The 103958-nt window shown below is 35.8% G+C and overlaps 5 protein-coding genes across 6 annotated transcripts; all 5 read left to right on the top strand.

The window, feature by feature from the left end:
- Positions 1–5211: 5211 nt before the first annotated feature.
- Positions 5212–29904, top strand: LOC306862010 (cytospin-A-like; the record flags this gene model as incomplete). The annotated part of the gene is made up of 16 exons (XM_079404585.1): positions 5212–5249; positions 5529–5709; positions 5857–6001; positions 6158–7809; positions 8602–8809; positions 9199–9272; positions 9377–9552; positions 9687–9850; positions 10150–10274; positions 13356–13431; positions 13717–13806; positions 14753–14918; positions 18795–18897; positions 25580–25696; positions 26348–26407; positions 27744–29904. The coding sequence occupies 16 exons, from the start codon at positions 5212–5214 to the stop codon at positions 27831–27833; spliced, it is 3465 nt and encodes a 1154-aa protein (XP_079260711.1). The 3' UTR covers positions 27834–29904.
- A 2502-nt stretch (positions 29905–32406) lies between these two features.
- Positions 32407–40361, top strand: LOC306862913 (adenosine receptor A2b-like). Its single transcript, XM_079406006.1, has 3 exons — positions 32407–32651; positions 34882–35608; positions 38966–40361. The coding sequence occupies exons 2-3, from the start codon at positions 35286–35288 to the stop codon at positions 39948–39950; spliced, it is 1308 nt and encodes a 435-aa protein (XP_079262132.1). The 5' UTR covers positions 32407–32651; positions 34882–35285; the 3' UTR covers positions 39951–40361.
- Positions 40362–45395: 5034 nt separating this feature from the next.
- On the top strand, positions 45396–48559 carry snrpd3l (small nuclear ribonucleoprotein D3 polypeptide, like). The gene is made up of 4 exons (XM_079405287.1): positions 45396–45508; positions 45973–46106; positions 46227–46419; positions 48233–48559. Exons 2-4 carry the CDS (start codon positions 45981–45983, stop codon positions 48298–48300), a joined length of 387 nt encoding a protein of 128 aa, XP_079261413.1. The 5' UTR covers positions 45396–45508; positions 45973–45980; the 3' UTR covers positions 48301–48559.
- Positions 48560–51329: 2770 nt separating this feature from the next.
- On the top strand, positions 51330–73219 carry camkk2 (calcium/calmodulin-dependent protein kinase kinase 2). Of its 2 annotated transcripts, XM_079405181.1 has the most exons (17): positions 51330–51468; positions 57163–57793; positions 59715–59762; positions 61495–61548; positions 62741–62792; positions 62956–63089; positions 64026–64062; positions 64210–64231; positions 64329–64417; positions 65214–65413; positions 65506–65559; positions 65698–65771; positions 65847–65934; positions 67183–67314; positions 67496–67596; positions 69989–70039; positions 70753–71680. In XM_079405181.1, the coding sequence occupies exons 2-17, from the start codon at positions 57206–57208 to the stop codon at positions 70823–70825; spliced, it is 1797 nt and encodes a 598-aa protein (XP_079261307.1). In that variant the 5' UTR covers positions 51330–51468; positions 57163–57205; the 3' UTR covers positions 70826–71680. The 2 variants fall into 2 exon arrangements, with proteins under 2 accessions (XP_079261307.1, XP_079261308.1); XM_079405182.1 differs by lacking the exon at positions 69989–70039 and having other exon boundaries at positions 51349–51468; positions 70753–73219.
- Positions 73220–74638: 1419 nt separating this feature from the next.
- On the top strand, positions 74639–93654 carry LOC306862360 (dual specificity testis-specific protein kinase 2). The gene is made up of 10 exons (XM_079405124.1): positions 74639–74899; positions 75519–75588; positions 82687–82880; positions 84009–84130; positions 86344–86392; positions 86651–86800; positions 90028–90201; positions 90525–90608; positions 91904–91990; positions 92187–93654. The coding sequence occupies exons 2-10, from the start codon at positions 75555–75557 to the stop codon at positions 92286–92288; spliced, it is 996 nt and encodes a 331-aa protein (XP_079261250.1). The 5' UTR covers positions 74639–74899; positions 75519–75554; the 3' UTR covers positions 92289–93654.
- Positions 93655–103958: the final 10304 nt, after the last annotated feature.

Raw genomic sequence — 103958 nt, 5'->3', positions numbered from 1 at the left:
AACAGGTTCATCTGTCACTTTTGTTGCTTTCAGATTCAGAAGTCGACACTTTGCACAGCTTAGCAGTGATTGGTTAGTCATGCATTTTAAGTGCTGAGATTTAGCGTGTCAAGTTTAACTTTCAAAATGTGTGGCCTTTTGCTAATCCTCTTTTCTTAAAGTCAATATTTGCTTTCATAATAAATGTTCCTGGACTTATTGTGAATGATTCATTAGTGTGTGTTATACAAGAGAAAAAAATATTTTCTTTATTAGTGATGCATCAATTTTTTTACAGAAATGTAAAATCAAATCGCTGACACACTTCTTTGGAAATTGTTTCAGCTAATAACCTATTTCAGCCAAAACTTTTTTTTTTTTTTCCTACTGTTTTGGCCGAACGGTTTTGGTTGCTAAAGCCTCCTTTCACAATCCAGTCAATTCCCAGTGGATAAAATCAGGTAACGCCCTTCATTTTTTTTTCTTCTCACTGAGTATCCTGTATCGGAAATGGGGGTTGTGAAACCTGTTTCACTTTGACTTGATTTCGCAATGTCATTTATGATGTCAAAGAAACCTTTCTAATGGCTCGTTTTAAAAATGCTGTAATGTTTTGCTTGCTGCAAGCTGATCTTTCTGTCTTTCTGACGACTGCGTGTGTGTGCCCTGTGGGACGTCCTGTGGACACTGACCCAGTTGTATCTCTCTTGATCAGACTGCACTCTGCTTGAGCACATTAGCAGCTCTCAGAGGAATGATTTCATTGAATGGAAGCTCTTATTAGTAGCGTCATGTTCTTATGTCTCAGACCCTTGGCAGAGATCTCACTCAATGGAAACAACCTTTAAAAGTAGTGTTTTCTCACTATGAGTAGTTTTGGGATTTTTTTATAGGCTTATTTACAGGTTTAGGCCTCCCGCTGTAATAATTGCAGACTGAGTGTAATCAACTATCCAAACAAACACATTCCTCCTAGCAGCCTTCAAACTGATGTTCAATTAACAAGCGGCTGCTGTTTCAGGTCTGTGAGGAATTTCCATTAGATTAGATGTGTGGCTGAAGTATCCCAAAGAATAATCCAAACACTGAATTCATAGGTTTGTGTTGAGATACGGTGAAGGAATCGAATCCCTTGAACTCCACAGGGCCGTCTCACCTGCTTTGCATATCAAACGGTTTGTTCAGGCTGAGCGTCAGAAGGTCAGGACTGTGGTCATCGTTTAGAGATTCCTGGATTGTTCAATCCTTCTTGGATTCCCTCTCGAGAGAATTTCTTCTTGTTTTTGTTTTTCAAAAGGTTTGTATTATTCCCATGAGGTCTACTTTCTTTTAAGGTTGGAGACAAAAGTCTGAATTTTACTGTGACTTCCTTTCGGACCGGGAGGTAACAGATCAACGTCTTTACCACATGGATCTCCCTCGACAAAACGACATCTGTTTTTCTTGAGTGCACCACTCTGGGTTTTTAAGGATTGTTAGCTTCTATGCTTCTTTTCACACATTTTCTTTCATGTTTTGCAAAGAGAAGGGTCCATTTATTTTTCTTACCCACAGCATTGGATACATATTCTCGTCCTGCATACACAAGGGCCAAATGACTTTCCACCATCTTGCACACATTCAAAGTATCATCACACGCTGTCGCTTCCACAGGCAAATCGACCACACAGGAAGAAGTGTAAACATGGCCATTACGTCTAAAGAGTGATAACGAAAGCGATAACTAGATTAAAGTCCACACTAATGGGTGATAAAACAGGGCCGGTTTATGTTTCAGTTATGTGCTAAAAAAAATCAAGTCAAATGGATTCTGAAAGTTATTATCTTTTATCATCTGGACAAAAAGTGATTCCAATGGCATTGTTCCTCTGTGTCGTAAACGTTATAGTTGTGGTATAGGATTAGAGTGATAATGAAAACATTTTAATTATTGTTATCATTATAGTTGTAAGGATTACAGAACCTCAGACACTTTGAACTTCTGAGATGGACAACACACACACAGTGCATTAACATACAGACATCTGTCTCCACATCCCACTGAGAGAAAATGCGGGAAAACGCCTCTCTGAAATATGCATCAGTTCCTTTTCATCCACTCTTCCCCTCACCCACCCTTCCTTTCACTCAACTCACTCAGAATGGTCAATAGAAGAATGTAATATTCTACATTAATGCAAGTGTTATTTACAGTCATGTTTGGTATCATTTGAATTGTCTCAGGGCGACTGGTACAATGGTCTCATTCTTGTAAGAAGTCAACTAAAAGGGAATACAGATCCTAAGAGTTCAGAGATATTTTGCATACTATAGAGGGTGGGTCAGTTCCCAGTGGTTTTCATGCAAATTACCTTCTGTCCCAAAAAGGTGCTAACTCGGCTTGATCAAAGCAAATTCAAATTGTGAGTTCCTGCCTACATTTCAGGGGTGTTGGTCTTGGTTTGAGGTACTTAAGGAAATGTGGCAAAAGGGTCGGGGCGATTTCTGTAACCAGAAGCCCGTAGTGTGGGTTTCAATGCTCACACTATGTATTTCTTTAAAGTCAGGTATGCATTCTTTACTCATAGATTTATCTTTGAGAATTCTATGTTTTGTATTGATATGATTTGATCTCTTTGAATTGCTGTGGAATTGACATAATACATACAGTATTTACCTGACTGAGAATAAATTGTTACATTTGACCTTATTCTGTTTTACTCTGTAATTATTGACTCTAGTAGATTACGTTGCATCCTTGTTAAAGACATGAGCAACCGAATGAACGAGTAAATATAAAGTCAAGAGTTAACTAGAATAATCAAATATCAGAAGAATACAAATTAGAAATGGACAAGCAATCAATTTGTATTTCAAGCTAAATACGAGGTCATAATAACATGGAGTCAGATTAAATAATAAAATGGAGTCAGATTAGAGTTTAACTTAAATTGAAGAACTTTGCACATTTGGAAAGACCGAACACGCAGGAAACCTTCATCCACCACCGGAAACCTTCTTTGGACCGGACGTGTGGACCTTACATAGTTAATGTTCTTGGTGTGAACGGGCCTTGTTTTGGATTGTTCACATTTTTGGAATTTTGAAAAATGTGGAAATTGTTTTAATGTGTTCTATCTGCCTATATCTGATTTTGTTTGGACATCTGTGTTGAAGACCGCCGTCTGAACAGGTGCTCGAGAGGCTTCTTTTTGTACCTGGAATGACCCTTGACCTCAAGAGATATTGACATTCAAGTTCTTGGCATAGTCTGAGTTGACTTGAGAGACAAAACCACCCCATTCTCAAAAGCTTTGAAAGCATCTTTTTTTTCTATAACCTCTTTGGAGTCCCAGAGTGCGTGTGACACATGTCAGGAGGATGTTGTAACCTCAAATATTCAGTATTGTTTTCATTTTGAAGACTCGATTCAGAGTTTGCACTCTCAGCTCAGAATCCACTGGTGATCATCGAGTTTGTCCTGTTACCCTATATGAATTTGCTTGTGTGGTCCCTCATGTTTGAGGCTCTGTGTTTTTTAATCATTTTTAGAAGTGTGTTGATGGATATGTCTATGTGTTGAAGTGTTGTGGTGCTGCGGTTCAGCGTGCTCAGATTTGTGCAAACGCCCAGTAGCTGTTTGCATATTTAGCACTGAAATCAAGTTTGGATGGAATGTTTTGGGTTTGACAGAAAGTTGCCTGCAGTGACCTCTAAAGTGGGAAGTTAACTGGGGCAGTTAACTCTGCTCAGCTGAAGAATTTTACTGCATTGTGTCTTTCATTTCCCTCAGGGTTTGTCCAATTACATTTAGGATTTTACAGTTTCTGAGATGCGCGTGAAGAAAATTACCATAATGCTCAGCTTCATCGCTAATGCTTGTTTAAGTGATAGTGCACCCAAAAAATTTAATTCTGTCATCATGTACTCACCCTCATGTCATTCCAAATCCATACGACTTTCGTTTTTTGGTGGAACACAAAAGAAGATATTTTGAAGAATGCTGTAACCAAACCATTTTTCTACCATTTGATTTCTATTGTATGGCCAAAAAAACATTACAGTTTTCAAAATGCCATTTTTAATGTTCCACAGAAGAATAACAATTAATTGGATTTGGAACTGTGAGGTTGAGTAAATGTTTATTTTTAGGTGGATAACCCCTTTAAGAAACACTTATAATGGAATTTCTGGAATTTATTTCTGTTGTTTTTTTTTCTTTACACACTAATATTGAAGCTATAATAGAATAATTTTCAAGACGTATTATTCTAATTTATTTGTGTTTATTTTCAGCACATAATTCATTCAATTTAAGGATTACATTTAACAATACCATCAGGTTTGGCTTCATATTCTTCTGTTAAATATCAGGACTGTGAGTTGTGGTCTGCAGTTGGGTGTGGTGCTTTTTGTTTTGACTCCTGTTCAAGCATATCAACTTTAAAGGCTTGTGGGAAAAATAGGGGTGTTTAAGCTGGTGTCTATCTGGGCATGCCTCATCTGTTTGCCATCAAAGTATCCAAATCACCATAGTTTCAGTTTGCAAAGAGAGACCACATAAGGGCAAGAAAAGGGTCAGAGTTCACTAGCTGCATGAGTATTGCGGTGAAGTCTCTGGTTTTTGGTAGTTACATCAACATATGAGTACACTTGCACAGATCTCGCTTCTAGCCTTCTTTTGTTCTTACATTATGATTGTCATAGCTACATAACTCTTACAGATGGACTATAGCGTATTTACATATTAAGACATAGAAAATCTATTGATAAATTAATTCAAGAATCTTTATATAAAGTCATAATATACATTCTACATGCATACAACATTTTTTACCCCATTTGACCTTACAATTGGAGTGGAACATGTTCATACACACACAAACAATTTCATTTTTCAAACAGCTTCTTTTTTTTTCCCCTCTGAGCGACGTATAGCTGTTGTGTTTTTCTAGCCTGAGGCCTAGCGCTGCTGCTCGGGGCTTTCAAAGCCTTTTAAGGCTAGACGCAGTTGGTCAGCTCTTCCAGTGGGATTGGCCTCCACCCATGATGATGTGATAAGAAAGGCAGTTCCATCCTCTTCTGACCCTCCTCCAATCACACAGTCTTGTGTGCATTCAAACACTGGCCAATGACTGTTTTCCACTAAAGTGTCTGAGTTTACAGTGTGTGTGAAACTGCATAAATAGAGTCCTCGGGGACCGTAATGTTACATTCCAACTGTCTCCAAGCAAAAACATAGAGTTGTACACAATGTGTTCCCCGAGGAAAATAACCTGTGCTGGAGTAAGGTAATGAGATATTTCGATTAAAGCTCTGCATGATTGAATGCTTCAGGACAAAACGAAAGGTTTGAAAAAAAAAAAATGTGGTAGTGATGTCTTTATGTATTTTTTTCTACGGCTGGGTTTACTTAGAACTGCATGCCATTCTGTTCAGAAACTGTTCTGTAATTTCCGAAGGAGTGGGCTATCTGAAATTGTCATTCAATATTAACTTCATTTTTTGCTGGTCTGTTTGAATGCGTGTAATATGTGCAAATGACTCATTGGCCGTTTTCCTTCACTTAGACTACGCTGTAAATGTATCAAGAACCGGGAGTCAAGCATGAAAAAGGCGACCAAGCCCACGGCCGCCACCTCCAGAACCTCAGCGGGCACTAAAGCCCCAGGCAGACCTGAGGGAAGCAGCAATATGGGCACAGGTGGCAAGATGACGAACAAAACCCAGAGTTCAGCTCCACTGTCTAAGGTAACTGTTTAATATGGAGGAAGCTGAAACATTTGTATTTAATCATTATGAATATGTTGAACCAAGTGCCAGCTAAGAATTTAGCTTTGTGTTGCATTGTGATTTGTCTGTAGCAGATCATTAACTTTTGTTTTGCATGCTAACCAGGCTAAGAGCAATGATGATCTCCCAGCGGTGAGTGCAGGAAGTGGACCAGTATCCGTTAGCAACAGTAACACTACTGCTAGAAACAAGAGAGGAAGCTCCTCTCAGAACACCAGCAGTACTGAGACCAGGTCCAAGACCAATTCAGGTAGTGCTAATCATTGCCTTGGTTATTTTTGGATGTTTAAGGGGAAGTGTTTTGTTGTTGCAAAAAATACTTTGAAGCCCACAGCTACTGAAATATCCATAACAGTTATTTGCTTATGGAAATATTTCTGCTTATACCCATTTCTTTCTTCTGTAGGTCTTTCAGGAAGGCGTGCCTTGTCATCCGCAGCCAAGGATCCAGGCACAACCCGAGAGAACTTGCGAGAACGTTCCAGAACTAGTGTTGCCAAAAAGCTTGCCGGACCCACTGATGCCATGCCTCAAAAGCAATCGCGATGCCGAACCGTAGCTGAAACTGATTCTCGGATGAGCAAATCTCGCTTAGACAGCCAGATAAGCCATAAAGCAGTGCTGGAGGGCCAAGTGAAGGACCTGCTGGGCTTAGCCAAGAGCAAAGACCTGGAGATCCTCCATCTCCGCTCTGAACTTAAAGGTATGAGAGCCCAGCTTGGTCTGGAAGAACTTGAGGTCCTTGATGCAGAACAAGCATCTCAAGAGACCAAGCAGCCTCAGGAGAAAGCGGTTTCTCCTGTGATCACTGCCACAGATGTGGAGTCAACTCTGCTCCTCCTTCAAGACCAGAACCAGGGCATCCTTGATGAGCTAAATATGCTGAAGAGTGAAAACCGGATGCTGAAGGATCGTCTCAATGCTCTTGGCTTCTCTCTGGAGCATCGTCTAGACAGCCCTGACAAAGGTCTGCGCTGCTTGTCCTTTAGTCCTGAGCTTGTATCTGGTGGAGGCAGTGGAGGTCATAGCGAAAACAGCAGGGGTGGTATGCGTGCATCTTCTGCAGAAGGCTCTGCCCAAGGCTCTACCGAGGATCTGCTTTCAGAAACGAGACGTGTAGGCTCTTCTGATGCACTGGACAGTGAGTGCAGTGAGGCCTACCAGCCGATCACCTCCAGCGATGATGCTCTGGATGCGCCCTCAGGTTGTGGATCCTCTTCTGAATCAGAAGGAGGGCCACCGAGCCGGGAACATTCCCGCAGGGGTAGCAGCGGGAACACCAGTGAGGTTTCTGTGGCCTGCCTGACTGAGCGCATCCATCAAATGGAGGAGAACCAGCACAGCACATCAGAAGAACTCCAGGCCACTCTGCAGGAACTTGCTGACCTGCAGCAGATCACGCAAGAGCTGACCACAGAGAATGAGCGCCTGGGCGAGGAGCGTGCCATTCTGGTCGACTCCCTCTGTCAACAAGGGGAGCGTCTGGAACTGTACGGAAGACAGCTGGACTACTTCCGAGGCCTTCTTGACGAGCATCGTGTGGCCTACGCCAAGGATGATGAAGATGCCAAAAGCGGCCGATACATGGAGCTGGAAAGGCGCTACGCCGATCTGAATGAGGGCTCGCGTTTTGAGCGGGAGCAGCTGCTGGGCGTTCAGCAACAGCTAAGCAGCGCACTCAAGATGGCAGAACAGGAGAACGCAGAAGCCCAAGGCCTGATGGCGGCATTGAAGGAGCGTGTCCATATGGCAGAGAGAGCTGTGGAAATGGAGCGGAGGGAACGGGCCATTGCTAAAGCAGAGTTGGAAGCGCTAAGGGTGGTGTCTGAAGGGGAGCAAGTGGAGCTGAATCGCTGCAGAATCCAGCTTGAGCAAGAGAGGCAGAGAGTGGCCCAGCTACTCTCCATCCACAATGCAGGGGAAAAGACAGACATACGACACCTGCTGGACAGCGAGAGATTAAACAAAGAGCGAGCAGAGGCCAAAGCAGCTCAGTTGCAAGAGGAACTGGGGCACACACACAGTGAAGCTGCCCAGCTCCAAGGGGCAATTAGCAAGGTGAAACTTACAAACATACTCCGGTACCTCATACCTTTGATTATCTTAAGTTATCTTAAAGGGATAATTCATCCAAAAATGCAAATTCAGTCATTAGTTACTCACTCTCATGTTGTTCCAAACCCATAAGACCTCCGTTCATCTTCGGAGCACAAATTAAGATATTTTCCATGAAATTCGAGAGCTTTCTGACCCTCCCATAGACAGTAATGCAACTACCACTTTCAAGGCCCAGAAAGGCAGCAAGGACATCGTTAAAACAGTCCATGTGAAAAAATTTTGTGTCAGTCTTCACCGTGCCTTAGCATAGTATTAGCATTAGCATATTAGCTATGTAGCTGGATTTCAACTTCTTGCAAGTTAAAGTGTTCCCAACATTTGTTTTGAGCATTGATATTGAACATCTATTTCCCAAGTAACATGATTGGAATACCTAACAACAACAACATAGCAATGCCTTAGCAACCACCCAGATCATCATAACGTGATTATATCAAGTTTTGAGCAGGCATTAGCATGGGTAATAGGTAGTTTTCAACTTCTTAAAAGTCAAACAAGAGTTCCCAACTTATTTAAAATTTTGAACAACAATTCCTAGTAGCAACATGCTAACAACCACTCAGAATTTCTAGCAGGCATATAATAATTGCCTGGCATTGTGTTGTGAAGTTTTGAACAGGTTGTAGAATTAGCATATGCTTAAAGCACAGATAGTGAACCTCCAGGTTAAGTAGTAGCTGTACATTTTCCAACATGTATCCCGGCTAATGTGTATCTTTGTGTTTGCTAAAGCTTGACGGTGAATTCCGAGCGTTTCGTGGCGATGTCCAGGCACAGTTAGCAGAGCAGAAGCGGCTCCTGGAGCAGCAGTGCTCTGAGCTGGAGGAGAAGGACACAGAGATCGCTGACATGAAGGAGACCATCTTTGAGCTGGAAGATGAAGTCGAGCAGCATCGTGCTGTCAAGCTTCATGACAACCTCATCATTTCTGACCTGGAGAGTAAGTCATGTGACAAAATGGTCACTAAAATCTATTTATATTTAAATGACACACAGTGTGGCATGTACTTCTCTATATCTATGTATGTAACAAACAAATGTTTTCTTTTCATTATCTTGTGATTATTCATGCTTCTGTCCACATAGAGGCGTCATTGAGCTATCAGAGTAGACAATAGACAGACATTTTCTTTAGCTTTCATTTTTAATGTCAAGTACTTGATCATTTTACATACAAAATAATTTATAGTATTTGATCAGAATGAAAGGGTTAAATGTATAAAAATAAAATTAGGTATTTGATTAAAATTCATTTTCAGCAACACATTAATGATATTTTAACTTTCTTTATAAATCTCTATTTATTTCTGTCATTTTTTTTCACTTTAGATTCCATCAAAAAGCTTCATGATCAGAAATATGACATGGAAAAGGAGATTAAGGTTCTTCACCGAAAATTGCGGGTAAATGTTCTCTTTTTATTTGTTTCTGTTTCATTTATCATTATACCATTTATTTATTGATTGATTCATTCTTTCATTTTCCAACTGACACCTGTCACTCACAGGAGGAATCAGCCGAGTGGCGTCAGTTCCAAGCTGATCTGCAAACAGCTGTCATCATCGCCAATGACATTAAGACAGAAGCTCAAGAGGAGATCGGAGACCTGCGGCGCCGCCTGCAGGAAGCTCAGGAGAAAAATGAGAAAATGAACAAAGAGCTGGATGAACTAAAGAGCAGGAAGTAAGAGATGTAATGTAAATTTACAATGTGTTGTGACAACAGGGATGTTGACACAGGTTGTGTGATTGTTTTTGTATATGCAAATATTTGCATATGCTGGAGATATAAGCGTCAGTGTGTGTCTTGCGTTACAGACAGGAAGAGGAGCGTGGCCGTGTGTATAATTATATGAACGCTGTAGAAAGAGACTTGGCTGCGCTGAGGCAGGGGATGGGCTTGAGCCGACGTTCCTCCACTTCCTCTGAACCTTCGCCCACTGTCAAAACACTCATCAAGAGCTTCGACAACGCCTCACAAGGTTCATAAATTCATGCAGATTTATGAAGATACATGCTCACATTTAGGGGGTTGTGTCCTGGTGTTTATAAATCTAGATTGGTTGCCAAAAGGTTGTAGGTTGTTTGAACTTCACAAGGACTATTGAGCCATTTTGCTGTAAGTGTGCCCAAGGGGTTTGCTCTGCAGCGAAGTGTAATGCAAGTTGCTTTTAATAGAAAGCATGATTTAAATGACAAATTGCCAATCTGAGATGTTGGAATGCAAATATAAAACTTTTTCTATTTCCTCACCTAAACAGTCCATTTTTTCTATATACAGGTCCTGTTCCAGCCAGTCCTGCCGCTGCTGTTCCTGTTGTTGCTGCTGCTGCCGCTATTTCCAGAATGCCCCTCAGTCCCAGTCCCATCAAAACCCCTCCAGCCGCTGCTGTCTCTCCTATACAGGTATAAACAATTAGAATTAATTGTAACACTTTACAATAAGTTGTCATGTTAACATTAGTTAATGTATTAACTAACATGAACAAACAATGAACAATACATTTATTACAGTATTTATTCATCTTCGTTAATGTTAGTTAAAAAATACAGTTGTTCATTGTTAGTTCATGTTAGTTCACAGTAGAGCCCTTTGCGGGACTGTTTTCTTCTCAACTTTATGCATTGACTCCATTTCTATTACACACCGTTCCATGCGAGTCTCCCGCAAAATTTTCTGACCGCCCGCTCCCGCGAGATTTGTGTTGACTCCCATGGGTCCCGCGAGAGCCCAAACCCAATGCAGCCCTCTAGTTCACAGTGCATTAATGTTTACAAACACAACTTTAGATTTTAATAATGCGTTAGTAAATGTTAAAATTTAATATTAACTAAGATTAATAAATGCTGTTTTGTATTGTTCAATCTTAGTTCGTTTTGATTTAAAGTAGTTAACTAATGAACCTTATTGTAAAGTGTTAACGAATTAATGAATAGGGGAATGTAGTCATATAACCAACTAATCTAATATGCCAAGAGTAACTTCATGTCAGGTTTTGAGTAATAATATATGATGATAGTGCTGTGTAAATCACAATATAGTTGTGGCCTATTCTACCCCCAAATATTTCATATATATTAATTATGCAGTAATTATATATATATATATATATATATATATATATATATATATATATATATATATATATATATATATATATATATATATATATATATATATATATATATATATATATATATATATATATATATATATATATATATATATATATATATATATATAATTTTTTTTTTTTTTTTTTTCAGTATTTTTATATTATTTTATAAAATAAGAGTATTCATAACAAATAAGTTTGACATCATTGTGAAAACAAAATACTTAAAATAGTGACACTACTGTTCAATGTGTGGGTCAGTAAGATTTTGTAATGTTTTTGAAAGAAGTCTCTTATACTCACCAAAGCTGCATATAATAAAACAGTAATATTGTGAAATTTATTACAATTTAAAATAACCGTTTTCTATCTTTAATATATCTTAAAATTAGTTAATTTATTATTTGATTCATTATTTTCAGCAGCCCTTACTCCAGTCTTCAGTGTCACATGATCATTCAGAAATCATTCTAAAATGCTGATTTGCTGCCAAATTACAATTTCTTCTTATTTGCAATGTGAAAAACAAAATGTTGTGCTCCTTTTAATATTTTTGTGGAAACTGTGATACTTTTTTCTGGATTGTTTGATGAATAGAAAGTGAAAAAAATAACAGCATTTCTTCGAAATATTTGTTTTTATTATTATTATTTCTAATCTCTTTAATGATGCATTTCATCAATTTAATACATCCTTGCTGAATAAAAGTATTAATTTCTTTAAAAAAAAAAAATCATACTGACCCCAAAACCTTTGGTAGTATATTTGTCATAAATATGACTGGATACATTTAAAGCTGTTGTAAAAAAATGTATCTTAAAACTGAATTTGCTTGATGGGTCTTTCTGATCACTCTAGCAGATGTTTGTATTCTTCTCTATTGGGATGTTCTGACCTAAAACCCCTGTCTGTCAGATGAGATCTCCAGACCTGCTGTGCGTGGAGCTGGAGTGGGGCTTTCCTTCTTGTTCTCTCCCTCTGTCCTTCACGGATGTCCTTTGCCGTGCTGCTGTTTTTGAATAGGTCATGCAAGTCTCCTCAAAATGTGCCAAAACAGGATGTTTTTGTAAGGAAAGAAAAAAATTAGGCAGTTTGACGTACTTATGCAAGGCACAGAGATCTTGTAGTATATTTGTGGTGGATTTGAGTTTATTGTTGGTTGTTCAGAACATGATGTGCTATGGTCATAAATTCATGCTGCTTGTTGAAGAGGTGGTTCACATTTGAGCATTCAGTTTTATCCCTTTGATTGGTACTGAAGGATGGGATCTAAATCAGAGGACCAGAATATCATAGACTCTTGTTGTGGGCTTTTGACTTGGGCCAGAAAAATACCACTTTGCAATTGCTAGATGTATTGCTGTAACTTGCAGACAGCCAATATGTTTTTGCTTAAGCATGATTGTATTTTTGAAATTGTTATTTGGCATAAGAAAGAGCCGTGAATTTTTCTAGAAATAGTAATTACCGACAATTTTTCTAAGCCAGGACAGTAGCGCTTATCCGTTTAGGCTATGAAAAACAACAGAGTGCTTTAAACACATCAACAATTCACACCTAACTGTGTTGACCACCTGAGCTCTAATATAACTTCATTGAATTTATTATATACGTTGTGCTGTGAACTAGGGCTGGATATATATTATATTGTATATTTAGGATATATTCTAAATGATTTTGCTGGTGATCTAAAATAGAGCATACAACACAATACAGGTTTTAATGCTGACACACTATCATAAGACTAGCCTCGCAAACTTTACTTGTCTCATGAATTCTGAATGGAGTCTGTTTTAAAATTAAAATGTAACAAAAACCATAATATATACACACAAAGTAAATATATATATATATATATATAAATAATACATAACATGCACACAGACACAGTATATTTCATGAAATTATTTGAAATTATTCAAATTGAAATAAAATAAAATAAATCTGTATTAAAATATTACAAGGCTAAAACTACTAAAATAACAAAATGCAAACCCCAAAACAGAGATTAAAATAAAAACTGAAGATATAAAAATCTCAAAATAAAAGCTATTTAAACGCTATAATAAAAGCTGTTAATACTATAATAGTATGTACATAAAACTAAAACAATAGTGGTGCATAATAATGAAAATTATTAAATATAATTAATTTTTAATTTAGTTACACTTTTTTTAAAAACCTCCCTAAATCTTTTTTTTTTAATGGTTATTTTAAATCTGCTTGGAAAAACTGGTTTGGTTATCATTAAGGTCATTTCAGAGCAATTAATTTAAAAAAAATCTAAATATATACTATATTTATTATCAATTTTAGCTGTATTGCCCAGCCCTGTTTTGACCTTCTGTATGTTTTTTTCTGTATTTTACAGAGGCACACCAGCTCAACCAAACCACTGTCATCAATGCTGGACAAGAGACCGAGCTACACGGACCTGAGCATACCAGGTGGGCTGACGTTAGTCACACTTGAAATCTAACTCCTTGATCTTTTGGTCTTCCCTCACACTGGTTTGATCTAGTTATCCAGAGGCGAACTCAGAGTTAAAGGTCATGTGTAATCGCGCTGTACCGCTTCCCTCAGGCTTAACATTTGCAGTTAATGACCACTGAGATTGTGTGCCAGGCCTTGAGAAGGAAGCAGGATATTTATTTTAGAAGTGCACAAGCTTAGTCATGCCACATAAAGCCTGTTATTCTTTGTCATGATTGTGTTTTTATGTAATTTAATAGTAGACCACCTCCTCCGGACCTCACCTGTAATGCGCCCCATCTGCAGCCTCCAGAGGGTGACAAACAAAGACTCGACTAAGTCTATATCAGGTACGTTTAAACCGGTTTATAGTACTTGTTCTGCTCCAACTACAGTCAAATACTCAACTATACAGTTATTCAAAATATCCATTGTGTGTTGTGACATCAAAGGAATAGTTCACCCAAAAATGAAAATCTGCTGAAAATGTAAATCACCCTCAGGCCAGGTAAAATGTAGATGAGTTTGTTTCTTCATCAGAACAAATTTGGAGAAATTTTGCATCACGTCACTTGCTCACCAATGGATCCTCTGCAGTGAATGGGTGCCGTCAGAATGAGAGTCCAAACAGCTGATAAAGACATCACAACTAATCCACACTTCACACTCCATCACTTCATGTCTTGTGAAGCGTAAAGCTGCAAGTTTGTAAGAAACAAATCCATCAAGGTGCTTTAATGCTAAACCATCAGTTCTGGGCAAATTACCAGTCCATAATTCATTATAATGCTTCCTGTAGTCAAAAAGTCCATCTCCTATTGTCCGCTCACATCACAATCCACCAATACATTTATTCAGAATTGTTTTGGACTCTTTTCAAAAGGAAACTGCTTGATCTGTACATATTTCTCTCCAGACGAGACTACTTTTACACTGTAGAAAGCATTATTATGTATAGAAGACTCGTATTTTGGTGAGAAGTAACGGTTTAAAGTTAAATCATAGCTTTTTATTTTAAAGGATGTTAAGGATGTTGAGAGTCGTGTGAATTACTTGTGGATTGTTGCAATGTTTTTATCAGCTGTTTGGACTCTCATTCTGACGGCACCCATTCACTGAAGAGGATACAATGGTGAGCAAGTGACGTAATGCTAAATTTCTCCAAATCTGTTCTTATGAAGAAACAAACTGGATGGCCTGAGGATAAATCCATTTTCAGCAAATGTTCATTTTGGGTGAACTCTTCCTTTAACAGCACACAGATTTTGTAATGTCCATGCATCCTCTACTTGTCAGTTTCTCGCAGAAACAGTGAAGAGTTAAAGAGAGACTTGTCGGTAACAGACGCATCAACGTCATCTTCAATCATCGCGCTAAGCTCGTCTTCTCCCCAGCTTTCTTTGCCATCCAACTCCTCCTCCCCGACCGCCTCCGTAACTCCCACCACACGAGGACGTTTACGGTAAGTGGCGGGCCTGTCTTGTTTTTTTGTTTGCCTCCGTCTCTTTTATGTTCATCTCTGCTCTGGCTCTTCTTTTGTTGACTTTCTAGAAGACTCTTTCTCGCTGTCAGGTTTGCCAGATGTCTCTGTTTCACACTCTATCTCTGTCTCTGTCTGTTCGCTGCGGTGTTGACAGGTCAGTGTTTCGATAATGGATGTCACTCATTTGCCTGTCCTGAAACCTGACCGTGGGTCCACCATGGCTTTTGAATAGGCCATTGGAGGAAGTTGAATCATTCTGCGCTTTTCTTTATTATCAGAGCATTTCCTTCTGGTCGTAGCATTGACTTCCTTGCTGGAAGAATCAGAAACAACTTCTGATGGTAGCTGGATTTACTCAAGTGCTGGCTGGTTGAAACTAGACATTTATGCACAGGGAATTTTTTTTTCTTTTAATTGTTAAGTGTATAATATAATGTAGAACATAAAATAATCTTAAAATTATGGACAACAATAAATAATTATATTATTAAAATATATTTATCATTATTATTTTTATTTATTATTTTTTTTAATTTATTGTTATTTTTCTTATTATAAAGTGTCTATTTTTTACCAGCATTACAGGTTGTATAGATCATTTCAAGGACGTAAACGATAACAAAGGCGTTGGAACGCTACTGCGCATGTCTGGTCCTGAAGCATTTCCGGTAGCACCATTTTTAAATCTCAGATCTATCAAAACCTACAACGCATCCTTTTTAAGTCTAGCGAAAACACAAGTTAGGTATTAAAAAAAAAAAAATATAGAATTACCCTTTAAATATGACTGAGATGCAAACTTACAAAGAACATTAAAAGTGTGTTCCGGACAGCTCTGATTGATGCTGCATCCGTGTACACGAGAGAGGGCAGTAAACGCGTATCGCAGTCTGGATGCTTACAATTAACTCCTTAGCAGAAAAGTTGGGATCATTTGTTTGTACAATGGATGACATCAGTCTTCTGTTCGGTTAAACTGACGTAAGACAAACAGTGTTACTTATCATGGTTTGTGCTAAGATATCCGGGGAGGTTTTTGGTGTACATTTCACTTGCATTGCTGGGTCAGTCTGTATGTCTATGCATTCGTTTTTATTTGTACAGCACTTTTCACAATACATATCGTTTCACTGTGGCTTTACACAACATGCATGTTTATTACAACGCTAAATGAATGCTGGTAAGCTAATCACTTCATGCCATGATTACTGGTTTCATTCGTTTTATAATGCGTGCTTAGTTTGGTCAAGTTTGTTGCTGTGGAACAAGAAAGCATTTGAATGCGCTATCTGAGCCATCATGTGGTCACAAATAAACAAGATGAATGCAATTCAGTGCTGGCTACCATGTTTTGCATAAACCTTTATTCGTTGTTTTTTATTTTTTTTATAATGATAAAAGTATAGCCTACATGCAGATTAATAAAGGCGTACACACACACTACATACAGTATATATGTGGGTATGTATGTTTTTATGCACATTTACTGTAAACGCACATACAGGTAAAAAGTGTGGCCACTATTAATGTTTTTGAAATAAGTCTCCAATGTTCACCAAGCCTGCATTTAATTGATCAAAAATATAGACAAAAACAGTAATATTTTGAAATATTATAATTTAAAATATATGCTTTAAATAATTTATTTCTGTGATCAAATCTGAATTTAACATAATTACTCCAGTCTTCAGTGTCACGTGATCCTTCAGAAATCATTCTAATATGCTGATTTATTATCAGTGATGGAAAAAGTCGTCCTGCTTAATATTTCTTTATAAACTGAGATCATTTTAGTATTATTTGAATAAAAGAACAGCATTTATTTATAATAGAAATGTTTTGTAACAACATGCACTACTGTTCAAAAGTTTGGGCTCAGAATTTAATTAAATTTTTTAAGAATATGAATACATTTATTCAGCAATTTTTAAAATTGATTTTAAAAAAGTGATAGTAAAGGCATACTGTTAGGAAAGATTTCTATAATTTTGAAAATCCCTGTCAGGGTTTAATCAATCAATCCTGTATAAAGTATCACAGGTTCTAGAAAAAATATTAAGCAGCACAACTGTTTCCAACAGTCACAATAACCAAATATCAAATCAGCACATTAGAATGATCTCTGAAGGATCATGTGACACTTAAGACTGAGTAAGACTGGCTGATCAAAATCCAGCTTTGCATCACAGAAATAAATATAAAGAATATTAAAACAAAAAAACATTATTTTAAATTGTAATATTTGACAATATTACTGATTTTGTCTGTATTTTTGATCAAATAAATGGAGGCTTGATGAGCATAAGAGACTTCATTCAGAAACATAAAAAATAGTAATGCGTCCAGACATTTGACCAGTACTGCATATAAACAAAAGACTGTTTCCAGCAGATTTATATCAAAAGCAGCAGGCTGACCATGAGCAGCTTTGAGTACTACATTGCATTTCATCAAGTTCTCAAACACATCTGGGTGTTCATATAGTCTCATGTGATTTGGCACTGTCCTGTCTCCCTGTAGCACTCACTGTCTTAGGTGTCTTACATTACAGATGATGGCTTTCCTAAAGACAAAAGTACAAAAACAATTATTTTATTTAATGCACAATATTTACAAATACTATTGTTTAATACATCAGTACATATTGGAATTAACATTAGACAAGCATAAGATAGCTAGACAACTAAGGAGAACTCATATTTAATTCTAGCCCACATAACGCTTGCAATAAAACGGAAATAAAAGCTTGGCCTTTTTCACTAAAAAAGAATCAAAACACTAAGCGCATATGTAAACAATGACAAAAACGCAATGCTGCATCATACTTGAACAGTTAACGTAAATAAATACAAAGAATCAAATGGAACAAGAACAAGAACTTTTCCTTACCTGAATGGAAATGTGCGCTGTATATCCTTGAGCTGTTAGTGTCTATTCTGCTTCTCTCTTCACTGCTGCAATCCAGGCGCGTTTCTCGGACATCTAGCCATTTGATTTCAGATCATTTATAAATTAATGTTAGTTCCAGCCCAGAGGGATCACCCAACCACCGAGCAACAAGGATCTAATTTGAATTTCGACATTTTAAACGGCATTAATCCTGCCGCCATTGTTTTGAATGCGCTCAAATGCTAACCGGAAACGTCCGAGGAACAAAGACGTCACTTCCTTATACCGCCGAAAATCCGTTGAAATGGTCTATATCAATAGGACACTGTCAATTTGCTAATTACTACAATTTTTTAAATAATTCTACTCTTCAGTGCAGTGAGTTGACTTTCTATGGAAGAGGATTAGTGCCAAGCAATAATAAAAAATAAAACCATCTCAAGATTAAAGTCACTAAATTTTGAGAAAAAAAGTTATTAAAATGCGTAGCATAAACACACTCGTGTCAGGTTAATTTCATCTCGTTGGCGAGTGTCAAACAGCGTCTGCAGTTCTCAACATTTTATTTCGACTTTTCTCGAAATTTAACGGGTTTATGCTCAACATTTTATTTAGTAATAATAAAAACTATTTATTTCGTATAACATTTTAAATTTAACAAATTTTTTCTCAAAACTTAACAACTTTAATCTCAAAATGGTATTTATTGCAATTTATTGCTTGTCCCTAATCTTCTTCCGTACTTTTCTGTGTAGGTAAGATTATCTATTTTTACAATACAGAATCAATGATCAATTTACAAATTGTTACAGTGTCAGAAAGGTCTTAAAGTTGGTGCATCTATCATGTCAATGCATCTTGGTAGAATTTCCGCAAAAAAAAAAAAAAATGAAGTATGGTTTTTGCTTTTAAAGTTGAATCCAATACGAAGGAACTGTGTTGTTAAAGTGATTGATGTCTCTCCAGAGAGGAACGGAAGGACCCTCTGTCTGCGTTAGCCAGGGAATATGGAGGATCCAAGAGGAATGCTCTGCTCAAGTGGTGCCAGAAGAAGACTGAGGGTTATCAGGTACATGTTGTTGTTTTTGTATCTACATTTATTTCAATCACTTGTGATTAATAGTCATGTGCAATATATATTGATTACCATGATGGTATCAGCGAATTATAGTTTTTTTAAGTGGTCCTATTAGGCAAATATTAGACATATATTATTATAAAATAAACATCTGCATTTATAATATTGTTCATAATATGAATTATTTGTCAAAATATGAAATTATGTACCCCTATTAATAATATATTGGCCTGTGAGAAAATAAAACAGATTACTTCAAACTTCACATTTTTTTAATCTTTAAATAAAAAAATTCAAACTCACATGGACACACAAGTAACTACTTTCTATTCTTCAAAGAATCCTAAAAAGATGTATCACAGTTTCAACAATAATATTAAGCAACACATCTGTTTGCAACATTGATAATAAGTCATTTTTCTTGACCACCAAATCTGCATAGTAGAATGATTTCTGAAAGATCACGGGACACTGAAGACTGGAGTAATACAAATTCAGCTTTACCATCACAGGAATAAATTACGTTTTAAAATATATTACAATTGAATGTAGTAATTTTAAATTGTAACATTTCACAATATTACTGTTTTTGTAGTATTTTCAAATAAATGCAGCCTTATTGAGATGAGACATTTAAAAATATATAAATAAATAAAAAAAAAATAAATATATATATATATTATTCATTAATTTTATTATATACACTATATATGCTGGTTGTGTGTGTGTGTGTGTGTGTGTGTGTATATATATATATATATATATATATATATATATATATATATATATATATATATATATATATATATATATATATATATATATATATATATATATATATATATATATATATATATATATATATATATAGGTAGATAGATAGGTAGATAGATAAGTAGATAGAGAGACAGAGAGAGTTTATTTTATTATTATTCGTTCTGACCTTCTTTCCCATGTTCCAATTTTCAAAACCTGTTCATTACCAGGTTTAAATTAGATTTTAAATGCCAGATTTTCTCTGTGGTCTCCACCTCATCTTGTTAAACAATAGAAACATTATTTCATTTATTTCAGTGTAGCTTAAAGTCCTCAAATTCACAGTTATCAGCGTTCAGGTATTCTTGTTTGAGTGTGTTTGCTTTTAAAATGGAAGGTGACCATGCATAATGTACAGATTCGCCTTCTATCGCAATTACTTTTCTCCCGTCAAGCATATAAAATGTTTACCATTCAGAGAGGGTTTTGGACCATGATGTTACCATGGTTTTCCTCAAGCCAGGAAGTGTGCTACATTTCTCCTGCTTAGTGCCCCATGTCACAAACAGAAAATATCTGAGCCAATCAGAGCAAAGAACCCTTGTGGGCACAGATTGGTGATTTTGAACACCTTGTGATTTAAAGTTGTCTTTTTCTTTTTAATTTCGCAGATTCTGAAATATGAAGTTTGGAGGTTTTGTCTGTCTTATCACCTCTGGGCCAACTATGATTTTTCCCACTTTCAGTTTTGGTGGTTCTTTTGTCATTTTGACACCACATTCCCATAACCCCACCATCTCTGTCACCTCTTTTCTCTCTGTATCTTTGTCTGTCTCACAGTAAGTGTGCGTGTGATTGATGGTAATGTCCACTAGTGGATAAAAGCCATTTTTCACTGCAACTCTAATGTGTTCATTACAAGCGGCCTGGCTTTACTTGGAGTGCACTTTTTGCAGCGAGCGGGCCTCAGTTTCTCCGTTTTCAATGTGATTAGCCTAATGCTCTCTCCCCTGGGCCTTCCTGTTTTTTGCACACAAGACCTCTTTTCATTAGCCTCTCACTTTGAACACAGGCACACAAACGAGAGAGGACACAGGGAGCACGTCTCAATGTCTTTGTAACTCTCTCTTCACACGGTTCTGTTGTGCTGATGTTTGTTTGGCTGAAGACTATACGTGGCTGGAGTTTGTGCACTGAATTGTAAGGGAGGGTTGTGAAATGATAGTGAATGCTATTTAAAGAATTTACAGTTGAAGTATAAGCAAAACTGACCTTTTAAACTTCCTCAGTACTTGTTCCTGGTCTTACTGTATTTATTAAGTCAGTTCCTCTCAAGTACACACAGGTGATTAGGAAGTAAGCAGAGGTGTAGTTGTGTCTGAATAATTTATTTTATTTCATGGCCATTGTCTTAAATTCTTTTTAATTGAATTTGTTAATTTGTTTGGAATCAATAAGATTCTCATGCTCACCAAGGCTGCATTTATTTGATAAAAATACAATAAAATGGCAACATTGTAAAATAATATTTATTATAATAAAAAACTGTATTTTAAAATGTCATTTATTGCTGTGATGGCAAAGCTTATTTTTCAAATGCCACTACTCCAGTCTTTAGTGTCACATGATCCTTTAGAAATCATTCTAATATGCTGATTCAGTTCTCAAAAAATATTTCTTATTATCATGTTGAAAAAAAGTTGCTGCTTATTATTTTTGTGGAATCTGTGATGTGTGTGTGTGTATATATATATTTTTTTTCAGAATGCTTAATGAATAGAAAGTTCAAAAGGTCAGTGTGTGTGTGTGTGTATAAATGTATAAGTTTTTTTTTTGTTTTTTTTTGGACATAAGATTCAGGGAGGACACTTTAAATTAAAATTAATCAAAAGTGATCGTGAAGACATTTACTGTAAATTTCAATTAATTTATTTAAAGTGTCTAAATTGAATCAAATGAATTTCTTTATTTAAACAGTCTTACTGACCCGACACTTTTTAGTGGTTGTGAACAATTTTAAAATTGAATAAATCAACCTTAATTTCTAATGAACGAACGTAAATTATTCATAAACAACAGTTTTAAACAAATATTAACCTGATTAATAAATGTGGTAAAAGTACAGTTCATAGTGATAATTGTCATGATACCTAATACAACTAATCTTAACAAACCTTTTTTATTTTTATGGTAAATTACCACATATTTGTGCCATGTTTTTGTTTCGTTTTTTCCCAAAACATTTGCCACTTAGGTTGATATTTTGTTACATAATTACAATGGCATTATTGTGTGGCTAAATTACACTCTTTTTGGGGACACTTACTACAAGAAGCACTGCCACAGTCAGTGGTCCGTGTGCTAGCACAGATCTCTTGATGGAAAAACAGGGCATCATTATCATTGTGAGACCACTTTGGTGCTCCACAGACCTGGGTCTGTTGCTGCCTCTCCATCCCCTGCTGCTGTGGCCCACTCTGATGAGCTCATCACTTCCTTTCACTCCACTCTCTGTGGGTTGCCACAAAGCTCTGCCAATTTACACGGTCCCTTTGCACGTTTACACTGGCCTGCCACATCTGATAAAGGCTGTTACTCTTTCTTTCAAATCTTTTTGTTAGAGGACGTCGGTGATAGCGTAATCTGAAAGAGTGCTTTTGTTTCTTTTGGAAACTCTCGAATATAGATCAGAAGAATGGGTGAACAAATATCACTTCCAGTAAATTGCCACCATACAGCCTACGTATTTCGTTACCTGGAATTATACCTGGATACCTGGATAACAAACAAAGCCAATCTTGGGTTCAAAAAACGGAAAAGGGGGGAAGGGAAGTGTGGCCAAGTATGATGACCCATACTCAGAATTTGTGCTCTGCATTTAACCCATCACACACACCCGGAGCAGTTGGGGGTTCGGTGCCTTGCTCAAGGGTCTCACCTCAGTCGTGGTATTGAGGGTGGAGAGAGTGTTGGTTATTCACTCCCCCACCTACAATCCCTGCCGGACCTGAGACTCAAACCTACAACCTTAGGGTTACAAGTCCAACTCTCTATCCATTAGGCCACGACTGCCCCAAACAGATATTAATCAGATATAAAAACAGATATAATACAAAAAAGCACTAGATAATGATGTTTGCCTATTGCACCTCTGTTGTAATCTAATTGCACCTATACTAGTGTTCAAAAATTTTGAATCCGTAAAAAACTTATGTTTATCAAGGTAGCATTTGTTTGTTGAAAAACAGGGTGAAAACTGTAATATTGTGAAATATTATTACAATTTAAAATAACGGTTCTGTATTTGATTTATTTCTGCAATGGAAAGCTGAATTTTCAGCATCATTACTCCAGTCTTAAAGGTTTAGTTCACCCAAAAATGAAGATTCTGTCATTAATTACTCGCCCTCATGTCGTTCCAAACATGTAAGACCTTCGTTCATCTTAAGATATTTTTGATAAAATCCAAGAGCTTTCTGAGTCTGACCCTGCATAGACAGCAATGCAACTACCACGTTCATGGCCTGGAAAGGTAGAAAGGATATCAATAAAATAGTCCATGTGACATCAGTGGTTCAACCTTATTTTTATGAAGCTCCGAGAATACTTTTGGTGTGCACAAATAACATGTCAGTTTTCGATGCTTGTTCATGAGAGTACCACGACGCACTCTCATGTACTCTTTTGAACGCACATCAAAGACTGACACAAAAGTGAAGAAATTGTTGAATAAAGTCATTATTTTTGTTTTCTTTGCACACAAAAAGTATTCTTGTAGCTTCATAAAATTATGGTTGAACCATTGATGTCACATGGACTATTTTGATGATGTACTTACTAGCTTTCTGGGCCTTAAACGTGTCAGTTGCTTTGCTGTCTATGCAGAGACAGAGAGCTCTCGCATTTTATCAAAAATATCTTTGATTTGTGTTCTAAAGATCAATGAAGGTCTTACGGGTTTGCAACTTTGCAACGACATGAGGGCGAGTAATTAATGACAGAATTTTCATTTTTGGGTGAACTGTCGTCTTAAATGTCACCTGATCCCTCCAAAATCATTCTAACATGCTGATGTTGTGCTCAAGAAACATTTCTCATGTCAAAAACAGCTTAATATTTTTTTGTGGAAACCATGATACTTTTTTCCAGGATTCTTTTGAAGAACAGCATTTAATTGAAATATATATTTTTTGTAACAATATAAAGCCTTTACTATTGCTTTTAATTCTTCCTTGATGAATAAAAGTATTAATTTGTCTAATAAAATCATACTGACCCCACACTGTTGAATGGTAGTCTATATGTGCAAATGCAACACGTGACAACTGTAGATCTGAGAAGGATTGCGTTCGTTGGCATTAATGAACGCAAACCCTCTTTTCTGGTCACAACAAAACCATAAATGGCCCGCATTGAGTCAGATGGCTACTTCCGTGTATGGATTGAAGCATGTGTGAAGTATGCTGATACAGATAAGCAAGGCTGTTGAACAAACACTTCAGCATGAGGCAAGACTGTCCGTAAGCGAATATGAAAACGTAGTTGATCACTGCTCTCAGAACAGCATAAAAGTTCAATTCAGTCACATTTTGTGGAAGTGCGTGAGAAAATGGTTGGTTGCACAACAGTGTACCCAGAATACATCTCATCCATCAAGTTCTAGGTAATGGAGAGCTTATTGTAAACGTATGTTATTTTTTCAAACAATTGTTACTTACGAATAATTTCTGACCCACATTTTAATGTAAACAAGTCTACACAGAATCTGACATTTGTTTTCACATTTTTAGTGCTGATTATGAGCAGAATTTTGCTAAATATTGTATCACGTGTTCATGCTCAGTAAAATGACCTTATCTGTGGCTGAAAGCACTAAATAGGCGTACAGTGAACATAATGTAACGTACAGTGGTGTGAAAAAGTGTTGGCCCTCTTACTGAGGTTTTTTTTTTTTTTTTGCGTGTCACACTTTAATGTTTCAGATCATCAAACAAATTTAAATATTAATCAAAGATAACACAAGTAAACACAACATGCAGTTTTTGAATGAAGTTGAATGAAGCTTGCCCCCTAAACCTAATAACTGTTTGGGCCACCCTTAGCAGCAACAACTGCAATCAAGCGTTTGCGATAACTTGCAATGAGTCTGTTACAGCGCTGTGGAGGAATTTTGGCCCACTCATCTTGGTAGAATTGTTGTAATTCAGCCACATTGGAGGGTTTTCAAGCATGAACCGCCTTTTTAAGGTCATGCCACAGCATCTCAATAGGATTCAGGTCAGGACATTGACTAGGCCTCTCCAAAGTCTTCATTTTGTTTTTCTTCAGTCATTCAGAGGTGGATTTTCTGGTGTGTTTTGGATCATTGTCCTGCTGCAGAACCCAAGTTGGCTTCAGCTTGAGGTCACGAACAGATGGCTGGACATTGTCCTTCAATGGCAAACACTTTTTCACACAGGGCCATGTGGGTTTGGATTTTGTTTTCCCTTCATTTAAAAAAAAAAAAAAACCCCTTCATTTAAAAACTGCATGTTATGTTTACTTTTGTTATCTTTGATTTAATATTTAAATTTGTTTGATCTGAAACTTTAAAGCGTGACAAACATGCAAAAAATAAAAATAAAAAAATCTGGAAGGGGTCCAACACTTTTTCACACCACTGTATGTAGCAAGATAAGGTAAGATAGGCATGCAAAAATGAAAAGCAATGTTTCCAACGTTTGTGTAAACACTGAAAAAAGACATTATTTCTGTCAAGATTTACAATTGTGGCTCTTAACTACAACCATAATGTCACTGGGACACGGAAAGATTCAGTGCTTCATCAGTCCCTCTGAATCACCCACCCAATTCCCTCAGTTCATCTACTGAAATTGTAATTATTGATCTTTTTTTTTCCCCCTCCGCACGCACACAGAACATTGACATCACCAACTTCAGCAGCAGCTGGAATGATGGGCTCGCTTTCTGTGCCATACTTCACACCTATCTGCCGGCACACATCCCCTACCACGAACTCAACAACCAGGACAAGGTCTGTACACTCAACACGCATAAGGCACAAACAGGGGGAATTCAGGTAAATTGGACAATTTTTTTTAATTTGATTGTGATAATTTGGCCCAGTTTACCTGAATTCACACATCAGTTAGTATATATGTGACCCTAGACCACAAAACCAGTCATAAGGGTCAATTTTTCTAAATTGAGATTTATAAATCATCTGAAAGCTGAATAAATAAGCTTTTCGTTGATGTATGGTTTGTTATGATAGGACGATATTTGGCAGAGATGCAACTATTTGAAAATCTGGAATATGAGGGTGCAAAAAAATCTAAATATTGAGAAAATCTCCTTTTAAAGTTAAAGTAAGTTCTTAGCAATGCATATTACTAACCAAAAATGAAGTTTGGATATATTTACATTGGGAAATTTACTAAATATCTTCATGGAACATGATCTATACTTAATATCCTAATGATTTTTGGCATAAAAAAATCCATAATTTTGACCCATACAATGTATTTTTGGTTATTGCTACAAATATACCCCAGAGACTTAAGACTGGTTTTGTTATCCGGAGTCACATATCAGTTGGTACAATAAAACATTTTAGAGAAGGCTTGCATATAATTCCCAATAATTCAATTAATTTACTGACATCAGTTCTTCTTGTGTTTTGCAGAGGCGAAATTTCACTTTGGCCTTCCAGGCAGCAGAAAGTGTGGGAATTAAATCGACACTGGTGGGTTTAATATAAACATCACTGCTAATTAATATATACATTGTATTACAGTGCCTCAGAACCTAATTAAAAATTAATACTTTCATTCAAGCAAGGATGCATTAAATTAATCAAAGGTGACAAAGGCATTTATAATGTCACAAAAGATGTCGATGTTAAATGCAGTTCGGTTGAGCTGTTTGTTCATCGAAGAATCCTGGAAAAAATGCATCACAGTTTCGATAAAAATATGAAGCAACACAACTGTTGATGATAATAATAAACCAGCATATTAGAATGATTTCTGAAGGCTCATGTGACACAAATCCAGCTTTTGCCATAACAGGAATAAATTTAATTTAAAAATATATTTAAATAGAAAACAGATCATTTCAATTATTATATTTCACAATTATTACTGTTTTTACTGTATTTTAATCAAATAAATGCAGCCTTGCTGAGCTTTTTTTAAATGCATTTTAATAACTTTCCTGTCAGAGGAGGCCTGTTTTATTCATGCCTTTTTATCTTTCCTAATGAAATTCTGTTAAAAATATATGACCTCAATATGATGTACAATCTCTTTATTGAGATCTGTTGAATAAATCTTCTTTTATTTTTAATTTCCCTCAACATTAGTAGATAATTTCCCAATTTTGCTCTCCACCCTGTTAGTTAATACTACTTGAAGTCATCGCTAATTGCATTAATGTTTTACAGCTGCATTTTCCTGGCATAACATCTCAAATTGAGAAACATTCAACTATGAATCATCAATGCTCCTCCTAATTTATGATCTGGTTTTCTTGTCATAGCCTGTTTGATTACAGCTAATTTCACCTTTTAGGTATGTTGTTAAAATGCATGTTTTTATTCCTATGATTTTTTTTTTTTAAGAAAGTCATTCCACTCTGTCATGCTGCATTCCATTACCATTCATTCTATAAATATTAGCTGATAAAATCATTTCGTTTCGCCTTGTTGCAATGTTAAAAAATCATGTCATGTGGTAAAAAGGGCAGCACATACAAAGAATGAACCAATTCGGATTGTATAACTTGAATAGATGATGTAGTAATATGACATTATTTAGCAGTTTTGGTGGAGAAAATATGTTCCTTGTTTTGAAAAGAGGCAGAAGTATTTAATTCAGCACCTGTTATTAATTTAATGCCTTCATAAAGCTGTGTTTGCAGTAAAACCGTGACTTCTAGTTTTGCTGTAACAGTTGTGTCGTTTGCTCTTTGCTCAACAAGCTTTCTTGTGTAACTGCACACAGCATGTTGACACGAACAGCATTTTTTCTGACCAATTCCTCTTGCCTTCCCACATCTGACTCATTCTCCCTGTCTGACAGGACATTGGTGAAATGGTGCACACAGAAAGACCCGACTGGCAGAGTGTCATGACCTACATGACGGCCATCTATAAGTATTTTGAGACCTGAGAATCTTCTTGAACGGCTGCAGTCGATTTACCTTCCTTGCTGCGGCCAAGATGCTACAAGTCTCCCAGATGCCTTAGCTGCGAATGGGGGACTTACCGATACAACTTTACTGTTTCCTCCAGTGTTTTCCCAGAATCCTGTATAGCTGCTGAAACAGGCCAGAACCTACTTAGCTTCTCTGAACAACGGTGCTTTTGAAGAGAAGTGGGAAGTCAGTGGGATCATGAGCCAGCAACTTCCTTTTAAGAACACTGCAACACTAATTAAAGTGTATTGTGCCAACCGAGCAACAAAAATATGTATTTCTGAATACCTTTGCCTTTGAAAGTTGCCTTGTTTTATAGTTTTGTCATAATGCCCTCTGTATGCCAGTATTGGTCTTAGTTTATCAGTATTTATTCCAAAGAGTGATGCCACAACAGGCTTCGCCCACAAAAATGGCGTTTTTGTGTTTTCTTTAGCCTAAATAAGCTTAAATCTGTCGTTTGATTTATTTAAAAAAAATTCAACTAAAAAAGACAGGGCTCCTTAAAGGAATAGTTCACCTTAAAATAAAAGTTTGCTGGCAGTTTACTCAACCTCAGGCCATCCAAGATATAGATGAGTTTTTTTTATACATCAGATTTTGAGAAATTTAGCATTAAATCACTTGCTCACCAATGGATATTCTGCAGTGAATGGGTGCCGTCAGAATGGGTTTGTTTCTTGAAAAAAGTATTTGTTTCTTACAAATATGCATTGGTTTCTCTTCACAAGACGTTAATTGAAGGATTACTTGTGGCTTACTGTGATGTTTCTATCAGCTGTTTGGACTTTCATTCTGATGGCACCCATTCACTGCACAGAATCCATTGGTGAGCAAGTGATGTGATGCTAAATTTTGCCAAATCTGTTCTGATGAAGAAACCAACTCATCTACGTCTTTTGAAATTTTCAGCACATTTTAATTTTGGGTGAACTATTCCTTTAACATTCAACTTAGTTTTATTGATATCAAAATGTTGTTTAATTTTCATAAACTACTAGAAAGCTAATTATTAATCTAATATGTAATTTTTTAATGAAGCTGTTTTTTTTTCCTCAGTGCTCACTCCAGCTGACCTTCCATCACTGAAAATGCTGCAGGATGTTTTTTCTGTTTGAAATATCAGCACAAATGAAATGCATGGCTGCTTGTTTTCTGTTTTACAAGATATTTTTCAGCATTTCAGTCCTTTTTGTCTACGCATTACTAATCCTTATTTGACACCTAAAGCCAGCTGGGTCCTGGAAGCTTGCTGATTCAGATTGAGTTTGTCTTATGGGTATAAAAGCACAAATGAAAAAGGCTGAATGTGTATTCAATGATATGAAATGTGAAATAAGACGACTACAATCCATCCGCACTGACTAAATCATGCATTGTACATCTCCCATTATATACTGTCCATCTGTCAAAGATAAGCCTCCGCACACAAATCCGAAGCCTTACATTGAAAAGGAAAAGCCAATAGCACAATTGATGTTTGAGATGAACTTGCTCTGCTGTCTTCAACGTACTGCTTTTTTAATATTTTTGTTTTGTTAATTTGAGACCTCTGTTGAAGGGATCAAGTGGGTTGGAGCTAAATTATTCTGCTAATCACAGCAGTTCAAAGTGAATTTTATGTCAAGGGCACGTCATGTTTTTTGCAAAACTATAATTTATTCCATTTAAGCTACAGAGAGCTCTGTCGTGTTTTAAATGATAGATTTTGTTTGACAGTCCTCTGTGGTGTATTGGTTTGTTTATATGTGGAAATGTCATTGAATTACCTAGAAAAGGTCAGTAGTGACAAGGAGTATTTTTGTTTGGATCTTCTTGTGAGATGTATCGTGTACAGTTTAATATGAAGATTTTGATTTGAACCAAATCATGCCATATCATACTGTGCGTTCCTGTAAAACTTGCCATAATTCATATTTGTATAAATCCTGGAATTCCTTTTTGACACTAGATATATTTTTTTGTTTCACAAAGAAAGATTCCTAGAGCACTGTACGACATGTTAAGGGGAGGATTTTGGAAAAAAATAAAGTAAGGTTTTGTGAGAACAATATTTGTGCACAAATGCAGTCTGATATTTTCAAGTGTGTTTTTTTTATGTGAATTGGTTTTATTCTTTCATAATGACTGAAACCGGTTGTAACCGGTGTTATTATTTGTACTAAAACTGAGACAAAATTTATTAAAATATGAAAATAAAATATTAATAGGTGAAAAGCTTCAATTTAAAATGTGTCTTGGCAACTAACTGAAAATTATTTTAAAATATTAAAACAAAAATAAATTAAAGCTAAAGATATATATATATATATACACACACACATATATTTCAAAATGAATAAAATCAAATGAAATGAAAAAATATATATAAAAGCTACTTTAAATTACTACTAATAATAAATTAACACTGGTTGTTACACCCCTCTCAATCTATTTTCTTCCCTAATATCACTCGTTTATTTAAACACTGATATATTGATATATTGATCTCTTCTTGGTCCTTGGGGTCATTCCTGGCACCTGTAGGCAATTACTTTTACGGTACATAAATTCAGTACGTTTCTGCTAGGCTTGAGCAAGTTTGTCCTTATAGATCCAAAATTCAAGATACTTTTTATACAGACATGAGTTAGAGCTCAACAGCACACAGCACTCTTTTAAATGAATCCAAAGGCACATGAGCATCAAACTGTACAATGGATGGTAATCTAAATTTATCGTTTCTTTATTTCTTTCTTTGTTTCTTTTTTTTAAATCCAACCTTTCCTGGAAGTCCTGCATAGCACCCTGCTGAAAAATACAATAGAAGCCTGCCCAAAACACAATAGAAAATGTAATGGATTTAATGGTCATGATGGGAATTGTATTGGTTTTAATGGAAACTAAAATGGTGTCTACTGGTATGTGATGGATTCTATTGGTGGGATGTTAAATCCTATTGGAAAAATGCCCAAAAAGGGAATTTTGTAATGCTTTTACTGGAAAAATCTAATGGTTTATAATGGTATTTTAATGGAAACCACTGGGATTTCTGTGATGGTTTCTATTGGGCTTCTATTGTTTTTTTTTTTTTAGCAGGGCTTTTTTGCACTTATGGGAAGAATCAGAAATGGAAAAAATAATCTAAACTACCCCTTCTCTTGTGGAAACAAACAAGTGAGCCAGCAGAAAATGTCTATTTAAACAGCTGTACTCAAGCACTTCCTCCTACTAATTATATAACCTTTCATTTTCACACCGATTGTGTCTGGTACTCTGAGGTAAGTGTCTATATTTGTGCCGAAGGCTCTCTGCATAAACAAGGCTGTAGTAAAAGGTGAGCATGGACGCTGTGATTTGATTTACTGAAGGGCCACAAAAAAGTCTTGGGCTTATGTATTAGATCCAAAACATTAAGAAATGTCATTGCAGTGTGTGCTGCGTGCTTTAATGAAGACCTTGGTGGGTGGACCTCAGCCTCTGGTTTGCTGATTACATACATTTATCTTCATGTGGCCCTGAGGTGAAGCAGGATGTTTCGGCGGTACGTGAGAAACCACACAACCTCACCTCACGGTACCCATCAGGTCCCTCACTTCCTTATCCACACGTGCGTTTAAATCAGCCATTGTACCGTCAAACTGGGCTTACTAACGATGAAGAAGATAGCACACTGGATTCGAACTAAATTCCCCGGATGAAATATCATTCGTTATGCAGACTTGTTTTGCTGTAAACATCTGATACTATGTCCCTTTAAGGGTTTCTGAAGTCTTGGTCATATCGGATCAAAAACAGCCTATATTTTCTTGTCATGTCATTAAAACAAGATCATAGATGATCTGCACGATCATCTCAAAAGACTAAACTAGGTTAAGACTTAGGCCCTAACTTAATAAATAAATAAAAAAACTCTTCTCACATCATATTCACCTAAAAATTTGCCTAACTATTAATGTCATTTGCTACTTTTATACTTTTATTTTATTTCATTAATATATATTTTATTATTATTATTGTATATAACCAGTGGGTAGCCTAGATTTTATTTATTTATTTATTCATTGGGTTTTTATTTATGGTTATTTTTCTTATTATTTAATTTTTCCTTTATTCCTATTTTATTTATTCTTTGTTCACACACACACACACACACACACACACAGAGAGAGAGAGAGCGAGATTACAATTAAGTCTAAAAATAACCACTACTTTTTTTTTTTTTTTTTTAATAAACAGTATTATAGTTATTTAAATAGTTATAATGCTTCTAATTATTTATTTATCTATGTAGGCTGTTTTCTTTGCTGTTATACTATATTTTTATTTTATTTACGTTATTTCTGTTTTATTTATTTAGCCTAGTTATTTATGATAGTGTGCTGTCTCATCCATCTTATTAACTTTTATTGTAACTGCAAGGACTATGAAGAATGACAGTATGACAGCATGATGAAGAAGTTACCACCCACAAGGGTCTTGTAGTAGAGGGGGAAACATCGTGTTTAATGCACTTTGCATAGCTCGAATAGATCAAACCAAGAAAACCAATCAGGCGTGGGTCTCTTTCTCTCACAGCGCGGGAGTGTTATTGTGAAGGCGCGCGCACTTGTCTGTGGCACCACAACTCCACAGAGCGGAGAGAAGCGGCGACTCAACTCGCCTTTTCCATGACCAAACACGTTCAGAATATTGCATTTGTGTATATATTACTTCGTCAGGGTGATAAAAACGTGTGGAACGATTTGGTCTCTACTCATTTGTTTTTTTGTCTTCAGTTTTTTTTAGGTTGGACATTCAGAAATGCAGCTCAGGTGAGTAACGCCACAGTTCGTAAATATATTTGTTTACTAGTAAAGTTTGTGATTTAACTGAAAGTACTGAACTTTCTCAGCCTTTAGATTTTGTAACTTTGTCAGCCTGTTAGTCAGAGAGAGACTCTGAATGACACCTGTATTGTTTTGCTCATTCTAATCTTTTAAATTCACCATTTTTATTAATTAATGTCACAATTTGCTCGCCTTTTCTGATTTTATTGTATATTTTTACAGTAATCATAAGTAGTTCACATGACAGTCTCCAACAATGTGACACATGCATGTGATGTAATAGCCTACTTCCATCTAAAAACAATTTGAAGAGCATTTTTTCTCAATTTCTTTCATTTTTTAAGTATTATGCTATTCGTGCACTTTTAAGACCTCATTTTAACTGTGAAAAAACTGTATTTGTATTTGATTAATTATTTATTTTTACTTTTAACATTTTTTAATCATTTGCCACACCTCATGGCCATATAAGTGGATTAAAGAGGGTATTTTTTTATGAACACCTTATCTTATAGATAAATACAATTCTTAAAGATTTGAATTAATATTTAAAAATTTCATATACATGCTATTTGCCAGCTACTATAACCTACATAAATCCATATATAAAATGATTTACAGAAAACTGATGTAATTTATAAGCTAGCCTATATAAAGCATCCTTCTCTGTTGTTCTCCATTAAATGTACAGTTGTTAAGCAAGTTTAAAATAACCACTTATGCTAGTTATGTGGCGGAATTGTCACAGAATTCTGCCGCAAATATCTCATAATGTTTCAGCCATTGTTTCTCTGTTGTGTAAATGTTTCAGCAGTCGAATTGTTCTTAAGAAAAGGTTTTTGCAATCAGCAGTGTGTTTCTCTACTCTATGATGTTATTGAAATGACTTGTGGTGTAGTTACATGCATCTTTACAATGACCAAGATATCTGTTAAGCATGCTTTTTGAATGACAGAGAGGCGTGCAGTACACGCTTATCATAGTCCCCAAACCCTAAGCATCGTTTCCTCTCTCACACAACATGCTCGCGGAGCAGCTGTCAGATACAGTATTTCCGCATTCCCACCCTTTTTTTTTTAATACAGATGTGCATGACATGACTTGTGAGGGACTTTGTATGTTCTTTTTAGTCTGCACATCATATAGTTAATATTATAATACCACATAACGGTTTAACCAGTTACGGAAAGTACCTTGTCTTGATGCACAGGAAGCGTTTTATAAACTGATGCATGTTAAGGCAAAAGTTGTTGAAACACAACATGCCAGACCTGTGCTTTGGAAACAATTTGTCATTATATCTCTTGAGGGAGTCAACAGCCATACCAAAGTCACGCTGTGCTATAAAAAGCAAACAGCAACACTAAAACTCAGAGGAAGAGTGACGGTGACTTTAATCATCACATTTTTGTGCCTGATCAAACAAACTGGAGCTAAAAGATTAGAAATCTCTTAAAAAAATAACAGATAATTTGGCCTACCATGGAAGGCATGTCGCAGTTAGTCAATTCATTCTAGATAGGCCTACACAAAACCACAATAAATGACCCAAAAGAGTCAGAATGATTTAATTACACATGCAAATAGACATTTTAGATGCTCTGTTTTTTTGTTGTTTTTTTAAGCCAAACCTGAACAATTCAGACAGCGCATTATCAAGTACTGAAGATGTAGAGCTGAAACTTACACTTACCTTTATTGTTCAAAAGATTGGGGTCTATCTAAAAGTAAACACGTTTAAAATTTCACAAAACAATTGTATTTCAAACAAATGCTGTTTTTTCAAAAAAATATAATAAATAATAATAAATGTTTGTTGAGAATCAAATCAGCATAATTTTTTTAAATGTATGGAAGTTAAAAAAAACTTAACCATTTCATGTAGAAAGTCAGTGAAACATAAAAGCAGAATCACATGAATGGGTACAAAAGAAGACTTGTTCACAATTCTAAGCCAATAATAGCAAAGGCATTGCAAAGTTCAACTGTACACATCCTAGAAACTATATTGGAGGAAGTGCTGGCCTGGGTCTTGTGATAAATAGCAGGCATGCACAAATATTACATTCGAATTTGTGGAGTCTTTCTTAAAATAAAAGCTTATTGTTGGATTTAGCCTGTTGTCTTTTGATTGAGACCTCCTGTTTGGGAGATGGATTGCTTTTGTGACCCAAAGAGGTTGATTTTTTATTGTGCGATATTGTTCTTTCTACAGGGTAAGAAGTCCCAGTGAAGGTCTACCGGAGACGCTTTATGCAGTCTAGTAGCTGTTTTCTTTAATACTTTCAATGAAAGAATGACGTGAGGTGGTCCTAAGCGACACGCTGGTGAACGGGTAAATCAAGATTTACAGAGGGGTGTCACCATCGACCCTGCAGTCACCTCAGTGTACCTAAACCACCTCAGACAGAGTGGTTTAGCAGCTGATACCAGGTTATTTCTATCCCCTCATTCCATTAAAACAAGATATCATTCATTCAAGAGGAATGGTTGGATTGGCTAGTCCTCACACCTATTGCTGGAGCCATTGAGTGGTAGAGTGAAGTCCCACTGAGCAATTATCGGGAGCACAACTATGTATGTCCCTGAGGATGTCCTTTCACACCAGTTGATGGCACCATGTCTTCGCTCGTCTACATTGTTCTTGAGCTCCTGATTGCGATTTTGGCAGTGGCAGGGAACGTTCTGGTGTGCTGGGCCGTCTGCCTTAACAGTAACCTCCAGAGCATCACCAACTTCTTTGTAGTGTCGCTGGCTTTGGCGGACATCGCAGTGGGACTCCTGGCCATTCCATTCGCTGTCACCATCAGCACGGGCTTCTGCAGCCATTTTCACGGGTGTCTCTTCATTGCATGCTTTGTGCTGGTCCTCACACAGAGCTCCATCTTCAGTTTGTTGGCCATTGCTGTGGATCGGTACATCGCCATCAAGATCCCATTGAGGTGAGTGAATGGTTCTGTTGTGTTTGTTCATAAAATGAAAGTTAGCAAGTAGCGTGTTTTTGGACCCCACTGACTTTCATTGTATGGGAAAAAAATAGCTATTTAAACTATCTTCTTTTTCGTTTCACAGAAGAAAGATCATACAGGTTTGGAGTAACTTGAGTCCCATTGTCTATGTGCTTGTGTTTGTGTGAGTGTTTACATGTGTATTTAATCAAGTGTTATGTTTGCAAAAATATTATTATCTAATCTGTATTTGTATTTATTTGTATTTTGCATGTTATGATCCTAGGCTCCTAGACTGTGTGACTCTCTCTGCCTTTCTCTTGATAATTACTTGATAACGGGCACAACATGCACTGCAATTCCCCTTTAATCACTCTTTCTCTTCTAGCAGTGAGGGGATTTTCTCAGTAAATAGGAGTCATGCAGCTTCACTGTTGACAAATGTTTCAAGAATAGTTCATTTCAGTAGAGCCAAATCAATAATCAATACTTAATCTTTCACTATGTTGTAATATAGTGACATACAAAGAAACAATAAACACGTCACACAAACACTACCTATCTAGTCTACAAAACTTTCAAATCTATCTAAATATGACTTATGTCCCTTTTTTAGTGTAAGCCTAGGGGATTTTCAGCCGTTATATTGTCTGTCAGTTGTAAATCATAGGTCTGATCCCTTAAACAAATAATAGCACACCTCTGCACATTAAGCCACATGATTTGTGGTATCATTCATTGTCTGTAGCACAAACGGTGTGGGAGTTTAATACTTAGGTTTAGTTTTTTTTCCAAACATGTAGTGTAGTATATGCACTCTTTACTTATACTGATTAAAATATATAAGAAAAAAGCAATACCTGCCTTAGTATTTACTGCTAATTATATCTTAGTCCAGTGATATTTATCAAAAAAGAACATCTTTAAACTATTTACTTAGAATGTAAAGGCAACCAGTGTAGAGTCTTTAACGTGGGGCATTTTGCACTCCCGTTGAACATTGTAATGGTTATTCTTAAATGCTCTGGCCCAGCAGCTCTCAGCTGCACTTTTCAGTAGCTGAAAGGTGTGGGACTTTACCACCCGCCTGCATACAGGGTGTGATGCACATTTCTGCTCCTGGTGTAGATTGAGGCGCCCGAAGCATTGTAAGCAGCATTGACAGCAAAAGCCCCGGCAGGTGTTGATGAGGTAACAGTAGTACTGGAGCCCTGTAAGTCCTCTGGGTTTAATGAACCAGCCCCTGTTGTTCTCGATGGGCCTGATATAAACCCAAGGATTTTTGAAACAATTGACATTTGACCACCGTTTCCAGCAGTTGCCCTTGGCAAAGGAAACATGTAGCAGGGCTGTCTGCATGATGGGATGTCTGAAATAACGGTGGTGGATTTTGCACAGCTGTATTCCAAACTGTTTGTAAACTAATAGATGCAAACTCCTCACCTTTTAGTGAAAACTCACCTTTTTGAAATCAAAATAGGTATCCTACGAGATTTGTGTAGATCCAGTGAGAAAGTGTTTTTGGTGGTGGTGGTGGGGGGGGGGGGGGTATTTTTACAGTACCGTTAGTACCAATTCATATCTATACCCACTCGTAGTCAACCACTTTTAAACGCTCCTGTGTGTTTTTGCGTGCATGCTCTTGTTTCGAATGACAAAACCACAGGTTTATTTACATGTTTTTGCAGTGTTGAGTATAGTAGCCAATCACAGGCATAGGTTATTCACAGGCATTCTGTAGGTTAATCAGAAGAATCCCCTTTAAAATAAATCCAAAAAATACGTCAAAATATTTAATGCATTATTATTTACTTTTACTTGCTATACTACTTCAGTACAGTGCAGTACAGTACTACATTTTTTTATAATCACCGTTTTATAATGAATTCAAAATCAAGACCTGAAAATTAGGAAGTGGAAATGGCAACTGAGCTATTGAGTGATCCTTTGCTGCCATCTACTGGATATAATGGTAATTTCATGTAATTGCCCTCTCAAAAGTCTTTGTTTTCCACAAGGTTTTTTGGCACATTTTTTTGTCATCTCCATGAATGAAAAGTGCATTTTTACAGTGAATTTTACTGCACAACTGCAAAATTAATAATACTAAGGCTTTTAAATATTGTATAAGTGCGAGTCTTTGTCACCTTTTTCACCCATGATGCGTTTGCATCCCTGTGATGCTTATACAGTTGCCAATATGCAATAGTTTATTATAGCACTTAACATTTAGTTCTATTTTTTTCAACCAGGGGTCTCAATATAGTAATGTTCTTAATTAAACAAAGTTTTGCCATTAAATATTTTTTTATATTTGGAAGGCATTAATATTCAGTCCTTATGCGTAAGCAGACCAAACACATGACCAATTAAAGACAGTTTTTCATGTGATACCTATTCAACATCCTTGCAAAAATGCTACCGAATCTGCAGAGTGAAACATTCAGCACAACCATTGTAGTCTGTCTCCTGAATGTATGACTATTATGAGCCTGTTCTTTTTAGTGAATCCAAAAAAGCAACAACAACACACAACACAACCAGTATAGTCTGACTTTCAAATCAAAGACTCTTAAGAGTAATTTCTTTTTAGGAAGTCAAAAACATGTAACGTGGTCAGTGTAGTCTTGAATGAATGACTCAATCAAATTGTCTTTTTTTAGAGAATAAAAAACATACATTCCAACCAGTTTAGTCCCGAATTAATACCTTTTATGAGCGGTTCTTTTCATAGAAGCAAAAACGTATAGCACAACCAGTGTAGTCTGACTTGCGAAGAAATGACTCTTATGAGCTGGCTCTTTTTAGAGAATAAAAAAAACAAACAGCACAACCAATTTAGTCTGTCTCCCAAAATAATAACTTTTATGACCCAGTACTTTTTAGAGAATCAAAAACATACAGCACAACCAGTGTAGTCCGACTTGAACAATTTAATTCTTCTCATGATTTTCTAATTATATCACTGAAAAGATGAAGGTTAAGTTGTACAAAAACAAGGCCTGTAAGTATTATTTTAAGAATAGGCACAATACAGGTGAAATATATGCTTCTTATTAGCACATATCCTGGTATTTTCTACTTTGGCAGCAATTACCAAAGCTTAGCACCTAAACAATGGACATTTCCCAGGAGCAAAGTCAGTGCATGCATGTATGTGTGGATTTGGGGGAAAAATGGTGCACAGAACAATACGTCCCTCTCCAGGATGGACTTCAGGAAACATCAACATATTGTTGAGGAAGATAGAGTTGTAATATATGAACAAACTTTGCATGCTTATCACTATATAGTGCTCCACAGCATACAATAATTGCTGTCTCATGTCTGGTTTTGTTTTGTCTTGCTAAGGTACAACAGCCTTGTCACAGGCCGAAGAGCCAAAGGCATCATTGCGGTATGCTGGATACTTTCAGTGGTCATCGGTTTGACCCCCATGCTAGGCTGGAACAGGCGTGTCGCCGCGGGCACCAACAGCACTTGTCCTCAAGGTATGATGGAGTGCCTGTTCGAGAAGGTGGTCACCATGGGTTACATGGTTTACTTCAACTTTTTCGGCTGCGTCTTGACTCCGCTACTTGCCATGCTGGCCATCTATGCATGGATCTTCATGGCTGCCCGTCGCCAGCTCAGACAGATGGAGCAGAAACTAGTACACTTGCAAGGATGTGCCCACAGGGAGGGATCCTCATCGCGGTCCACGCTGCAAAGGGAAGTCCACGCGGCCAAATCGCTGGCTATCATTGTGGGCCTCTTTGCTATTTGTTGGCTCCCTTTGCATATTATTAACTGCTTCACACTGTTCTGTCCACAGTGTGATCGACCTCAGGACTGGGTCATGTACCTGGCCATAATACTTTCACATGCTAATTCAGTAGTTAACCCGTTTATATACGCCTACCGAATACGTGACTTCAGACACACCTTCCGAAGGATCATCCGACAGCACTTCCTGTGGCATGAAAACAGACTGGCCACTGGTAACAGCAACAGAGGCATGGCTGCTTCTTCTGCTGCGGTCAGTGTGATTGAGACTTCTTGTACAGTGTCCAATGGCTATGTGTTGGACGCCAATCCCATTCATGGCATGGTTTCCTGTGATAAATTTACAAAGCAAATGCCACCAAAAACAGAATTCCATGATTTAGGATACAGTTTAAATGGAACTTTGGAACATTCCTTTTCTGCCAATTCGACAAAGATTTTCTCATTACATACCGGGGAGGAAGTTCCCTCCATCAGGAGGGAAGACTGCAGTGCTATTACTAACGTACATGTCAGATGTCTGGTGCCCATAAGGACAAGCAACTCATCCGATCTTGCAGAAGTGTCATGACACACACTTCCACAAGAGTTATTCCTCAGAAAATACCCGAATGAAGCTTGTTTCATTCTTCGCGAAGCTATCACTGATCTGAATTGCTAGTGAGTGTGATTTCACTTACAGTACTATGAAGGATCAGGAAAGCTAAAACTATGTGAAGACCACATAACTCCTGTGGGAACCCTCACTACACAAATTCCAGGAATTCCTACTCATCTTTGCAGTCAAACATCCCTGATGGTTTTCAGACCAAATGAAGAACTTGTTTGCTGACATTGTTGAGCATTTTCAAAGCTTATATGTTTCCAAGGAGCTTTATTAAAAGAGCATTGTTTCCTGGTCAAAGTGGGAGAGGCATAATGGTTTAAATCAATATTCCTGTTATGACCGTACCATAAAAGAGGTTGATGTGTGGCATGTTTTAAAGAAGTATCATCTTTCTGTTCTTTTTTTAAATAGGTGTTTGTCCAAACTGAGAACCTGTACAGTCAGTAGAACTGCCAGAGCCTCTGTAGTGCTTTAAAACATAGGATTTGGGGAAAAAATCGCATTGCAATTTTTCTGATAAAAATTGTGATCTAAAATGCTTGTTTGTGGGGTTGCACGATTTGGCCAAAAATTAGGTGATTATATATCAATATGACTATATAATAATAATAAAATATAAAATAATAATACAAATTTAATATTATAAGTGACCTAAACTGGAGTTTTCTGCATTTACTGTCAAATCATGAGCAACTTAGTGCCACGCTTCACTCTGAAACTATACATGCAGCGTATATGTATTTATATTAATATATGTATTTAACAAAATCACAGCTTTTTCAATTTGAAAATCGCACAAAGCCATTTTACGATTTCGGCTTCATTTCGATTAATCATGCACCCCTATTAAAACATGACCAAACTGAATACTGTACTGACTGTAAGCATGTGTTAATATTTTAAGAAATGTACTAAATAAAAATAAAGCTATTCCAAATTTTGCCCAAATACAATTTATGAATAGTGATGTGCTTGATTAGAATCACATGCAGACACCAATTATCTATTAAATAAATTTCAATAATCCTTAAACAGCTGGTTTAATGCATAGACTATCTGTGCAACGACAAGTGGACTTCTTGGTGCTCAATAAAGTGGACGTTGAGTCTCGTTATAATGATCAAATGTAATACAAGTATAAACAATAATGAGTCACAAATGTCAACTGAGCAATCATGTGTAATAGATTTATTTAGTCTACAGCACAACATAATGCTTAGGGATCATAAAATTGAGAATGTAGGACAGTGCAGTTTAATCTCCTCTTCTGACACGCATGCATATGAGCGCAATCGTGGATTCACAGACCAGCAGCTATGATTGTATTTACAGAGAGACTGCTGACGCCAGAAGCCGGCCTAATGCAACAGAAATCAAATGAAGGGGCATTTGATGATCCTTCAAACTGGCCCATTACACTTCCTTTTTCCTCATTACAAAGCTCTAAAGTGGGAAAAAAACTGCACTGTGTACACGATGCATGTATTTGACACATGAGTCTAGAGTCTAGAGTGACCATTCATAAAAATAGAACAAGTGACTTCCCAGAAAATGTTTTTGTTTTTTATATCCTTAATCAATATTGCCTCTATATTTGGCCTATGTTGAAGGATCAGGACCTGTTGAGTCGACACATTAACACATCCATAGCTAGTTTTAAATCAGCAGAAATAATCAGACATTCTCATATTTTATATATTATGTATTTCTATATATTTTCATATATACTATATATATAGAGAGAGAGATATATTGCATTTAATATATTGACAGAAAACAGTTCTTTTTAATTGTAATGATAATTCACAATATTACTGATCAAAAATACAGCAAAAATCATTTCAAAATATATAGTAATAATATTTCACAATATCGCTTATAAAATAAATATAAAAATATACATACTTTTATCATTTTCATTGTAATGGCAACTATACCCAATTAAACTAATTATAATCATTACAACAATAAAAAGGAAAGAAATGGAAGCTCTTTCCATTGCTTAAAAGATGGTGCAAATTTGTCCAGCACTTGGTTATAGTCAGGGCTTGACATTAACTTTTTTGCTCACTGGCCACAATTTTGTTGTTGGGAAATTACGTTTTATATGACTTAATACTGCATACAAAAATGTCTTTAAATTGATTTCCAGGTAATTTTTGACCTATTTAAAGGGCACTTTCCCCTAACCGTATTAAATGCATGCATCATCTTTCATCTCAAATTCTTACATTTTATTAATAATTTCACTTAATATAATAAGATAATATAGGGCTGTTACCAATAATATGAAATCAGTATATATAAAACCGATCTTTCGACTGCAGAAGAAACAGTGACTGGAGAGGCACTCAGATCCATTTACACAGACAGTTCAATTCAGCTGAAATATAGCATGAATACATTTACACTGCATGCAAAATTATAACAGCATAAATAATTTTGTGAGTTCAGTGTTTTAAAATATATATGTTTTTAATACACAAATATGAAATGTTGGAAAAAAATACAAAGATAAGCTACTATGAAAACCGCCAGTAGGTGGCAGCAAGTGACTTTTTAATTAATGAGTCATTGAAGTGTGCCTTCAAACGATTTGTTCAAGAAAGAAGCAAGTGCCTTTCCTTATGAATGGACCACTGTATCATTAACTCAAATGATTCAAAATTCAAAAACGCAAATCATTCAGTAACGAAGTACCGCTGTGTGTTGCTCAGACATGCGCGACTGTTCTTCTTTGTTTGGAACTATTTTCATTAAACAAATGGGGCAATCAACATTGACAATATATTCTTTCAATAAATTCAAATATTTAACTAAAAATGTATATTTACTACTCGTTTTAACTCTTGTCTAAAATGTCAAATTTGCATTTGTGGTTTTCGGGGAACTCTAGAGCTCTCTTGGTTGTGTCATGTTGCTTAACTAAGCTGTATGTTATAAATAGAAAAACTGTCTGTGTGTAGTTGCGTTCGTTTTGATTTCTCAACGAGATTCTCTCGCATAGACAGGCTGCGTGAGCTTTAACTGGCGTGATCTTGTTGATTATCCATTATCAATCGCCGTTTACACCGAATGTAATAAAATCAGAACCATTCTCGCTGAAATTTTGGTGCAATTAGATGTTTTAATCAGATTAGTTGTTTGTGGAAGCCCGTTTTCGCCACTGAATAAACAATTCAAAAGGTAATTGCGACTTTTTATATATAAACTCGCAATTGTGAGACATATAGTCGCAATTCTGGGAAATAAAGTCAGAACATATCTGTCCCCCCTCAAAACTGGACTTTAACTCAAAACTGGTGGAACTATGATGTCACTTTGTAGGCGAAAACCCGAAAGCGAGTTAGCATTTTACCACTTCCGGTTCCATCGTCCAACAGTCAATGGGTTTTTTGAATGGGATTTTGGATAAATCCCTTAAATAAGGTCCACGGTTCACACAGGCTCAAGATACTCTCACGTTTTATTCTACGACATAAAACACACCAGTTACACCACATTCATGATTTTTTTAAGCTGTTACGTTTCTTAAAAAAGACGGTTGCTAACAAGTTGCTAAATGGGACTACAGGCGCTGTCGGAGATATTCAACGTCATCACGCCACAGTTGATCAATTTACAGTATTTTCCAGTTTAATTTTAGAATAACCAATGAATAGTTTCCCGCATTTTATATTGTTATTCGACAAGGATTTATTTACTTTTAATGCACCTTATTTCGAAATGTACAGAAATACGTGCTTTAAATGTTAGTTTAGCTTTTCAGTTCTGGCGCTTTTATTTAGGCTTCAAAATTCGTCAGTTATATTATTTTGTGAAGATTATCTTGATGGACAAAACGTGTAAATTTCATGGACTATGATTGATCACAGAGCTTATTTTTTTGCGATTATCTAAAAGTCTATGGAAAAATCCTATTGGCTTTTTGTCGAGGGAACCAGTTTCATGCTAACAGCCGATCCGCCTACAGTGTCCCCCACTATATCTCACAATCCTGAGAGAAAAAAAGTCAGAATTGAGATAAAAAGTCGCATATCAGTTCAAATCTAGTGGTTTGTTGATTCTAGCTGAGAAATGTCAGTCAGCTCAGCAGTGGCATGGTTTGATTTTGTGTTGAGAGCACCATTTTTTAATGAGACAGATGTTCTTTACAAAAACGAATCTTTGGGCTTATGCAGTAATTTATCTTCTTCCATCATGAATGCTTGTAGTTTAAATCAGATGGGAGTGAAGCTAACAGACTCAGCTTGTCACATAGACCAGTAGCAGCTGGCAGGTTCATTCTGCTGCTAAAATGAGGTTTGAAGAGATTGCTGAGAGTTACTGTGTAGTCAACGGACACCCACCCACCTACCCATTCCACTATGTCACTGTTTGTAATTGGTTGAATTGACTTTTTACTCTTTTGTAGATTTGATGCAGATGAAATCCTTCAGAACGTCAGGTTCAATCTCATGAGAGCAATTTCAGGTCACAGAAAGAGACTATTTGATAAACAGTTACAATTTCCTGTTAAACATGACATGTTTTTAAAGAAAATAATAATTTTTTATCCATCTTACCAGTGATAAAATTCCTTAGATAACATATTGTACCATATTTGATACAAAATAAATAAAGTAGGTTAAATATCTTTGGCACGGGGAGGTGGGTTTATAGGAATTTGCTGTTACAGCATTATGTGGTAGGCCTGTGTTAAAAAATAAATCATCTTTGATCACCATTTCAGTCCATTATTAGTTTTTACCACTTCCCTTAAATTCTGGAAAACAGGAACATTCAATTAATAGTCGGCAGACGTAATACTTCCTGTCTTGGCTCGTCAGTTCAGCCCATTTTGAACAGGTCTCTTGTTCTACCGTGATTTACAGACAAAGAGGAAAAGACTACTGAATCAGTCTATCAAGCACCAGGATGACAGAACAAATTTAGACCGTATATTGCTGCCTTGCACAATGTCTCAGACTAGAGCAATGAATCTTGATGATGTCAAAACCAGACAAATGACTTCTCAAAGCTCCCCCCCCTCCACTGTTTAACAATTTATTGTTTAATATGTGGCATGCAGCCTGTCTCGTATAAAAAGTAGTTGTTTCGTTTTTTAAATGTGTCAAATATGTATTTATTGCACAAAAATATTAAAGATGTTACATGTTTTAAATTAAATTATAGCATGCAGAAATAAATGCTGAACTGACAAAGACGTCTGATTTTTTAAAACTGTTTATTATAATAATAGCTAATTGTGACAGTTAAATAAAATATTAAATTGAATGACAGTGTTGTGGATAATATCCACAATTCAATACTGCCCTCTTGTGTAATTCTGAGGTGTCTGATTCTTGTTTACATTGACCTGAATTTTACTTAGTACGTAATAGGACTTCAATTCCCAAAATGCAACAGGGTTTCAGGAAAGGGCGGGGCTTCTGCTTTCAGCTGCATTGTGGGAGCGGGAAAACGCCGCAAATAATCACGTTGTTCAACTGTGAGGTTCTCTGCGAAGCTGTTTATACAAGGTACTGTAATGTTTTATGACATAAACCTATTATTTGTAGTCTATAGTTTTGTCTTTCACGGTCATGCTGGGTCTGTTCGATGCTTTAGCGGAACTACAACGTCCATTTCAGACATTCATTGTTTGCTTGGTTTATGTATTCGAGTTGCTTGAGACCAGTCTAACGTTACAGATTAATTTGGAATATTAAGGTCTTTAAGTAGCTTAAGTCAGTATAAGCTAACTTCATTAAATACCAAAATTAAATGGTTTTCATGACGTTCCATTTTCCTGAACGAATGATTCTTATGAGCCGATTCCTTTTACTGAATCAGAAGTAAAGCGGGACCAGTGTAGTCCGATTCCTGAACGAATTGTTCTAATGAATCGGATCATTTTAAGTGACTCGAACACTTAAGAATTAGTATTCTCTCTGAACTCTTTCACCTCTAGTTATTTGGTGTTAATTACATTTTTTTTCTTCAGATTAAAACATGTCTATTGGTGTTCCCATCAAAGTCCTGCATGAAGCAGAGGGTCACATCGTGACCTGCGAGACCAACACGGGTGAGGTGTACAGAGGCAAATTGATTGAAGCAGAGGATAACATGAACTGCCAGGTACATTCTTGATGCATTGTATCTACATTATCCAAACGTTTACTTTAAACTTAAATATACATTGTGTGAAGGGAATCTTGAATAATGAAACTAACTTGGCTTATGTTTTAATTGAATCAGATGTCCAACATTACAGTGACATATCGAGATGGCAGAGTGTCCCAGCTGGAGCAGGTATACATTCGTGGCAGCAAAATACGCTTCCTCATTCTGCCTGACATGTTGAAAAACGCCCCCATGTTGAAGAGCATGAAAAACAAAAACCAAGGTGCAGGAGCTGGAAGAGGCAAAGCTGCTATTCTCAAAGCTCAAGGTTGGACCTTTTTATGGCATCTTTGACTTCATTACAGTAACTGCAGTTATGCTGTGTTTTTCAGTGGTTGCAATGTCAAATGCTTGTTAGCCGCATTAATCATTTGTATAGTCCCAAACGATTTTGTTGGAGCATGCAGTACGTTTTAGTACCGTTAGCAATTAAAGCATTTGCCTTTAAATTTAAATTATATATAAATATTAAATTAAATATAAATAATAAAATTAATTTAAATGTCCTTCAAAAAAGCACTGAACACGGTTTGTAATTTGTTTATATGTCATTTGTTGCAACCAGTCCGGTTTCAGAAGTGGACATTCAACCAAGACTGCCTTGCTCAATTGTTGAAGCCCTAAGATTGGCAAGAGCAGATTCCAAATCTTCAATACTTATCTTGCTGGATCTGTCCACTGCTTTTGATATGGTTAACAACCAGATCATCCTGTCAACCCTATTGGCAAAGGGCATCTCAGGAACCGCACTCCAGTGGTTTGAGTCTTGCCTCTCAGATAGGTCCTTCAAGGTATATCACCATCCAGTTAGGCACATCAACCATAACTACTTCAAAAACAGCCAGAAACCTTGGAGTTATGATTGATTGATCAGCTGACTCTCTCAGACCACATTGCTAAAACTGCCCGGTCCTGCAGATTTGCTTTATTCAACATCACGAAGATTAGGCCCTTTCTTTCGGAACATGCTTCACAACTCCTTGTTCAAGCTTTTGTTCTGTCCAAGCTGGACTATTGCAGTGTTCCCTTGGCAGGTCTTCCAGCCAGTTCTATCGAACCTTTACAATTAATCTAGAACGCGGCAGCAAGATTCATTTTTAATGAGCCAAAAAGATTGCACGTCATATCTCTGTTTATCAATTTGCACTGGCTACCAATAGCTGCTCGTATAAGATTCAAGGCATTAATGTTTGCCTACAAAACTACCACTGGCTCTATTCCCCTTTACCTAAATTCATTACCTCAGACTTATGTGCCCTCTAGAAGCTTGCGTTCTGCAAGTGAACGTGGCTTTATTGTGCCATCCCAAAGAGGCACAAAATTACTTTCATGGACTTTTAAATGAAATGTTCCCTCCTGGTGGAATAGCCCTTTTATTGACACAAGAAGGCAAACGTAAGAGAGGCAGACCAAAGTACACCTGGCACCGGACTGTAGAACAAGAACTAAAAAACCTAACCACACTTGGGGCACCATCCAGCAGCTGGCCCAAAACAGACAGGAGTGGAAGACTTTTGTTGCTGCCCTACATGCCAAGGGCATAATGGGTAGTAAGTAAGTCCTGGTTGAATAAACTCAATCAGAGCTTGAGAGCTTTCTTCTTCAAGAATTGGCTAAAAACACATCTCTTCCAGCTTTATTTGACCCTCTAACTCTAGCACTCCTTATTGTAATTATATTCTTTAAAAAAAGACAAACTTTTCCCTTTTAGGCTTGCACTCTTCATTTACTGCTTGTTTTCTAAAAAAAAACTAACACACTTTTCTAATCTTTTTGTATTCCATCCATTTCCTTTTTATTTATTATACAATTAACAAAAGCAAAAAAGGCCTCTAACACTAGCTTGCTCTATTCTTTTTCTATTCTATGTGTTTTCTATTTATTTATATAATTTTATTAAAAAACAAACCTTGCTACGTGTACTGTTAAGCTAACTGAAACTTGTTATAGCACTTGCATATCATTGCTCTTTTGTTAATTTTTATTGCTTCCATTGTCCTCATTTGTATGTTGAACAAGTTAATGTTTTTCATGGGAAAGGCATAAGATGAAACCACTAACTGTTTGTCTTTCCTTTGCAGTCGCAGCAAGGGGCCGAGGTCGAGGAGGGCCAGGAGGAAGGGGAAATATTTTCCAGAAAAGACGATAATGAGAATCTTGTTTCAACCACACTGTCATTTTGTACAGTTTTTTTTCTTCTTTAATGAGAAATTGTGTACTACTTTTTTTTTGGTTTAGTAAATTTTGGTGATCTTGTAGTTTTGTTGATTTTGTTATTTTTACTTTTCTCATATAATAAAGTTGTCTAATTATATAAAAAAATCTGTTTTATCAATGCTGCTGAACCATTCCTTAATTGTATTGCACTGCATTTATTAACAGATAAAAATCTAAACCGCTCAACACTTAAAGTTTGCTTTATTTTGGTCAGACTCGGATGAGAGAAAGTGTTTTTTTTTGTGGGGGGTTTCTACTTCTAAAAAGTTGTATATTGAAAATATGGATTTTGTCTCAGGTTTCGCTTACAAAGGTCAAAGTATTTGACCGAAAACAATTTAATGAAAGCAGTTTTCTTAATGTACTTAAATTCATGTATGTATGTATATATGTGTATGTGTGTACACACACACATGTATAAATATACGCGTACACACGTATACATATACACATGCATACATAAATTTAGATACATTAAGAAAACTGCTTTCATTAAATACTTTGACCTTTGTAAGTGAAACCTGAGACCAAATCCACATACAGTGGTGTGAAAAAGTGTTGGCCCCCTTCCTGATTTTTTTATTTTTTGCATGTTTGTCACGCTTTAATGTTTCAGATCATCAAACAAATTTTGATGATCTGAAACAAAAATGGTGGTGCGTTCAGCGGAACATACCATTCACACCGAGCTCCCTAACCTGCAGGAGATCTACAGCAAGCGGTGCCTGACCAGGGCCAGGAAGATAGTGAAGGACCTCAGCCATCCCAACAATGGACTCTTTTCTCTGCTGCGTTCAGGGAGACGCTTCCGCTCCATGAAGGCGAACACAGAGAGAATGAGGAGGAGCTTCTTCCCGCAGGCCATTCGGAGTCTTATCCTCTCTCCACTCTAATCACATCACCCCACACTTCCACTTTGCACATTTTCAAATACAATCTGCACTAATTTGTAGAAGGGTTACGTAAGGATAAATGAGTGGGACTTACATACCATTTGTCTTTGTCTTTAGTATTCCTTTACTCACTTATACACTTTACTGCACTGCACAGCACACGGACACTTTATCACTGACATACACTTTACTTTTTATAGAATCTATATAGAATCATATTCTATTTTTATTCTTCATATCTATTTTTATTCTCATATCTATTCGTTATTTTATTTTATTGCTAGTTTATTTCTGTATATATGTTTATGCTTTTTCTATTTGTATTTTTGTAAACTTGAGGTTTTTCTTAAATTTGTTGGACAGTCGTACAATACATTTCACTACATGTCGTACTACGTATGTATATGTGACAAATAAAATTTGAATTTGAATTTAAATATTAATCAAAGATAACACAAGTAAACACAACATGCAGTTTTTAAATGAAGGGTTTTTTATGAAGGGAAAACAAAATCCAAACCCACATGGCCCTGTGTGAAAAAGCTACACATCATGCAGAGATCCAAAGACATTCAGGAACAAATGGGAAAAAGTAATTGAGATCTATCAGTTTGGAAAAGGTTATAAACCCATTTCTAAAGCTTTGGGACTCCAGCGAACCACAGTGAGAGCCATTATCCACAAATGGCGAAAACATGGAACAGTGGTGAACCTTCCCAGGCCGGCCGACCAAAATTACCCCAAGAGCGCAGCGACAACTCATCCAAGAGGTCACAAAAGACCCCACAACAACATCTAAAGAACTGCAGGCCTCACTTGCCTCAGTTAAGGTCAGTGTTCATGACTCCACCATAAAAAAGAGACTGGGTGAAAATGGCCTGCATGGCAGAGTTCCAAGACGAAAACCACTGCTGAGCAACAAGAACATAAAGGCTCGTCTCAGTTTTGCCAGAAAACATCTTGATGATCCCCAAGACTTTTGAGAAAACACTCTGGACTGACGAGACAAAAGTTGTATAGAAGGTGTGTGTCCCATTACATCTGGCGTAAAAGTAGCACAGCATTTCAGAAAAAGAACATCATACCAACAGTCAAATATGGTGGTGGTAGTGTGATGGTCTGGGGCTGTTTTGCTGCTTCAGGACCTGGAAGACTTGCTGTGATAAATGGAACCATGAATTCAGCTGTCTACCAAAAAATCCTGAAGGACAATATCCGGCCATCTGTTCGTGACCTCAAGCTGAAGTGAACTTGGGTTCTGCAGCAGGACAATGATCCAAAACACACCAGCAAATCCACCTCTGAATGACTGAAGAAAAACAAAATGAAGACTTTGGAGTGGCCTAGTCAAAGTCCTGACCTGAATCCTATTGAGATGCTGTGGCATGACCTTAAAAAGGCGGTTCATGCTCGAAAACCCTCCAATGTGGCTGAATTACAACAATTCTGCCAAGATGAGTGGGCCAAAATTCCTCCACAGCGCTGTAACAGACTCGTTATCAGACAAGTTATCGCAAACGCTTGATTGCAGTTGTTGCTGCTTAGGGTGGCCCAAACAGTTATTAGGTTTAGGGGGCAAGCACTTTTTCACACAGGGCCATGTGGGTTTGGATTTTGTTTTCCCTTCATAATAAAAAACTTCATTCAAAAACTGCATGTTGTGTTAACTTGCGTTATCTTTTATCAATATTTATCTATTTGCATATGTGTGTGCATATATGCGTGGATATATGTATACAAATCTGTGTGCATGTATACATACATTTTGCAATCTTCAACAATGTCTAAAAATGTAATGAATTAATAAATGCCATGGTTGTCTCCAAACAGGCTCTCACTGAAATCAATGTCATCAGTCATCTGCTATGAAAGTATTGGCATGGTAAAAATGGTACTTTGGGGATTTACACGAAATTGTAACAGTCGAAAGTTTAATATTTGACTTGATTTAGTGTCAAAATGCAATTGGATAATAGTACAGGTATTAGAGTGAAGCGCAGCGATGAAGTTCAACTAATAATCCATTCAACATTAGAGGCAGTTCCTCTTGTGACCGTTAGATGTCGCCACTCCTCTCACATTCACTCACAGCAGAAGCACCTCCGTCCCCCGCTGCCTGCACATCATACCATATCATAAACCGCTACCATTACTGCCAGCGAGCTAACAACATACCCTTCGCAAACAGCATCTTACCAACGGCCGAGGTAAGGACACAACACTGAACCAACGACTCCTGTTATACCTCTATAGGGCGACATGCGTGATCACAATGATTTTATTAATCCTCGGCTGGATTTTCCAAACATCTGTTTCGTAAGAGATGCGTTAGCCAGCTTTAGCAAAATAACAACCAGCCTTAAAATTGTTCCCCAAACGGAATCTGCTCTTCGAGCCTGTGCCAGTGTTTACATGAAGCTTTTACAGATAATATGCATGAAATTGCGTTGAAGCAGGAGTGATCAAAGCCTAAACACATCTAATATTCACATAAGATCAGTTTGGTTATTGGGAAATTGGTTCATTCTAAGAAATAAGAGCAGTTTTAGTTTTAATAAGGTGGTTTAAAGTATAATTTCTAATCATTCAGTAAGACAATGTGTCAGTGAATTGTGAAATTAATTCTAATTTATGCTTGGAGAGGATTGATGATAAAACAGGGTTGACAGTTTTTAGTTGATATTGCAAGGTCGTGAAACTACAAAGTACTTATTATGAGGAGAATTTAATGCTGATCTTAAAACAAATATGCACTTTTTGATTTTCAAACGTTTACTATACATATTCATCTAAACCGTTGAAAATGTAAGATTTAACTACTAATAAAAGTAACAGAAAGACAAGAAAAAGGCTGTAAGTTGTCTTGATATTTAGATAAATGATGCTAGGTATAGCAGATAATTTTGTATTAGAATATATATTAGGCCTTCATGTATTTTATATTTAATAATAAAAAAAAAATCCTAATAATACAAATATGTATTATTTTAATATATAGTGAGACATTGGACCGACAGGAGTGGTAAAAATTACTCATCTTTATGAAGAAAGAAAAAAGCATGTCAGAAAGTTACTGCTTTTTTTTCAATGTGTTTAAAGTTGGCATCATCTATATTGAATGTTAATTGTTAATATCATTTTTCCACATGTATTTGAGAGACAAAAATGTAGAATGACCCAGTTACCAAAAAATTCAGCATCCTTAATTCATTTTCATCCTGTTTGTTTGACAGTTGACAAGTGAAACCCGTAAAATCTCTGGCTGTGTATCAACATCTAGTGAGCTGCCTGCCTAGATAGTATTTTTGGGCTTCAAAGGAACATGCAAAAGGTTCTCATGTCCAAAAATGCTTTTGTTTTGACAGCTATTGTGTGATTTTTAATCCATTTGGCTATAACAAAAGGAAATATATGCATAAGTACATTAGATGTCAGTTGTGCTGCATTATTAACAAATGGTATTTTGTATCCACTGACTTGTGTTTTCATGTTGCTTGGGTGCTTGGGTCTAAAATAGTTTGGTTTTGTTTGGAGAGAGCGGCATAAGACGGTCTCTGGAGGGCTTTTCCCTGTGGAATGAGCCATTGGAGTATGATTTGAAATCTAGCTGTGGGTGAGCTGGATAAAGTTGTTTATTTATTTTTCAGGCCTCATCTGCAAAAATGTGATTGAGGTTGGCGTAATTACTTTTCATTTCTTAGTTTATGGAACATGATCAGATGCAGCTAACAGCCAAAGCATGGGCATGGGAAATATCCACTGACTTGTATTAAGTGTGTTTAAACTGCTTTCAAATTCAATATAACCTAGCACAAGAGATAATGATTTAAACTAGCCCCACAGTTTGTAAAAAGAAAAAAAAGTGTTTTCAGTAATGAACTTGCAATAGGAGTCATGGGAATAAATTGGGATTTCATGGGAATAAATCAAAAAGTAGAAGACAACTTTATAGTTCAAATAAATAATATTTTTGCTCAGAACGGTTAATTTGGGTACAGAAATGTGAGCTGCATTTAAAACCTGCTGAATATCTTGCCCCCTTATTTCCATTTTAAAGGCCCCAATGTACTCATGGCCAAGTACTTTTCATAGAAACATAAAAAACAGTGTCATTGGTGCTTTCAATTAGAATGACAATGTCAATTTGTACCATAAAGCAGCTTTTTACTCATGTCTGACCTTGACGGACTGAACAGAAGAAATGAACTGAGCCAAGAAGAAGGCATTTAAGAACCATTTTGAGTTCCCCAAAGAGCCCTTCAGTGAACAGTTCTTAAAGAGTGAACTTTTTTACTTTGGCAAGCAGGTTTTTTAATTTTGGCCTAAATTTTGTTCGAAATGGCATCACACCAGTTAATTCTTTGATTTCGCTTGAAGTGCTGCAATAGGGGGTAAAGCCAGAATCATTATCAGATGGTGCTGTGGGAGCTTAACTCGTTTTGAACCCAAAACCTGTCTTTAAAGTGTTAGGTACAACATGCTAGATTAGCATTAAGTCAGTGTGTAGATTATTCCTGCTTCCTCTTGTACACAGATTAGTACTTTGGTTTTCTCTGTTAAAGCTAATGTTTCGAAGAACGCTGAACACTCCAGATGGTCCCATACGGTCAATCCTCTGTGGACCCCTTTCCCTGTGGATGCTCTGTGCATCTCACCATAATAAAGACAACTAGACAGTGGAAAGTCATCTGGTGTAAGGCTGCATCTGTTTGTTTCTAGGGTAAAATTGGTTTCTTGCTGGAGTTCATCTTGGGTAAGGGCTTGACTGAAAATAGTGGATATTTTTATGCATTTGATGTTGTCCTTTGTGTAATCCCTTTAATGTAGACCCCGTTTGTTATACATGTGGTCCGTGGGGGTCCAAGGCTTGTTTGCTTCTGAGTTTCCATAACAAATGAGGTTTGCTAGGTTGGGCACGTGAAGGAGAAACACTCGCTTTGCAATCCATCAAAGCTCAAAGTAGGTCACAGAAGAATGTGGAAACTGCTCTCAGATTAAAATAGCTCAGCCTACCATTGCAGTCAGGCCACATCTTGCCCACATCTACTGTGAATTTCCTGTTCTTGAAAAGAGGACGTGATACTCTGGTTTTATTTTAGATGCTTGCAAGGTACCTGTAATACTGCCGCATGAGTTTTAGATAGTTGCCTGATGCTTGGACTGGATAATGACACATCAATCCCTCTGACTTTCTCCACACTTTCATCATCCCCCCATCAGCACCTGAGCTGACAAATGGGTCGGACATGCCTGGTCGCTCTGTGCTCAGCTGGGCTGTCTCTTTGTCATTGAGGTAGACAGGAAGTCACTAATGGCGTCCACACCAGAGATTAAAATCTGATCTGACATTAAAAACGTCTCATTTCATCATAAAATTTGCCTCTTCTACTTAGATATCTTAAAATAGGTGATTTATTTGGTTGTGTGCTGCTTATTAGTCAGTGTGTAATAGTAGGTACAGTAATGGCATCAGATGTCAATACCATGATATTTTGCTACCTTCAGATATTGGCCAATAATCACTTCAACCAATATTTTTTACCAGTTTACACTTTTAAATGCAATCAGCTCTTTAATAACTACATACACTACCATTCAGAAGTTTGGGGTCGGTAAGAAGGAATGCTACATTTATTTGATCAAAAATACAGTGAAAACATTAATATTGTGAAATATTAGTACCTTGTAAAATACCTGTTTTGAGTTTTAATATATAGGCTATTTAATCATTTAAAATGTCATTTTTTCCTGTGATGGCAAAGCTGAATGTTTAACATCCATAATTCAGTACTCAATATCATATAATTATCCAGAAATCATTATGATATGCTGATTTGGTGCTCAAGAAACATTTCTTCTTATCAAGGTTGAAAACTTTGTGGACACCGTGATACTTCAGGCTTCCTTAATGAAGAGAATAGAAAGAACAGCATTTACTTGAAATAGTAGGTTTCTTTTTTTTTCTTTTTTTTTGTAGATGTAACAGTGTTTTGTCAGTGTGCTTTCAATTTCTATATTAATAAATGTAAAATTTAAATATACAATCAATGTTAATCTCAAGATTAAGATTAAATAGAAACTGCAGAAATGTAAGTTTATTATAAATGTCATTAAAAGTTTAATAAGAAGCATAACAGCACTTTTGTGTGTTTTAAAAATGTTTACAACACAGGATGTTGCACATATCATCTTTCGTGACGTTACAATCACTTGGTTGTCACTTGTTGTCATATTAATGTCATCTAAAATCCATCATTCCTTCTCTTACTGGCTGAATCTCTCAGTAGGTGATGGATGGTGAGAGACAGTTTACTAAATGAGATTTTTACATTTTATGCATAAATGTGAAAAGTGCTTGCTTAACATATACAAAGGTTGACACATATTGTTTCTAAGGTGTTCTGCGAGGTTTCTAGCACATAGCTAGGTGGTTGTAGTATTATTATGTTCTGGGTGATTATAAAGTGGTTTAATTTAAGAGCCTACCAAGTGTCTATTATATTCTGAGTCTCTCTTCTAATGTCATTTTTGATCCGAATGGAGATTTTTGAGAATGGAGGTTATTTCCCGTATGAATGTGACATTTATTTTCTTGTGAGAAAGTGTCATTTTTAGCTAGAAAAGCTCGGATCCTCATCAGTGCGTTCTGATTTAGGGTGAAAATGAGTGTCAGGGACATAATAACTTGGGAAATGGATGCAGGAGGGGTCAAAGATGAGGAACGCTGAGAAAAATAGGCTTTTTTTCCCCACAGTGTTCTCGTATGAGGGAGAGAGAACACCATTTTCCAGCTGTGTGGGTGTTTTGACAGGAGAATGCATGGAGGCCAGGGCCCCGAGATGATATTACAGCAAAAACATAAGTAGAGATTCGATCGGAGATGAAGAAATGAAAGGGAACGAAACTGAGATAGAGAAGAAAAACCAAGCTGCAGTGGATCTCGGTGAATGCGAGCGATAGAAATGAGGACGCATGGAGGGGGTGGGCCAGCCCACACAAGTTCTCCTTTCTGAACCCCTCAGAGTAATGAATGTCTTTTTTATTGTACCTGCTTATATTTCTCTCATTCTGCGAGACCCACACCTCTCCCACACACACATACAGAGTCTCCAATGTTCAGAAAATCGGCTTGCCAAAGAAACTACAGCTCTTTGCATGTAAGTCAAGGCCGTAAGAAACAGAGGCTCAGAGCAGAATGGAGATGTGTAATCTTTTCGAGCAGGCTTTACTTGAAGCATATTATATATATATATATATATATATATATATATATATATATATATATATATATATATATATATATATATATATTATTAGCTGCCTATTAGCAGCCTATTAGCTGCATTCACTCATTTAATCTGTACAGGTAAAACATTTTTCAGTGTAATATAATTTTATAAGACCAGACTTAGGTGTGTGTGTGTGTGTGTGTGTGTGTGTGTGTACACAAACTAAATTAAAATTTAGTTAAGATCAACTCAAAAATGTAAAAAATATTTTCAAATACTTTTAATTTTGTATATTTATGTTATAGTTCATATCTAAAATATTAACATCAATTCATAATTGGACACTAAACAATTGGATACTAACTATTATATTAATATCAAATATTTATATAATATTTATATATGGGTTTAATAATTATATGATACAAAAATATATATAAAATAATACATTATAAAATATTGGTGATAGGGTAAAATTGATTGATTGGGATTGGATATATAAAATATTGAGTTGGCAATATCAGAAAAGAACATTAAAAATAATAATAAAAATGTGAAGTGACCTTAACGGCCATTCCCAAATGATACTCAAACTCAAGGAAATTAATTTTGTCAAAAGCGCTGACATTCTGTTTGGCATCTAATATTTCCCAACTCTGTTTTTCCTGCCAGGCGTTGATGGGGGGGCTACTGAGAGGTGTTTGGGAAGGACACTATGTTTCCCTGTGTCTCCTCCTGGCCCTCTTCTGATCCCCCTGCTGCTCTGGGCCATGCTCCGCCTATTCCCCCGGTACAGCCGCCCAATCAGCCACTGCCTGACCTGCTGCGGAGCTGTGTTGTGCTCCCTTCCCCGTCCACGCGCCTGAGCCCTTGTACCAGCGAGATGGAGTCCATGATTGTGGTGACGGAGTACGAGCCCAGTGTAGGCTCAGGGCAGGAGGGCGGAGAGGAGGAAGAGGTGGAGGACATGGACAGCTCGGAAACACCGGAGCCGGCGTCGTCAGGTCCAGTCCCGCCCTTCCGCATGGCCTCCTGTGATCTTTTATCCCACACGTTGGGCCGCCCGGAAGCGCTCTTCCCAGAACCGCAGGAGCACAGAGGTAGACTAAGCCTCTCCGACAGGAAGCTGTCGCTACAGGAACGTTCGCAGACGCTTTCGTCGCCCTGTGGTTCGCCGGGGCTGAACGGACGCTATATTTACCCATCGCTGCCCTACTCGCCAATCACCTCCCCTCACTCGTCTCCACGCCTCCCTCGAAGACCAACCGTGGAGTCTCATCGTGTCTCCATCACAGACCTGCAGGTAGGTGGCCGGAGGTAAAAGCAGGTGTGTTTGGAAGAGTAGGGAAGTCCCTTACATAAATATCCATTAATTAATGATATGAAATGTAAACATTTGTTTATATATGTATTATTTAAATGATTAATATCAATTCATTCATAATTACACATTAAATTTAAATATTAAATATATTATAAGATAATATATAAAATATATATTATAAAGCTTTGGGGCTAGAAACTGCTCTTTGTGATCGCTATATTTTAAATGTAAATGTAGGCTTGTAAAAATGGCTTGTAGACTGGAAATAAAATATAGACTTAATATAAATATATTATGTAATATATATATATATATATATATATATATATATATTAATAGCAATTAATTATTATTAGACAGTAAATGGTTTATAATAAATATTTTATATAATATAAAATTTACATTATAAAATAATTGTATGCATCACATTATTTGAACAAAAATGTTACAAATATGTATCAAATAATATTTTTATTATTTATATAATATTTAATATTTCAATTGTTAATAGCCATTAATTATTATTTATATATTAAAAATAGACAGTAAATATAGACTTATATACTTTATATATGTTTTGTCTATGTTTATATGTTTTAAATGATGTAGGCTTGTATTAGTGGCCTGAAGCCTTGTAAATGTCATGGAAATAAAATATAGAAAAGTTTGTAATTATGCTAAAAAAAAAGTTGTTTATTTAACATTTAAATAATTAATATCAATTAATTTGTTTCTATATTTTGAATGATGTAGGCTTCTAAATGTCATGAAAAAAAAAATATTTATTTCTAATTATGCTCAACTCTAATGTTGCAGCTTTTTAAAAAAATTTTTTATTATTATTTATATAATATTTAACAATTAATTAGTCATATAAATTAATATATGTGAAATATATTATAATAAAATGTATAAAATATACATTATAAAATATTGGGGCTAGAAATTGATCTTTGTGATCTCTATATTAAGGGTGGGCAATGTCTGGAAGATGTAAAACACAACATCATCTATTTTAACACAACCCAACTGTCTGAACAACACAACGGTTACCACTGTGCCTAACAATTATGGAAGCTTATATAATTACACCACCAAAAACTAGACAATGTGATGCCGCGGCCTGAGATAATTTGAGCTGCTTGTGTGAGAACTGATGTTGTCTTAGAGAAGAACGTTTCCTTTTCTTCATTCTCTGCACTGGCTTCAAGTCTGCGAGGTTGAGAGGGTATGTAAGGTAAGGTTACAGACCGGAGCAGTTACCTTAGTCTTAATGGCGCTTGTCAAGAGAAAGTTCCTCTATAGATGCTTCTGCTTTTCCATTAGGACATGAAATCAGCGAAAAATGTGTGTAGCTTTAGCTTGTGTACCTTTCAGTGTTATTTTAGTATCATTGATATACTATTAAGTTTTTGTTAAGATTTTGAATTTGATTCGTTTTATATATATTTTCTGTTTTCAAAGTTTTAGTAATTTTGTTGTGCATTTTTGTCATTTTTATTAGTTTTTGTCTATATATTTATTCATTTTACTTTTATGTAGTTTGCTATTTTAGTACTTCAAATTAAGCTAAACAAACATGAGAAATGATGCCTTGGCCACTAGCTGAAGTAAAATGTTTTTTAATATTTTATTTCAGTTGACATTTATTTAGTTTCAAGTAACGGAAATGTTTTTATGGTTTTAGTTAACTATAATAACCTTGGCTCAGAAAAACTCCCTTCTTCTGCTAATGCTTTTGATTCTTTGAACCTGGAGTGTCACAAACATCATTCTTGATGAGAGAATCAAGTTAGCATTTGCTGTGATCTTTGGCCACACAGGCTGAAGTAGTGGCTGCAATTCCTTAAAGAAACCTCAGTGTCATTGATCGATAGCATGTGTTTCTTTATTTCAAAAGGACTGCGTGCAGCTCAACCAGTACAAGCTGAAAGATGAGATAGGAAAGGTATGTCTATTTTTCATTCATTATTTATGTATAGATCATATCCTGCTGAGTCTGGGATGAATGAACACTCTGCTGAAAGATTAGTTGAGCTGTTTTTCTTATTTCAGAACAAACAAACATCTCGCATATTTGGTATAGTAAAAATATGAAAAGTAACAAAATACCTGAAACATATTGGTCATTATTACAAAATCAGCCACATGAAATTATCACACTTTTTCTTTTTTTTTTCCCCTGTATCTTGGATTATAAATTAATAGACATGAAAATAGATTTGAGTTTGGTGTTGGTCAAATTTTAAAATGTTTTTGAAAGAAGTTTCTTATGCTCACCAAGGCTATAAAAAATACAGTAAAAATAGCAAAATTGTAAAATATTATTGCAATTTAAAATAGTGGTTTTCTATTTGAATGTATTTTGAAATGTCATTTATTCCTGTGGTGACAAAGTTGAGTTTTCAGAAATGTTTCCTGAACACCAAATGAGCATATTGAAATTATTGGAGTAAGACTGGAGTAATGACAAAAAAAAAAAAAGTGAATATGCTCATTTGGTGCCCAGGAAACATTTCTTATTATTATCGATGTTTAAGCAATGTTTAATGTGCTATATTAATTCTGTTAGTGGAAACAGTGAAATAAATCTTTTCTAACATCATAACTGCCTTTACTGTCACTTATGATCGATTCAAGTATCCTTGCTGAATAAAAGTATCTAAAAAATAATAATAGAAATAATATAATAAAAAAATCTTTAAAAATTAAAAACTAAATTTGACTGAACTCAGACTTTTAAACTGTAGTGAATATGAGAATAAAAAAATAGTTATACTAGAGATAACTATGTAGGAAATATAAATTATTATTTTTTTTTTTAGGGGAAATCAATATTTGACCACAGAATGTTGCTGTTGACTATTAAAAATCAGTTTTGCCGAGACAATACAATTCGGTTTTTTTTTTGTTTTTTTCCTTTTCTGGAAAAGGCAAATAACTTGGAATATTATTTCATTACATAGTATATGAATATGGTAATTTTGTAACACTATAGGATAGATCAAAGTTTCATGATTAAAATGGAATGAATTAGACACTTACAAAAGTACCATGTTTTTTTTTTTGGACATGGCATCATGTTAATGCTATGCTACACACTATTTTGAAGATTTCTTTGTGAACCATGTATACCATAGTATTACCGCAGTACTACTTTCTAAGAAGAATACACATAAGTACATGTAGTGAATTTACTAATAAAGCAGTGTACAGAGTAATGCAGTAAAGCAAGTGAAAGGAGCAGTGAAGTGTTTTCACTGTTGCTGTTCCACTAAGCTTCATCTCTATTCGAGGGCATGGAAAACTGTCAGCTTGGATGGGGAGATTCCTGCTCTGCTCTCATCTCTGTGTCTGAGGGTTGGGTTCCCTGCTGGAACGGCAATCTGCTCTCCCAGCTGGGACCTGTGTGCGTGTTTGTGTGTGTGTGGGTTTGAGAGAGATAGAGACAGAACAGAAGTGGAATTATGCCTGTCTATGGCATTCATCATGATGCCGGCTGTTGCCTACTGGCTTGGTTAGGTTTACATGTTCTCCAGTTAATCAAACGGCACAAATGCTTGGCCACTTTAGCCTCCTGTTTCCCACCGTTTTTGCATGTGTTTGTATTGCAATTTGATCCATTTAACAAGTTTTACAAGTTGTCATCGTGACTGACACTCTTTATTTTCCTGATAAAGGGCTCTTATGGAGTTGTCAAGCTGGCGTACAATGAAGACGACAACACGTACTATGTGAGTGACTGACGCAACACACACTCATGATCTTGCACGAGTATGTACACACTTCATGCGTGAAGAGTAAGGAGCTAACATCCTAGTGTTATCAGTAATCATTAAATTATGATTGCCTAGTTGGGGTCATCTTCAGCAGCCAGTCTTAAAACGGTCACAAAGACACTGTCCATTGAGAAGTTCGAAAATCATAATTATGATGTGATTTTAATTGAAGTAAAATGCATTTTAGCACTAGTGCATCAAAACAAAGAGCAAAGCATACCACAGAGAATGATGGGAAATGTAGAATTGCTGCACAAGTCATGGACTCATAATCCAGCTAAATTAATATTCATTTCATAAGTAGTCATATATTACTTCATCTCTATTCTCACTGTTGACTAACTCTTACTGTATTGTTTGTACATACATATATACACACACACATACATACACACACACACACACACACACACATATTATATATATATATGTATATGTGTGTGTGTGTGTGTGTGTATATGTATATATGTGTGTTTGTAATTATTTTTAATTTGTAAATATTTGAATCTTGATTATTAGTAGTAGTATTTATTAATATTATTAGCATTATTAACATGTATAATAATAATATTGCTGTAATATCTTTTGATATTAACTTAATTTTGATAATTCCTTATTTGCTTAAATGTATTATTTGTTGCTTATTTTATTTAATTTTTTTGTGCAGTACTCTTCACACAGAGCTGGTTTCTTGAATATACAGTATCAAAATTAGATAGATAGATAGATAGATAGATAGATAGATAGATAGATAGATAGATAGATAGATAGATAGATAGATAGATAGATAGATAGATAGATAGATAGATAGATAGATAGATACATAGTATTTTAAGACCATCTATTTTATTTATTTTTATATTTATAAATATATATATTTTTTATGAAATGGAATATCTTGATAATGATTATGAACATGCTATAATAATAATAATAATAACAATATGTTGCTGTAACATTACAGTAAATGTTAACTTAAAATTGCTCAATCTCTGATTAATTTTTGCTTATTTTTTATCCTAATTTTTGGGGCAGTTGTAGTCCTCCTCACTCAGTATTTTTTTGTAGAATGGGGCATATGTCACCCAGCACCAGTAATGACTCTGGATATCTGCTCTCACTCTCTCGTTCTCACTGCTCTCCACAGGCCATGAAAGTGCTGTCCAAGAAACGACTGATGAGGCAGGCTGGGTTCCCGCGTAAGTGTCTGCTTTAAAGCAGATGGAGTGCTCAGCGGGGTTTATGATTGAGTGTATGTGTGAGTGTATGTGTGTATGAAGTTGGGGGCGCAGTTTCATCAGCTAGCCGAATGCCCAATACTTCAACCTTTTACATGATTTCCTCTTGTGCTGGTTTAAACAGGCAGGCCTCCTCCTCGTGGGGCAAAATCAGCCCCTGAGGGCCCCCCTCAGCCCAAAGGGCCTCTTGAGCGTGTTTACCAGGAGATAGCCATCCTCAAGAAGCTTGATCACCCAAACGTGGTTAAGCTTGTGGAGGTGGGTGCTTGTATTATCAAAATGCAGCAAAAGTAGTAATTTATGTACTAGTAGTGCCACCAAGTGGGGGGGAAAAAAAATGACTATTTTCAAACAGGTTTCTTATCGTCTGGAATAGAAAGTCCACCTGTAAATCTATTAAACTGGGATTGGGAAAATAACACACCACATAATAAATTTAACATGAATAAAAATAAGGCTGTGAGGGTTATAAATAGAGTTTCTTAAATGTTGTACAGATTTAATAATAATAAATAAAATAATTACATTTGTAATTTGTGCACCTCCAAGTAGAATTAAAAAATGATGACTATTTTTAAACAGGTTTCCCCAAACACTTCCACCATTTAAACAAAAAGTCCACCTATAATTTTATTAAACTGGGAGGGGGTAACATATTTTAACCTTGAAAAAATGACAAGCATCACATTAAATTTGACATGAATAAAAATAAGCCAGTGAGGAATAGAAATACAGTTTCTTAAATATTGTATGCTGCAAAAATAAATAAATAAATCGTTATCGGTATTTTGGCTTTATTTTCCAGTAAAAATGTACTATAGTATAAAGAGAAATTTATTTTTAAGCAAAACTGCTTTAAATATTCAAAAAAATATATATTGTTAGTTAAATTATATTTTTAAGCATAAATCTAACAATGTAGTGTGATAAATCTAACAATGTGAGTCAAAAATAAGTCATAAATACTGAAGCCAATAAAAACACTGAAAGAAATTTTTCCCTTAAAAGTAAACAAAACTGGGTTGTAATAATTAGATGTTGATGCATGTTAATGTTAAGGCAGTCTGTCATATTGAATGAACTGAATTTCTATGCTTCAAACCCATTTTTCATTTACATCAAATAAGGCATAGTATTAGGTCAATGCTGACTGGTTTCATTCCCTTTCTAAACCGCTTTGGTTTTTTGGTGCAGGTGCTGGATGATCCAAGTGAGGACCATCTGTACATGGGTAAGTCTGGCCAGATACTCATCCTCTTGGCAGATGCTACACACTTGCACATGCACAGTTTATTCTACTTTTCTATGCTAAATGTATGCGAAATCAGAGAAGGTAATGCAAAACATCCTAACTCTTGTTTCCTGCGTGCTTTCACAGTTTTCGAGCTTGTCAAACAAGGGTGAGTAAGCATGTTATTTCTGATTGTAGTGCCGGCCCATGCTGTGCTAGTGTCACTCTGCTAGAAAAACTGTGTCTCATTCCCCATGTGTTTGCAGAGCAGTGATGGAGGTTCCTACTGATAAGCCCCTGGATGAGGACCAGGCACGCTTCTACTTCCAGGACTTGCTGAGAGGAATTGAGTATTGTGAGTGCGGGAATTTAGCTAATGCTTAGCAGCGTGATCAATACTCATGATTGTTGCTAATACATCTAGATAAAAGGATAAGGTACATTTTCATGGCCTTGTGCCAGTGGCTGGGCACTGGGTAGTCTAATGGAGCCAAACATTTAGACTAAAGTCTTGTCAGGATATCTTATTAAATTTTCAGTATAATTTTAGTTTTTATCTCTAGTCCACATTGCTTATTCTGTCCAAGAACTGGCCAATTAGCAGTGTTATTTTAGTATTATTTATAAATGATTACTTATTTATATGGTATATATTAATATTTGTAGTTTATTATTATATTTGTATACTATTATTGGATACTATTTGTATACTATGTTCAGTTTACATTTCATTACTTTTATTTCATTAGTCATTTTGTAATTTTTTATTAGATTTTGTGTATCTTTATAGCTTTAATTTGTTTTATTTCAGTTTTAATTTTGGTACTTAAACTTCTTTTGTTTTTCATATAATATTTATAGATTATTTTATTTCAGCATTATCTCTTATCAATAAACAATTTAAAAAAATATATATAGTTTTAGTTAATTGATAGATAATAGATAACAGGACAGGAAGAAGCCATCTGAATGACATTTACAGTAAATTGTGTACCCATTCTCTTAGAAATATCATAAAATAGCCTTTGGTTTTCAGAATGTTCTTGACATTTTTATCTGTAATATACCTCAAATTATGAGACTTGATGCAGTTCTTATTGATAGTCATCAAAATGCAATAAATAATGATTAAAACTATTCATCCTTGACAGTACATTACCAGAAAATCATTCATCGGGACATCAAGCCTTCCAACCTGCTTGTGGGGGAAGATGGCCATGTTAAAATTGCAGACTTTGGGGTCAGTAACCAGTTTGAGGGAGCAGATGCCCTCCTGACCAGCACAGTTGGGACGCCAGCGTTTCTCGCCCCAGAGACCCTCTCAGAGACCCGCAAGAACTTCTCTGGAAAGGTTAAAAACTCTGTTCTCTATGCTAGTTGCTAATATCCTGTCAGACTTTCTGTCAAAATTGATTTAATCAAGTAACCATCATGTTTTTATAGGCTCTGGATGTGTGGGCAATGGGAGTCACCTTGTACTGTTTCATCTTTGGAGTGGTACGTCCTGTTTTGACCTTCGTATACATCATGAAATATGCACTGTAAACAGTAACAATTCAGCAGAACTGTTCAAGAAAAGTGTATGAAATTAATTATTTTTGTTGTGGTCTTTGACTTTATTTCCTCTCTCTACAGTGTCCGTTTATGGATGAGCGTATTTTGAGCCTCCATCAGAAGATCAAGACCCAACCGGTCGAGCTTCCTGAGAAGTGAGTATTTCTCTTGAGCCTGAAAGACCTTCCCCATCCTGATATTCTGACGTTGATTTTTGTCCCACTTAACAGCGCGGACATATCAGATGACTTAAAAGACCTTCTGTTTAAAATGTTGGACAAGAATCCTGAATCCAGAATTACCGTCCCACAAATCAAGGTCAGTGTGACGTTTATTTCACTGATGACGCCACCTTCAAGTTCAACAAAGTACTAGTACTAAAGAACAACAATACTAGCCCTCTTTTATGATTAGTCAGAAAAATGAACAGTTTTGGCTTAGAATCACGCTATTGGTTGATGTTTGGTTGTTTTATATGCAATTTCTTTGGAACCATACATACTACCGTTCAAAATGTTGGGGTCAGTAAGATTTGGCTGATGGTTTTGAAAAACGTCTATTATGCTCATCAAGGCTCCATTTATTCAAACATACAGTAAAAACATTAATATTGTGAAATATTATTACAATTTCAAATAACTTGGGTAACACTTTACTTGAAGGTGTGTGCATAAGACTGACATGACACGTCATGAATATGAAAGTTTTATGCATGTTTATGACAAATGTCATTAAGTGTCATTCGCTCAGTTATGTAATTTTTACTGCAAAGGGGGCATTATTTGACCTAACCCTACCCCTACCCTAGCCCATAACAAAGACATCTCAAACAATGTCATCTTTGCATAAAAAATTCCATAACTGAGCGAATGACACTTAATGACAGTTGTCATAAACATGCATAAAAAACCTTCATATTCATGACATGTCATGATTATGAAGGTGTCATGTCAGTCTTATGCACACCCCTTCAAGTAAAGTGTAACCATAACTTGTTTTATTTTAATGTGCTTTAAAATGTATTTTATTCTTATGATGGCAAAGCTTAATTTTTAGCAGCTGTTACTCCAGTCTTCAATGCCACACGATCCTTCAGAAATCATTCTAATATGGTGATTTGGTGCTTAAGCAACATTTCTTATAATGAATTTTGAAAAAACAGATGCTTAATATTTTTTTTTAACCATGATACTTTTCAGGATTCTTTGATAAATGGGAAGTTCAAAAGAACTGCATTTATTTGACATAAAAAAATATTTTGCAAAAAAATATATTTACTTCCTCTTAATCAACTTAATGCATTCTTGCTAAATAGAAGTAATAATTTCTTTCAAGAAAAAAATCTTACTAAACCCAAATTATTTGTACATGGTAGTGTATTTTTTTTATTGTTATAATTAGCCTTCATACTTCAAATGGACCAAAAATAAAACCATTCCTTATTCTTAAAAGATGATTTCAAAGCACTTCGTGTGAATATAGGACACTCCAGCTGCCTTGACACAGTCTTGAGTTAATTAATGATATCAAAGCAGGATTTCTTTTCCGTTGTTATTGTTATTGTAGGTGCACCCATGGGTGACGCGGCACGGTGCTGAGCCCCTCCCCCCTGAGGACGACAACTGCTGCAGCCTGATAGAAGTGACAGAGGAGGAGGTGGAAAACTCTGTCAAGCACATCCCCAGTCTGGCCACCGTGGTGAGATAGCAAGCCCCTGGTGGCCTATTTAGACAACCCTAATTCTGTTTTTATGAATACACGTAATGTATTCAATGCTAATAACCTCATCAAATGAATAAACGGATTAATGACCCACACAGATTACAGCCCAATGGCTGTTTTTGGAGTTCTTATTCTTGCTGCATGCTCTCTGCTTCAGATCATGGTTAGGACTATGCTGCGCAAGCGTTCTTTTGGGAACCCGTTTGATTGGGGCCGCAGGGAAGACCGGAGTCCCGCCGCACCAGGACACACGCTATCGTAAGTCTTCCTCATTAGGGATGGGCTATAACTGGAACAAACTTCCTGAACATAGAATTGAAACTCTGCAGTGGTTTCAGTGGTCACAGAGAATTTGAAATGGTTTGCCTAACTAGTAATTTAATTACTCTATGATATTTAACTACACTAGGTTATATTGTAATTTGATAAGGATAGAGCTTGATTGAATTTTCAGGTAAAATAGAGTTTAATGTCTATGCAACATTTCCACAGAAAATAATTTTGACTAGTTTCTGTCCTTTTATTAATACTTTTGTTCAGCAAGGATGCATAAAGACATTTTAGAATGTCACAGAAGCTTGATGTATCACACTTTAACAACTCAACTGTTTTTAATATTGATAATAATAAGAAATATTCCTTCTGCAGCAAATCATCATATTAGAATGATTTCTGAAGGATCACGTGACACTGAAAAAATATTAAAATAGAAAACGCCTCTTTTAAATTGTGATATCTCACAAATGTTACTGTTCTGCTCTACTTTTGATCAAATAAATGCAGCCTTGGAGCATAAGTGAATATTAAAAAAATCTTACTGACAAACTTTTGAATGTTTTTTTAACACTCTAAGCCGTTAGTAAAATGTGTTATTTAACCTCAGGAGTTGTCTAAATTATCTTTTTGAGATGAGACTACATTTCTTGGTGTTTCTAACAGTTTTTGTGGGTGAAATTTAATCCAGTGATTTGCTAAATTATTAAAATTCTAATATAATGCATCTCTGTCAATTTAATAAATTCATGTTCTTCAACTTATACATCACACATTGGGTTATGAAGCCAAATCTAAGAATGGTCACATTAAACATGTTTATTTTGTTTTCATTTAGCTTACAGTTACTAAGCTAACCGATTAGCCTGCTAAGCTAAAATACTGTACTCAAGATGTTTAAGGCCTTGTTTCAAATGGCATACTTAATGTGGACTCGTATTCTTCACTTGTGTGTATCCACAAAGTCCACAAGACCAGGCTGTCCGATAAGGTACTACATTTGAATATGAGCTTTTGAATTTTTGAACGTCAACTTATGAATTGCTTTTTTGTTGGTTTTGATTGCTTCTATTGTCCTCATATGTGACCCTGGAGCACAAAACCAGTCTTAAGTCGGTGGGGTATATTTATAGCAATAGCCAAAAACACATTGTATGGGTCAAAATTATGAATTTTTCTTATGTGCCAAAAATCATTAGGATATTAAGTAAAGATCATGTTCCATGAAGATATTTTGTAAATTTCCTACCACAAATATATTCAAACTTAATTTTGATTAGTAATATGCATTGCTAAGAACTTAATTTGCTCAATTTTAAAGGTAATTTTCTCAGTATTTAGATTTTTTTTTGCACCCTCAGATTCCAGATATTCAAATAGTTGTATCTCGAACATGTCCTATTCTAACAAACCAGACATCAATGGAAAGCTTATTTATTCAGCTTTCAGTTGATGTATAAATGTCAATTCCTGAAAACTGACCGTCATGACTGGTTTTTTGGTCTAGGGTCACATATGTAAGTTGCTTTGGATGAAAGCGTCTGCTAAATGAACCTACTTAAAGTGATGTTCTATATAATATGAGTGTGTGTAATATGAATGAAATCCAGACGTACTACATCTGCCAGGCTGTCATCGCTTCACTGCCATTCACAAATCCTCTGCAGGTGCCTCATGGGATAGTAAAGTGATCAATCAGATATTGTTAGTTCATTCGGGTACTTTTCGCATAATGTCTAATGAATACTGTGAATTCAGACATCACATACTGTTTCTCGCCTTCTACATAGTGGGAAAGTATGCAATGCATATTTGAACAAAGCTAGAGTCATTTTTATTATTTTATGACTCATGAGTGCCCCCTTTGCAACTATGTTGAAGCTTTCGTTGCAGTGCTTTGCTAGGTTGATTACTACCTAGCAAAGGATCTATCATATAATAATAGCTTTGCTAAGATCGTTAAAGGGATAGTTTACCCAAAAATGAAAATTCTTACTTTACTTAGCCATTGACTATCATAGTATTTTCTTTCCATACTATGGAAGTCAATGGCTATCGTCAACTGTTTGGTTACCAACATTCTTCAAAATACCTTCTTTTGTACTCAACAGAAGAAAGAAATTCATACAAGTTTGGAATGACATGAGTAGAATTTTCATTTATGAGTGAACTATCCCTTTAACCTACTTTTTTGTTGGTTTTCAGAAACCGAGGGACAAGCACAAATTATTTTCTGTGGTAATCATAAGCATATTTGAGTTATATTTAGCATGAAATATTCCTTTAAGGCTCTTATTTAGTCATGTTTTCAAGAATATTTGATAGAAACGCTCCGATTTCTGAATTTTCACGTATCCGCATCTCTCCTGCCGTCTAGAAAAGGGAGAGCAGGGAGTTTGAAATACTGCCGCAATCTCAGTACCTCCAGGTAAAGCTCTGCTAGCCTGTTAGCGCTCCACCTATGTCCTATTCACTCTCCTCCACCTATATTATATGTAGGAGATTATGGTCATGCCCATTTTGAATGATCTGCACTTAAAAGGAATGGTGTGGTGTTTTTTAGCATGCTCAAAACTATCATTCAGATGGCTTAAAGAATAACAAGCTATTCCACTTGTGTTTTCCTACCTAATAAACAGCATTTTATGCATGTAATATATAAAATATTCATGATATTCGCTCTTAAAGAACCTTAGTAGCTGTACAAGCTACTTTTAATAATCAACCCTTAGTACATCAAGCATATTTTGCATGTAATGTTTAACAGATAAAATAAGTTCATGTATGTCCTGTAAGTTCATGGGCAGTTCAGCCATGGTAATTTTTTACTAGGACTCTGATTGGTTTGTTGGACTTGGGTGCATTTTGCATGTGGTGCCGCAGTCCCTGCCTTCCCTGTACAACCCATTGCAAAAACATGGTAGTCAGTCACTCTCATGTGCCTCCTTCCGACCCGAGCATATGACTGATGCGATGCCATGTACCCCCCCCCCCCCCCCCCCCCCCCCACTCGCGCTGACTTAATTTCCCCGCTGCCTAACACTTCTAGCCGCACTTAACAACAGTCTGCATTGCCATAGACAGGTTGACACGCCTGGAATGTGTGGTTATTTTCAACCTCCACATTTTTCTGTTTCCTAGGAAACAAGAGAGCGAGGAAGGCATGCGGAGCATGGACCTGCCCTTCGTGGGCGAGGATGAAGTTCTTTCCTGATAGTTGTGGGCGTCTTGCTCGGGCGAAATGCACAAGGATGGGGCTGTCGTGGCTGCCGGATGTGGACCTGGGGCTGGGGCGTGGACGGAAAGATGGAAGGAAGAAAGGAAGATGCTTTTGTTGGGTTGTTGATGTGGAGTGTGCCCACCCACTCATGCATGCATTTGTACAGTCCACAGCAGCATGCACTGTATCTGTCCGCCCAGGTCTCTGCCTTCTCTCAGGGCCTGTTTTCTGTGTGCGCGTGTGTTTCTACTCTCCTCTCCGGCACGGAGACTCTGCTTTAGTCCCCTACTTCAGCTAGGGGGCGCCACCGCGAGGCTAAACAGAATTTTTTAGGAAAAACTGTACAATTTCTTAGGTTTGTCCATCACTCATTACTTAGAGATATGCTGCTTTGCAGCAGTTTTACAGATCTTATTAGAACTGAATTTGAACGTAATAAAATAAAGGTATATAGGTAGCTCAGACTTTCATCAGAAATTAATTTATTCTCAAAAAATCTGATTGTTTGGTTTAAATAAAATAATATATATAAATAAAAATCAAGGCAAATAAAATAATAAATAGCCTTTGCACATTTGCGGACAATAACCTTTAAGTAGAAAATTATTAAAAAAAATAGCTCAGACTTTCATCAGAATTTTATTTCAACTTGAAAATCTCAAAAATCAGGTTTGATTAAATTAATAAATGAATTTACAGTAAAATATACAGAAATTATCACATGAAATAAATAGTTTTAAATACTTAAACAGTAACATCTAAAATATACAAATATTTTTCCATCACTGATTAATTAGAGGGTCGTCGTTGCAGTTTTACAGATCTCATTAGATTATTAGAACTGAATTTAAAAATAAATGAAAAAAAAAACCCAACTCAGACTTTCTTCAGATGTTTCAACTTCAACTGGAATTCTTTCTCAAAATCAGGTTTAAGAAAATTAAGTAAAATAATAATAATTATTCTTTTTTTTAATTCAAATTCTTAAAATTTGCAGTCAGGAAATGTGTATAAATGTAGTAAGGAAACACTTCAGGATGTCAATTAGGGAAAGTGCAGATAAGTTTGTATGTGTGTGTTTGTTTATATATCAAATCGCACAACTTTGTGTTTATATTATAATGACAGCGCTGTAGATGGTGAACAGGACCAAACCTGGAAACTGTCTCGTTTTATTTTTTTTTTTAAACAACAAAGCCCAAAACCAAGAAATGAGAGGGTTACATAGCATGTTTTTGAATAGTAGGTTAATTATTTAGGGAACAAATAACCTTTAGGGAATGCCACAATAGGCATTGTGACCGTTCTTCTTCTTGTATGTAACATGACCCTTTTAATCATGAAGCTAACAGTTTCTTACTGTAATTTCACTTCCTTTTCCTGTGTAGGATTACCAAAATGCCATGTAGTAGTGCATTTCCGACTTCGTCATGATCAGAGTGAGTTCGTTATCAGAATTTCTATATAGGACGCATACTCTATGAAGTTCTTAAGGAAATACAATAACTTTGTGCAATCTATGCATGACTTTTCACTTAAGGAATCAATGTTTGTCAGTCTGTTTTGACACAAATGTATGCCTTACATTTTCATACTCATAACTGTAGCATAGATCATCAGTACATGTGTAGAGTTTTTTGGTACGATAGAATTGTAGATAAAGTAGAATTGGACATTTTAGACAAGCTGTTCTAGACAGTGTAGAACTATAGTGTAGAACTCGCTTAAGCTCAGTTTTAAAATTAGCAAAAATAGTCCAAAGCCCTGTTGAGATTTTCTCAATGTGCACTACGGTCATGTATCTTCTGTGTTGATTATTTTTCTATGATTGTTTGTTTGTTCGCTCTATTTAGCTGTAGTTTCAAAATGTCGGAGTGATGGTGCTTTTCCACCACTGAAATGAATAACATAGCTCATGCTTCCATGTATCAGGGGAGTCTTTTCTGCACAAGTAAGCTGAATGTATGTTGTTGGTTTACCTTGTAACTAAGTCAACTCTCTACCTTTTTGTTTTTTTCCACTTTTTTTGTTTTCCTGCATGTTAAACTCTGCTGTATTTTATAGTACTGGTTTTCTGTGATTTTCTTTCTCTCTCTTTAAGAATTTTGATTTGAATCTTTTGTGTAGGTACTATTACTATGCATAAGAAATCTCACATTGTGGTGCAGTTCTGGACTGTGTAAGTCAGTCGGTTGGTCTCGTGTATGTTGGATTTTGATTATTGAAGGAATCTTGTAATATTGACTTAAATATGCATGTGCACCGACCGAAGCTGGTTATACAATATCACTACTGTATATGTAAGTGGACATTTTAACAGATTTTGATGACCTTTAAATAATATATTCAGGACCAGAGAAGCACCGTTGCCCTTTTTTGATTATAGGGAAAAAAAATAAAAAATATATGGAGCTTTGTCTTTGCACATTAGAATGTTTAGCAGGATTCAGATGATGCATGTTTAGCGGAATCCTCCATAACCATGTTTTTTTCTTCTGTACTACGAGCTAAATTCACCAGCTGAAATCAAAGACAGCATTTTTCCGTTTCCTGTACAGCCGCTTTCTCAAACACTGACGTTGCAAACGTGCATTGTATATTGAAGGGAACCCTGTACTGTATATTTATAACCTCTTAATGTCATTCCTCACTGTTTCTGCCCAGTATTTCTTGAAGGGCTAGAGTAAACGTTTGCATCCATATCACACTAGCAACTGCATTTGAGCGCTGTTGAGAGGACTGTTTACAGGGATGTTACATAAATGCATGCCGTCACAATCACGCAGTTTTCAAAGCATGTTTGAGCTCTTTAAAGCATCCTCTGATCTCATTGCTGATCATTCTATATATTGTATCCAGTTGATTATTTGAATAAATTAAAGTTGCCTTTACTTTTGTTTTATTTTTATTTATGTATTATTAATAGTAGTAGCATGTAGAGTCCTAATAGTATTGTTTTGACATGCCTTCAAGTCTGCAAAATTGTAACATTTATCTTGTAGTTAATTTTTTTTTTTTTTTTAACAATTGTTTTTTTTATCAAAAATTAAAAAGTCAGTTAGTCTTAAAGTCATAAATAGTACAGGGATAGTTCAACTAAAAATAACAATTCTGTCATCATTTACTAACCCTCAAATTGTTCCAAACCTGTATGAGTTTCTTTCTTCTGTTGAACACAAAAGATACTATTTTGAAGAAAGTTGGTAACCAAACAGTTGCTGGTACCCATTGACTTCCATTGTGCATATTTTTTCCCTACTACGGAAGTCATTGCCTACAAGCAAGTGTTTGGTTACCAGCGTTCTACAAAATATCATCTTGCAGGGAAAAAAAAAAAAAAAACTTGAGTGGGAGTAAATGATGACAGAATTTTCATTTTTTGAGCGAATTTTCCTTTTAAGAATAGCTCACCCCAAAAGTGAATATTATGTCATCTCATTTTGTTCTACACCGAAGGTTTTGACGGCATGAACACAAGTAAATAAGTATTAATGAACATGTTTTAATTAAAGAACTTTCATTGATACATCAATAGAGGGCGTCAGAGGACAGTGCTCGTGCATTCTGCAAACAAAATATTTGACTCATATAAGATTAAACAATAAGATCAAATAAATTAGTTTGAGAATGATACATATGCTTTTATTTGGCTAATTTAATATTTCGTTTTACGTGACACTAAATATTAAATACGATATGTATTTATAAACGTACCTGCCATATTCACACAGTCAACATCAAAATATGAAGGACATTGTACGAGATATTTTGCCCGGAAATGAATTAAATCTGTAGCGTTTGGGAGGCGCCACAGGGTTGCAGGCTCTGCGCAGATATCTGGAGCCTATGATCAGCATGAAGACTTCACCTGGCAGGATCCTATGGCAGCTGATCAAACGCGTATTGGCCTCAGCTCTTGTGTACCTAACGCAGCAGCGCGCGGAGCCTGTCTGTCCGAGACTGAAGTCTTCACAGCACTGGATTCATACTTTGGATATACCTGCAACATCTAAGGCACATTTTCGCAAAAAGCTGTCAGAAAGAATTTTGAGGGAAGCGGTAGGATTTGTAAGTAGGCTACATATTTTCCTTTCTTTTATTTAAATGAGATATTCCATTGCGGAATCTATACTGTTTTAGTTCACATTTGACTATTTACCGAATAATAGTAACAATGTAGATATTTGTATTTATGATGTGTATAGATTTGAATATTTAAAATATATTTTATATTAGACTTCACTGTTCTTTAATTTGCGTATATTTACTGCTACTAGAATAGAAATGCTACAAAATAAATATATAATATAGTAAACCTGAAAAACAATATTTTTATTTTATTTATTTTGATTTCAGGGTTTTCAATTTTATTTCGGTGTAGAACTTATCTCGAGTTCTCAAGATTGTCTGGAATAAATTATGTCAAATTTACAAGCAAATAATCTGTCTTCTAGCAAGTTTAGTTAGGAACAGTTATCTAACACTGTTGCTTTATCTTTAGAAGTAGCTACAGATGAGATCTAGCTAAAAAAAAAAAAAAACACACAGGGTGGAGATAAGAAAACAAATGCTGCCTAGTCAGTCAGCACTTCATTTTAATTAGGATATGTTGTATTTTATTGCAGTACATATTTAGATATCATTTGCTATCCAGTAATTCATGGTACACTTGTGTGGTCTCTTCTAGAGGCAGTGACCGGAAGCTGACCATCACCACCTCCTCATGATGCACATGAACAGCTTGTTGAACCGATGGAGTAAGTATTTATAGTTTCACTTGTAAAATGCTTTCCTTATCAGCTTTTTTGTTGAAAAGGACAATGCAGAACATATTTTGGCTGCCTTTACGTACAAGCTATATGTCAAAGTGTATTTTGTTTGGTCTGAGAGGGATATGAACCCTAATAGCCTGGGTTAAAATTAGTTGCGAGTTAGGTCAGAAGTGTGGATTGGTTTGCAGTGGAAAATGACCATTTGTCTACCCGTCTGCCCAGCTGTTACTGAATGGCATATGTTGGAAATTTATTGCGGTTGGCACATATTTCGTTGAATAAATTACAAATGCATATTGTTAGGAGTGTGTCACTGGCTATTAAAATCATGTGTGGTTGACATTCTTTTTCTCAAATTTATCGCTTGTGTCTGTCAAGAGGATTTATATTATGTACTGGGAGATTTGACTCTTTGTTTTGCAAATTATGTAGGTGTGAAGAGTTGTTGAGAGGTTAGAGAGTACGAATGGAAATGGAGGCGATAAATCAGATATTTATATCTAGTACGGTAACAGACCGCAGAGTGTCTACAAGTGCTGTCAGTTTAGCACAAACAGAAACACTGCTGATGGATGAGGCCATGTGAAAATAGAAATTTCAAGAACAATGTCATTTCTAGTATAAGCATCATGCACAGGATGTAGAAAATCAACTTTTATGAGATTTACAGCAAAATTGGTTAAAAAATGACTGGATTTGATTTGCTTTGTTAGTGTACAGGAAGAAAACGTTGAATGATTTTCTCAAGTCAGTGCATTTTTTTGTTTTCAAGCTTATTCGATATTATTCTCTGTCTAAGTCAGGATGTATTTTATACTCTGGGTCGAGGTACCAAACATTTCCCTGATGTCAGTTTTTTATTATTTTTGAAAGACGTCTTTTATGATCACCAAGGCTGCATTTATTTCATAAAATTACAGTAAAAATGATAATATTGTGAAATATTATTACAATTTAAAATAAATGTTTCCTATTTAAATATAATTTAAAATGTAATTTATTTCTGGGATGCAAAGCTGAATTTCCTTGACCATTATTGCAGTCTTCAGAGTCACAAGATGTGTGTTTATACAGACAGTCAGTTTGTTTAAATTTCATATTGTTGCTAATAGGTTTGGCCAAACTTGCAACATCTCAGACATGAGGTCAGTGACCTTTTTGACAGTTCTGTGAGGGGAATGTTTGTTACCTCAACCCAAAGCAGAACTGCAGAATCTCATAGTCATAAATGATTTGGACACGATGTCCAGGACATTTAACATGGCAGCAGGCCCTTTCTTATTGCTCCATGTCAATCAGTTAGTTCAAAATGAAAGTTGCTGGAATCCTGTTTGCAGTGGAAGGTCTCAATAGAAGGTTAAAGGTCATATATGCAGGCTAAACAAAGAGAACAAGGCCATTTATTCAGTTAGCCAGCTGTATTCTGGCAAAGCAGTGGTGCGCAACCCGCTAATGAACTCGGGCTGTAGCTAATCTCTCGTTTTCTTCATGTAATCAGGATAAATTTCAAAATCAGATGACCTTTTTCCTCACGTTTTGCATATTACCGGCTGGTAAGTCTTTAAAGATTTGGTTCGAGCTGCATGTGTTAACTTGGTAGATCCGTCCATACACGTGCAAATGGAGATCAAGTGTCTTAAAACCCCTGAACAATGGAAAAGAGTCTCGTTTTCACAGGTGTCGGTGACTTTGCTGTATAGCCTAAGAGTTTCCAATCGTATCAGTTCTTTAGGCCACAGTTGTGGATGTTGCTTTTCTGGGACTTCTTGATTTTTCTGAATTTGGTTCATGTAGCCTAGTTTTTATCCACAGTCTTTTTTCAAGGCTTTAATTAGTATGTCTTTCATCATGATATTGATTTCTAGTCTGGTAAGAACAGCAGATAGGTGCTTTTTCTCATGTCTGATGCTTCAAAATCTTCACAAAGTGTGGAATTTCACAGAATGGTGTCTCGGTATGAACCGTAGCCTATGTGTGTGTGTTTTTACGCTGCCGTTCAAAGTTTGGGGTAATATTGTTTAATATTTACATTTACATTTAGTCATTTAGCAGACTCTTTTATCCAAAGCGACTTCCAAATGAGGACAGTGGAAGCAATCAAAAATCAAAATATTTTTGAAAGAAGTGTTTTATGCTCAACAGAGCTACATTTATTTGACACAATACCTCAATACTTGTGCTTTTGCATTGCTCCAGTCTTTAGTGTCACATAATCCTTCAGAAATCATTCTAATATGCTGATTTGCTGCTATATTTTTTGTAATTATCAGTATTTATAACAGTTATGCTGCTTAATATATTTTTGCGAAAACCATGATTTTTTTTCAGGATTCTTTGATGAATAGGAAGTTTAAAAGAACTGAAAATTGATTTTTGTAACAATTTCTTGCATCTTGCATTTCTTGCAAAATCAATTTAATGCACTTTTACTGAAAAAAGTATTCATTTAAAAAAAATAGTACTGCCACCAAACTTTTGAACGGTAGTGTACATGACCTTATATCACTGTACTCAAATGCCTGACCTCTCTGACTTCACCGTAGCAGGTTTTTCCAGTGTTTGCAGAGCTCAGCTATCCATGTCCTGCAGGGCGACTCCTTTACTCTGTTTTTCTAATTGAAACTGATAACCTATGATTACACCCTGAAGATGTCTGTTTGTTGTAAAACAATCGGTTGTTGGACCCCATGTAGTTCTGACATTAATTGATACTTACACTTGACTACATTCCAGAGTCAGACAGTTGATTTCAAGAATGTTTTCTCCAGCATTTTGTACCTTTTGTACCATCATTTCACTCGGTTTGTGCTGTTTTCTATCATTTCTATGCCAATCCAACGACAACTTTTCAGTATTACGTTTGGCTCTCCCAGTCATGATGAATTAATAAAGCCCTAATAAAACAGAATAGAAACTATTAATCCTGAACACTAAAAGAAGAAGTAACTATGACTACAGTTTGTCTATAAACTAACACTAATAATAAACTAACACTGCCAAATATTTCACTCTTCTTAGCTGTGAGGCTGCACATGTCAGAATGTAATGCAGGCAGTTTGTTATGAAAATGTATGAGGCAGTGCAAACTATATAATTCATTATAAATAATCATGTGACATGCAAAGTGCTTGCTTACATATAGACATCCATAAAAGAACAGCACCAAAAAGAAAGCATGTTTAATTCTAATAATCTGAGAGGCTGGAAAATGGACATGAAAAACTAAATAAGGACTTTTTTTAAGGGAACGGTTCACCCAAATATGAACATTTGTTGAAAATGTACCTATCCTCAGGCAATCCAAGATGCATATGGGTTTAATTAGAACAGATTTGGAGAAATTTAGCATTCACTTGCTCACCAATTGATCCTCTTCAGTGAATGGGTGCTGTCGTCCATTGGTGAGCAAGTTATGTAATGCTAAATTTCTCCAAATCTATTCTGATGAAGAAACCCATGTCTATTTGTACTGATATTTGACCTGCATTTAAAGAAGTGTCTCGGTCCTGAATGCATTTGAATACTCATCACACCCGTCCTGAATGTGTAAAATATGCATGTGCCGTTAACATTACCTATGAAGACTGAGACCTGCTTAACCCACGCATGACTTCAGGGTTATTATCGGCCAAATCAAAGCACTAGAGATGGTTACCGATATGAAATGACAGATTTTCACAGCTTGTGGTTTCAGTAACCATCTGTGAGACGATATTGCACTGAATATTCTACCATAATATTAAGCTTTGGGATGAATGTAGTCAAACTGTAATCCGCTCTCTGCCTCTTTTTGTTTTTTTTCTCACTCTTTCTCTCTCATTCACACGCTTCAGAGCTCACGTCATAGAAAGTAGAAGGGATGTGACCCAGGGAGCTTCGGTTGCCACACGGACAGAAGGAAACTCAATAGATCTCTAAAGGAGAGCATCCAAAGAGACACACACGAGAGTTCTCGCCTTACACTGAATTATTTACTGTAAAAATGCCCTGTTTTAACCCTTCAGCTGTGCCAAATTTATTTATTTTTTTCCTGTGTGGAAGGGGTTTTGATTATGAAATAAAGCTACACGAATGTCATGATGCTCATTTTGCTGTAGAATAAATCAGTCTTAACCTTTATTTTTTCATTCCAAACAAAGTTTGCTTTGTTTCAGGCTCTCTTCTCACGTTTTCCAAGTGAATCAAGAGGTGAAATTCACCATTTCAGTAGGAGTGCTGTGTGTAGTCGAAGATTTAATTTCTTTTTATCCTTCACCCCAAGGTAGTTCAAACAAATGCTTTGCGTCACACTACATCTGAATCCATTCTACACTCGCTCCCCAAACTGTCTTTGTTCTCTTTCCATGTCTCATTTACATTAACATACCCGCAGACACTGAAAGAGACACCCTGGCTTGCTAAACCCCCTCAAAGACCACGTCAGTGGATGCTACATTCACCATGTGAGAGAGGCAAGGTACGTCTGGCGAAGCAGGTTTTAGGTGTCACGCATAACGACAATGACATCTGAGGATAGCGTTAAGACTCGTGTGCATGGGTTTGTGCGTGATTGTACAAGATATCAAATATCAGTCAGTTATGCATTAGCAGTAATCACGCTCTCTCTTTTATCGTACAGGATTAGTGAGTTTCTTATCTTATCTGGTGCTGTATGAACTTTGATGGTTGAATGAGCTGTCTATCTTTGAGTCCTGTTTACTTTAGGTAATTGTACTAAAGCTCTCTTTTTAGATGATAACAGAAATATCAAGATTTAGACCCTGATGGATCTTATTACATTACATACATATGCCACCATAATGCATTCAAGGAAGTTTTCAGAAAAATGTTTTGGTTTGTTCGCACATGCAAACACACACACATGTACCGCGCCCGCATTTAATATCATCCAAGCGTGACAAAGAAAATATGTCAATCAACACTTTTTGTTAGCATAGGTGCACTGCACATATGCCATGGATTTTCCACAAATTATCTCTACAAAAACTACTTTGTGGTGCTGTGTGTGGTATAGTAATGTATCGGATGGAAATACTGTACCATGGTACATTAATACAATAAGTTTTGTCTCATTTTTATTGCTACTATTTTGCACATTTTTAATAAAAGTAAAGTCATCAAAGTTATTAAACAATATAAGCATATTTATTGTATAGAAATGATTGCTGTACACACACGCGCACATACTTTTAAATATTACATTTTTAAATATTTAATTATATATAACATCTTAGTGTAACATTTAATATTTTAAATATGAAATTGTATTACATTTCAGTATTTGAATTTAAGTATTTTAGTTTTGTAAATACTTTTATATACCCCTAAACGATTAATTGATTAGCATATTCATATAATGTGGTATTTCCATGGTATATGTGTGAAAAACAAGGTAATATCATAATACTTTGCAGTTAGTGATTGTAAAAATTACATCAACAAGCAATTAGAAGAACAAAAACAATGTCAAAACATCTTAATAGGTAGCTACAGTAAAAAAAAAAAACTATTGACCAAAACATTTTAAAGGACTGAATTATGTATTTTGCAGACAAACATCAGAGCAGTGATCTAACCCAGTTATTTTATCTCTCTCTCAACAGCAAATCTCTTAGACTCTAAGTAATGATTACAGCCTTTTCTCCGTATGTGTGGCCAGCTAGTTATCTAACCAGAGTTTATGCTGAGCTAACACTGATATTATAGACTCTGTTTTTCCAGATGCGTCATCACTTTCGGGATTATTGCAACCAATACAGAGCTTTGAATATCCGAGGGTGATGTTAACACATACAGTATCTAATAAAGTGTGAAGGAGTGAGTGTGTGTCAGTAGCCTGGGGTCAGACGTTGGTGTGTCGGTGGCAGCTGATGGATAAAAGTTGTGGCAGGGCCATCACTGAGAAACCCTTTAGGATGTTGCGTGCCGAAGCCGTAAACACGTTAACGGGCATTTAGGACATCCAGTGCTCTGGGCACCAAACATGACGCGCAGTGATGTAATCTCCAGTTGACACGCTAATACGCAATTCAATGAAATGTCCAGCCTTATACACACTACACACACATACAGTAGTTTTTTTGCAAGCTGTGTTCTTTATAGAGCACATGGTCAACCGGAAGTTTGTGCTAGTACATAAAAGCTTGTGTAGTGCACAGCATTATCTGTGTTTAGCATCCATGGTCTAAATATTAAGCTCATGTTGCCTCATGTTATGAGATCATCCTGTGAGGACATTTGCAAGTTCTTAGGATATGGTTATGTCATGTCTGCTTGGCCTAAATAAAGCCAAATCATCTTTAAAGGCATGCTTACAGGATATATCTTGTTTATCTAGACCTTTAAATATTGCCACAAAGTCACTTTGGTCCACTTTGCAGCTTATTTAGGCCAAAAACTGCCAATGTAGACAGGAAAACATCTGGCCAAAATCCAGAGTGACCTACCACAGGTTGCTTTTCAAGGTGGTTAAATCTGAAACTGGATATAACTGACAACAAAGGAGAATATGCAGGTGTGCTCAAGGGTGTTAATAACGATGTTATATATCATGAGATACACATTTTTTGGAAATTTTATTAAAATATACTGAAAAAAATAGTCCTTATGATAAAGTAATGATAGTCCTTTAAAAAAATTATTTATTTAGATTTTTCATGTACATAATTACAGTAATGAAACGGTTAAATTAATAAATAGCTCGATGTAAATGCATGTTTAATCCAGATGTAAGTATCTTATATAAAAGCATATTGTTATTTGAGGTATTGTGTGTTCTGATATTTTATTTTTTATCAAAAATGCATGCATTTTGTTTTTATTTGTCTGTGGATTATCCTGTGAATAGATGCAGTCTTGGACATATGATTAATCAATGCAGTAATGCAGGCTTTACTGAAAAAGTGGTCTTACGTTAGATGATTAACGCTCTATATAATATGATGAATTATTAGTCTTTTTTTCATATATTGTAAAACAGATTTTTTTTTTCATCTCCTACAAATAAGTCTTGGTTGGTTTGATTACTCTTGTGCAGTGTAAAACTAAGCTTTATCTCTCTTGCTTCTGCTTTTTCTGTTGTAGATGAGATCTCCAATATGTGTGAGGTAGAAGACACTCCAGAACCAGTCAGTCCAACGCTGCTCAATGAGTCCACAGACACCTACTGCCAGACCGACTGCTGGCACCGACTCCGCACCACGGTCCGAAAGCTAGAGTTCTGGGAAGACTTCAGCGCAGAGCTTATCGGAACCGGTTTCTTCTCCAAGGTCTACAAGGTAAGGGTTCCCTGTCAGTAATGGGGGAGCGAGACAAATTACTGTTTGGAGATTGAAAGTTTGCGAAAAATGTGCTAAAATTGCTAGAATGTCCTAAAGGCGGTGTGTAATAATGGATGCGGCTGTTATTGAACAGCACAGAATCTGATTAGATAATCTGCCCTTTAACGAAAGTGCACTGATTTAATCAAAGCTGTAAAAATGAGGCACATCAAGATCTCAAGCGTTGAGACCTTCAAGATAAATGTTTTCATTCCACCACCTGCTGCCTTTCAAGAGCAAAGGTTTTGTTCCGTATCTCCAGTATAAATAATTGCTAGGGATTTTGTACCCACCCAAACTCTGTTGCCAAAATGTTATATATATCTTCTAGTCATTTTGTCTGTAAATCACAGACCTGTTAGTCCTTACAACAGAACCTTACAGACATGACGTCTCCTAAAAACAAGCTTTAACCCAAATAAGAAATACATGTTTAACGTCATGTACCGTCACCACCTTGTCAAGCTTATATGATCTTGAAAACCTTCACAAACAAGAAAATAACTAGATGGTTTTAAAAAATGCCTGAGAAAACTGTAACCACATTATTGATATGCTAACTTTTCTTGTTTTGCAAAATCTCTTCAGCATTCCTTTTAACCTCTATAGTTTCAGTTGTAAGAAACCAAACGGCATTTTGTTACAAGTAATGCCAACGCTCACAAAAATGCCATTATTATAGTGTGAAACACTTGATACTATCTTGAAGGAAAGACTTCAGTGAGGGCTAAGATCACAGCAGAGCTTTACAATAGCAGAGTGACTGAAACTAGATAACGCATTTAATATCAATACACAGAACGTGAAAAACTGTGCCTCATTTCTCCACTGTGACCATTCTCACACCGCGGGCCAAGTAATGACAGCATTTGTAAAGAACATTGTGTCCTAAAGGAGACATGTACTGTACAGAATTAACCCAGGGGAAAATAAGAGTGATGCTCCTTTTTGTTGTGAATGTGTTTACATGATGTCAGTGAAGGAAAAACGTATCAGGAAATCCCTCCTGTTGAAACTCCCACTGTATGTACAGTATGTGACGCCCTCGCTGCTGAGTCAATAATGATGTAATTCACCTTCGCTCAGGTGATGCACGGCACCACGAAGAAGGTGATGGTGGTGAAGATCTATAAGAATGACGTGGATCAGAACAGCATCGTGAGGGAGATCAGTCTACTTCAGAAACTCTCCCACCCCAACATAGTGAGGTGAGCCGCCTCTGCGCACACGATTAATCACTTCCATCAATCCCACGCCGGCCTGATGCTCATAGCGCCCACACAGAACATGGGAAGAAAACAACTCTGACTCTGTCGGCCTAATACTGATTAATAAAACCCGACTGGGTTAAGATTTCCTGACCTTGAACAAAGGTAACCGGTGAAATGGCTATTATTTAGATGGTGTTCTGATATTAAAAGCATCAGCCTGTGAGACTGTATTACCTACACACAGCCCTTGTTTTAGAGACTGAGTTTTAGTCATGTTTGCCAATCATTATTAGTATTGCTTTTAAGTATAGATGATATATCTGCACCAGGTTAGTTATCAGATATATGTTAGATATTTTTATTTAATTGTGCAAACCTAATTTCTAATATTTTTATTGTTAGATTGCCTTTCCTGTCAACTAACACTCACAAAAGTTTATCTTCAAGAACATTAATAATTTAATAACACCATATAAGTCTTTAACAAATTTCCATATGAATATCCATTTTCATACTGCACACCTGTAGCATTTAAAACAATTGATATTTGCAATTTAGACTATTATTTATATATATATATATATATATATATATATATATATATATTAGTGCTGTCAAATGATTAATCGTGATTAATCACATCTTTTTTGTATTAATAATATATTTGTTATATAAGTTTATATAACAAATATATTATATTTTTGTTCACATAATATATATGTGTGTACTGTGTATATTTATTTTGTATATATAAATACAAACACATGCATGTATATATTTAAGAAAAATATCTTGTTTATATATTGAATATATTTATATATAATATGAAATGTAAGAATATAAATGTATATACATGTAAATATTTTCAAAATATATACTGTGTTTGTATTTATATATACATAATAAATATACACTGTACACATACATATATTATGTAAACAAAAACTTTTATTTTGGAATGCGATTAATTGTTTGACAGCACTAATATTTTTTTTTTATTATTATGCAAACATACTATTTACAGGGGACAAACCAAATACAAAATAACCAAGGTCGACAAAACATACATGACAGCCAACATGATTTGTGTGAGTGAGTGAGTGTGTGTGTGTGTGTGGTTGTGTTTGTGTGTGTGTGTGTGTAAGTGTGACTGGGTGTTGGGGATGGAAGTATATAAACAAAGGAAAATGTAAAAAAAAAAAAAAGTACAACAGACATAACAATAGTAAATAAACATAATAGTAATGATAACAGTAATAATAATAATAGCATTAATAACAAAAATTAGAGGATGGAGGGTGAGGAAGGTGATAAGTAATAATAGTAATAGTAGTAGCAATAATATTAACAAAAATGATAAATAAATAATAATAATAGTAATTAACTCAATTAATCAGAAATGAGGGCAAAGTTGGAGGGTGTGGAAAATGACAAATAGCATTAATAGTATTAATTAGTAATTAGTAATAGTAGAAACAATAACAATAATAAACTTATCGGGGGGGGGGGGGGGGGGGGGTTGGAGGATCAGTAAGAGCACAAATAATAATAACGGTAGTAGTAGTAGTAATAACAAAATAATAATAATAAAGCTATAAATAGTAAGATATTGTAAGGCTGCCTCTGGGCCCTTTGTGAGCACGGCATAAATTAGAGCCACAATAATGCACTAATATTTTTAATAAATATATTTATCAATTATCGTTAATAACATGAAAATAATGTTTTGGGATCAGCCAGAATTCTAATATCTCTGAGTGCTCATACTTAGGATAAGAACTAACATTTAACCCTTTGTATTCAGGCCATATCTAGAGACCATAATATTATAAAAACGTGGCTTCCTTTGACTACTCAGAACACTCAATAGCATCTAAAAATTACTTTGAGTTTGAGTAAGCAACTGCATAGCAACACCCTTTTAACCGCCCTATCATGATATAACAGAGAGTTTTAGATAGGCATTACTTTCGTTTGGTTGAAAATGTATTTGCACTACTAATTTGTCTCATTTACGAGTTTCAAATTGATCTCAAGTCAATTTAAAGGGTTGTGATGAAAATGTATGCGGATGTATAAAGTTCACAGGTGCTGATTGAATGATTTGTCATTCTGTCATTTATGTCATTACCTATGCAAACTTCTAAACTTTGCATAATTCCTCAGTTCTCAGACGGATAAAGTAAAGTACTGTGATTTTCATTCTGTAGGTACCTGGGGATCTGTGTTAAGGAGAACAAGCTGTATCCAATTCTTGAGGTGGGTGGCAACTTTTAGGAATTAGTATTCACAATTCAGCATATCCAGTTTTTTGCCTTCTCAACATGCTGCCCAGAAAGTCTCATGACACAAGCAGTGACTCACCATTATGTTTTTCTAATGTGTTGAGAGTATATAATTTCCTACAAAGAAAAATGTTTCCTGATTTAACATGCTGCAGAAGTGAGCTGCATTTTCACTGTTTAAATCATAATTCGAAGTGTTTTATAATCTCATGTCATTCCCTCCTCAACCTAGTATGTTAGCGGAGGCTGTCTGGAGGAGCTGCTGGCCAGGCATGACGTCAACCTCTGCTGGAGAGAAAAGATTGAACTGGGCTGTGATATCAGCCGAGGAATGACCTATCTCCACTACAAGAACATCTACCACAGAGATCTCAACTCTAAGGTGAGGACGAGTGAGTTGGCAGACTTTAGGGATCAAAGTTGAGCAATAATGGAAAAGATATATTATGAAATATCACCTCACAGTGTTCAACCTAGATTTGAAGGTGTGTGCCAAGAACACGCCTTGCATTTATAGCTAATGACAGACATTTATAATGTCACTCCATTGAAATTTCTGCTAATGTTTTTTACGTCTAATGTTCTATTAGCTTGCCAAACTTGACTGACTTGAGTCATGTTTTGAACAAAATGTGTTCAATACATGATTCAGCGAGTACCATGCAGATAATACCACAGATTTTAGTGTTTAACTGGTAGTTAGCTCACTTCGCTTGTGCCCGTTTCCTCCTTTCTCATATAACCTACTTATTTTTTATTGCTTAGGTACAATTTAGTTTCTGATATTAGTTGTGAGATAAACATAATATTATCCACAATGATCCCGTAATCTTCCAAAGTGAAGATTTGCATACTTACACAGTGGCCCCAAAGGTATCTGGATGCTTAAGTCAAAAAATATATTTGAAATAAAAATTAATTTCATTGCATTAGAGAAATATAAAAGTGATATCTGCAAACTATTGCTATATTTTTTTCTAACTTTTTAACATTTCAGCCATTACATTTTAACCAAATAAAGTAAAGTTAGTTCTGAAAAAAGTTTGTTTAAATTGTTTATTTGAGTTTAATGCATTTTATAGGTAGTATGTGTGCAAAAATATCTATTTGGCTTCTATTCACTTTTGGCATTTTGTGACAAGTAGCGCTCAGTGTGAGTTTTTCAATGTGTGAGTCTCAGAGTGCTTGATATTATCTTGAGTGAAAGGCTTTGGTTTCTGTAGATTTACTTCAGTTATGGTTTCCATTCATCGCTTATGAACACAATAGCAGTGTGATGGAATGTAGATAATGTGCTTACTACCGAAACGCACAGAACATGAAAAACTGTGCCACATGCCTCTACTGTGACCATTCTCACACCACGGGCCAAAGTATTTCAACATTTTTGGTACATACATTGTGTCCTGAAGGAAACGTGTTTTGTAAAGGAACAGGATCAGCCCTGGGGAAAATAAGAGTGATGCTTCTTCATGTTTTTCTACAGAATGTGTTTATAGAAATCCAGTGAAGGAAAAAACGTATCAGGAAATCCTTCCTATTGAAAATCCCACTGTAAATACACTGGCGTTCCAAAGTTTGGGGTCTGTAAGATTTTTTTCTCTTATGTTCACCGAAGCTGGATTTATTTGATTAAAAATACAGTAAAAACAATTATATTGTAAAATATTATTATTTATAAAGCAGTTCTTTCTGGTCCTCGAATCTAATTGGCTGAGAGCCTTTTACAGCAGTGCGATATTCTAGTGATAACAGAACTCTAACTCTTTCACCATTTGTATCACTCCGCTTGCAGTATTTATCAAAGAGAGTCTCATGGCGGACACTCAAATCTATTATAATTTTATAAAAAAATCTAATTTTTGTGTCACAGAATGTAGTTTTTAGGTGAGAATATACTTGTTTAGACTTCAAATATGCGATTTGTTAATAAAGATAACGTCTATTTGAAATTTTGCTCCAAAGTTTTTGGAGATGTGAGTTCAAATATTACTGTTATTGTGGAAACCGTGATATAGTTTTTCAGGATAATGCATTTTGGGAAGGGAACCTGCTTCCCTATAAAGCTGTAAGCAGAGAAAAACAGTCATGGTCTTGACAGGTTTAACTGTGGCAGTTGCCAGGCTGCAGTGAGCACAGGCCTGTGTGTTTGAACAGAGATGGGGAGGTCAGACCTTTATTATGCTAATGCTAACCTTTTTTTCTCGTTTCCTTTCTTCTCGCTCTCTCATAAGAAATGACCCGCTGACTCCTGTCAACTGTCAAGCTTTTATCCTCTCACCCTGCTCACAAGCACAATTTTAAAAGCAGACATAACTAAGCCTTGTCATTTTTAAACAGTTTTTATGTTTTATAACTAGATTTTTACATTTTCTGAAGAAAATGCATGTCCATGCTAAAGTAAACTCATTGTCACAATGCTATGTCGTTGCTAATGTGTTGGTAGCTTGGGGTTGTTTACTGGCCCAATGTAAGTCCGAGGGATTTTTTTTAGCTTTTTATCATCCACCAGGCAAAGAAAGTGCCATGTAGAATTCATATGAAGTCCATAGCACAAATATTGCTTACATGTTGTTTACAAGCCATTACACAGCGTGGAGGTAAATTGCTTGCACAACACGGCAGGTTCAAGTTTCCACGCCGGAGGTTACGTGTGGTTGTATAGCTGCCTTATGTCAATGGGTTTACTTAAAATACATGGATACTGTTACTGCCACACATGAAACCTCAGAGCATGATACCACACTCATTGCACATTCTCACTGATGTCCTATTGATCTCTACCTGATTCTCTGGTGAAAGACTACTGTGTGTGCTTTAAGTTGAGTTGAAGTCAAGAGAGTTTGCTCTCACCTTTCTGCATCATATTTATCAATTTGTGCATTTTACTCACTAATGTTACTGATTCACTGACTGAACAAAATACTTGTCAAGTAAAGCTTATTGACATGGTTTCATTAAAATAACTTGGGAAAATTACGCTAAATGAAGTTCTCTTGATTACAAGAGCAAAACATGGGCAAAAGATTTAGTGAAAATGACGTAAAAGTTAGAACACACACATATCCTCCTTTAGGGACAAAAACTTTTATTTTGGATGCGATTAATCATTTGACAGCACTAATTTATTGCATACTATTATCTATTATTAGTTCAATCATATGTTAGAGCCTTGACTTAAAACAGCAACTATAAAGCTTGGATAACTGCACAGCTTTGGAGTCATGTGCTGATGACAAACTGTCCATGACACACCAGATTTGAATAATTAAATGGTCAAGTAATGTCTGGGATTTTCTTTAGGTTCTTGGGGATTTTGTTATAGAGATGCAGAGTGAAAGACAATTTCTTAGTTCTCAATCTTCATGTGGAGCAATACTGCCATCTTGTGTAATTGTGCTGCTTTATAGTTCTGTTTGAAAGAATTGTGGGTTGTAAAATGGCTTTGTCATTTTGGTAATCTGAGATGGAAAAAAAGCTTCCTTATACTTTGTTCCCTTTGCTTATTTTTGTTTGCTTTCTTTCCTCATACCACATTGACAGATGCAAGATCAAATCTAATATCTTATGCAACATACTACATGTGGAATCTTGTTTTTATCAATCCAGAACTGCCTGATCCGAGTGACCTCACGTGGCAGGGAGGCCGTGGTCACTGACTTCGGGCTGGCTAGAGAAGTGGGGGATCTGCCTGCAAATGACCCTGACAGGAAGTTGTCTCTGGTGGGGTCAGCCTTCTGGATGGCGCCTGAAATGCTTAGAGGAGAGCCGTACGACCGCAAGGTACTGAGAACGGACAGTTATGGTTGGATAGTCTCTTTCTCGAAAATTAAATTAGTATTGATTTACTGACAGATTTCACATTAATCCACATAACCTTTTGCAGTTGTGTCTTAATTAAAAATTAACCTTCTGATTTGATGCCAACCTTAATAAGTCAGGGCTGAGGTACAGATTTGGAAAGTCATTTATAATGAGTAACCGATACAATAAACTGTGAGCTGTTTTTGCTTCATTGAGAGAGAGAGAGCCAGTGCTGGTGCTGATGTTATTAGAGACTGAACTGAACCTCTGCTGACTGGCCGTTTTCCCTTGTTTAATCAAAGGTTGATGTCTTCTCTTTTGGGATCATGTTGTGTGAGATCTTAGCAAGAATCCCTGCCGACCCAGAAGTGCTGCCCAGGACAAAGGTAAACACACAAAGAAAACAGTTTCTACACCTTTTTTCAGCATATGCAAATGAATACTACTTCATGTACACTATATAGTTACACAGAATGCATAATTTAGTACTTGCACGAGCTCTGGGATGATTGCATACAATCCTTAAGAGAGGCTTGTTATGTCGTGTGAATTAATATGGTTCTCTTTGCTGCATTGGGGATGAAAGTAAGGTCAGACAGAGTGATTGCGCTCTGGTGTACAGCAGTGTGGTCATTTACGCTTCATTAATGCTGATGGACAGCCGATGATGTCTGGAGGGGAGAGAACAGATAGATCTGATCTGGGTCAAGGGAACCATCGCACGGACATGTAGATTCTTTAGTATGGATTTATTCATCGTGCTCTTCTATCACATCAAGGATAATGATTTTTCTGGTCGATATACATTTTCACTGTAGTTGTTAATATATGTATGAGACATATATTAAGACACGTGGTTGTCATGTATATGCTACCAGTCAAGATTTTGTTAAAGTTTTTGAAAGAAGTCTCGTATGCTCATCAAGGCTGCATTTATTTGATTAAAAAATTAAGTAAAGTTTGCTTTGACCTTCATAACTCTGATATAGTTTGTAAGATTTGTCTGTACTTTTTTAGTGTTTCTTATAATTTGCTGGTGATTATAGTTTATTTTTGTATTTTCTGATGAGATATAATTTATTTTTAAGGTTTGTCTTGCAGTTTTCTGGTGAAGTATAGTTTGTGTTGCAATTTTATGGTGAAATACAGTTTGTTTGTAAGGTGTTTCATATAATTTTCTGGTGAAATTTTAAAGTTGGTCTTAAAATAATCTGGTGAAATATAGATTGTTTGTAAAGTTTGTTGCAATTTTGTCGTAAAATATAGATTTGAAAGTGTTTCTGGTGAAATTTTCTAATGAAATATAGATTGTGAAGTTTCTGTTGCAATTTTGTGGTGACAGTTTGTAAAGTGTTTTGTATAATTTTCTGGTGAAATCGTATAGTTTGTCTTAAAATGTTCTTGTATAGTTTGTAAAGTTTTTGTTGTAATTTTCTGGTGAAATATAGTTTGTAAAGTGTTATCTTGCAGTATTATTGTGAAATATAGTTTGTAAAATTTGCATGACTTTTTTTGCCCTACACTTTCCTAGTAAAATACAGTTGTTTGTCTTTGACACCCTTAAAGAAATGCATTCTCATTTTTTTCTGAGATAACCACTGAATGCTGCCAACGCCACATCTTTCAGTATGCATTGTCCTCTCAAAGGAAATATTGACTTCAGTGTGTGATCTGTTGACAGGACTATGGGCTGGATGTGGAATCGTTCAGAGAGCTGGTGCAGGGCTGCCCAGAGCGGGTTCTGGAACTCTCTGCCAGCTGTTGTCAGGTATGAAGTAGCGACTCAAGGGTCATGTTTAATATGGCGTGACTGTGAATAGAACTAACACCTGTCAAGAGAGAGATTTCACCTTCAGCATTCATAATGTGGCTCCTGAATCACCAGGTTAACTATTTGAAGATGTACTATATGTAACAGATTCAGTGAAACACCAAAGCTTATCCTGTTTCTGTCTTTCTCTCAGATGGATGCATTCCGAAGACCTTCCTTCTCTGAGCTCCTGGATGAGCTGGAGGACATCGCTGAGACCCTAGAGCCACCAGACAACAACCTAACCACAGGGTGATGTCACAAATCGATCCTAACAAACCCCTGGACTGAAGGATTTAAGGGACTGCGCTACATAAGAGTCTGCAGCGGTGGACCGTGACTGGCACTCTGTTCTCCCAGGAGCAGAATATACAGGGGAATGTCTGGTAATTGAGGACAAAACCACTCAACTGAATGTTCGCTCAATAACCAGCTCTGGACGCCCTCCCTGCAGCGTGTGACCCTGAATGATTGCGAGAGTCCATTTGAGAGGCTGAATTTGACCTTTTCCATTTTTATTTCATATAGATGAAAGTAATATGATTGTTTAGGGACCAACGTGTCAGCTGACTTTTTTAAAAGACCAAATTAAAACCATTCCTGTTTTATATGGGCTTCAGGAAAATATTACTTTTTTTGTTTGTTTAGGAAATGAGTTTAAAAACGAATATACAGCAGAGGTTGCACAGACCTGGAACAAACCAGACCAGAGAAACTAATTTGTCCTATATTTGATTTCACCTTTTAACTTTTGTGTTTATAAAAACTAGCATATTCTGTTAAAATAATTGCACACTTTGCTTACTTGACACACACTATTAATGTCACCTATTTATGTCTTTTTCCACTTGCCATGTCACCCATTTTTCCCACTGTTAACATCCATGTCTGATTGATAGAGCTCTAAAATATCCAGTTAAATTGATTAAAAATATGGTTATAGAATATGCATAGAGCTCAACTTTTAAAACAGTGTTTTTGCACAAATACATAATGTATTACTGAATAATAATTCAGTTCATTTAGTCATAAAAGCTAAACAATCACACAATAACAGTAGAGAGCTGTTTGTTAATGTACTACAGTAAGGGCTGTGGAATCACTGTTTTCTCAGGTCACAAAGGTTGGGTCTTGTACTTTGTTTGTATAGTTCTTTCGCAGATGTTCACAAACCATTTCGTCTTTCTAAACCAGAATCTATTTTGTTTACTGAGTTTAATTGAACTTTGTATTATTCCTGACTATTTGTGTATATGGTGCTTGGTTACATTCATATATGTATAAATCTAGTTTATTAGTTACACCAATAAAAGCATACTGATTAGTTTAAGTTTTTTGACATTTATTGAAACACCGTTGAGCAATATGTGTTTAAACGATTAAATGTAATAAAAGGAAAATAAAGAAATAAATTACTTGGTAAAAACAAATATAGTTCATTTGTAATCAAATTTAATCCTGAATTTATTTTTACCCTTTTCCGGTACTATTTTCTGTATTTTGTTTACATTATTATACTTTTTAACTTTTATTTACTAATGCTTTCATTTCTTTTTATATTTATTTTATTACATAAAATATCCATAAAAAGCATATTAAACCAATAAAAGCATATTGATTAGTTTTCTGTTTTTTATTTCCAAAAACACTAAGCAAAATCCATCAAAAATCAATATGTCCTTATTAAACTTCCTTAGACTACATTAAAAAGCTCTACTTAAATCAAATCACGACAGTAAGTCAATATGATAAGTACTTGGGCATGACGAAAACAAGGCTGATTTGTGTCCTTCTACTGTGTGGGTTCTTATTTTTGTCATTAGTATTCAGGTACAGTTCAGGGTTCCTGCTTGGTTTCTCTGATATGGGTGTCTGCATTACTGCCCGTGTTCTCCTCTGTAATTGAGGTGACTTGAAGGCCATGGGTTTACCGTTCTTACAATGCTGTGTGCTCGAAAGTTCGATCTCCGCCGGGCCAGTCCTGTAAGAGACACGGTTCAATTTATGATCATGGACAATGAAAAGAAAAAAAAAATCTATTTGGAGGCCACCAGCAGTGTGAAACGAGAGCATTTGGTGGTAAACAGCATGTATGATTTGTGACGAAGCCTTTACAGCCAGAGGAATATGTGACAGGGCTTCCTGCGAGGAAATTCATGTGGGTGATGGTAAGTGGGTGTCATTTCTGTTGGGAAATATGTTCCTATGGCAGTTGTAAATGACCCTGGTGTAACTGAACGTGGCAAATATATTGATGCAGGCCTCATTATATGGGAAATGCAATCAGTGTCTCTCAGTACAAGGCTGTCATACAAGTGATTCATTGAAACACATCCTAAGTACACTTGCCAAGACCTAATAATATCAAAACTTAATATACTAATAAAAAAGAGGCTCTGTAAAAAAAAAAAAAAAAAAAATGTATGAATTTAACAAATCAGTTCCTACACCAACACATCTGTCTCTGATGATTAACCATTCCTAAGATCAATAGAGTATTTGGGAAGACATTTTTTTGTAGGCTCAAACTATGACACACAATAAGTGCACAACTAACTGTCCAGTAGAATTAATATTGGTGGGCTTTAACACTTTGCTACTAAATAAACCTTAGATATGGCATGTCAGTAGTTTTCTAGTGTAAACTATAAGGGGAGATAAATTGAGGTTGAGGTTCATTAGAGTCACAAGGCATAAGCAATAGAGTGAAAGGGGCATCTGTGAACATTCTTACAACATCTAAAAAATTTTTTTTAAAAACTGTAAAAGACCTGCGTCAACAAAGAGTTGAGCAATCATATAGCAAGAATGGACTTTTTATTTTATATGCCGCTAATCAATGTTTCACTTACCAAAATCTGTTGTTGGCTGACCTGTTTCCTGCTTCAACATTTTTGCTTGACAAACTGGCTCATACAATTTAAAGGGACAGTTCACCCCAAAATTAAAATTCTGTCATCATTTACTCACCCTCAAGTTATTCCAAACCTGTCTTCTGGTGAACATAAAAATACATTTTGAAGAATGTGGGTGACTAAACAGTGTTGTTGATCCCTACTGACTTCCATAGTATGGAAAAGAAATACCATGGAAATCAATGTTAGAGAATCAGAGAATATGGCCTTGCAGGTCGGCCTTCACAAGCAATGCACAAGTCAAAGTACAAGTGCTCGGGATAAAGAAAGTGGGGTTTAAGAGTCAGCAAAATCATTTCATTCACTCTGGTCAGCATGTTTCAGGCAGAAAGAGTAATGGCCTTCTGTAACAGATTATCTACAGAAAGGTGAAACATCTAAAATTGTACAGCTGCAGCAGCAGCTAAAATTATACACAACCTTATTCACTGTGGAGTTCACTGTGTACACGTCATAATTGATTCTGTCATTATTTTGTTGATGCAGTCGTGTTTGTTATCTTGCACTGTTTGCTAATATATATGCTTATATATGAAACTACACTATACTAAGAGCTTTTAGTAAATGCTCATCTCGTGCGCCAAGAAAGTGACATTAAAAGCTCTTGTTCGTGGGCTCATGTGGGAATTGAACCGAGCGTCACATGTGGGGTTCAGATCCTTGAGTCAGCACACAAGATTTGCTGATTCCAGGGGTGCTTTGTATCCAGACGCCATGCTTAATTGTTTATTCAGAGAACAGGTGCAGCTACAAACATCTCCAAGCGCCATATGAGGATTATCGTCAGTACTCTGAAACTGCAGGTGCAAGGCCTGGTTTTGTAACTTTTCTTTCAGAGATTCTCTTCCCTTGTGTCACTCCTATTCTAGTCTGAATACAAACAAGAAGCTGATTTAAAAAAAAAAAAAAAAAAAAAAAAAAAAAAAGGAAGAATGTGGTTCCATGGAGACTTTTGTACTATTTTGTGCACAATATTGCTTATACCTATTTCTCTATATTGTTAATTTTCACACAATAAAACGAATTTGCCCTAAAACGAATAATTCTGTAATCTTTAATGCACTCAAACTGTAGTACATATGAAGGAAACTGAGGGAAATCAATCCCACACATACTTTGCACTTCATGTTTTTTTTATGATTGTGTGGATATGTTTGGTGACTCCAATATTTTTATTTTAGTTATCAAAAATAATAGTCTTTGAAATTTTTATCACAGCTAATTAAACCATAAATTATATAAAAAAAACGATTAATTTTAATATTTTTAAAATGAATGTATATTAGTTGTGGAAAAATATTATCACAAATAATATTTATTTTATTATATATTTTTTAAACGATCGAGGCTGTGAAGTTCAATGGATGGTAGTACTAACAACATATTGATTGACGAAACGTCTTTCGAAAAAAACCCTTTAATTGACCAAACATTTTTTAAATATAATTGATTTAACTTTAAAATTGCGTAAAATGTTTACCATTTTCCATCACAGTCTCGTTTTAATCCCCGTTAAATTCAAAATGTCATCTAACTTAGGTGTAGAAGAACTTCACGATAAATGTCCTTTCTTTCCTTATTTATTGTGTTAAAACAATGCAGGTAAAGTTCTGTGTCATACTCACCCTGTCCTCTGGGTGGCGGTACAGTCGAGCCTTCCGTCAGATCCTGGGTTCATGTCCAGAGCAGCTCTCAAACCTGTATAAGAGAAATGATATACAGGACCATCTCTCTCATCTAGGTCAGTGGATGATGGAAGAGAAAACTGTCACAGCTGAAGGCTTCCTGGCATATGGCTGTTTGGATTGATGTTCTCTGCCCAAGGCCAGTCTGTTCACTGCATCATTCTCAAGACTTCATATGAGCTTTCACATAAACGCAAGTCTGTCCACACAACTTTTATTGTAAGGTTAACTTTTCTTAGGCCTTAGCTAGTTGTCACAGTTCACTCCAGGGAATATTTCTCAGTCTATGTATATTTATTTATTTTATTTTTATGCAAATGCTATACACAATGTATATTTAAAAGTAAACGTACATCAAACCAGCCCTTTGGATATTTCCCCGACATATTGTGCAGTAACGAATAAGAATAAGACAAGAAATTGCCATTAATAAGTTATATAGAATTACAAAATATTAGACGTGACAACTAGCCTACTTTTTTATAGTTGACTCTTGCCTGAATTTAGGCCTTTTTGTTTGTGTGGACAAAATGTTCTGTTTTAAGGCTAAATTCGCCAATAAACCCATAAACAAACAACAAAATATAAAAATAAAAATGCTAATATTGTGTGCTTTAACATTTCTGGAATATTGTATTAAGTGTACTGGACTGACCAATCAGCATCCAGCATTTACATATCTATATAAAATATTTTTGTGAAACATGGACATATATAAATATTTATGAGCTATGAGAACCTAATTAATATTGCTGCTTCTGTTTTTAATGCTTAAAACACTTGTGTGTCAAGGCTCATTAGAAATAATGAGTTTATTATGCATAAGGTTTATTACATAATATTTAACAAATATTTCATCAGGTTTTTGATACAAGCTGGTTTAGGTGCTCATTTAGGTGAATGAATAAAGTAATAAAGAGGGAGAGAGGAGAGCTCACTGATCCCAAGCCCTTGCGGACCTCTGCCTGCCTGAAAGTGAACAGGCAAACAGTACAAGTGATAAATCTCTGCAGCTCAAGCCTGGAGGGCTGCAAGACGCACGTTGTGCTGTGACAGTCATCACCGTCCTCACCGCAGCCTTGAGCTCAGCAAGGTCAGCAGATCACAGCCCCCCTCATCTCACGACTGCCCCTGTCCACTCTCACCTCGCCTGTCCAGATGGCCTTCTGGGAAAGAGTGAAAAACAGTGCCAGCCGGGTAAATCTTGAGAAAAGTTGAAAAACATTTTAATTTCTGAGCAAATTTTGAATTGAACTAAACAGCTGATAAAAACAACAATAAGCCACAAGTCATATCTATTAACATCTTGTGAAGTGAAAAGCTGCACCTTTGTAAGAAGCAAATCTATAATTAAAAAGATTCAAATCATTTTCTCACTATCATGTTACCATCAGAGTAAATGATGAACTATCCATTTGAACTACGCATTTGAAACTTTAAACTGTTGCTTCTGGACAAAATATAATCCATAAGGCTTCCTCAAGTAAAAAAGTCAGTCTCCTGTTGTCCTCTCACATCAAAATCCACTGACATATTGGTTTATAACTGATTTGGAAAGCTGATTTTGGTGCTTGATATGTGCATATTTATCTCCCAATTCAGAGAAGACGACTTTTTCACTGGAGAAAGCAGGATAGAGGACTTGTATTTTAGCTTAAAGCAACGGTTTGGAGATTTGTTTTTTACTTTTTACTGGAGTTTTAATGGAGTGAGGTCGTGTGGATTACTTTTGGATTATTCTGACGGCACCCATTCACTGCAGAGGAACCATTGTTGAGCAAGTGATGTAATGCTAAAGTTCTCTAAATCTGTTCTGATGAAAAAAACAAACGGAATTTGGATCGCCTGAGAGAGAGTAAATTTTCATTTTTGGGTGAATTTTTCCTTTGAAGTCAACAGGAAATTAAAACATTAGAAATAATACTTTCCAAATAGTTTGTTGTTGTATGTTTCTGCAGATGTCATGTTTAGGCCATGAAAGATATTGGATAGCTGTGTTCAGTGGATGAGAGAAAGTTTGGAGAAAAATGAAGGTTAGAAAATGATTTTCACTTTTGGGTATACTATATTTGACCCTGGTCCACAAAACCAGTCTTAAGTGTCAATTTTTTTTAATTTAGATTTATACATAATCTGAAAGCTGAATAAATGAACTTTCCATTGATGTATGGTTTGTTAGGATAGGACAATATTTGGCCGAGATAGAACTATTTGAATATCTGGAATCTGAGGGTGCAAAAAAATGGAAATATTGAGAAAATCGCAGAGTTTCATGAATGCACATCGTGCACCAAAGACTATCAGCCAAGATCAGGATTTGCAATAAATAATAAACTGATTCAATTTCAGTTTGTTTTTCGTCAAAGCCTATGTACCCCAAGAACACTTGGAATATACAGCATGATTCACATGGGATCATTCAGTGATACTTTTGTGTCTTTTTAAAAAAGGTTGATGCTGGTCAATATTCACTGCCATTGGATGAGCAGCAAGCAGGACATTTTCTCCTTTTGTGGTTCGAAAAATAAAGAAGGGTATAAAGCATTAAAACAACACCAGGGTGAGTAAATAATGACTGAATTTTCATTTTGGGTGAACTATACCATTACTTTTAATTACATTTATTTGCAAGAAGCATGGCAATACCATAGTAACTCCGCTGTACATTGTGCCTACAAATGCCCTTTAGCTGTGACATTCATTAGACTATATTCTTGCCTGAATCCAATTCTTAACAAGTAAGAAAAAGGGGTAGAGAACAGTAATAGCATTCATGAAGAAAACAACTGATGAACAGAGGAAAGGGCTCGCAAAGCATGATCGAAACAACATTTTATTAGAAAAGAAAAGCATTAGAAACACTTTGCACCCGTTCAGTGCCAGCATGTTGGAATATCTCCATCGCCACACGAGTTAAATCTCCAGCACAATGATTCAGTTACACCATGAAATGCACAAGACACAACTCTGCAGATGTAGATATTTCAATGACATAATCAACACCAGATATATTTGTTATGTAATTCATATCTACAATACCTACTTCATAAAATGTCATCCTTATTCATGGGAACGACAAAAAAAAAATCAATTATCCTTGATGGTACACACACTCCACCTCTCAAGTGGCACAGAGAACATGTTCATTCTACTCTTTACTGAATAACAGACGAAAAAGGATGTTTTTTTTGTTGAATATTCATACTCTTCAATTATAAAACACAATCTCATATGATGTGAAGAGGGTTGGAGTGTAATGTTCTGAAAAGCAAACCATCCATCAAGTCTCTCATAAGGCTAATGAGCTCTGGCACACCTGCGCTCCTGCTAATCTTCCTGCACACATGAACGGGACAAAGCAAGACGGGCAGGAAGAGAGAGAAAACATGAGAGCGGATGAAAGTTTATGGAGAAAGCGGAAGATATTTATGCTACTCGAGGGCATTTTGAGAGAACTGAAAGGCCGGTCTGTAACTGCACCCTCGCTAGAAATAATTCGGTATAACCGACAAGAGAGCCATTAAAATGCATTAACAAGTGTAGTGCGTGATCACGAAGTTGAAATATATGAAAGCCCATCTGCCATGGAATAAAAAAGACTTTTCTGAAAAATAAGAATGTTTTTCAGAATTTTCAGAATTCTGAAAATTGAAATTGAAAATAAACTTAAATTTGTACTTTCTTTCATGCAATTACAAGTTTACATTTCACATTTCTGAGTTTATATCTAACAATTCAGTTTTTTTTCTCGGAAATCTGAGATTATATCTCGCAATTCAAATTTTTTTCTCTTAAAAGTTTATAATTGCAACTTTTTATCTCAATTCTTTTTTCCTCAGAATTCTGCGTTTATATATTGCAATTTTAAGTTCATAGCTCAGAATTCTGAAATTATCTCTCACAATTCAGATTTTCTTCTCAGAATTGCAAGTTTATAATTTCTATTTTTTATCTCACAATTCAGATTTTCTTTAATAATTCTCGGTTGCGAGCTATAAACTCACAAGAAGATAGAATTCATTTTTCTTGCAATTCTGCGTTTATATCTCGCAATTCTGATTCTTTTTTCAGAAATGCGAGTTTATAATTGCAACTTTTTATCTCATAATTCATACTTTTCTCAGAATTTGTTTATATCTTGCAATTTGGAGTTTATATCTCACAGATCTGAGATTATATCTTGCAATTCTGAGTCTAAATTGTGAGAAGTATTCACAATTACTTTTTTTTTTTTTTTGTATCCCATGGTGGGAAAAAAGCTTCCATATAAGCATTAGATATAAAATAATACTGTATATACTACATCTAATATTTTTCTTTGTGCTCTCACTAGAAGCACCAGATTGATTTGATGATTGTAGCTGACCAAGGCAAGATATATGAATGTAAATATTGTACTCAAGAGGTCAAGGTTCAGCTAGTTGACTTAACCAGGTTAGTTGTCGATAGTAGATCAGGGCTGTTAGAAGCCAGAAATTGATGCAGAACTGACTATGAGCAAAGTTGACAGATTTTTAAATCACATACTTTTAGGAAGTGCAGTTGGGATGGATGGAAATGCTAACAGATAGCTTTCTCCAGATATTATAGACCTTCTTGACCGTAATGCCTAATAAAGGCTACTAAAATTGTGAATAAAAACAAATACCGACATACTGTACTGTTGTTCATAAAGTCTCATAAAAATACCTTGTATGTTTGAATAAATAAATCTTTTGTCTAAAAAAAAAAAATTACAGCACCTCTCCTTTAATACATTTTTTTTTTTTACACATAATTAGTTTTGGCCCAACAACAAAGGGAATACATTAGATGGCTAAACACTGTTAAAGCTGAGGCAATCTTCTGATCATGTAGAGTGACAGCTGAAACCGCCCATTCATGCACATCAGACTCTTTTGACAAACAATGCCAATTTAAACTGATGCATGTTCTGTTGGTTAGCTGGTTTAGAATCAACCTCTACCACCAAATCTTTGGGACTAGGGGTTGAGTTACTGATGACATTTTGGGAGAAGCTGAACTTGTCAGCCTTCTATAAACGGTCTCTGTTTACATCAAGTACAGGCAAACTGGCATCAAGTGAAATCAGTAAGACTTTACAATAAGGTGCAATGTCTTAACATGACTATCAATATAAGGGTTTTATACACTAAAAATAATCAATACATTTACAGCAGTTATTAATCAAAGTTAACGTTAATTTCTACATATATTTTAACATTTTAAGTTGAATAAATCAACATTATCATACATGAAATAATTATCATTGTTTATACATTATTAATGAACAAAAATAAATTTTATTAAAATGAATGAATAAAATTAAGCTAGAATAGAGTTCTCATTGTTAACTAAAATTAATATCTATTAAAAAAATACTTGATCATTTATATAAAGTTGAAATAAAAATAAACTACCAAAATTACTGAAACTGAAATGAAATAAACACCAAACTAATTAAATTAAATAAAAATAGTAAAACCTAAATAAAAATATAAAAATAAAAGCGAATTCAAAAAATGTGTAAGTTTTATAAAAATGTATATATAATATTAAAATAACACTTATTCATAAAACGTTGTTTATTGTACCTAATGCATTGATGTTAACAAATTGATCCTTATTATAATGTGTTACTGGAAAACATTTTTTGAGGCTAATCAGAAAAAAAGATCAGTTTATAAAGCGGACTCCTCAGACATTGCCAAAGCTTTGTGTATAGAAGAATCAAGATTCTTCCTTAAAAAAAAAGGCGGCTTTGCACAAACAGCCATTACTGTCCAGCACAAGTACAAAATAAATAGCATAAATATATAATATAATAGATTAGTAAAAAGCTCAAAACATTTACATCATAGAGGAATTACATATATTGCTACATCGACAAACAGCTTTAAAACACCATTCAAAAGTAAATGAATAAATGTGCAAACATTCGTACAGAACAGTTGTAATAAGTGATTTAAGTGATATGACTGCCCTCCATTTGATGCATTCTGTTCATACTGGACGTCCCAGATAACATTCACTCTCGCCACCAAATGTTCCTGCTATAGTGTGATGTTGCCGTCTGTAATATAGTGATTGGAGATTCTCTCTTTCCCTCTGACATGCCAGGCTCTCTGACGCCTACTGTGAGTCACAGATGGCCCCATAATGACTGAAATAAGCTAGAGGATCAGGTCCAATTCATTTGCAACCTATTTTCTGTCCGGGGTGCAGCCCTTTAGGAGAAGCGGCATGTCAACTAGACTAGAGAGATAACAATGTCCCCTATGATAACAGAACCCTACTGTATTCTATATCCAGACACTTCCAGTGCAATTTTGCAGACTAATTAAAGCTTTTCTTCACTAGCTTTTGTGTATGTCTGCCATATTGGATCACATTTTGTTCTTTTAAAATGAGTACATGTACATTGCCAAGATGTCCATTCAAAGTGTGCATTTTGATGTGTTTTAGAAACATTGCTAAATATGTAATGTTTTAAAGGTTATGTTGCTAAAATGTTCCTTGTTGCTTTATTTGCAACATTTGTGATTAAAAATGTACCGTACATGACCAAAAGTATGTCGACAACTAGGGATGTAACAATATGTTGTCACAATATATCATGATACAGAAATGCAGTAATTTGTATCATGGATAGCGGCAATATGTATTGTGTATAGTTTACTCAAAATGAAAGTTTAAAGCTAAAATTTTGCATCAAATATGGTAATGGAGCATATCAAATATGGTATACTCAGAAGGTCATACATTTGAGCTTCCATGTTTATTAAATATTAATACACTAAAAATATATATATATTTTTTTAAATGTATTTAGTCCAAAAATATTCAAGTACACCCTGATGTAATTCCAAATTTATCATTTTAATGAACAGTACTTTTTGATAACTGTTTATCATATGTCTTAGAAGTAATAATTTTTCAAAAACATTTTTTTAAAGGGATAGTTCTCCCAAAAATGAAAATTCTGTCATCATTTACTCACCCTCATGTTGTTCGAAACCTGTATGAGTTTCCTTCATATTTTGAAGAATGTTGGTAACCAAACTGTTGACGGTAGCCACAGATTTCCATAGTTTTATTTTTCTCCATACTATGGAAGTCAATGGCTACCGTCAACTATTTTCTTACTCACATTCTTAAAAATATATTTTGTGCCTTGCAAGAATCGAATCATGACATGAGTGTATTGTTAAACCCCTATCGACAAACCTTTCAAATGAACAGATTAGTCCCACCCCCGACTCATGCCATTGGTTGAACCACAGTGTTTACCCTTTTCTTGGAAATAAACCTAATTTTTTATTGTGC

Source organism: Barbus barbus (assembly GCF_936440315.1).
Source record: "Barbus barbus genome assembly, chromosome: 43".
NCBI lineage: Eukaryota > Metazoa > Chordata > Actinopteri > Cypriniformes > Cyprinidae > Barbus > Barbus barbus.
This window is presented reverse-complemented; position numbering and strand designations above follow the sequence as displayed.

What these genes read in the sequence shown, in the direction of transcription:
- camkk2 (XM_079405181.1), top strand. Translation starts at nt 57,206, where the DNA reads ATGTTTCCCTGTGTCTCCTCCTGGCCCTCTTCTGATCCCCCTGCTGCT. An exon ending in AAGACGACAACACGTACTAT is followed by an intron (nt 61,549 to 62,740) that starts GTGAGTGACTGA and finishes TGCTCTCCACAG; the next exon opens with GCCATGAAAGTGCTGTCCAA. An exon ending in CGCAATCTCAGTACCTCCAG is followed by an intron (nt 70,040 to 70,752) that starts GTAAAGCTCTGC and finishes TCTGTTTCCTAG; the next exon opens with GAAACAAGAGAGCGAGGAAG.
- LOC306862360 (XM_079405124.1), top strand. Translation starts at nt 75,555, where the DNA reads ATGATGCACATGAACAGCTTGTTGAACCGATGGA. An exon ending in GAGAGCCGTACGACCGCAAG is followed by an intron (nt 90,202 to 90,524) that starts GTACTGAGAACG and finishes GTTTAATCAAAG; the next exon opens with GTTGATGTCTTCTCTTTTGG. An exon ending in AAGTGCTGCCCAGGACAAAG is followed by an intron (nt 90,609 to 91,903) that starts GTAAACACACAA and finishes ATCTGTTGACAG; the next exon opens with GACTATGGGCTGGATGTGGA.
- LOC306862913 (XM_079406006.1), top strand. Translation starts at nt 35,286, where the DNA reads ATGTCTTCGCTCGTCTACATTGTTCTTGAGCTCCTGATTGCGATTTTG. An exon ending in GCCATCAAGATCCCATTGAG is followed by an intron (nt 35,609 to 38,965) that starts GTGAGTGAATGG and finishes TGTCTTGCTAAG; the next exon opens with GTACAACAGCCTTGTCACAG.
- snrpd3l (XM_079405287.1), top strand. Translation starts at nt 45,981, where the DNA reads ATGTCTATTGGTGTTCCCATCAAAGTCCTGCATGAAGCAGAGGGTCAC. An exon ending in AGGATAACATGAACTGCCAG is followed by an intron (nt 46,107 to 46,226) that starts GTACATTCTTGA and finishes TAATTGAATCAG; the next exon opens with ATGTCCAACATTACAGTGAC. An exon ending in TGCTATTCTCAAAGCTCAAG is followed by an intron (nt 46,420 to 48,232) that starts GTTGGACCTTTT and finishes TTTCCTTTGCAG; the next exon opens with TCGCAGCAAGGGGCCGAGGT.